This window comes from Schistocerca serialis, chromosome 5 (assembly GCF_023864345.2).
Source record: "Schistocerca serialis cubense isolate TAMUIC-IGC-003099 chromosome 5, iqSchSeri2.2, whole genome shotgun sequence".
NCBI lineage: Eukaryota > Metazoa > Arthropoda > Insecta > Orthoptera > Acrididae > Schistocerca > Schistocerca serialis.
Genome location: NC_064642.1, coordinates 507,061,142 through 507,205,320, shown reverse-complemented (window position 1 = coordinate 507,205,320; position 144,179 = coordinate 507,061,142). Strand labels below are relative to the sequence as shown.

General features: G+C 42.6%; 1 protein-coding gene across 1 annotated transcript; it reads left to right on the top strand.

Annotated features, from left to right (window-relative positions):
* The first annotated feature begins 43,239 nt into the window (after positions 1–43,239).
* Positions 43,240–140,202, top strand: LOC126481348 (GTP cyclohydrolase 1). Its single transcript, XM_050105043.1, has 6 exons — positions 43,240–43,446; positions 79,815–80,024; positions 125,629–125,794; positions 125,901–125,932; positions 137,022–137,106; positions 138,218–140,202. Exons 1-6 carry the CDS (start codon positions 43,242–43,244, stop codon positions 138,345–138,347), a joined length of 828 nt encoding a protein of 275 aa, XP_049961000.1. The 5' UTR covers positions 43,240–43,241; the 3' UTR covers positions 138,348–140,202.
* Positions 140,203–144,179: the final 3,977 nt, after the last annotated feature.

Here is a 144,179-nt window from a genome sequence, read left to right as displayed (position 1 = left end):
GGATAAGGTCTCTGTTATAGATTCAGTTGCGTATCATCTATTCATTAGCTAAACAAACTGTTCAAAGTGCGACTAACTAGCATCAACTCAAAGCTGTCGCTTTGGGACGAACTCACTGAGCGGACCTGGACTGTGATGTGCTGGCGGTTCGTAACCCGAACTGTTATAAAACTACAGACTGGAGGATCTAAGACGGCAGTGAAGTCCCGTCGGCAGTTTCCTAGAGATAATGAAGCGCACCTTGTAGTGAGACAGCGGAATCTCCCGGAATGGCCTCTCTAACCGCCGGCCGGGTGTCTGGGGCTCCACGGTTGACCGTTACCCAGAACAGAAGAGAGCGGTCGGCGGAGGCGGCGAGGAAGAGATGGGAGCAGGGAGCCGGGAACCGGCAGTTCCCGGAAACTGTCGCCTGCGTCTGCGGCGGCGCCGGCTTTCCCCCCCACAGCGCGCGTCACGGGCTGCCGATGACCGCTCCTCCCAGCCTGCCCAGACCTGACCACGGCACACAAGAGGAAGCGGGGAAACGACTGCCAGAGGGCCGCACTTCCTGCTGGACTTTACCAACAAATAATTTTCCACAGCTCTTGCCTCAGACCTCTCTGCACCACAGGCCACTTTCATCAGTAGCTCCCCATGGCTAGACATTTTTCACGAGGAAATCTGAACAGTTAGTGGTTTAGCTGTCTACCTCTACAGGCCTCGTAGAATTTCCCACTTTTTATGTTTTTGCCAAAACTCATTCCATCTATTTTCAATATTAGCTTTAGAGGCTTCTAAGAAATATTTTGCGCACTGTAAAAGTCCTCGAATCACTTTAACAAATTTCTCACTGTTAATTACAGTACTGTAAGCAATGTTGTTTTTCTTGTCATTGCAAGACTGGTTTAATGCAGCTCTCCACTAGATTCAATCCAGTTAGATTCAGTAGCGCCTCAGTTATTTCATATACTTACACAATCTTCAATATCCATCTGTAGCATCAGATTTCAGACTGTTATTCCCTTCTTGTCTATCAACCACCTAAAAGACTGAACTAGACAAATACCTTTAGAAAGACTAAAACTTAAAATACTGTTCGTTTTTCTCACAAATGCCTTCTGTGTTACATCCAGCCAACATTTTCTATCAGGTATTTTGCGGTTCGTCGACTTTCTCTCATATCCTAATCTGCACCAGCATCACTTGATTCCATTACACTACATCCTATTAGCCTTGTTTCACTTTCGTAGCTTCTCCTAACAAATTTTCAAGGCACTGTCCCTGCCGTTCAACTTCACTTCAAAGTCCTTTACCGTCTGACAAAATTCCAGTATTAGCAAACCACAAAGTTTATATTTCTTCCTCATTAATTTTAATTCCCTTTCGAAAAACCTATTTGTTTATCCACTGACTGGTCAGTATACAGACTCAGCCACATAGGTTAGACTACAACCCTGTCCTACTCGTTTCTCAAGTCTTCGACAAGTGCAACTGCAATCTTTCTGTACGGTTTCTTAATCTTCCGCTCCCTGCCTTTTACCCCTATCACTTTGAAAATTTGAAAGTGTAGTTCAGTTAACACGAATTTCTCTACATTTACAGATGCTGTAAATGCAGTTTAGTCTTTCTTCACCAATCCTCTGAGATAGTCAGTATTGCATTTCCTACTCCTTTAGTTCTCCGGATAGTAGAGATCGATCTCTATCAATTTTTCCTTTAGTCACTAAATAGACCGCGTCAGTATTTTGCAAGCATGACTTATTAAACTGATAGATCAGCAGTATTCATACCTCTCAGCATCTACTTTCTTTGAAATTGCTACATTCTTCTTGAACTATGAGCGTGTTTCCTCTAATGTATCTTGCACACCTGCTGAAAAAGTTCTGTCATAGCTTGCTTTCCCAAGGATCTCAATCCTGAAGGAATGTCGTTTACTCCAGGGGCCACCTTCCACCTTAGGTCTCCCATCGCCATGTGGAATCCTTCTCGCAGTATCTTCTTTTATCTCTCAGCAATTATGTCCTCGTCCTTTTCCTTTTGTATAATATTGCCCAAAAGTTTACCTTACACAGCCCTTCCATATTTTTTCATATTTTTTCATATTTTAGCTTTCCCTTCATTTAGTACTGTCTCACCAACTGAACTCTTGATAGTCATATAGCTTCTTTTTTTCCGAATGTTTAATTTTTCTGTAAACATCATCTTGCTTTCCTTTACTGATGTGTGGTGCTACGCTCTTGTATTTGCGCTCTTAGACCTGACAAGACATTTCACACTTTGTCACTAATTTTTACACAATTTTCTATGGCCTACTTCATTTACTGCTTTCTTTTCCACGTCTTGTCGGATGTGGGAAACCGCTTAATAACCATATTCAGGCTGGCCGCCATACCGGCCCCGTCGTTAATCGCCCGGAGTCGGCAAGACTCCCCGAACCCCAGAAGCGGCGTGGCGACCTCCTGGTTAGTCCAGAATGGACTGTTTTATCGCCGGATGATTTTTACCCAAGATGCTGTCATAATTAATCTATACAGTGGTGATGCATGGCCTCGTGACAAATAACGGCTACGTTCTCCCCTTGCTTTCAGCCTTTCTGAATATTTGCCCAGCAGGGCCCTCTTGGCTAATTTTACAAGGCTAGTTCAGTCAATCGTCCAGACTGATGCTCCCGCAACTACTGAAAAGGCTGCGCCCTTCTCGGGGAATGACAGTCTGACCTCTCAATACGTACCACTCTATTGTAGTTGCATCTGCGGTACGGCTATCAGCATCGTTGAGGCATGCAAGCCACCTCATTTGGGCAAGCTCTATGGATCGTGAAGAGGAGAGAGGGGAGGAGAGACTGGATGTTCACCGGGTGTTTTCACTATTGTTGCAATTTGCTGTCTACGGAACACGTCTTTTATGCATTCAATACAACAAAGACCAGGGTTCTGTCGTCTGATCGCGTTCTCGTTGTCAGTTCACACAGCGTTTAGGAGACAAATATGATTATTTTTAAAAGTTTGATGTATCCATGTTTCCCAGAAACATGTTTTTTTATAAATTCAAGCGTTTTTTTCTTGTTGCAGTATGTTTACGTTCCACAAATATTACACTGCAGTAGAAAAAGATGTTTAAATATGCAATAGGAGTGTTCTGAACAGTTTCAATTAGGAATATTGTCACTTTCCTACAATATGCTAGAAAATCTCACGTACCTTAAACCTACATTGTTGCATTTGTTTTTTGTCAAATTCTCAGTCTAAAATTCTGGCTTCATGCCAGAAGAGCACGTATCTCATGTTCTATCTTTTTTCACACTCCATCTCACGAGGCAATGAATGGCAATTCGAAGCTAGATTACGACCGTTAAGTGCTAAAAATTTTTTGCTATCCAGTAAGATATTCAGTGTTTAGTTTCATTTAATCCCTACGACGTCCATTTTCTATTTGCACTCACCTGGAAAATATAAGAAAAACATTTTGTTGCATTGCACCAATCAACGAATGATTTGCCATTTTCGACATAACAGAAATTTCCTATTGAAGGATCTTCCTTTACTACGCCCTACTTTGCAGTGAAATCCTTATTTAACATCTTGTACTGGGTTTCACTGTTCGTCATATTCTGTAATTCATCCAAATGTGGGAAGGTTGCTCGAATAATTTTTAAAGAATATGTTTATTGGGTATCGCTAGTGTGAGATTCCGTCTACAACTGTAATATTGCTTTTAATTTTCTTGTTCACAAGAACGCCTAGATAAGAGTTTCATCGCTTTTTAGTTCTCATTAGATTCCTCATTTCAAATCTATTTAAGTACTATATTTCTCATGTCGTTTTTTATAATCTGCATAGTTTTTATGCCGGTCTTAAAAAACTAGTCGTAAATCTTAAAAGAAATTGACTGATACGAGGAGCCTGAGAAGACATCACTGCTTTGTATTGTGAATGTCGTCTATTAAATTTCTTCCTCGGTGGCATCATTAATATATGCTTTAAAAGCTAATAATAATAAACACCATTGTCTGTCACCAAATTTGATCAGTTTTGTTTGAACATTTTCTATATTTCTGGCTGCTGAAAGTGTTAATGCTTCTTTCATATCATGAACTTACTTGATTCGTACGTACTCTTTCTCGATCACAATTAAACCTGAAAAAAATTTACCTTAGAATGCACGGAACATGATCATTGCGCTATGCAATTCATAGTTTCGTTTTGATGCAGCTCACTTTCTCTCTCTCTATCGCTGTGTGATGTAACATTCTTTCGCGATTCTATAGTGCTTCCATTTCCTTTTATCACACGCGCGCTTCAGTTCTTGACCACATTTACTCATTGCCTGTCCCATGTAGACACATTGTGAACTTTTACGTAAGCAACGGATAAGTTGTCTGCTGTGCTTGCTTCAAGGACGTGCCGGTAGTGCTCGTAACGAATCAAGAACAGCCAGTCTCTCAGATCAGCGGCGAACGTGACTCAGCTGCTGCGAGCCGCCTACGCCGCTGCTCGTCCAGACGGTTGTCCTCTTGCTTTCATCTAGCGAAATTCAATAGACCGCACTCTGCTTTGGAGAGAGCGAGCTTAAAAGGGTCTAAAATTCTATCCACAATCAGCGCGCAAATCGTAAGAGATGTTTAAAAGAACCTACACCTTGTTTCCGGACACTATCTTCCTCATTATGACAGATATATTGGGGTAGAGTTTCCCTGTCGTCGAAACTAAAAGTACGCGCTAATTGCAGCTGCTAGTTCATATGGTTGCCGGTAGAGAGCAGCTTGACAGCTTGTTCGATCGTTCACGTATTACCCTACGGCCGTCCAGTGCTGATGACGGGAACACCAGCGTTCAGCATTATCTGTTTCAACAAGTGGATTTAAATTACAACGGTGCGGTAAGTTTCTAGTTCCTACAGCTCCAAGCATTAGACAGCGGCACCATCAATTAACAGACGTCCAATGAGAAATACACAGGTTGTCCTCGTTTGCTCGTTATGAGCGTAGAGCACATTCGACAGTTTTGCACGCCAGGCACACAGTGGGCTTAGGGTGCAAGCAAAGTCAGTCATTCCTCATGTATCTGGCGCGTTCTGCGGCGTCGTTTGAGTTTCAAACAATATAGGATTGTTGACAAAGGCCCTTCATGATAAACAGCGTGTAAAGTTTTGTGAATTCACTCTCGGCGTGGAGAGGTGCAAGATGTTAATTTTTTTTTAACGTTTAGTGTTCAGTGATGAGGCTATGTTTCATTGAACTGGAAAGGTGAACCGCCACAACCTGTGGATATGAGGAGCACCGCAGCCACAATACATTTGTTGAGCACGCCAGATACTATCCACAGCCACATGTTTTGTGCGTTTCCCAAGAAAAAAATTTCGTTTGTTTTCTGCAGAAAAACAATTACAGGCATCAATGGGATATGTTGGGCTGTCATTTTCCACAATACTGAGAAAATGGTGAAATTTTCAGTTTTAAAGAAGACGAAGCACATGTATGTCTGAGCATTTTGGAGTTTCCAGTGATAGATCGGCCAAAACGGCCTTGCATCAAAGGACGTGTGTTGATGCCACACTTTTTTCGTGACGGCGGTGGTTTTTAAAAGGCTCTGTCCACATCTCTTTCCGTCCATCAGCTTTGCGGAAACTGCGACGCCGCATAGGAGAAGCAGATACTATAAGGTAACTTTCTAGCGTGTATATTACCTTGGTGCATAAGTCGGTAGCGTTCTTGTTTTACACATTATTCCCATTGCCCTGGGTTTATTTATAGATTTTCGTTTTTATTTGCAATTCACTGTTATTTTTCATACTGTCATCTGGAGATTGTCAGTGAAGCTGCGGACATTGGAAAACGGGGTGCCAAGTGAAGTCGGAACGTTTCCGGCAGATTATTCTGTACTGGACAGAGCACGGCAAGGAAAAGGTTTTCTCGTTTTGAGAAGAATCGTTTTAATATTATTGAACTGTGATGATTTAATCGCGCGACATTTGTATGCAATGGGGAAGGTTAAAATTCGTGTGTATGGGTACCGCACGCTCTAAGCCAAAATAAAAAGAATCGCAAGTGGCCACAAGTGCATCTGTGCTTGTTCAACTGGCTCGTGAACGTCATTGACCGTTCCTATCCTTTATCGTTACTGGTGACGAGAAGTGATGTCTTTCTACCAATTTAAGTAAAATAAAGGAATAATTTAGTCCAAGCAAAGCAGCAACTCACCGTACAAGACCTGCGCGCATCTAAGAACGATAACGTCTGCGTCTGATGGAATAGCGACTGTGTGATGTATTACGAATTGCTTCCCCGTGGTGTAACCATAACTGATAACACCTGTTAACAACTGAGACATGTTGCAGACGCAGTCGGCGAACGACGACCAGCAAGACTGCGAACGATGCTACTCCACGATAACGGCCGCCCACATTCTGCTAGAGTGACAGAAAACGCTACACATAAGTTGGATTGGGAAGTCATTCCGCACCCACTTTATTCACCTGTAATTGTGCCCTCAGATTTTCACCATTTCCGTTCTCTATTGAACAGCCTTAAAGGTACATGCTTTCCGAATGAAAATGAACTCCGAATAAGTTCTTCGCCTCAACGTGATTTCTACACTCACGCAAAGTTACCCCAGCGTTGCAGACTTGTGAATTGTGAATATATTATGACTACAGCCTCTGTTATGTATATTGTTGCGTTTACTGAACTTAAGGGAAAAACTCTACAAACTTCTGCACCAACCAAAACACCTTCACGCGAATTTCGCGCACAAGCAGTGTTTTTTTTCATGAAATGTAGTTATTATCGCATACAAATGGAATATAATTTAAAAGTACTCGTTGAAATAGGTTTCATTTCGTGTCTCATGCCACAAACGAGGGAGGTAGTGAGAGAGCCGAACTGGGACACACAGTAGTATTGCCATAATGTTAAGATGGACGATTACAGACACATCTGAAAGTGGGAAAACTTACCCAGTATCAGAATTTTTAATGAGTGGCGTAGATGTAACGACAGAAATAATTACTCCTTGATAAGTGGATGTATTACTTTCTTATTCTCAAGAATGAGCTCGTTTTCTTGGCTGGAGAAACGAAATGTTCTGTCCTGTGAGGCTGACAACAAAAATGATTGTTGTAAAGTTTGAAGAAAGAAAGAGCGTTAAACTTAAAAGGGATTGTAAAAAACAAATGCACGCTAATTAACTATAATGATAAAATAGAATGCAAGTAAACTTTAATTTAATCATATTGCAGATGTGATTCTTCAGTTTCTCCCGGCATATTTGTTGCTCGAACAGTCCAAGGGTATACTGCCGGTTCATAGTGTCCAACAGGCACAATCTTTCGGCATCGAACAATGAACTTTGTTTCACCTACACGTGCTATACGCGACCAGATAACTTCACTGTCATACTTAACTTCGACCTCAAAAGAGACAATATTTTTGTCAACTGCAATGTACACTCCTCATCCTATGGCCTCTAATCTGTCTTTCCGATACACGTTCCACGACTTCCTAAATATCTGAGCTTCTCGCTTCGGGTTTCAGCCATTTCTCTGTCCCAAGAACAATTTCAGCGCGAGGACCTTCCTGGAGGGCAGTAAATTCGGAAGCTTCATTACGAATACTTGGTTTACTGATAAAACTTTGACAGTCGAATTGTCATTACTTTGAAAGACGTCTGACTTAACCTGCTGCGTATCGGTTGATGAGTGTTCATCAGAGCATCTAAAACTACTGTCTCGCCTAGAAACACTCATATGTCCTCAACAAGTACTGTTATCTGAGTAGCTGCTTCCTTTGTGTAGTGCACATCTGACCTATCGCGGGGAGTCCTACAAATCCGTAAACGATAACGCAGGTCTAGAAATCTGCAGCCAAGACTCACAATGGACGAAACATTTGGTTGAGACCCTCCACTCTTCTCCAAACCAAAGGACCCGTATCAATTCTGGGAACGATGCTGGAAATTGCGAACTCCCGCCTGTACTGACTGAGGAGCGCATCAGAACCCATGCGACAGGCGTCGTTGGTGCGGATGGGAGCCACAACATGCAGGCGACTGCACCCTGCCCGCTTGATAGCCAAAGGCAAGGCCGCCTCCATATCTCGGATCAGAATCCCCAGCAGACGTACGGAGTACACATCGGCTTTCTTTCCAACCCTGAACGCTCTCTACCTAGTAGGCTCCATAACGCGCCTAACATTGGAGCTCCCGATAACTAGAACCCCCCCCCTCCTTCCTCCCCCCCCCCCTCCCCCAACGTTCCTGCTCGGACTCAGCTGAAGGAGCGGCCACCTGTCCACTTGGAGGGTGAATGGGAGAGACCAGACGGTCAGTCTCCGAATTCGCCATTAGCCTCGAGCGATGGGAACGCGTTACCACACGCCACTCATCCTGCTGTGAAGGCGGATCCAACGCCCGTGGGCAAAAAGCGACACCTGAGGCGACTCAAGCGGCGCGCCAGATTCTCCGCCACCACTACACCCGAAACAGTAGCCTGAACGTGATTGATGTAGCCAATGGCGCATTCAGCTGCTCGCAAGCTGCGGCCAACTCCTACTGCGCCCGCACCCAGCATTCACACATCCTAACGATCCTATAAGACTGACTAAAGAAGTAAACTATAAAAGCAGACAGAATCCTAGATGTGCAACTCGCTACCCTCCTGATGCACGAATGGACGCCGATGCCTTAATAAGCTATGGAGCTGGCTGTCCAATGACCAATTACTGCGCTACAGACCGAATGAACTTATTTACAAAAACGTCTTAAACAGAAAAACACTCACGAAATTTATTAAATGTACAACGATGAAAACAAACATTTAACTTATCGCTCTGTAGATGTATATCAGCCGAAAGCTGATTACGCGTGAAGTGCAACGACTTTTTTTCAAACAAATGAAAGTATGTATTTATCTGCAACCTACGAATTGTAGTTTACCACACTACAAAGCCGCCATTGCAACTGTGAAAACGAAATACCATATACCCATCGAAATTAGTCTTCACTTCCTCTAATATTACGTTAAACCAACAAACCCTCTTTATTTATTAGATCTACAGCTTTGCTTCCGTCGTTTTGCAATAGACAGTGGTAACGGCAAGTGGGGTTCGGGTGGTTGACCATAGGTGTAATAAAATAAGCTTAGGCATCTGTAAACATAATGCCATAAAAATATTAGTCGATTTCTGATTTCATCATAAGGTTATTCTCGATTAACTACGTCAACTTACGTACCTAATCCTCGCCATTTGCGGGAAGTTTTAATTTTCTGCTTTAACACGAAGAAATCTGCGGTTGTGGCTCTTAAAATGCTGGGTAAGACCAATGGTGAGGGAACTATTAGTGGAAGGACGTGCACAGAAGGTTTTCAACGCGTTAAGAACGGTGATTTTGATGTCTAAGACCGGCATGGTGGGGGAAGACAGAACGTTTTCGTAGCTACTGAAACAGACGAGGATAGTCACAGGACATCATTATCGAAAGAAATTGATGCGTTCGATCCCAGCACTGAAACACAAACGGCCACAATACAGCGATAGACACGTGAAGGTAATTTTGCAGCAGGTCAGTGCTCGACCCCATGTCGCAAAACCCGTCAAAATATACATGTAAACGTTGAAATGATAAGTCCTATCCCTCCCGCCATATTCTCCATACGTTGAGATATCTACGCTGACCAGCACTTCCGTTCATATGAACAAGTGGCAAAATTGAATCGATTCATGAATCCCCACAAAAGACGCCCAGTTCTTCCGCCACGGGATTCGTATGCCATCAGAAAGATGGGAGAATGTAGTGGCCAGCGATTGTCACTACTACGAATTGTAATTTTTTGTAAGTTTTTCACAATAAAGCCTCGAACTTCGAGAAAAAATGGCGGAAGCAAAGTTGTAAATCTAGTACTTCAGATACAGATCTTGGCTCAGTATCCTGGAGATCGAATGTAAATACACAGCACTCAAAGTACTTCCCGTTCTGTTCGTAATTGGCAGGGTAGAATGACTCAGTACTGATCGTACTCCGTCGCTAGCGATGTTTCTAAACTCCTCTTTTAAAAGGGTTTTTAGAATTCGTGTAGGGTTTAGCGATATTAAATTCTTTTCATGAAGTGCCTTGCATGTAGAAGAGTAACAGAAATGCAGCAGAATAGAAACTGGTTAAATAAACCAGTGTGCAGTGGTTTTCTCCTCCTTTGCACAGAGTTATTTCCCATATTAGCCCAATTCAAACTGATCATACTTTCTTCTTTGGAAATTCAGTATAGAATTTAGATTTTTTGCAAATAATCTTCCATAAACAAGCTACTGCAAAATATAAGATGCAAATAGTTGACATACGCTTGTTTTCTTCCATCAGTTGGGTGGGGAACACAAGCCAAGCTGCCCAAAACAAGGGGAGGCGGGGATTGTTCTGGCTATAAAGTCTTTTATATAATTCAGAGAGAAAATTTGGATTTCTAACAAAGGATGCAGACACGTACTTTGGTAAAAATTGGAGTATACTACTTTTTCATAGTTGTTACTAAAGTATTGGCCCTCTCATCAGTCTGCTCTTCTAATGGCGTTTGCTGTGTCTCAGCTGAAACATTTTAATTAAATGTTAATTTTTATAGGTTATAGCCACGATATTTATACAGTTATTCAAAAGAAAGCTGACGTTACGAAAAAGATCTTATTTAAGTCTTCCGTTCTTGCTCGGTAAAATTACATAGTTCTAAATGAAAAGCACACAGAGGTGAAATTAAATTTATAGAGAAATGTTATAACGTTGTTCAACTTGCAGGTTTTTGTGTTAGATTTATAAAGTTCTACCAAGAAGCGGAAGAACCAGTTGACATGATAAAATGTTCCACCAACGCACTATTGTCAGTCTTACCGAACCAAAACGCAATATTGTGAAACTTCCACTTTCCGTGATTTTCATTTGTAAATGTTTCCTCGTCATAGAAGGAATAAATTGAGGACGGAAATGTCTCATTTCATCATCTCAGTATGCCAGTCGCTTCACTCTAGATCCCGCATGTCATCTGTGTTAATTGCCACTGTTACCTCGAATCTGGCTTTGAGCGTACATATGTTGTTACCATGCCAATGAAGCGTTTCCTCACTGACAGGTAAACGAAAAGGAAATAATGCGTTTTACATCACATATATGACCCCTTTGCGAAGTTGGCTGCTAAATGCCCATTACTTTGCTTCTAAGGCTTTGCGCCATTTCCGACCTGCACGGTAACACGTAAGGTCGTTAGCTCAGTAGCTTCGAAACTGTGACCTACCTTAGACTTGACTAGTTTCTAGCTTTTTGAAAATTGAAGTGTTTATTGAAGTCGTTCAGTGACATTGTTTTTTCTGTTAAAGTGGATTTGCAGCTGTACCACGTACATCCTGACACTTAAATCTATACTCGACGTTAACAAATTTCTCTTCTTCAGAAACGCTTTTCTTGCCATTGCCAGTCTACATTTTCTATCTTCTCTATTTCGACTATCATCAGTTATTTTGCTCCCCAAATAGCAAAACTCCTTTACTACTTTGTGTCTCATTTCCCAATCAAATTCCCTATATAAATTATATATAGGGAATATTCCCTATATATAGGGAATATTTATATATATTTATACAATATAATATATATTCCCTAAATATTCCCTATATAAATTCCTTCAGCATCACCCAACTTAATTCGACTACATTCCATTATCCTCGTTTTGCTTTTGTTGATAATCTTACATCCTCCTTTCAAGACACTGTCCATTCCGTTCAACTGCTCTTCCAAGTCCTTTGCTGTCTGACAGAATTATAATGTCATCGGCGAACCTCAAAGTTTTTATTTCTTCTCCATGGATTTTAATACCTACTCCGAATTTTTCTTTTGTTTCCTTTACTGCTTGCTCAATATACAGATTGAATAACATCGGGGAGAGGCTACAACCATGTCTTACTTACTTCCCAACCACTGCTTCCCTTTCATGTCCCTCAACTCTTATAACTGCCATCTGGTTTCTGTACAAATTGTAAATAGCCTTTCGCTCCCTGTATTTTACCCCTACCACCTTCAGAATTTCAGAATTTTGACAGCTATATTCTATAAAAATATTGTCCTGAAAGGCAGCTTAATATTGCCACTTGGTTGCACGGATGTTATCAACTCATTTAGTATCCCAAACCGGTAGGAACTTTGAATTCTGGTATACGTCTATAATGTTACTCAGATTCATTGTTTAGATGCGGTAAGAGCTCATAATACAGATATTTAGAGCAAGAGTTTTCCAGAAACCCTGCCTCTGAGTCTAACTCCTTCATTACAGCTACAAATATACTGCGATTCTTGCCGTACCACTTCTCAGGCTCGGCTTCAGTGTTAGTCTAATGCGCTTCTAGTGTGAATTCAAACCTTCTTGAGTAAAATATCTTCCGAAAAGAGGTAAGATCATATAACAGCAGTAAAGAGCAAATTTTTTTCCAATGAATTTTCGGTACACATACTTCAGTTACCATATCTTAACTGAGTTGGTCCATCTGAGGCTGTGTAAGCAACTTGGACCTAATCCATTTTTATGTCGCATCAAGTTCCCTTTTTTCTTCATGCATTTTATTTCGAGAACTGTAGCGTGAACTGCTAGCAGTCTGTTTTTTCATGATCGTCAAAACCACGTTTCTACCTCCGTGCCATAAAACAGAAAAATCTACTTCTGTTAGATGAAAAAGTACTCCTCATTCACGATTCACTGGCGAAAGTTGCTCATTTTACCCAATAATTTACCGATTGTGTTAATACAATGATTTAATATCAAATATTGAATTATTGTCATTGTGTAACTTTAAGCTACAAAATACAGTTTTTGTTTTTGCCAAAATCTAACTTTAACTTTTCAGTGCCTCCTTATGGTAATGACGTAGGATCCACTTACGCTCCATTCGCAGCATGTATAAATTGTAAATACTGTAGTTTTAGGCCTGTTAATTCCTGTGGTACTAATATTTAAGCAACTGTCGCAAAAGTGAATACGCATATAGATTTCATATCAATAAACTGTTTATACGAATGGATAGTTTCGCGGTAGTATGTACTGATAAAATTCTCTCGAGCTCGTGCACTTTAAACTACTTGATGCTGCTTAAAGCTCGCGAGAATTTTATCAATAAACTGTATTTCATAAATTGAGACGGAAATAGACTTAATAAATACACGTAACAACATTCAGCAATAAAAATGTGTCCTAAGGGTCTGAGAGCAGGGGAGAAGAGATGAGAGAGGCACATAATGTCTCCCACATGCTAGTGTCCTATTCCACCAGATGGATGCGACCATCACAGTGCAATGAAGACCTGACCGTATTACCCCATGCGCGTTAACTATTAAATTTATATAAAAACTGTAGTTTGTTACTAATAAATTTCAGGAGTACCAATAGTGTAACGAAAAAATTACTAAGACATTTCGTAGTCTCTGATCTCAGTACCAACAAATTAATTTTTCCAACTTTTATTTTCATAGCGTCTAGTGTTAAGGACCACATTGAGAATAGCTGCATTAATAGTGTCCATAAAGAACAACACTTCAGTTAGTAACGAAGCACTGATTTTAATTACAGGTTTTAAATAACTCTAAAGTATCTTAATATTAAGTGAAAATACGGGAACACAAGAATACGTGGACATTGGCGTAATTATTCATGGACGGTTGTTAGCATTTGCGCCGTTCTAGGATTGCAAATTTCATCACGACTGGTGTCCATATCAGGAGAAAAGCGAGCGGGGATTCCCATGCTCGTCATTTCTCTGAATCTGCACTTCTATGTTCAGCATGTTCGCCATTGACCATAGGGAAGGATGTAGCTCTCAGTGACTTAATGACTAATCTCGCTTTCCGCCTTACGTTATGTAAGACCTATTATTATATAGGAAAAGCTTTTTCTCGAAATACTGTCCATATCTGCGAACTCGAATTTTGTCGTTAAGTGCAAAAGACGTAACGCTTATAGTGAATTTGTGGCATCTTACGAAAACTGCGATCACCATGCCCAGACCGCACTTCCTTTCGTCAATCCCAACGAGTGAAAAGTCAGAATAATTTGACATGAAAATTTTTTAATTATCCCTTATATTGTGCATGATTAAGTACAGAACCACTCATTGTGTATTGGTAAGGGTCTAACAAACCGTCGTCGACGCTAATCAAAAGCCACGTGCAGTAATACACATGTCTCTGACAGTCATACTTCCGTGATTGCTGCACGCCCGTCACGCGATACAGCTTCAAATTAAGACTTGTCAATATTTGCTGACAGATCCTACTTACATGCGCCTGTTGGCCCAATTTATATGTAGATTGCTCTGAATAATTCTTCGGCGAATGTCTGCAATAACTACTGGTGTGCGAACTGAGACTTCTTTGTCTTACATTTTGCACAGATCCATAGGCGCGCCAATTTTATACCGACTCTTATTGTTCTCTTTGCTGGTAGTCATCTGTCCGGATACGTGACCCTGAAAAATTCACTAGTTTCCTTGATGTTTCCACATAAGATTCCACAATTTCAATTGTTTCTTCTATCGAAATTGTCATTTTGCAGACCGCAAAGAGAAACGTCTAACTTCACTGTTGAAATAAACTGGAATTCTGACAGTGCTAACAATCGATAATTGCTTAAAACTGTTCATTATAGTTGTTCACTCTTTTTCAGAAGCCTAAATTTTGCATGCATTCAAAGGGAAGGCGGGCTACTCTTAACTGCGGCACCTTGTACGTCTGGGCCTCAACGCCTTTCTGGTACTCTTACATCTGCGAAACTTAGATAGCAAAGAAACCCCTTCATGCTAGTCCTGACAACTGTGCCCTGCGAGTGCCGTGTTGAACTATTTGTATTTTGTGTTTCAAATGCGTAAATAATGAGCTAGACCAACATTTCCTTCCTAGGCTGTAGCTACAAGTTAAGAAAACAGCGATAGACTATCCCATGTACTTACCCACGGGACGCTGCTATGGGGTGGGTGCGGATTATATCAGATTCTGACTACCGTCACCCACATGTCTGCTACAGTACACAACCACGTTTCTTTATGGTCATTTATTCGTTAATATGATGCAAATATTAACGGGGTATTTTCATTGTGTGTTAATTATTCCAGTCATGTGAATTCACAGAAAACGAGTTACAGCGCGACATCGTGTGTCACCAAACACTCCGTGATGGAAAAACTCTGTGTTTCGCATGGTGTAACTACCCTTATAACGGTTGTATACAAAGAAATTTTTGATACAGTTCGTGCTCAACTCACAGAATATGAAAGACAATGCTGCTTCTTGCACTAAGATTTAGCAACAAGCCACACGTGTAAGGTAACCCCGATGTTTTCACTACGGAACGAACTGTCAGCAAACATTTATGGCCACCACGTTCGCCGGTTCTAACATGTGATTTTTTTCGCTGTGATGGCACTTGAAGAGCAAGATCTATGAAACAAATTCACACACAATACAGGAACTGAAAGACATCAGCCGTGGAGTTGCCGCCATCAATGCCGAACTTTACGCTGAGTAAGTCTGAATATGCTTAGACATGCACAGCTGTGTATTGAGGTAACATGAGGGGTCACTTTAAACATCTTCTACAAATGGATTTTTCACTCTATTTTTCCTTGTAAATAAACGGCAAGTCAATTTCAGCTCTTAGTGTATGTAATTTCACTGGATTTTCTTTACACTGCGCTACACTGTATAACAATGTAAACTTTTGATTTGGAAAGTTCACATCACATGTAAATTAAAAAAAAAAAAATTAGAGTAATTCGAAAGATAAACGGGAATGTCTGTAATAACAGCAATCGCTTCTGTGTTTCTACCCTGATTTCGAAAGCAGGAAACGTTAAATTGCCCACAATAGATGTTTCTTCAAATATCTCACTAGTGTACTGTACATCTACCGTGGCTTATAAATGGCTTGTTTCGTTTACCACTAAAACTTATTCCACGATATGACTATTACTAAAGATAAAGAGCAGCCTGAAGAACACGACACACATACCATGGTGTTTAATCTAGACCGTATTTGGTAGGAGTGGATTGAATTCCCCCTCGTAGTATCGAAACAGTCCTGTATTCCCACAAGTCACCGTACTGAGCGGATAATAGTCTTCTTTCCCATGCGAGCAACTACTTCATTTCCAGTGACCTCAAAGTCGAAGGGACGTTAAGCTCCCGAGGATAAAACCGACATTAATCAGCAACAGATATTCACACACAAATCAGCTATTACGATCAGGTATGTTAATTTATATTTTTGTCGCAATGTTCTCCTATCTGCAACATATTACGAAACCTGAAGGCTAAAGACTGCGTAACAGTTGACCTCGCACCTTCGCTACTCCTCTCCCCAGCTGAGTTAGATAACGTTAGGGATTCTGCCCTATGATGCTTTCTACCGGTATTTAGGAGCAATGTAAATGTCCTGGTACAGGAAACGACAGATTCTCACATTAATCATGCAGGGACAACTCATCGTCCTAAAATTTCACAGCCCTCTCTAAATTTCTCTCTAACATGTTGAAAGGACAATCATTTCGGTCACAATCGTTTCTTCTCATCCCAGCTCCACTTAAGAGAAGGCATTGTGCAAGGTAATTGTCGGCCTTTTTCATCTCATGTTAGTTTAGCTTACCTTCGACGGTTCTCTCCTAACTTCAGACCGGAGATTGGAATAAAATACTGTATAAGAATACCAAAGTCAGTCTTTGGTTATTACAGAGTAGGTAATACTACGATGTGAAGGGTCTTAGTGTGTGCCATTTGAGGGTTTCAGCATTTTTGCAACAATCCATGGAGGCAAAGCAACCTGTAGACATCCGGCTGCTCTTCTTAGGTCTTACGCAGCCTCCCCAATTGATAGTCATAAATACAGATTCCGCACACCAAAATATTCATCCAGAACAAGCCGCGCTGATGGATAGGAAATCTTTAGACTAACCAGTTCATCACAATCGTGCTAGTGAATAAACACAGGTCATTTCGTTTGTCATGAATTACACAATACGAACGTTTTGCTTTCCGCTTCACATCCCACGCATTATGTACTAGTGACTTTTGCCAAACGTCTGCTTCCAGTTGTTAAACAATAGCGGTTAAATACACTAGCTTTTTATCACAACTCTATTCTTCTAGAGCTAGTACTCAGCTGTTCCATTTTTAGTTTGTAGTGCTGCATAATCTTGCTGCTGCTGATGAGTTTCCATAAATATCACTTTCTCCGATACTACCTTCATCCCTTAAAGCATTAAAGTAAAACACAAACTGTACAATTAAGATTTGCTACAGTTGGCTCTGTTAACATCGTAGACGACATTCCGTATACAATAACTTCCTGTTTTCTTCCTTTCATGAAGATCCGCCGTTCATATGGTTACAAATTCCATCTTATGTACCGATGTCGGCGTGAATATGAATGTGAGGCCATTAGGAGCCAACAAAAACGAAATCCATTCCAGGTTCATGGCACAGGATAATACGTGAGCAAGCATGAATTACGTTTCCCATAGTGCATATTTTGAAATGCATTACTGTTACATGAAATGTAGTTTCCATTGTAGATTACCTCTAGCTGAAAACATGTTCTTACGATTGGAACTGATTGCCTTAAATTGCTGCAGACAAGTATCTCCAAGGGAACGGTTGTGCAACAGTGAAAAAGAATGCCCTAATTCTATCTCAGATTTAGTGTAGAAGAAAGAGGTTGCGTAGACCTGCGTAACCTTCTAGATTACGTGACTCCAGTTGTTTTTGAACAGTAGTAGCAATAACGTCTACGTGTATCACTTACTTCTCTACTGGAACGGGAAGTTGATCGGTGTAACATGCTAGGTACAATAAGCTGCAAACGGACTGTCAAAGGTTGTTGCCGGTGGTGTGTGACTAGTGAGAAGTGCGAAAGTGGGTAAACAGGAGAAGGCGGTTTCAGTGTTTTACGAGCCGGTCGCCGGCGACTGTCGGTGTCGTTACGTAAACGGCAGTCGCACCAGGGTCCCACCGCTCCGACCTCCTAGTTCTTGACGGTTCACTTCTCTCACGGCTGCCGTGCCAGTCTGTCGCAGCACAGACCGTAGTCTTCGCAAACCTGACTGCTAGCACCAGCTCCGAGGATTATTGGATGTTGTTTTAACACCATACAGACCTGTCTTCCCCTCCAAATCACTACGGAAGTCCCGTGCCGTGGGTAGGCTGTCTTGCGTTTGAATTGGAGCCGTCCACAGGAAGCATGGTCTGCTGATGAATAGCGTCGCAGTGTGCTCAATGATGAGGGTGTTCTGCAGTACCCCACAAGTCCATATTTGACGAGTATGGCGGAGACTTAGGGACGGGTCCTACTCTTCCAATGTTTTGGAGACACAGTAGTGTTACTAATGGCATCGTAGTTCAGGGAGCCATCGGGTTTGACTTGGTTTTGGCCGGTAGCGACTGAGGAACTCTGACTGCAGAACGGTATATCACGGTCAGGATCCTTCCTTATGTTGCCTCATGCAACAGAATCATGGCGCCATTTTTCAACAGGGCAATGCTCGTCCACATGGGGAAATACGGAAGCGTCCGATCCCACCCGTCTGCTTTGACCCATGACGTCACAAATATGGCGGAAACAAAAACAAACACACACTTTCCACAAGAAGCCTAATGACACTAACGGGACAAGCGCGGGAAATGGGGTGTTTTGGGTGGGGGGCAAACTAAATATAAACAAATTTAGACGCCTTGCGTACCTACAACGTGTAAGTGAAGACAGCCATGCATGAATACCGACCCACCTCCCCAGGGGTCGTAACCCCTGCAACCCATAGAAGATAAAGATGCTTCAGTAGCTGATTAGCGTTTTTTGTCTTTTAAAAAAAAATCTCACGGGATAGAACGAACAGATCAGAAAAGTAAATAAAATAAGATAAAACGGAACTGGAGACAGCCACACTCAAACCAAACTCCGCGCCGTCATGACGTCACACACAACACCCTTACGTCACGGGTCAAAGCCGACGCGTTGGATCGGACGCTTCTGTCGACCCCACATGGGGCACGTCCCTAGGAACCGTCTGTGTAATCTTGTTGTTTTCCGGTGGCCAGTTATATTCCCAGATCTGTCTCAAATTGAACGTGTGCAGCATTAGTCCAGATTTCGACTCAGTGCCAGCGTCCTTCATATCAGAGACTAGTTAAAATAGTTATGGGTCAGATTGGCTCAAGAGTGAAAATGTTTTTGACAACCTTTCCGATCGAATTAGTGCATGTATCTAGGCCAAATCATACTGCTACGTGAGCTCATATTACCAGGTTCTTTGTAACTTTGACTCACTCTATAATCTCAGAAATAATATCGCATACTCTCTCAACCCATGAAGTTCAGAAGTTGTTTCCTCCTCCTCCTCCTCCTCCTCCTCCTCCTCCTCCTCCTCTGGGTTCTCTGCTTTTTGTCAGGCAGTGCAGTTATGTGAAGGATCACTTATGTGGAGGAAGAGAGTGTGAGGGTGTACCGAGTTGCTGAATATGGAGTGAAAGGTAAATGCTGAAATCCTACTGGTGGGACATAGCTCAGTAGTAGAATCAAAGGTGGCTACCAAGCTTAACTTCCCTATACACTGTCACTCTGTGGGAAATTGAATAAAGATCTGTAATTAATTTCAGGATTTTGCACCAACGCCTGGTGACAAGTAACTTAATATTACGTTCCTTATTCATGCAGAAACAGTTTGGCGGCCAGAATGAACCCCACCGCCAGGAATCGGGCGGGCTACCTTAGCATGTTTTAGGGACATAATCGACGGAGAGCCTACATCTGAGTGTTCTGTCATGACCGATCTTGTGGATAGAACACTTTTCCTCAATATACCAGTAATCGAGGGTCTGTTCCCGTTGTCAGAATTTTTCATATAACAACCGCCTTACGAACGAGATCATAAACGGGATGTTAATGACATTCTAGAATTTCTAATTTATGTACTTAAATTTCTTTGGTGGCTATCATCATTTGGTAAACTGCAACTTCAGAATAGGTTTGACGCTGCACCAAACCCAGGTTTTCCTTTAATCTGATTATGCTAGAGTGTTATATGCGATTAACATTGAATAAAACAAACGAGAGAACTGAATAGGTTGGAATAGGTTGTTGCTGAAAGAATAGGCTAGCTAGACGGGGGGGGGGGGGGTGTCGGCGGGAGAGGGGGGGAGAGAGAGAGAGAGAGAGAGAGAGAGAGAGAGAGAGAGAGAGAGAGAGAGAGAGAGAGAGAGAGATAAAAGGTCATAATTTTTTTTTCTGCAGCATACATTAAGTTAAATCTATCGCAGCTTTCCAGATGTATCCTGTGTATCCTGCTTAGTTTCGAATAGAAAAATGCATTTAGACTGTCTAAAGTAAATTAAGCTTCCCTGTAAACATAGGAATTCCTGTGAAATCTGCTCCGGTGTTGACAGCAGCAGTAAAATAAATTTTACGATTTCTTACCAGTATTATGGATGGTGATACCTGCTTCCCCTTAACATTAGATTCAAAAGCCAACTACAGAGGCCTAACAGATTCCCTGATACCTGCATTGCATCGATTCTGAAACTCGAAGGAAGATCGCTACTGGATTTATTTGTGCTCATCAATCATGAAATTTGAACAGCACGGCAGGCTGTTTCGGGTTAAATCATAATCTCTCTATAATTCAAATATTCCTTCGCTTTCCCGTGTTATAAAACTGCTTAAAACATGAACGATTATAGTTTTTGAAACATTGTTTCGGATAAGGCGAAAGTGGCTTTTCAACGCAACAGTGATAAAGTGGTAGGAAGGACTGATTTTGATTGCTGTTATAAATGGAGTTTCATACCTGGTAAAGATTAGTAATAGTGAAATTATTGTGGTGTTCTAGAAAACAAAGTTAGATTGCAATACCTATTGTCCAAAATCTCTGCAACCAATAAGTTAGTAAACTGGGGTTCTTCGGGGATCGGTTCTGATTGCAGCCATCTTCGTCTGCGCAGTCAGTGGTACCGTGACTGCAGTGGCACACAGTCATCGTCGGTGAGCTTGGATGACCTTCGACTGCTATACATGTCGACGCCATTGGACACAGCAGAGTGCCAACTTTAGGGAGTCCATAAAGAAAATAACTTGGTCCTGAATCATGCATGTGTTTTCTAACACGAAAAACCACGTGAAGCACCTTCGTCGACGAACTATTGTCTACACCTAGATTTTATCTCAGTAACTTTCAAAGTTTCAGACCTTTTATTTGATAGTACGTTGATATTTGGACTTCATGGAAGCCAGCTCAAAGCAAATTTCACGCTCTGATTTCTCAGCAGCACCACCTGGTGGCACACTGTCCAATTCTTCTGCTTTTTAAAAAATAAAACTTTGAATTTTTACCCCTACTGGATGAGTTGCCTAGATGTTTGCAGCACCGAAAGTAGATCGTGACCACCACAGTGGTGTGCAGTTGGCAACTGGAGCCTTACGTACCATGACCGTAAATGGTTTCTTGGTGGAAGCTGCTAACCCACCACTGGTGGTCAATCACCAGAGCTCCTGGTCAACCATGAGGTCACAATCTGTCAAGTACCTATCCATCAGTGTTGCTAGACTCTGTTCCACAACCAGCTATTCAGACTGTGTAACTAAAATGGGTAGACCAGGTGGGATACAACTGCTCTAGGCAAGGACCTCCAACTTACCTCTTATCGGTGTACTTAGTTCCCTCTCTGCATTCCCTGTCGTGTGTACCCTGTTCTGCGATTCGGATAGATACCTTTTGTGATCCTAAGAAAAATGCTGAACCCATCTTTCTCAGACGCGTGTTTCGTTCAGTTCTGTAACTACCTAGCTGACATGCATCTACAAAGATGTATCGAAAGCAAACGTCGGAGTTGAATATGCTTTTGCGTATACAAGAGGTACGAGAAGTATTCTGCATAACGTGTGTACGAAGCATAGTTGGTCGCCATATCACGGGCTGTGCAATGCATTAAAGTTCTCGTAATTAGGACTTCGCCGTTTGCAGTGGCTCCATGAGCTGCTCACAAGGCATATCTTAGTGGTGTCCCCAGAAACTTGCAGATCACTTAAATGAAAGACTTATTAGGTGACCTGCGCCGTTCCAGAATCCATGCAACATTCATCTGAACACTGAGCCACGTAGGTGTACCGGAAAATGAACTCGCTGACCAATTAGCTAAAGCAACTACAGGTTACGTAAATGAAAAGAAGCGAAGGTATTACAGAGCCAGCACTCCACTTTCTCTAACGTCATCAATAGACGCCGAGCTGCGTCGCAATCATTTAACGCGTCGCCAACAGTGGTGATAGAGGTGGTTCACATATTTTACTGCTTTTAGAAGTGCGATTAAAAGCCCGTCTGGCCACCCAGATTATGGTTATGTTCATAAATAACTTCAGGCGATTCATAGCATGATCTCCTTTCTGAACGTTGTTCAGCCGTTTCGTATTTTGACATTGACGACTACTGAGGCGATTTTTCCCTTATAGGAGTATGTAGTCAATATAATTAACCCTATTACTCCATTAGACATAACTACTTTTCTATTTAGGCAATGACTTGAGCTTGCAATGTTCTGTCGATCAGGAACTTCATCTCCCTCCTCCCTTACACTTAAAACGCCTTTTTCTACCATTAGAGTACGTACCAGCTACCCTCTGGCAAAGCTTCGACTCTCTAAAATACACTAATGAACACTACACGATATTCTCTCGCACTAACATAGACCAGTAGACTGTCATTTCGTAGATCATGTACTGATTCACTTCGTCCGTCGGCGACAGATATTAGTCAACCGATTCCTTATAAAATGTGGTCACTCAGTACTTGAGAACTTCTTAACGGTATGAAGAATAAGATTCTGATGGAAGAGGATGGAATAAAATGTTCTCAGAACATATGTAACTGATCGGAATCGACTCCACCTGCAATTCAAAGTGCTTTCAAACATATTGGTTTGAACTGGTTTAATTGAAGTTAATGTTCATCGGTGAAATGAACCACCGATTAACGCTTTTAAGATTTGTTCATTGTGAACCATTTAGTCTTTTATTCAGTACATGCCTCACAGTCTAGCAACTCAGAGATCATTTCCCGAAGAGAAATGAACGCCACGTGTGTTCCAGCGTGACACAAGAGACGCGTGAGTTCTGTGGGCCTAGGTAACCGCTGTGGCGATAACAGGCGGACGGCTGCCTCCGAGGAAGCAGCTCTGCCGTTTGCTTCCGGCTACGCATTGCTTGGGATTTGCCTTATCAGAAGAATACCGCGCTGAGGCAGGTCGGTGGTGGGTGACGCGCGGCTGTTGGCGGCGGCGGAACCAACACTCGGCGCGTGTCTGTGGTTCGTCAGCTTCCGCAGTAGACCGGAACCTCGCGACTGCTGCTCTCCCTTTCGCCACGAGCGTAGTCTTTCTACTTCAGGACTCTCACTCTGGTCTTGAAGGCAGATTTCCTTAGATCTGCGGCGCTATTTCTCCCCTAGGAGGTCTTAGGAATTACTTCCTTGTGTCTTGCAACCAATGTGTACGGCACCATCCTCAGAAGCAGAGGTTGCTGACCCATGCCAATTAGTCAGTTCTATTTTCTTGTGTTTGGCCATCTAGGGAGTGTCCAGTAGTGTCCAGTTCGTGATGAAAACTCTGTGCCTCTACGTCCAGCGTTGAAAACCCAACCGCCTCGCTGTGGCTCGTAGACAGACATGGCACACTGTTGACAGTGGCTTAACGCTTTGACTGAACTAATGATCAGAATTTGACCATCAAATATCTCCCCTCGATATTACACGGCAAAAAAACGATATTTTCTGACATGGTTATACACTCTGACAAAATATTGACGACGCCCTGTCTAGTCAGACTGACTATGAATCGCTCTGTTATGGTATTCCAGATAGCTTCTTTCGGCCATTTGAGACTGGATGTATATCGGTGTTGGCCGGGCACGAAGAGCTTCATCATCGGCGAAATCTCAGAATTGATTGTGATACCACCATTGGTGGGATGGAAGTAATGCCTTGTCAAAGATCATAAAATAGTTTCAAAAAACTAATAGAAACAAGACCGATTTATGTTACAGCTTGGACACACAAGTGTAGAAAATGTGCCCTTTCTGTACTAGTGAAAACAAAAATTTTGGTGCGGAAATTACTGACAGGGCTGTATTTTGTCATTACAGCAAAACAAAAAATCCAAAAATGTTTAGTTCTTACTGACGCTAGGAAAACTATTAACACTCCTACGCTAATAACGAAATATAACGGGTTTCTGTATTGGTCTGAAATGGCTGGCCACGATGTTAAATGTTCAGTGAGTGATGGTTCATGTGAATGAGTAGGTCTCCGTTGAAGGGGTCACCACTTTGCGAAGCTGTCGCCCTGAATCTCCCTTGAAACATGTATTCGAATATTGTCTGCACGAATACAACTGCAGGGATTCGTTAAAGGAAGCTTGAAAGTGCCCTCGCGAGTGGCCACTGTAGCCTGTTTGCATATGACGAGGAGAACGCGGCAAGAGCCATGCCCCGGTTCCCTGGAAACTTCGCTCAGTGGAAGAGGAGCCAGAATTTGTTAACAGATGTTTCGGCTTAAACCACCGTCAGTTTGACACACTTTAGACACCTTTTGGGCGCGATTATCTCAGTCGAAACTGTCGGATAGGAGCTAGCTCCGCGGCTTCACGTTTTGCGTCCCGTGTTCGAAACCCGATTGTTTTTATTTTTCATTTATCTACCCAAGTCCGTAGGTTATTACGCGAAAGTTAATTATAAGGTTAAGGGAAATAACAGCGTTACACTAATTGCACAGCTACGTCTAGATTGTTTCATACACTTGTCCTGTATGATAGCCGCGCGGGATTAGCCGAGCGGTCTCTGCGCTGCAGTCAGGGACTGTGCGGCTGGTCCCGGCGGAGGTTCGAGTCCTCCCTCGGGCATGGGGGTGTGTGTTTGTCCTTAGGATAATTTAGGTTAAGTAGTGTGTAAGCTTAGGGACTGATGACCTTAGCAGTTAAGCCCCATAAGATTTCACACGAATTTGTCCTGTATGATATTTTCATGGGTTACAATCTTTCCAGATTCTCATGTTCTTAAAGCAGTTTCTTATATTAATTGCTATGTTCTATTATGTTCATTCTTCAGGAAGATTTGAATTCCCTTGGATGATGCCAATCGTAGAAACATTGAAGACACTTTCCGAACACCACGAGTATCGTGACAAGGTAGGTATGCAACAGCGTCATTTCTTCATACGGATCTCACTCGGGAAAGAGAGGGCATCAACACTGCTGAAGATGCCATGCGTTGGCGATAATTTCGCGGGAAAACACGCATAACGGATCACTTTTCCGAGAACTGATGCTTGCATTGGTTCGTGAATCAAGATGCACCACAGGGGTTACACCGAAAACAATTCTAAATAATCTTATGTATTGTTTTTTTTTTAGTCTTACAGGAGACATACAATTAGAAGCATAAGGACAACGTTATTTATGTCTACAGTGGAAAAAAATTGCTGTAGTAATCTTCTACACACATGGCTAGATTAACGGAAAACAAAAATGAAAGGAACAATCGGGTTTCGAACACGGGACACGAAAGTTTGAAGCCCCAATGCTAACCATCGTCGCCGATTCGGTTGAAATACTTCTTCGTTAAAAGGCACATACAGTACCCTTAAAACTGTGTCTTTTTCCGAAACGGTCGAGTATCTATGTATAAACACTCACGTGTTCGCTTGTTTTGACCCCTCTTCTCCCGAGCGAAATTTTTGGGAAATCAGGTTATAGCAATGGCCGTGTTATGCTCCTGAGAGGGGCCGAGCTTGTCCGGAGCCCAGTGCGACTCGTTCAGGCGTTACTCTGATTCTAGAAATTGATCTCGATGTCCAGCGTCCCACGCGTATTCGACAGAGTTGGATCGGCATGCAGCAAAGAGAACTTGCTATGTGATAACAGTTCTGTCTCCTCCAAGAAGAAGAAAAACAAAAGCAGCAGATTAAACTTGGTTATTGTTTTAGCTCTTATCTACATACCCACCCTTCAATTCAACACATTTTCCCCAACGATGGAACACCTGACTCAGACATTCGAGGTAAGTGACTGCATTTTGGTTGTTCACTAATGGTTCAACTTCGAAAATTCTCTCTTCACCATTCTCGAAATGAATACCTGACTGTAGAGAAAGAAGTCACTGTTCCATGTTGGAGAATGCGAGGGCAAAGCGAAATTTGATAGGAAGAAGCAGCTATTGTGTGCAGAAAGAGCTGGGACGTTGTCGTGGAGCAAACCCGAACCTCTGGGGCAGCTTTCTGCTCTGCGACGTTTTGTGTTGACAGTGTCACACCATCGCTTCAGGAAATTTCGGTAATACGCTTTTGTGATAGTTTTCCCCTTATGAGCACTGTGTTAGCTTATCATGCCAGGCCTAGAGAACAGTTCTGAACTCGTCCGATAATGATAGTCGTTGCCTTTCTCTGCAGTGACGAGCGTTTCCACTGTTCGCTTTGCTCCTTTGTCTTGGAATCACAGTGAGACATTCGGCTACAGTCCACGCTGATTAAGCTCCTAAGAAGTCGTCTGGATTGGTTAAAATGGATGCATCAGTTCCGTTGCTTCCTCTGTAGGCGTTCTGAATGGGTGCGAAACAATGTACAGCGACCTTTCTCGTATTCATAATGTCCTGCAAGGTGTTGAAAATTGATACCTAATAGATTTTCACGTTTTTCGTAACCGCCTCCATTCTGATACGCTGGTCTTAGAGAACCAGGACCTCAACTTCTTGAGATTCCGCGGTCCTTCACACTTTCCACCATCTCTGAGTGGATTGCTGCTGCGTTGTTCACCTTCAGATGCCCCCCCTGCGGGTTCGGGGGTTAGAATAGGCCCGCGGTATTTCTGCCTGTCGTAAGAGGCAACTAAAAGGAGTCCATCCCCCTCAAGGGGGTAGTTAGCGCCTGCGTCCGGAGACGGACGGTTCCACGACCTATAATTGTGGTCTTTTTGGTTTTTCACTTCTCGTTTCTTCCTTCCTTTGGTTGGGTCCTTTGTTCTTCTCCATCTCACTGTCTTCCTTGCTCTTATCCTTGCCTTCTTCTTCTCCTTGCCTTCTTCTCCTTGCCTTCTTCTCCTTGCCTTCTTCTCCTTGCCTTCTTCTCCTTGCCTTCTTCTCCTTGCCTTCTTCTCCTCCTTGCCTTCTTCTCCTCCTTGCCTTCTTCTCCTCCTTGCCTTCTTCTTCTCCTTGCCTTCTTCTTCTCCTTGCCTTCTTCTTCTCCTTGCCTTCTTCTTCTCCTTGCCTTCTTCTTCTCCTTGCCTTCTTCTTCTCCTTGCCTTCTTCTTCTCCTTGCCTTCTTCTTCTCCTTGCCTTCTTCTTCTCCTTGCCTTCTTCTTCTTCTCCTTGCCTTCTTCTTCTTCTCCTTGCCTTCTTCTTCTTCTCCTTGCCTTCTTCTTCTTCTCCTTGCCTTCTTCTTCTTCTCCTTGCCTTCTTCTTCTTCTCCTTGCCTTCTTCTTCTTCTCCTTGCCTTCTTCTTCTTCTTCTCCTTGCCTTCTTCTTCTTCTTCTCCTTGCCTTCTTCTTCTTCTTCTCCTTGCCTTCTTCTTCTTCTTCTCCTTGCCTTCTTCTTCTTCTTCTCCTTGCCTTCTTCTTCTTCTTCTCCTTGCCTTCTTCTTCTTCTTCTCCTTGCCTTCTTCTTCTCCTCCTTGCCTTCTTCTTCTCCTCCTTGCCTTCTTCTTCTCCTCCTTGCCTTCTTCTTCTCCTCCTTGCCTTCTTCTTCTCCTCCTTGCCTTCTTCTCCTCCTCCTTGCCTTCTTCTCCTCCTCCTTGCCTTCTTCTCCTCCTCCTCCTTGCCTTCTTCTTCTCCTCCTCCTCCTTGCCTTCTTCTTCTCCTCCTCCTCCTTGCCTTCTTCTTCTCCTCCTCCTCCTTGCCTTCTTCTTCTCCTCCTCCTCCTTGCCTTCTTCTTCTCCTCCTCCTCCTTGCCTTCTTCTTCTCCTCCTCCTCCTTGCCTTCTTCTTCTCCTCCTCCTCCTTGCCTTCTTCTTCTCCTCCTCCTCCTTGCCTTCTTCTTCTCCTCCTCCTCCTTGCCTTCTTCTTCTCCTCCTCCTCCTCCTTGCCTTCTTCTTCTCCTCCTCCTCCTCCTTGCCTTCTTCTTCTCCTCCTCCTCCTCCTTGCCTTCTTCTTCTCCTCCTCCTCCTCCTTGCCTTCTTCTTCTCCTCCTCCTCCTCCTTGCCTTCTTCTTCTCCTCCTCCTCCTCCTTGCCTTCTTCTTCTCCTCCTCCTCCTCCTTGCCTTCTTCTTCTCCTCCTCCTCCTCCTTGCCTTCTTCTTCTCCTCCTCCTCCTCCTTGCCTTCTTCTTCTCCTCCTCCTCCTCCTTGCCTTCTTCTTCTCCTCCTCCTCCTCCTTGCCTTCTTCTTCTCCTCCTCCTCCTCCTTGCCTTCTTCTTCTCCTCCTCCTCCTCCTTGCCTTCTTCTTCTCCTCCTCCTCCTCCTTGCCTTCTTCTTCTCCTCCTCCTCCTCCTTGCCTTCTTCTTCTCCTCCTCCTCCTCCTTGCCTTCTTCTTCTCCTCCTCCTCCTCCTTGCCTTCTTCTTCTCCTCCTCCTCCTCCTTGCCTTCTTCTTCTCCTCCTCCTCCTCCTCCTTGCCTTCTTCTTCTCCTCCTCCTCCTCCTCCTTGCCTTCTTCTTCTCCTCCTCCTCCTCCTCCTTGCCTTCTTCTTCTCCTCCTCCTCCTCCTTGCCTTCTTCTTCTCCTCCTCCTCCTCCTTGCCTTCTTCTTCTCCTCCTCCTCCTCCTTGCCTTCTTCTTCTCCTCCTCCTCCTCCTTGCCTTCTTCTTCTCCTCCTCCTCCTCCTTGCCTTCTTCTTCTCCTCCTCCTCCTCCTCCTTGCCTTCTTCTTCTCCTCCTCCTCCTCCTCCTTGCCTTCTTCTTCTCCTCCTCCTCCTCCTCCTTGCCTTCTTCTTCTCCTCCTCCTCCTCCTTGCCTTCTTCTTCTTCTCCTCCTCCTCCTTGCCTTCTCTGGTCTCCGCCTCGGCGTTTGAGACAGTCTGTCCTTTCTCTCTTCCTTTTCCTCTTCTTCCTTCCTCCCTGTGCATGCCTGAAGGCCGACCCACACGTTCGCACGCGTAGCCGGTGACGGGGTAACGCGTAATTCCCCGCCCTGGGTAGACAAGTAAGGCACGCATGTACCCCCTGGTAAAGGCCAGGCCCAGGGAGGGGTGATTGCCTGAGCTGATACCTTCTGACCATGCCGATTGGTCCCTCCGTCTGTTTCTCGGGAGGTGTGACCTGAGGTGTAAACATTCACCTAAGGCGGGGGTGCCCTCTGAGAGGGTCCCCACAAGGAAGGAGCGCGCCATCGGAGACGCTGGCAATCATGGGGGATTCCTTCGCAATGGATTCTACTCCATCTCTTTCGACTTCGACTCAAAAACGGAAACGTGACCAGCCAACAGTGACAAAAGTACTACCGCCTGCCCCACAGTTCCTCAGTTCCTCGTAGTTTCTCGATCTGAGGACGGCAAGGATTTTTCCTCTGTCAACCCTTTCGTTATCCAGAAGGGCGTAGATCCCATAGCCGGATCTGTCAAGTCGTGTACCAGGTTGCGTAATGGTACCTTGTTACTAGAAACTGAGAGCACCTTTCAGGCACAAAAACTGCTTCGGGCCACACTCCTGTACACGTTCCCCGTCCGGGTGGAGGCTCACCGCACTTTGAATTCGTCTCGTGGTGTGGTATATACTAGATCACTCGACGGATTGACTGACGTGGAGATTCAGTCTTTCCTCGCTGAGCAGGGCGTGACGGCTGTCCATAGGGTCATGAAAAAGGTCAACAATGACCTTGTACCGACCCAGACACTTTTCTTGACCTTTGATAGTGTTCAGCTGCCGTCGCGTATCAAAGCGGGCTACGAGGTTATTTCTGTTCGCCCCTATGTCCCGACACCTACGCGCTGCTACCAGTGTCAGCGTTTTAATCACACTCGCCAGTCTTGTTCCAATGCGGCTAAATGTGTCACTTGTGACAGGGATGCCCATGAGGGTGACTGTCCACCTCCGTCTCCGCGTTGTGTGAACTGTCAGGGTGACCATGCAGCGTCCTCCCGCGACTGTCCCATCTATAAGGAAGAACGCTGTATCCAAGAAATTCGGGTCAAAGAGAAAGTGTCCACCTCGGCTGTTCGCAAGCTATTTGCTAGTAGGAAGCCTACGCTGCTCCCAGCAGGTAAATACAGTACTGTCCTCGCCTTTCCTCGGACTACCAGGGAGGTGGCAACCCAGACATGCGATCTGACCTTCAGCACCACGGTCGTCAGTTCGGCCAGTGCTAAGATCGCGCAGTCGACGTCTCCTCTTCCTCCAATCACCCCGCAGACACAAGCCCCTTCATCAGCTTCTGCTAAGACGAAGACCCAGAAGTCAGATGCACGGGCCTTCAAGAAGGAACCGTCGCGTGCAGACTTCCTACGTACCTCGACCTCTCAGCCATCGACCAGTACTTTCACCAAACGACCTTCCAAGAAGGCTCATAGGAAGCACAGTTCTCCTTCTCCGCCATGTCGCATTTCTTCTCCTGCGCCACCCAGCGGTTGCCGCCCCAGGCCGTCATCCGTTTCGCCTGGCCGCACCGCTGGTAGCCGAACATCTGGCCGTTCACCAGCGGAGGAAGCTCCCCCTCCTGGCCATCTTACCAAGATGGCCGATGAACCTATAGAACCAATGGACGATGACTGTCTGCCTACTGATAGCGGCGGCAGTGCTCGCTCGAAGCCAGGTCCTCAGCGGCCTTCGAGGTGACCCCTTCTTTCATCTTCCTTTTCTTCTTACGATGGCACTTATTCACTGGAATATTCGCAGCATTTGCTCCAACCGAGAGGACTTGAAGTTGCTGCTCCGCTTGCACCGTCCGCTCGTCGTAGCCCTCCAGGAAACGAAGCTACGCCCATGCGATCAAATTGCCTTGGCACACTACACCTCTGTGCGTTTTGACATACCCCCTGTGGTAGGTATTCCGGCTCATGGAGGGGTTATGTTGCTGGTCTGGGATGATATTTACTACGATCCCATCACATTGCACACCGTCCTGCAGGCAGTTGCCATCCGAATTACTCTCCCCACTTTTACATTTTCCATTTGTACCGTTTACACTCCATCGTCGTCTGCCGTTACCAGGGCAGACATGATGCAAATTATTGCTCAGCTACCTGCACCATTTTTCTTAACTGGAGACTTCAATGCCCACCATCCCCTTTGGGGCTCTCCAGCATCCTGCCCGAGGGGCTCCCTGTTAGCAGACCTCTTCAACCAGCTCAATATTGTCTGCCTCAATACTGGCGTCCCTACTTTTCTTTCGGACACATCTCACACCTATTCCCATTTAGACCTCTCTAAATGTACTACCCAACTTTCACGCCGGTTTGAGTGGTATGCACTTTGATACATATTCGAGCGACCACTTCTCGTGTGTTATCCATCTCCTGCAGCATACCCCCTCTCCGTGCTCATCTAGTTGGAACATGTCCAAAGCAGACAGGGGGCTCTTCTCTTCCAGGGCGACCTTTCAGGATCAAATCTTCAAGCTGCGATCGTCAGGTCGCACACCTCACGGAAGTCATTCTCACTGCTGCTGAGTATTCCATCCCTCACCCTACTTCTTCTCTACGTCGCGTACCGGTCCCCTGGTGGACCGCAGCACGTAGAGACGCTTTACGTGCTCGTCGACGTGCTTTACGCACCTTTAAACGCCACCCTACAGTGGCGAATTGTATCAATTATAAACGATTACGTGCACAGTGTCGTCGTATTATTAAAGAAAGCAAGAAAGCCAGCTGGGCTGCTTTCACAAGCACCTTCAACAGTTTTACTCCCTCTTCTGTTGTCTGGGGTAGCCTGCGCCGGCTATCTGGCACTAAGGTCCACTCACCAGTTTCTGGCTTGCGGGTCGCGAATGACGATCTTGTGGCCCCTGAGGATGTCTCCAATACCTTCGGCCGCTTTTTCACAGAGGTTTCGAGCTCCGCTCATTACCACCCTGCCTTCCTCCCCCGAAAACAGGCAGAGGAGGCTAGGCCACCTAACTTCTGCTCCTCGAATCGTGAAAGTTATAATGCCCCATTCACCATGCGGGAACTCGACAACGCACTTGCCCGGTCACGGTCCTCCGCTCCAGGGCCTGATTCTATTCATATTCAGATGCTGAAGAACCTTTCTCCTGCGGGTAAAGGTTTCCTTCTACGTACTTACTATCGCATCTGGATTGAGGGACATGTTCCCGCATGCTGGCGCGAGTCTATTGTTGTCCCGATTCCTAAGCCGGGGAAGGACAAGCACTTGCCTTCCAGTTATCGACCCATCTCGCTTACCAGCTGTCTCTGTAAAGTGATGGAGCGAATGGTTCACTCTCGTTTGGTTTGGCTGCTCGAGTCTCGACGCCTACTTACCAATGTACAATGTGGATTTCGTAGGCGCCGCTCTGCTGTTGACCATCTGGTTACCTTGTCGACCTTCATTATGAATAACTTCTTGCGGAAGCGCCCGACCGCGGCGTTCTTTGATTTGGAGAAGGCTTACGACACCTGTTGGAGGGCGGGCATTCTCCGCACCATGCATACATGGGGCCTTCGCGGTCGCCTCCCTCTTTTTATTCGTTCCTTTTTAATGGATCGACAGTTCAGGGTACGTGTGGGTTCTGTCCTGTGAGACACCTTTCGCCAGGAGAATGGGGTGCCGCAGGGCTCAGTTTTGAACGTCGCTCTCTTCGCCATAGCGATCAATCCAATAATGGATTGCCTCCCAGCTGATGTATCAGGCTCCCTTTTCGTGGACAATTTTACCATCTATTGCAGCGCGCAGCGTACATGTTTCCTGGAGCGCTGTCTTCAGCGTTCTCTTGACCGTCTTTACTCCTGGAGTGTCGCCAATGGCTTCCGTTTTTCTGCCGAGAAGACGGTCTGTATTAACTTCTGGCGCTACAAAGAGTTTCTCCCACCGTCCTTACTACTCGGTCCCGTTGCTCTCCCATTCGTGGAGACAACAAAATTTTTAGGTCTTACATTTGATAGGAAACTTAGCTGGTCTCCACATGTCATATTTGGCTGCCCGTTGTACCCGTTCTCTAAATGTCCTCCGTGTTCTCAGTCGTATGTCGTGGGGAGCGGATCGAACTGTCCTACTTCGTCTATATCGGTCGATCGTCCGCTCCAAGCTGGATTATGGGAGCTTCGTATACTCCTCTGCACGGCCATCCATCTTACGCCGCCTCAACTCCATACAACATCGGGGTTTACGTCTTGCGATCGGAGCGTTTTATACTAGTCCCGTAGAGAGTCTTCATGCTGACGCTGGTGAATTGCCACTCACCTACCGGCGCGATATACTGCTTTGTCGGTATGCCTGTCGGCTACTGTCAATGCCCGACTACCCGTCTTATCATTCCTTTTTTGACGACTCTCTCGACCGTCAATACGGGTTGTATGTCTCTGCCCTGCTACCCCCTGGAGTTCGCTTTCGTCGCCTCCTTCAACACCTTAATTTTTCACTCCCTGCAACCTTTAGAGTGGGCGAGAGCCACACGCCACCTTGGCTCCAGGCTCAGGTTCGCGTTCACCTTGACCTCAGCTCGCTCCCAAAGGAGGTTACCCCCGGTTCGGTCTACCACTCCCGTTTTGTCGAACTTCGTTCGAAGTTCATTAATATGACCTTCATTTATACAGATGGCTCTAAGACCAATGACGGGGTCGGGTGTTCTTTTATTGTCGGGGCACAAAGTTTCAAATACCGTCTCCATGGCCATTGTTCGGTCTTCACAGCTGAGCTCTTTGCCCTCTACCAGGCCGTTCTTTACATCTGCCGCCACCGACATTCTGCTTATGTCATCTGCTCCGATTCCCTGAGCGCCATCCAGAGCCTCGGTGATCCGTATCCGGTTCACCCTTTCGTGCACCGGATCCAACGCTCTCTTCAGCAGCTGGTGGACGTCGGTTCTCCAGTTAGCTTTATGTGGGTTCCTGGCCATGTCTGTATCCCTGGGAACGAAGCTGCAGATGCCGCGGCCAAGGCTGCGGTCCTCCAGCCTCGGACAGCTTCTTGTTGTGTCCCTTCGTCAGATTGTAGCAGGGTCATTTGTCAGCGCATTTTATCGCTGTGGCATGCCGATTGGGCTGCACTTACGGACAACAAGCTTCGGGCCTTGAAACCTCTTCCCGCGGCTTGGACGTCCTCCTCCCGCCCTTCTCGGCGGGAGGAGGTCGTTTTGGCCCGGTTACGAATTGGACACTGCCGGTTCAGCCATCGCCATCTGCTGACGGCTGCGCCGGCGCCGTTCTGCCCATGTGGGCAATTGCTGACGGTCCGCCACATTTTAACGTCCTGTCCGGATTTTAACACACTGCGTCTTGATCTTTGCCTGCCAGGTAGTCTAGATGCCATTTTAGCGGATGACCCCTGAGCAGCTGCTCGCGTTCTTCGTTTTATCAACTTGACCAACCTCTCTAAGGACATTTGATTATGCTGTTTTTTTAATCCTATGCCTGTTAGTCTGTCTTTTATCGTGTTTTCCCTTTTAGTTGCTGTTTTAAACTTGAGCCTCGCGGTACATTCCTAACGTAGTCTGGGCGCTAATGACCATTGAAGTTGTGCGCCCTAAAACCACAAAAAAAACCTTCAGATGCAAGAAACGAATTACTGAAAGATCTCCAACTTTACTTATGGGCTGCGATATTTTGTTTCCCCTAGCAGCTCGCTACGATACTGTGACACGGGGACTTCAGTGTGTTTGAGGACTGTAGACGTCTACCTGCAAAAGAACAGAAATTAATAAGGTAGTTTTACATTTTCGGGGCGATGATTAAAACGTCAGGATCATCATTCGTATTAGTTGCAGTTCTGTCGACTGTTGTAGCGCGTGTTGCCTTTAAACTCAGCGTTAAGGGCGTGTATTGCGAGGTTTAATCTGGACGCAGTTCAGAAGCAGCCAGAAAGCAGTGTCTCAACTCACTCTCAGCATGCCATCTGAAACTTCACAGGTCGTAATCTTCAGGCGAATAGGGTGACTGTCACCCCACTCTTGACGCTGACGTCAGATTTTTACTACCAGGTTTACGACTCACGTCTTACACGTAAGAGTGAACTGTACTGCCGTTCACCCAGCTGAGTTATAATGACAGTTCCACAAAACATTCATACATATTATGAAGTGTCGGACCACATACACATCAGTTTAGTGTGAAAATTATGCGGATACTAGTAATTGTCTTTGGAGATGCATCATCATACTAACATGCTTGGAATATTTGGTAGGCCCTGCTTGAAACCCACAAAATGTAAGTTGCTTCTCATACTTTAAATGCATTTGGCAGTTTCCTTTCAATGTTAGGGTTTGTCAAGGTGAAGATCATTCGAGCACTGTGAAGAAAGCTATTAACGTGCACATGAAGTATTGGCTCATATATTCTATGGAGTTTTCGAGATGTGATATTCTATTAAGAGTATAAAGAAATTAGATGTCACCACACTGAGGGGGCTACATAAGGGAAACGAAATTAGGCAATATTACAGAAAAGGAAGAAATAGCTGAACGTGGGAAGACAAGTAACACCGCAAGAACAATGAGAGAGCACTGAGACGCAAGTGTACACTAGGCCCGTGGAATATACGGTATTCCCACAGAATTGATATCCTTGGGAGAACCAAGCATGACAATTGTTCCACCTTGTGTGCAAGATGAAATAGTCAAAATATCATCAGATTTCAGGAGTGTGTAGACATTACTACTTTCTGGCTGTTGGAAGATAATCGAATGATACAAGAAATGGCGTGGTATTCATTGGATTGTCTGCTCCTGATTCCTATTAGCTGGAACATACCTCATTTGCTAATGCGCTGTATTTCGACCGTGATGGCACCGGACTCAACATTTTGTAGCAGGGATTTCATATAGCTAAGTTGAACCTTATATGAGGCAACGGGATGCTACAGACAAGGAGTCACACAGATCTGGTAAAAACGCGAATATATTGTTCCATAAACATTTACACCACGCATAGAATTAACACAAACCTGGTGCAGGAAACGTTTTGCTACAAATCAAGGCAAATTGCTGGAAATAGGATTATTGGCAAGAGGGAAATAATTCCTCTAGGTCCATTGAGTGCAAAAGGAGAGTTACGGTGGAGATAATAGCCAAGATATTTACGTTCAGTGGAGTCCACAGAGGACGGCACAAGCTTATTTATCTCGGAAACATGGAAAGCTCAATCACGCTTAACGATCGAGATGGTAGAGGAAACATCACTAAGGAATCACGACAGGAAATGTGAATCATATTACTGTTTAGTGTCACAACTAACGTGAGCTGCACGGTTCATGGTGACTGCCAAGTACCGGAAGCTTGTACTAAACATCGAAAATGGCGGCAGCCCTGCGCTATCCGTGCGCTATTTGTGATCACTTAGTGCTCAGTCTAAGACCTGCGACCGGCTGGGCTGGTTATCGCGTCTCCCGTCACTTTTGTTAACTCGGACGCCGAACCACAGTACACTTCCACCAGTAGAAGAAAGACCCCGTAGCCATCCTAACTTGGCTGGCAGTGAAAATTTTTTGCACTTAGTGAAACCAGGCCACATAGTTCAGAGGCTGAGGGCACTGGAGTGGCGGCAGTTCAAAGGACCTTGGACAATTCGGCCCGCGAGCCATTTGTAGAAATTCTCAATCTTGCCAATTATCTGCAGTAATTAAATCGAGGTCCGGAGGTTCTGAGAGTTTAATGTTCTATGTCGGACACTCTTCACTGCGCACCTCCTCAAACACCTTCCTCATGTCTTATCGTTTTGAATGTGATTTCATGAAGTATTCCTTAATATTTCAATAAAAATAAATGGATTTAAATCAACAGATCCCGAAAGTCTTTCTTAGCTTTGTATGAAGGCTAAATCGGAGTTTCCAGGTATGTACATCGTGCATCATACATCTTTTACAGGACAGGTAGAGGGATACTTCCTAATCTAGTTTACAAAAAGGTCGTTTAATGCTGACGTCCTGTGATGTTTCTACGGTGGAAACAGAGTAGCTGAAAAAATCTGCGGTCTGCTCTTGCAGTTGAATGTTGCGACTTGCAGGTCTTCTCCCGCTTTAGCAAACTTGGCAACGGCGATGACATTCTTCATCCACATCAGAATCCTCACTTTCTTTCCAGCTCCATATTCTCAATCCTTCTGTTGTAAACATATTCCTTTCGCAATCTGCGTTGCACAGTGACTGATCTGTTCTCAATAGGTCGGTAGTCCGGAGCATTAATTTTCTTACCTGATGAGCTTCTCAGTGTAACGTTTAATATTGCGAATGGTGGTCCCCCTTTTTGGGTTTCTCTGCGAATCCTGTTTGTTCAGTTACCACACATGTTACTCAACAATATTTTTGATAATCTCGGGATTCGTTCTCTCAAATGCTTTTATTACGAGAATCAAACAACGCTTATTCCTTTTCGTCCATTGCAACGATCAGAGCAATGACGTATATCTGCTCTTTAAACTGCAGCAAAAGCTCGCTCAGGTACAATATGGAAATGATTTGCAAATTCTCTAGACGTGCAGCATTAAAGTTAATAGTTTGCTTCTGGAGTACCACCGAGTTGTATCCCATTTTATGCACAATATTGTGCTTGAAGATAATTTTTCCACAGTGATCTATAGTCCTCTGCTGGACGTACGAAAGGGAGTGAGGTGAGGGCTATAATTGACATCTTTACTTTTGAGTGATAGCCTTCTTCAAATCGAATTACGAGCGTGCCTTGCTCATTGAGTTAATGCTTTCCTCTATAAGCAGAGCATCTAGTCGATCGACTGTGTTCGTATGCACAGATATTGCCCACGGAATGAAAAATGTGTATATCTTTGATTTCTACTATCAGCACTTAAGAACTATAATAAAACCAAAGACTCCTGTAAAAAGAAATACTTCATTTTACATTTAATATGCAATCTCACCTGAAGATACAACTACCATAACATTATTCTATCGCCACAAACAAGTAGCGGCTGCTGCTGAAAAATCACTCCTAGACATTAGTAGGTATCGCTTACAGCTAACTAGCACCAGACACCAAAGAAATCCTCCAAAAATTTATCATTTGATATGCTTTAGAATATATAGGATACACAGAACTACAAAATACTCACTTGCAACTGTTGCAGATACTGGAGCATTATCTAACGTTGCTGGAGTGCTAGAGGTTTCTCTCAAAGAATTAGCACGTAGTTAGAAATAATTAAGCGTTTGAAAAAGGCTCTCCTTCCTCACACACTGTCTTACCAGTGAATAGATATTCAGTCTCCCTAAGACTCTGAAGGAAATTAGAAAACGTATCACATTGCCGGCTAATATAGGGTGGCTCAGGAAAAGAATTAAGATTGATGAAAGCAGAAAAGTGGCAGTGAAGGGTAACTGGAATTAATAAAGAATAGATGAGTGTAAAAATTTCGAAAGTGGATAAAACAAAGTAGGAAATAAAATCACACAAACCGTACAAAAGCTAAAAAGTTAGGTGAAGGAAATGGCACAACAAATTCAAATCTGAAACATGTTGACGCACATGCGTGTCAGTTGGCGCTCACCTGTTACCTATTGAAGCGCCAAAGAAACTAGTATAGGCATCCATATTCAAACACAGATACGCAAACGGGCAGAATATGGCGCCGTGGTCGGCAAAGTCTATATAAGGCAAAATTCGTGTGGCGCAGTTCTTAGATCGATTACTATTATAATGGCAGGTTATCAAGGTTTAAATGAACTTGAACGTGGTGTTATAGTCGGCGCACGAGTGATGACACAGAATGTACCGTGAATATCAGGAATCCGGTAAAACATCAAATCTGATATCACTGCGGCCGGAAAAAGATACTGCAAGAAAGGGGGCAAACGTTGACTGAAGAGAATCGTTCAACGTGACGGAAATGCAATCCTTCCGTAAATTGCTGCAGATTTCAAAGCAGGGCCATCAACATACCAGCGTGCGAACCATTTAACGAGACATCGTCGATACGCGCTTTGAGTCGAAGAACCACTCATGTACCCTTGATGAAGGCATGACACAAAGCTTCTGGCCTCGCATGGGCCCGTCAACACCAACCTTGGACTGTTGATGACTGGAAACATATTGCCTGGCCGGATGAGCTTCGTTTCAAATCGTATGGAGTGGATGGAAGTGTACGGGTATGAAGACATAATCACGAATCCATGGACCCTGCATGTCAATAGGGGGCTGTTAAGATAGTGGAATTTTAATAGTGTGGGGCGTGTGCAGCTGGAGGGATACGGGACCCCTGATACGTTTAGATACAACTCTGACAAGTGACACATACGTGAGCATCCCGTCTGATCACCAGCGTCCATTTATGCCCATTGTGCATTCCGACGGACTCGGGCAATTCCAGCAGGAAAATGCGACATCCCACACGTCCATAATTACTACAGAGTGACTCCAGGAAAACTCTTCAGAGTTTAAACACTTCCGCTGGCCACCAAACGCCCAGAAAATGAAAACTGAGCGTATCTGGGATACCTTGCAACGTCCTGTTCAGTAGAGATCTCCACCCCGTCGTACTCGCATGGACTGACAGCCCTAGAGGACTCATGGTGACACTTCCCTCCAGCTCTACTTCAGACATTAGTAGAGTCCATCCCACGTCGTGTTGCGGCACTTCTGCGTCCTTGCGGGCGCCCTATTCGATGTTATGCAGGTGTAAAAGTTTCTTTTATTCTATAACGCAGCGCATAAAAACGGGATTCTTCCGGGCCTCATATCGGGTTCTATTGTTGACAGTGTTTTGGATGGCTCTTGCGCTAAGGACCATTTGTGTATCCAACAGAAGGATCGTCTTAGTCACTATCTTACATTACAATGTCGAAATATTGTTACGCACTCCGTCATGCTTAGCCAAATGGTGCAAATGTGTTGTTTTCGTATTAGACGTGGTCTACAGTGGGCGTTAAGGGTCTTGTGGAGGCACATTTTAGTTAATGGGTCAAAAAACTTTACTTCCATTTCTTAGTAACAAACCTAGCCACGGAATAAAAGCCCGCTATGCACAGTAAATAGCGCAATATCGAACAACCTTTGAAAATTTTCTCGATACTTTATCTGTTTCAGAAATAGGTTCAAAGTTACCCTACTTGCACATGTACAACACTCAAAATCCGGTGTGAGGCGGAAACATAGTTCATAAAGTGATATAGCACAGAGAAATATGCTGAAAAGCGTCTCCGTTAAGTGTTCTGGGAACGCCAAGTCATAGTAATGAAGCACATACAAACTATCTGTGCAGATAAAATCCAGTCTGAGATGGAAAATTAGTTTTACTTCATTTAAATTTCACATAAGTAATCCATCAAAATTTTACTGACTCATAAAGTTGTTGTTACATGAGTAACGTGTCCTGTTGCAGCAGAGAAAAGGGATACGACAGAAAATCCCATCGGAGGATAGAAAAGGCGATTATACTGAGTGAAAAGTGAGGTAGCAGTTCTCATTCTACCGTCAACACATGTAAAAAAAAATTGCTGCATCATGCTAAGTGACTCAGGAAGTTCTATACAGAAAATTAACTCTGTTCTCCATGAGCTTATTCCGTAGCGCATAAAATTGTCTCAAACTATTTGCTTAAAAGCATGTTTGGGATGATGGAGGCTATTGTATCCACAGTTCTTCCCATGAGATAGGAAAGATCACGTGCAAGCAAGGCATACAAACGTCTTTCACATAATCATACATGAAGATATTAAAAGGGGGTTACGTCCTGAGATTGCGGTGGCACTTAGTTGGTCCATCGTGGCCTCCCCATCGCTGTGAAAACTTTCGATGCAGGAAGTCATGAACCTGCAAATATCAGTGCAGTGGTGCAGCATCTTGCTGGAAGATCACATGTGGCTGCAGGTGAATATGATGGACAGCAAAGTGCTCAAGAATGTCTAGATAAATGGTTCATCTGTTTGTTCGATGAATAAAAATGGTCAAACTATGCTGTCTTTCAGTAGCGCGCACCACATATTTCGTTTCACTGTCTGCCATAGTACCGAAAACTGCGTTTTTTTTTGTTTTTTTTTTTTTTTGTTTTTTTTTTTTTTGCGAACTCCATATATGAATGTTGTGCCAATTAACCTTCCGACGTGTGTGGAAGATTACTTCGTCAGCGACTACATTTTCTAGATAGTTGAGGTTTTGCCTGATACAGTCCAACATTTGAGTAGCAAATTCGTGGCGACGCTGCAAGTCGTTCAGATTCAATCCTTTCACAATTTGAACTACGTAAGAGTGCAAGCGAAGTCGTTCAGTAGCACCCCGTGAACTGTTGAGCGACGAATATTTAGCTCTCGTGACGATCTACGAAATGACTTTGACAGGCTTTTTTGGAAGGTCTGATTCCCTCTACCATTTCATCAGAAGTGAGCTCTGTGCCAGAACCTGTCTGTCCCCACCGGGCAGCGACTTCTCGTATCAAGCATTAATCTCCTCCAGGCTGTCCAATACATCCGTCGCCATCAGCGGATACAGTATGTTATCTGCTCAGATTCGCTCAGCTCTCTCCTCAGTCTCCAAGCTCTTTACCCTGTCCACCCTCTGGTCCACCGGATTCAGGACTGCCTCCACTTGCTCCACTTGGGAGGCGTCTCTGTGGCGTTCCTCTGGATCCCAGGACATGTTGGCATCTGTGGAAATGAGGCGGCCGATATAGCGGCCAAGGCTGCAGTCTCTCTTCTTCAGCCTGCTCTTCGCACGATTCCCTTCGCCGATCTACGGAGTGTTTTATGTTGTCGTGTTGCTCTTCTATGGCACGCACACTGGTCGGCACTTCCCAATAATAAATTGCGGGACGTTAAAGCTCTTCCCTGCGCTTGGACCTCTTCCTCTCGAACTCGTCGTAGGGAGGAGGTAATTTTAACTAAACTCCGGATAGGGCACTCTTTTTTAGCCATCGACATCTTTTAAGTGGTGCTCCTCCGCCACTCTGTCCCCACTGCTCTCAACTGTGGACGGTAAGACACCTTTTAATTGAGTGCCCCTATTTTGCTCCGTTACGCGCCCGTCTACAGCTGTCGCCTGATATATCTTCCATTTTAGCAGATGACCCGCGCTCAGCCGGTCGCGTTCTCGAGTTTATTAGTGCCAGTGAGATGGCCGTCAGTCATTTGAAGCTCTTTTTGGGGACAAACAGCCCCCCTTCCATAGTGGTTTTTTAAGCATTCCTCCTGTTTTTAGTTTCCGCACTTTTGAGTTTCGCTCCCATTGCTGCTGGTTTCCAGTTTCGTTTTTTTACCTTTTCCTAAGTCATAGACCGGGCTCTAATGACCGTAGCAGTTTTGCGCCCTAAAACCACAACACAAAAAAATGCATCAATCGTCTTAAGGTCTGGTAGCTCCCTTTGAAGTTCCTGCCGGAAATTTCTTTTGGATAGAAGTGATTTATTTCGTTCCTGGATACCGCAACAGCTCTGGAAGTGGTGATTTCTGGTAATTATTTCGCACCTTCAACAGAACAAACCATTTAGAAGAGAAACCACACAGAAATGACGCCTCAAATGGCAAGTATGTCTCAGTTATTTTAAATTACATTTGAAAATCGGGGAGGTTTCATGTCTCATGTCTCAAGTTCTCACTCTGTTCGTGGAGCATAAGGTTTTGAAATTTCATCGGTAAACAATTCTGTGGGACATAACGTCTCTTGTAGCTTCTGATATTGCACGCTTTTGAGCATCTCCGTTGTTCCAGCGCCGAATATATATATCTCTCTCTATATCTCTCTCTATATCTCTCTCTATATCTCTCTCTCTATCTCTTTCTATCTCTCGCTACTTCATAATGGTCCCGAGACTGATGAACAATACCCAAGGGCCAGTCGAGCAAGCATTTTGTAAGGATATTGGAGTTATACTGCGTGGCACTTTATTGGAGAGTCAATCCGCGTTACGGAAGTGACAAATCTCGGCACGTGCTGTAGGTAAAGTACCGCGCCGCGTCCACCGTAGGACGGAAAGGAGGAGTCGCTAACCCGCGATGGTGCACTCGTTACCCACAGCGGACAGTGCTCTGGGGAGATCGGAATCTGAGGTGCGCGGTGCTCACCTGCACCTGCGATGAATGGCGTGGCCCGCCATTGGGCCGGCGCGGAGCGGCGCGGCGCGGGCGGCACGTATCGATTGCGTCAGCTGCGACGTCACTGGCAGGCTTTATAAGCGCGCCGCCGCGGACGCGGCGAGCCCAGTGTATGACCGGCTAGCAGACACAATGGCGAGCACGGCAGCAGCCCCGGCAGTGGACGCGCAGGCGATGAACGGCGCCGCGACGCCGGCGGAGGCGTCCGCCGTGGCCGGCAAGCGCGGCGCGCCGCCGCCCCACCTGCGCTCCGTGTCCTGGTCGGAGCCCGGCGAGGGCGACGACGACCTCGAGGTGCCGGGCACCCCGCGCACGCCGCGCACCTCCACCACGCCAGGTACCGTCCGTGCACCAGCAGCCGCTGCACAGTGGAATGTGTGCTTTGCAATTCACCGATTCGAATACGTATCTTTGTCTCCAATTAGAGGTGCTCCACTATCTCAGTCTGCAGAGTATGTCTCGGGGCTAGATGTGGCTGTGATTTTCACTCAGTGCGCCAGGCTTTCTGGGTATCGGACAATAGGATGGAGCAGGAGGGGAGGAGGGATAAAGAATCACAGTCGTGTTTTCTGTTTGCAACATTGTTTTGTATTGTTAGACGCTTTAGTCTAATAGCATCTCTCGAAAAAATGTGGTTCCCAAACTTCCCTCATATTGAATCGAACAGATCACAAACGAGTGGATTTCTTAATTACGGTGTTTAAAGTGCCTCACGGAACCTTAAAACTGTGCTGCTCCGTTTACAGTTGCTGCTCAGTATTTTTATTGTATCATTTTTCTCTGACTGGATGTTTATCCAAGGTGACAAAGATATTCACAGCGTACTAAACGCAAATTGTATCTTGCAGTTCCTCGGATTCCTCTTCCACAGAAAATACGGCTCGGTAGATAACACGATGGAAACAGCTTGTCTTTTTCACTTAAGCGAAATACTAATTCTACGGAATTAGTAATTTAGAAATCGAAAACAGAGGTCTCCATCTGAAATTATTCTACACTGTAAAACAGTGAATTTCGAAATTGCAACAGAGAATGAAAAGCTCATTGTCCTGGCCACATTCTATTTTCTACGTAACTAGGTGTTGCAGAATAACTAAATTTTTCCTAAGAGTTTTTTTAAAAGATGAATGTCTCTTGGAGCTCTACAGCTCAAGTATGTGTTGAGATTTTGAGGTCTAACACTACTTAAGGCAGCTCTGCACTCTACTGTTGACGGGTGTTCAGAATACTTCGTAAACAGACGAGTGAAGATTCCCCTCCTCTATATAGCCATGCTACTACAAATTAACAAAACTTTGTCCCAAACTACCATAATACAGAATTAATCGCGCTGAAAACTCTTAATGGATAACTTGTACTGCGAAATTTAAAATACGTAGGTAGACGGTAGAGAATAAAACCTGTGACACTTAACTATTTTCTTCTGCTCTTTGCAAATTTATTTCTTAGCTGGAAAAATTAGTGTCCATAAGACTTGTCATGGCAACCTGTTGAAGGCTTGTTGCATAACCCAAGTGTCGCTCTTGGCAACCTACCCAGAAAGCAGAAGTTTCGTTTAATCTATTATCTGACAGTTTTCATCAGCCGTAAAAGCTAGAACTGATATTTCGAAACTAAGTTTCGGTTTTTTCTCCACGTCATTCATCGTCTTCGAAGCTGTCAGTCTTTCTGCGACCTGACGGTAATTTTATATTAGTAATGTAAAAGTACCGTAATGTGGAGTAAAAATCTTCTGGGTACATCGTGTCTCGTTGCAAAATGCACCAGAGTTACAGAAATGATAGGGTGACATGCTTACAAAGCCGGTTCCAAAACGGGTAACTGATTTACACTTGCCTTCTGCTTTGGCAAACAACTAAAATTTCGAAGATATGAAACATGTTATACTTAGAAGTAACATCTAAAGGAAAATCAAAACTTCATTCTCCGTTGTATGGGTTTGTCCACCATACGAATCATTAGAGAAGACACAAGCGAAGACTCACGACGACGTAAACCTCGTACAGATGCTGGAAATCGCGCTGTTAGGCTCTGCCGCGTACTTGGAGTGTCAGCTTACTGACCCTGAGGGCGTTGGCCCGTTGCGTCGCGTGAAGATGCTTCCGAGGTTTAATATCCAGACATGACAACGTCTGGTTTAGCTGGGTGCGTATTGTGTTTCCTCGTCCGTTAATAAATAATTCCGACGCTCAGAGCGTCGAGAAAGTTGTGAAATGTCTGAACGACCTGTAATTACAGTATACAAACATTAAACGGGTAGTTTTAGATTTTACTAAAAATGTAAGAATGGTTGGCACATTGATGCGAGTAGCTCACAAGTCTTACCCGGGACAGACTTACCGAAAGAGGTAGATGGGCGATTAAGACATCGGATTCGTATTCGGTAGATACGGAGTTATTACCGATACGAACACACATTTCAGGTTCGCTAATTCACTGCTGGAGAATCTTGGGCTGGTTCTTACACTGTCATGTCATTGTCTCCACCTTTATCGAGCATAACTAGTGCTCCATCTCTAATGACCTGTCGTAGAGGTGGTGTTTGTTTTCTATGTTTTTATCACAGCTGTTCCTGTAGTAAATCTCTGGAGATGCAAATGATTATAATGACCTAACCTTCGTATAAATACCAGATTTCCTTGTTAATTATTATACATACATCAAAAAAAACTTTTCCATCACCTCGGTTCCGAGAGTTCAGGAACCTGTACAGAAAATTGGAATATAGATCAACATAACATCATTTCCGCCCTTTTTATTGTTCATGAAAACCACACATTGCATGTTGTATCACCATACAGCGAGACCTTAAGTGGTGGTGGTCCAGATTGCTGTAAACACCGGTACCTCTAATATCCAGTAGCACGTCCTCTTGCATTGATACGTGCCTGTATTCGTATACTGTATACTAGCCACAAGTTCATCAAGGCAATATTGGTCCAGATTGTCCCACTCATCAATAGCGATTCGGCGTAGATCCCTCAGAGGTTGGTGGGTCATGTCGTCCACAAACAGCCCTTTTCAATATATCACAGGTATGTTCGATAGGGTTCATATCTGGAGAACATGCTGGCTACTCTAGTCGAGCGATGTCGTTATCCTGAAGGAAGTCATTCATAAGATGTGCACGATGGCGGGGCGCGAAATGTCCGAGAAGACAAATGCTCCGCCAATATGCTGCCGATATGGTTGCACTATCGGTCGGAGGATGGTATTCACGTATCGTACAGCCGGTACGGCGCCTTCGATGAACGTCAACGGCGTACGTCGGCCCCACATAATTCCACCCCAAACCAGTAGGGAACCTCCACCTTGCTGCACTCGCTGGACACTGTCTAAGGCGTTCAGCCTCACCGGGTTGCCTCCAAACACGTCTCCGATGATTGGTTGGTTGAACGCATGTGCGACACTCATCGGTGAAGAGAACGTGATGCCAGTCCTAAGCGGTCCATTCGGCATGTTGTTGGGCGCGTCTCTAGCGCGCTGCAGGGTGTCGTGGTTTCAAAAATGGACCTCGCCATGGACGTCGGAAGTGAAGTTGCGCATCATGCAGCCTATTGCACACAGTTTGCGTCGTAACACGACGTTCTGTGGCTGCCCGAAAAGCATTATTCAACAAAGTGGCGTTGCTGTCAGGTTTCCTCCGAGCCATAATCCGTAGGTGATGATCATCTACTGTATTAGTAGCCCTTGGGTGGCCTGAGCGAGTAATGTCATCGACAGTTCCTGTCTCTCTGTATCTTCTGCATGTCCGAACAACATCGCTTTGATTCGTTCAGAGACGCCTGGACACTTCCCTTGTTGAGAGTGCTTCCTTGCACAAACTAACAATGCGGACGCGATCGAACAGCGTTATTGACCGTCTAGGCATGGTTGAGCCACAGACAACACGAGCCGTGTACCTCCTTCCTTGTGGAATGACTGGAACTGATCGGCTGTCGGACCCCCCTCTAATAGGCGCTGCTCATGCATTGTTGTTTACATCTTTGGGCGGGTTTAGTGACATCTCTGTACAGTCAAAGGGACTGTCAAAAATGGTTCAAATGGCTCTGAGCACTATGGGACTTAACATCTGTAGTCATCAGTCACCTAGAACTTAGAACCACTTAAACCTAACTAACCTAAGGACATCACACACATCCATGCCAGAGGCAGGATTCGAACCTGCGACCGTAGCAGTCGCGCGGCTCCGGACTGAGCGCCTAGAACCGCGAGACCACCGCGGCCGGCAAAGGGGACTGTCAGTAATACAATATCCAGAGTGAACGTCTACCTTCAGTAGTTCTGGGAACGGGGGTGATGCAAAACTTTTTTGATGTGTGTATCATTTGAATGCGGAGAGACGGTCAGAAACAGCAGTTAAGAATGTCAGCTTGCGCTGTTCTGTTAGTGTTTAATTTCCGTTATTCGAAACGATCATTGTACTGCTGACACAAATAGGTAAATTAGAGATAGAAACCGGTATGCCTAGTGGTTTACATAAACGAATTAAAGTACGATGTTGTAATGCCTGTGTTCTGATTACGATGCAAAGTTCCTTTGCACATGCATGCACACATGTCCAAAGGAACTTTACATCGTAATCAGAATCTGCAATATCGTATTTATCTGCCGATACCGGGAAAACGACTTTAAAGTAAAACGTCTGACCTGCACGGAAATAAACATACTGGGTTAAGAGTATAGGTCGTAGACGGATGATTGACGTCATGGAAGTTTGGGTCTGGCCGTGAGTCGTGCACGGATAACCAAATGGTAAGGCGATAGCTCGCTACAATAAGGATATCCGCGTTCGTGTCCCGGCCCAGCATAAATTTTCATTGTCATTCCATTCTACTGCTGGTGGTGCTTATTCGCTATTTCGAATACAATGAATGAACTAAAATTTAAATAGATGTTTGTAGTTTGAGTATTGCTTCATAGCACAAATGATTACTGCATTAAAACTACGCCTCAATTTACTTGCCGGTCCCTATGTATGAGGAGTCCTACTGTCCTAAATGCAGACGAATTTTACCGAAAAGTTTTCATTATGTAGCGGGTGTTCTCTACTTGACAGGTTGAGTGCAAATTATGCATTCAATTTGTGGAGGGCTCAAGAGCAACGAGTGAGGTTGATATTTCGAGCTTTTGATCTTTCGATGTAAGGAAGTGCTAAGTAGATTTTGCTACCACCAGACTCCAGTACCTGAATCCAGCGAGTTGATTTCAGTATGGTGTCGCCACTGCCAAAGCAATAACCGGAATCACCCAATAATTTAACTCCACGGTAAGCATTATATGCTGGCTTCTGCTTGTAGCTCTCAAGATCAAAGGACCGCACGGCTGTTACGTGTGCTGTCATATCATCGGAAAATGAGATTTGCAGATACGAAAAATTTGCTACATTTGCATGTTCGACTAATACCCGGTCCCCTAATGACTATTGCTTTCCCTCGAAACTAAACGACGCCTTTCTGTTGTGCGCCCTGCCGAACAAGCATTCGTTACTACTTGCAGTACAACTTATTTGATCTGATAAGGTAACAGGATGTGCACTAGGAACGCTACCTATCTCCTAAGCTTATGAAAGATTAATGTAAATGCTTTCAACTACATGTTTACTCGGCAGTTGACTACAACCTGTGTGACACAGTATACTTCTTTCCTGTGCATGATATTGACCCTATATTTCTAGACTCCAGCAAAGTTTGTGACTGCAGTTGGTACCCATTCGAGATTCCCGCCAGTCTGTTATCAGTATGGGGTGTAAAACAGGACATTTTGTACCTACTTCGTGATGTACCATGGGAGACATAACGGTAATTAACTAGTGCATAATCTGTAAATGATTTTCATTTTAGTAAAATGTTCCCCTTAGTGTTAGAGGGTTAAGATTAAATTCCACTACTTAGCATCAGAACGCAATAAGAATAACGCATGTATCTGAGATGTTACTGGTGACACTCACAGCAGCTGTAAAGATAATTTTAAAAGAAATTTATTTTGATTCTTGTCTAGAAACAGTTTTATTTTAGAGACGTAAGAGTTTTTTAACGTAATTTTCTGTGGCATATAGTTAGTAAAATGTTTCTCATTTTCATTCTCTGTACTTGTGTATGTTGGAGGGTCCATTAATTCACCCAAATATGGATACCACGAACTCAGTATTCCATTACAATTTTAGATAGTTCAAGCGATATTCGTTCCGTAGAAATTTGCGTTATCCACAGCTGAATGTGTGCAAATATTGCGTTACGTAACCGCGCACTTCGTTCTTGCATGAAAACCTTTCGCATGAGCGTGATAAAGATGAAATAGTACTTTCAACATATAGTATCGTGATAAGTCATTCTCATCGGTAGTCTCGAAACGTCTTAAAATGTGGCATTGGAAGTTGCTCTAGGGTATTTCGGCGTTTTACGTCCAATAAACTAATCATGTTGCATTAAAAGTGAAGTAGTGCGTGTGCAGGCTTAGAGGGACAAAAAAGGTACAGTGCATGCACTACCTTTAGCACCTATATCGGCTCGTAGATAAAATGCAACAACCCAAAGCGTAGGCGGACCTCTAAAAGTCCTGCGAAAATGAGATTACGCTTTGTGACTGCGGCGCTATTTATCATCCTCTATCTAGTGTAAAGAGGGAAGGAGCAGCTTTTAGTCCTTCCAACGGAATTCGCGTGATACGAACGTGGCACTATGAAGCGGAGAAAATGATTGTAGAGATCATCGAAAAAAGAATCTGCGCGCACTATATTAGAACAAAATGTGCCAAGCACCTAAAACGATCGAAAATACTGCATACAGAATATCTGAAACTGTACGCGTGAATCGAAATAAAATCGGCAATGTAGCACATCGCACGACAATAGTTCCGTGGTTCTTACGTATATTTGAGAGAATGACGATGCTTACAGTGCTGCGCTTCCGCACGAGGCACAGATAAGGTGTTGGCACACGATAGACGGTAGAGCCGTTAAGTTGGACTAGCGGGCAGCATACTGTCCAGTAGCTTCAGCGGAATAAACCTGCGCCAGACGCGAGGGCCCTTCCGCCACGGACGCAAAGCTCTGCCCAAATGACCGACCTTGGCTGGCCGACCAGTTGCTCCAGAGCGCTTATGCAACTCTCTCCCTCGTCTTCAGCCTCAGCCGTTACAAACTTCATCGTACAGCACAGACTACGGAAGTTCAATTATTTCTATATCAAGTTTGATTTCTGCCGAGAACTCTGTATTACAGAGACTAGACTATGGTCCATACTTCACAAGCAGGAATAAAGTACAACAGGAAAACTAATTATCCTCTAGCAAAAATAATATCCATAATGGATGCATATACTCGTATTTTGCTTCATGGACTCATATTACTAACTCCTCCTTGGAGATTTTACTTTTATCACGGAAGGGCGTCCGCAGCTAGTGGTGTAGCGGCTAGCGTTGCCTTAGATTCCCGGCCGGGTTGGGGATTTTCCGTGCCCAGGTACTGGGTGTTTGTGTTGTCCTCATCATTTTATCATTCGTGATCGGATTATCTAAACATTGGCCTGTGTAAAAATTGGACCTTTTCACGGGCGCTGATGACCGCGCAGTTGAGCGTCCCACAAAACAATCATCGCGAAAGGACAGGTTTTAAAATCTTGTCAATGTCAAGACTTGAAGCCTTAATCCTTCTTTTATATGCTTTCCCAAGTTACAGGTGGTGCCCTACATCTTGTAATTATTCGAAGATCACCATTATTACCGCCAAGAGCAGATGATAAAATTTCTGTATTTAATAACCACTTCAGGTCCACAGCCCACCATCAAGTGCATAAGTTTTATGCAGCTGATACTCATCTCTAGACCGGAACTGGATGTTGCTGAAATTTTATCAGCATCTCTTGGCGGTAATAATGACGTTCTTTCCCCCATTTTTCTTTCATTTAAGCGCTAAAATTACGCCCTGTGTGGTCCATGGAATCAATTGGAAAACTTCTTCGTTCAGTGAAACAGATACGGGGGATGAAGAGGAGGAGGCTATTTTCTGGGGGGAGGGGAAGGGGGATGAGGCAGGTAGAGAAGACGAGATAATACCTCCTGATACGAAGTCCTCTAAAAGGCGGAGCCAACGCGGTATATAAGCAGGTTCATACTTCAACACAGCTTGCACACATCTTGGTCCGAGAAAATTTTAGAACGGCCGGAATGGTGGACTCATATGTACATTACTGGACATTAAAATTGCTACATCAAGAAGAAATGCAGATGATAAACGGGTATTCATTGGACATATACTAGAACTGATATGTGATTACATTTTCACGCAATTTGGGTGCATAGATCCTGAGAAATCAGTACCCAGAACAACCACCTCTGGCCGTAATAACGGCCTTCATACGCGTAGGCAATGAGTCAGAGCTTCGATGGCGTGTACAGGTACAGTTGCCCATGCAGCTTCAACACGATACCACAGTTCATCAAGAGTAGTGACTGGCGTATTGTGACGAGCCAGTTGCTCGGCCACCATTGACCAGACGTTTTAAATTGGTGAGAGATCTGGAGAATGTGCTGGCCAGGGCAGTAGTCGAACATTTTCTGTATCCAGAAAGGCCCGTACAGGACCTGCAACATGCGGTCGTGCATTATCCTGCTGAAATGTAGGGTATTGCAGGGATCGAATGATGGGTAGAGCCACGGGTCGTAACGCATCTGAAATGTAAAGTCCACTGTTCAAAGTGCCGTCGATGCGAACAAGAGGTGACCGAGACGTGTAACCAGTGGCACCCAATACCATCACGCCGGGTGATTCGCCAGTATGGCGATGACGAATACACGCTTCCAATGTGAGTTCACCGCGATGTCGCCAAACACAGATGCGACCAAAATGGTTCAAATGGCTCTGAGCACTATGGGACTCAACTGCTGAGGTCATTAGTCCCCTAGAACTTAGAACTAGTTAAACCTAACTAACCTAAGGACATCACAAACAGCCATGCCCGAGGCAGGATTCGAACCTGCGACCGTAGCGGTCTTGCGGTTCCAGACTGCAGCGCCTTTAACCGCACGGCCACTTCGGCCGGCACAGATGCGACCATCATGATAGTGTAAACAGAACCTGGATTCATCCGAAAAAATGACGTTTCGCCATTCGTGCACCCAGGTTCGTCATTGAGTACACCATCGCAGGCGCTCCTGTCTGTGATGCTGCGTCAAGGGTAACCGCAGCCATGGTCTCAGAGCTGATAGTCCATGCTGCTGCAAACATCGTCGAACTCTTCGTGCAGATGGTTGTTGTTTTTGCAAACGTCCCCATCTGTTGACTCAGGGATCGAGACCTGGCAGCACGATCCGTTACAGCCATGCGGATAAGATGCCTGTCATCTCGACTGCTAGTGATACGAGGCTGTTAGGATCCAGCACGGCGTTCCGTATTAGCTTCCTGAACCCACCAATTCCATATTCTACAAACAGTCATTGGATCTCGACCAACGCGAGCAGTAATGTCGCGATACGATAAATCGCAATCGCGACAGGCTACAATCCGACCTTTACCAAAGTCGGAAACGTGGTGGTACGCATTTCTCCTCCTCATACGAGGCATCACAATGTTTCACCAGGCAACGCCGGTCAACTGCTGTTTGTGTATGAGAAATCGGTTGGAAACTTTCCTCATGTCAGCACGTTGTAGGTGTCGCCACCGGTACCAACCTTGTGTGAATGCTTCGAAAAGCTAATCATCTGCATATCACAGCATCTTCTTCCTGTCTGTTAAATTTCGCGTCTGTAGCACGTTATCTTCGTGGTGTAGCAATTTTAATGGCCAGTAGTGTATAAGTATTCATCTCCGTAATTTAGGACATTCAGCTAAAGAAGCAAACTCAATAGATGTACATTATAATAATAGTTCAATTTCAGATCACACATTCATCTGAGCGGTATCATGGTATTTTCGCAAACACTAGCCGCTTTGTTGTGGTCCCCGTAATGACCACCTGTTAACAAGTGCCAATGAAGGTAAGATGTACTTCCAGTTACTTAGTTGTACGCCGTGCGGCCTTGAAGGACCTGTCTGGATACACAGCGCCGCCGGCACGTTGACGTGCATAGGCAATGTGGGCGTGCAGCGCCGCAACTCTGTGTGTCCGGGGAGTCCCGCTGCCATAACAGTGGATAGGGATGTGCATATGGAAATGTATCGATAATTGTTTGAATAATTGGAAGAACTGATTGGAAAATATTTGAGAAAATTGTGAAGGTAATTTATGAATCTATGCACAATCTTCGGTGAACTTTAACTGGTACCAATATCAACAGACCTTGAATATCACTACATTCGTGCTCAGGAAACATAATTTCTATTAGCCATCTCAATGGTTCTTCAAACCAATCGCGAACAATTGTGACCCAGTGACATGGCTCATTGTCATCAGTAATTGAAGTCCATGAATGGTTTAAGATGGTCTCCAAGCAACCAATATCATCATTTCTAGTCAGTGATCGGTTGAGATGGACAAGACCCAGTCAATTCTGTGTAAACTCAGCCCACACCATTACGGATCCGCCATTAGCTTACACAGTGACAACTTCGATTCATGGCTTAGTGGGGTCCGAGCAACACTCGCTCTACCATCAGCTCTTACTTACTAAATCGGGGCTTACCTCACCACACCACGCCTTTCCAGTCGTGTAGGGCCCAACCGATATTGTCACGAGCCCATGATGGGCGCTGCAGGCGATGTCGTGCTGTTGGCAGTGGTACTGTCGTCGGTAGTCTGCTGGTTGGTTGGTTGAGTAGGGGGAGGGGACCAAACAGCGAGGTTATCGGTCCCACTGGATTAGGGAACGGTGAGGAAGGAAGTCGCCCGTACTCTCTCAAATCAACAACCCCGGCATTTGTCGGAAGTGATTTAGGGAACTCACTGAAAACATAAATCAGGATGGCTGGACGCGGGTTTGAACAGTCGTCCTCCAGAATGCGAGTCCAGTGTGCTAACAACTGCGTCACCTCGCTCGGTAGTCTGCTGCCATAGTCAATTAATACCAGACTTCGCCGCACGGATACGTCTGTCGTACGTCCCCCATTGATTTCTACAGTTATTTTCGCAGTGATGCTTACCTGTTAGCACTGACAACTCTTGGCAAACGACGCTGCTCTCGGCCACTGCGTTGAGAGGTGAGAGGTAATCCCTGAAATTTACTAGTCTCGCACACTCTTGACCGTATATCAGATTATTGAATTCAGTACAGATTTCTGGAACGGAAAGTCCTATGCTTCTAGCTCAAACTATCATTCCGCGTTCAGTCTGTTAATCCCCGTTGTGCGGTCATGACGTCAAAAAACTTTCCACATGAATCATAATTAAACATGACGGCTGCCCTTGCACCACCATCTGCCTTGGTGCATGGTGCTAACCCAATACTTTCTTCAGCTCAGTGTAAAGCGGCCCAGCTTGTTCCCAGGATAAGAATACGTCCGGAATTCACTGTGTAAGGAATCAAGACTCCCCGTAGGAGCAAACGGCACAATTGATTCATAGTCTTTAGAGATGTGACTCCTCTTCAAGCAGTTTCGGTATAAGTAGTATGCACTGCGGCTTAACACTGATGTTAGCTGCATGTAGTCGCCGACGGACAGTTCAATTTGTTGGAAGTATATGGTTGTAACGCTGCTGCGAGCCGTTCTGGCACCTGGTTTTATACCCGCCTCTTACGTCTTATTTAGTGGCAAAAATGCTAGAGTTGAAAGCTGTAATTTGACCGATATTTTATGGTTTTTGTTGGCATTTCTGGTAAACTGAAGACTATCCTCGTCTGGAGGTAATAGTTGGCGGGTGCAAGGCTCAGTCTTCCTCTGTGCAGCAGTTGTCAAACTTCCTACCTAATTAAGAGCTCTGAACGCGGAGAAAGACACACATGAATCATACTATAGGCTATGGCTAGCTATTCTCCTCAATATTGTTTCTCCGGGACTAAATAGCTCATTAGGCAAGAAAATTACCGCCGAAAGAGAAGGGTTCTGTTTGGCACTCTAATAATTGAGGAAAAGTCACTTTAAACCATACAGAACACCTGACCGGTCAGTAATAATCAGAATTTTCTGTTGTCTGTATAACCTACTCTCTAATACACGCAAAAAATGCGTTCTTGTGGCAGGCTACAGAAATAGCTAAGATAAACGAAAATAGTAAGTTAAAAAATCAAATTTTACTAGCATCTTCTCGTCAAAACACAGCTGATAAACTCTGTAGGCTATACTGGCTAGCAGTCTTGACAGTTCAGATTTTTTCGTCAGTGCACTGCTATTAGTTTTTTCAACATATACTGCTTTAAATGCAGGTCTGTCATCCGACCTGGTCTGAAAATCTGAGTAATAGATTGATAAGGAAGCAATTGGTATTATTATCGACTGTATCACTGTTCACGGTTCTAAAAATTAGATAGCCACGTTTCACCGTTCTGTTTCTCCCTGTTCAGTTCAAGACGAAATCTCTCTGTAGCTTAGTTTTTGACTGTTGCTTCTAGAAACGCAGTAGGCGCTACGCCTATGGTACCACCCAGATAAATACTCAAGGATCGGAAGATGGTTGCACTATTATTCAGACGTATGTCCATTACCGTAATCTGTTTCTTAGCTCACTCCCTTAAAGTAACGATTTTGAATACTACGTATGTTCATACGTCCTCCCTAAAATACTCTGACCAGAATGTATGAAAGGTTTAAGGTGGTGGTGGTGGTGGTGGTTCGTCGTCGTCGTCGTCGTCGTCGTCGTCGTCGTCGTCGTCGTCGTCGTCGTCTTCTTCTTCTTCTTCTTCTTCAGTCCAGAGACTGGTTTGGTGCAGCTCTCCATGCTACTCTATCCTGTGCAACCCTCTTCATCACAGAGTAACTAGTAAAACCTGCATACCCTGTAAGATTTTTAAGCTCTGCACTTCCGTCCAGTACTATATTGATGATCCCTTGATGCCTCAGATTATGTTGTACCAACCGACTCCTTCTACTAGTCAGGTAGTGCCACAAATTCCTCCTCTCCCCTGTTTCATTCAGTACGACCTCATTATTTTATGGTTTTTGTTGGCATTTCTGGTAAACTGAAGACTGTCCTCGTCTGGAGGTAATAGTTGGCGGGTGCAAGGCTCAGTCATCTATTATTAAACATCGTTCTGTAGCACCACATTTCAGAAGCTTCTATTCTCTTGTCTAAACTATTTATCATCCATATTTCACTTCCATACATGGCTACACTCAATACAAATACTTTCACAGAATCCAAACTGATATTTACTGAGGTCGTCAGGTGTTGTCATATTCTTCACGCAATATCATATCTCTCATTTCATCTTCACATACGTCCTATGCAATTTTCATAATATTGCCCTCAAGTAGGTCTGTCTTGTATAGACCCGACTTTTTGCTTTCCCTTCTTTGCCTAGGACTAGATTTCCATCTGAGCTCTTGATTTTCACACAGGTGGTTCTCTTTCCTCCGATGATCTCTTTAATTTTCCTGCAAGTGGCATCTGTCTTACACCTAGTGATATGTTTCTACGTCCTTAAATTTGTCCTCTTGCCGTCCTGCTTAACCATTTTGCTCTTCCTATCGATCTCATTCTTTATACGTTTGTATTATCTTTCTTCTGGTTCATTTACTGCTTTTCATTAATTGAATTCATTATCTGTTGTGTTACCCAATGATTTGTGCTAGCCCTCGTCTTTTTACGCATTTGATCCTCTGCTGCCTTCACTATTTGATCTCTCAAATGTACCCAGTCTTCTACTGCATTCCTTTCCCCTATATCTGTCAATCGTCCCATAATGGTACCTATTAAACTCTGCACAACCTCCGGTTATTTCAGTTTATCCAGGTCCCATCTGCTCAAATTTCTACATTCTTGCAGTTTCTTCAGTTTTAATCTACAGGTCTACAGTTATAATCTACAGTTGCGGGCAGCGTCCACATCTGCCCCTAGACATTTCTTACAGTTTAAAACCTGGTTCCGAAATAAGGCTTAACATTATATAATCAGAAAACTCTGGGTGTTTCCAGGTCTCTTCCAAGTATACAGCCTTCTTTCATGATTCTTTAAGTGTTAGCTTTGATTAAATTATGCTCCGTGCAAAATTCTACCAGGTGGCTTAGTTTTTTCCCCCAGTCCATATTCACCTATTTTTCCTTCTCTTCCTACTACAGAATTCCGGTGCCGCATGCCTATTAAATTTTAGTCTCCCTTAATTTCTTTTATCCCACCATATCTTTCCGCAGCCTCTCCATCTGCGGAGCTAGTTGGCATATATACTTCTACTACTGTGGTGAGTGTGGGTTTCGTTTCTATCTTGGCTACATTGTTCATAGTAACTTATCTGCGTTCCTATTTTTATTCATTATTAAACCCACTCCTGCGTTGCCCCTGTTTTATTTTGTATTTATAACCCTGTATTCACATGACCAGAAGTATTGTTCCTTCTGCCACCGAACTTCACTAATTTCCACTGTATCTAACTTTAACCTATCTATTTCCCTTGTTAAATTTTCTAACCCACCTCCCAGATTAAGGCGTCTGATATTCCACTCTCCGATCTGTAGAATGTCATTTTTATTACTCCTGAGTAGTCCCCGCCTGGAGAGCGGAATGGGCGACTATTTTACCTCTGGAATACTTTACCCTAGAAGAAGCCATCATTTAACCATACAGTAGGGCTGCAAGCCCTCGGAAAAAATTACGGCTGTAGTTTCCCCCCCTGCTTTCTGTCGTTCCCAGTACCAGCACAAAGTCCAATTCGGTTGATATTACAAGGCCAGATCAATATCCAGACTATTGCCTATGCAACTTAAGGAATCGCCCGTTTGTCCTGCCTCTCAACACAAACCCCTCCGTTGTGGTTGCGCCTACGTTACGGCTATCTGTATCGCTGTGGCACGCGAGCCTCCCACCAACGACAAGGTCCATGGTTCATGAGGAGTAGGTATGAAAGCAGTGAGGTGTAAAACTATAAATCGACTGACTGCGCGCGTAGTACAGGCTGGTACAGCACGTTGCCCCCTTCTGGAAGAGCTGCCGGTAATGACAGAAATGCGTACGCGCACTTGCTCCCCTGATTGATTTTCCTCTTTCCCAAACTTCGAAATTTCTGTTAATGTGATACGTTGTTTGCATCGTAGCAGTCGTAACCTGCTTCACATTTTATCCCCGCCATTAGGTTATGGATATCACACGAGGCAAGCGTTATGTGTTTCGAGTAGCGGATCATCCAAAAGGACCTGATGCACCAAATAAGAAAAGCGTCCGACAGACACGAGGTGTACAGCGCACGCAATATGTCTTCCACAGAAATGTTTTGTAGTCAACGGAATTTTTGAAATACCTGAACTGAAATTGAGATTTCAGCCCTTACAAGTTTCCCTCCTTCGCAACGTACACCTTACAAAGAATATCTATTACTAAAACCCTTGATTCTACCTTCCACGAATAACAACTTTCCAGTAACTGTAAGAGAAGACCGAAAGTTTTGCTTCATATCTTATTGGTAAATAGTTTTGCGTGCTTATACAGCAAAATTTTAGTGTGTACTCAGAAGTATTTCAAAATTTGCCCTTTCTATTACTTGGTAGAAGAGCTCTAACTAGTAACAGTGACAAGTGCGACTGTTGTAAATAAAACAGCACATTGTGAAACTATCAGCATCTTGGACTCAATCTTGGATAGACATTGGCAACGCAGCGCGGAAGTGCTTTTCAGTCCGGTTTGCCTTCAGGGAAGGAAGATAATACATAAATTCTCATAGATGTATAGGTCATAAGAGGAGGAGAAACATCTTACGTGGTCAGAACTTGGGTTATTTCATGACATTGAGATGGAAAGAAAATCCAGCATGTTAAGTTTACGTAATCTTAGCATTGAAATAGTGCTCACTTTGGCAGACATGACAGGTGTTTATAGTACATCGTTATCATTTCCTGTGTAATTCTCCCATAGTGCCACGCTGCCAACGGTGATACTGCATGTCTGAGGTAGCCACCTGGAACGGAAAACTAATATTTGGTCTGGAATTCTTCCTCTTACAGGTGCTTCCTGGAACCCAAAGAAAAATTAGCTGGTTAATGTGGGATCAACACCTGTTACAGCTGTTGGATGGATATACAGCTGCTGAATTCAGAAATAAGGAGCAGATAAAGTGGAACAATTATTTTCGTTTACTCAAATGTAAAGTTGCTTGGCGCTTATATCCTCGAGGGTTTATAATGCGGAACACAATCGTATCCCAATATTAGAAAAGATGCCAATAAGAAACTATTTTATAGTCACTAAGATTAGTGGACATTGGGAACCAGAATATTTAATACAACGCACAATATATTGGAGCAAAATAGAAATATTGTCACTGTGACGACACTATGACGTTGGGATATAATCTGCAGAAACATGACTATTTGTTTTTCTGTTGTCTAAATGTTGCGTTTGTTTCAGCACTAATTCACTTACCTGAATGATTGCATTTCTCGAGCGGCTGTCAGATTCCACATTGTATTAGCCCTACAACCTTTCTAAATAAAAATTACTTACGAAAAGTCCTCTTTGTAAAAAAGGTTGTCTGCATATGGCTTGATTTTTTTTTTTGAAAGGTATTACCGCACTTGACATCAACGGATAAAACTTTCGTAAAAACACATGCTTATGTTATTGAAATTATTATTCTGTGCTCGAAGACAGTTGAAGCTCCAGGACTTACAAAAATGAGTTTGCGAATCAAAATATTGGTTTGTGGGTTTACAGCGCGACGACACACTTTTTGTGTCCTCATGTGCTTAACCACGCGTTTACGTTGAATGTGTAAGGTACATTTTTACTAAAAAAATAATTAATAATTACTGTAAAATTTACAACGTAGTACGCATTCTTTTTCTCGTCCCTTTTTTATGATGCGGTCATTACTTTTAGCACGTTTCTAATGCTGTCAGTATATTTGGCATATTTTGTGCTTTCCAGTGTTCATTTTCAAATACATGGTAATCACATGTTTCTACTCCATGATTTGATATATTTTCCGGTATGTGAAAGCACCCAGCATGCAGGATTATTCTTTGTCCTCAGGTACCTTAGTCATTTGTATCAATTAAGCTGTACCTACATTTGCAGGGCGTGTCGTGTCGGTCACTGCCAATTTCTGGTGGAGGTAGATTAAAGTATAGGGCGGCCCAAAATACTTTTAATGTGTTTGTCTACTGTTGTTTAATCTCATGCCGCAATTCTCCCTTTGATACTGTTACATTGTAGCTCTGAAAATTTTATAGCTCGCTCACTGATGCCTCAATTCAAATTTCAAAATGTTAGCGCAAACATTTGAACAGCAGTACTGTGAACCCCCAAGCTCAAGCCGCTGCTCCACTTCGAGAAAGTGTCCCTGTTCGGTGAACAATGAGTTCACAATGCATTATTGTGCCCCTTTTTATTGAGGGACGTGTCATAGAAAGCAAACAGAAGTCTTGAAACACACATTCGTACCGGCTGGACGACGGCACGGAATACTCTGAGACTACTGGTTCATGCAGGATGAAGCACGTCCACACTGTAATACAGGCGTATTTTATTTTCTCGAGGCGACATTCAGACACAGGATCTTTGTGCTGGACACCTTAGCATTTATTGGACATGGTGTAGAATGGCGCCCTTACTGCCACAATCTCAACCCTTTCGAATGTTGCTTACTGGGTTATCTAAAGGACAGTCTCTTAAAAGATGTCTGCAATACTTTTGAAACTTCGTACTACTTATTCCAGTAAGATTCATACAGCTAAAAATGTTTTTCAGCAAGTCATCAGTTACGGCTCTACACACTCAATGCTGCGGAAGAAAACAACTCTGAATACATTCCTCATTAAGTTTCAGGTTGTCTGCTATGGCAGAAATATGGTAACAAGAGTATATCACCATTTATCATGTCCTATTTTGCACCAGCACTTTCCAGTAATGAGGTGGCCGTAAACGCTTCATGACGCCATCGTGGAGGCAGTGCTACTGGCAAATAATACTAGATCCGTTTGGATGAAGAGCCAAAGCAGTGCTTGAACGAGTGAGACCTCTCCTAATAACCGTCTAACTGCAGATCGGTTGCCTTAAACGATAGCGCTCCCTCATTATCGACCCAAAAAATCTAAACGCCTATGTAGATGGTAAAGGTTTATATCCATATTGCTCCAAAAGAACTCGCTCCCGTTATCGCATACTTACAACATAGCTACTGAAACACGCGTAGAACTGTGTTCTTAGAAAATTGTCCGAAACGTTGGCAAATTAAATCTGTAACTTTGATGTTTGATCTTTGGGTTTTGCAGACAACTTATCTATGACAACACAGATCACTTTTGAGCCTTAGTGCAACTTATTCGAATAGTGGTAAGAGGATGTCCAAGGAAGTCAAAGGTATGGCTTAAAATACCAGTCTGGTGCTCTGCATTTTAATGTTGCACGGTGTTTCGTGAAGGTGATTATTCCACTCAAGAAATTTTTCATTTTAGTTTCGAAAAACTGAGACAAGAAAAATCTTATTTACAGCCGGAGGGTCTCAAAGGTAGCAGGCGTAAACAAGTTACTGAACTACGTGTAAGGAAGTGAAATGTAGCGCTGACAAACTCGACATGGGGTCGTAAATCCAACATAGATGACTCAGTTGGTAAGAGTAGGCCTATTCACCGCAGGAGGCAAGGGTCGGAATGTTGCGTTCCAGCACAAAGCGTTAACATGTCGGGAAGTTTTACTCTGTGGCTGAGTTCGCTGTAGCGAGTTTCATCGTGTGTGTGTGTGTGTGTGTGTGTGTGTGTGTGTGTGTGTGTGTGTGTAACTGTTCTGGGACTCCGAAACTATCATATCTAACTGTATACCAAGGAATCCTATACTTAGGAGCAGATACAGTAGGAAGCAACTGGGTCATCATCAGAACGCGTGAGACTCAGAATAATGTTCAAATAAGATTTACGTACGAAGCATCACCATCAGTGTCTAAACTGATTGCTTCTCTCGATAGGATGTCATAAGAATCTCATAAAGAATTGTAATATTTGATTTGTTATGTAAGAATTCCATTCTTAAAACTCTCCATAGAGAGACAACTGAAACATCGTAGTATCAGTCAAAACGAGGAAAAAGATTTCGAAAGAAAAGATTCCCGTGACTGGAAAAAGGAAAACAGAGTAGGAAATACGCATTAGTTTCTTTCCCGAGTAAATCACATATGAAACAGTCACCAAGAAACAAATTTTCAGTAAGTGTCTTTTTAAGCTAAAATCTATTAGAGCGTCACGGCTCGGAAGTGAAATTAACTGAAAAGAAGCATGAAATTGATAAATAAAGCAGATTGGACACATTACCAACGAAGATACATTGATATGTGTTACTATGTTTACTATGAACTCATTCTTGTTGGGTTTTGGACATTTTAGTGTTGGATATCTCTGGTACAAGAGGCTATATGTTGTGAGGAAATCGATGGAAAGACAAATCGTAAAGACATCAAGATAGCAGCGCAGATCGATGATGGAGATACTGGAAATGTAAGGAATTCGTGCGAACAAGTATACACACTCTCAATACTTACTCTTTCGTAGTTTCTAAGACCAACTGCCAATATATGGCTTAGTGCTTAAGCTGATTTTTCCCTTTTTTCATATTTACTTAGGTTGTCGATCAGTCACTAGGCCTCGATTGCCTTTTCGCTATGGTAATGAATAATCTTTGAACTCTGAGAAGGTTGGAGCAGCAGGTGCCCCAGGAGCGCATCTTGCACGCTGAAGGGCGGCGAACCGCACAGATAGCGGCCGGTGTCCGGACACGGCGAAGATGGAGGCGACGGCATCTTTAATTCAGCAGCCATTGTTTTTCAAACGGCCCGTCCTCCCCCGCAGCTCCGTCACTGGTTTAATGGCGGAGGGCCGCGCCGAAGTGGCTGCGTCGCTCCCGCGAGGAATTTAAATAAGCAGCACTCGCACCCGGCCACTTAGCGAATTATTCACTGACGTTCTGCCGCACTGCTTTAGAAAATAAAATGTGGCGTATCACATGACTTCATCGAAGAACATGGAAAGCTAGCTCGGATTGGACAGAAATGGGGGTAGTAATTTGACGCGAACGTGTTGTGGGAACCATCTTGGCGTAATTTCGGGTCACTGCGGGGAACGTGATACAGGGTACAGGGGCAAAGCTTTCGCTACGGTATTGCCACAGTGTGTTCTCGGTGAACTTCGTGCGTTAATTCTGTATAAAATTCTGAACTCTAATATTCACCACTACCTCGGTCAGTAAAGCAATTGTCAGATGTGATATCTCTTACGTAAATTACATTGGCACCAGCGATTATGCAGTATGTCGTCCGCTACGTTGTCATTTTAATCACGGGTGTAACAATGAATATAATTCCACCCTCTTACTTTCGTGACCCGCGTTCACATACTGCTGAGTGCGTAGCCCTATCTCCACTAAAGTTGTTGACACTTTGTAACTATGGTGGTCTGTTTAGTTCCTGTGCTATGACCCATGTATGCCTAAGCAAGATCTTGTGTGTGTTACCAATGCTGTGTTCGGAATCTGCGGAAATTTATTTTTTTTACTTGATGCGTCGTTGATTTCGGTATAGGGTGTAGACAGTTAGACTGCCTCAAGTAGCTTACACGACATTCAGAGTATTATGATACCTGGGGCCCTGAAGCCATATTGCCCTTCTAAGGGCCGCAGTATTCCTTGGATGACAAATTTTCATTCCCTGCTTTTTTTGAGGTTCAAGCAAAGTTAATCTAGGATCCACAGAACGAAACACAGTGGGCTGTTTGTTGATTGGCCTGATGGGCTTCTGCGTTTTGCAGAGATCCTTATCTAATATTCCCCTTCGCGTTCCTACTTCGCATAAACATAGTTCAGACGTTCATTCCATTTCTATGTGTAAGACTATCATCCTACATCTAGACTCTGCAAAACACGATAGTAAATGGCAGAATGTCTTTGTGTATGCTACCACATGTTAGCGTTTGTTCAGTTCTGTCTACTTACTTAGAGCGGAGAAAGAATGAATGCTTAAATTCCTCCGTTCACGCCGTAATTAATTGATATCCTTCCATAGATTTTCACGACGTTCTTCGGTATACCATTTCTACCAGGGCGCTGATGACCTGGCTGTTTAGCGCCCTCAGCCATAAATCATCACCGCAACTGCCCCTTGTTGAACTTAGTCCCACCTGTGTACGTCTCCGTTCTTTAACAAGGTCGGTAAGTTGGTGATACCCCTATCCTCGATTTGGCAAACAAAGTAATAAGTAGCATAAGCAAATCTTCGATGTCATGCCTTTTTGCTTTTTGTAGGATGAGATAATATACAGTATCGTTTATACAGTAGCGTCTGCAGAAAGAAGATATGGTCTCAAAGCTATTTTTCTGTTCCCCAATTTTACTATACTGGTATCTCTGCAGACTAAATTGTCTGGTATTATGTTAAGTTCGTCATATCTTGTTCGTATATTGCATGAAACCTTGAAATTCTGTTCGTGTCACCTTGTGCTCTCAAGATAAATTTGATTTATCGTATTTTTTTCAGGTTTTCGTCAGAGTAGTTAATAGAATGACCCTCCTTGAATACTCGAAGGCACATCATAAATCAGTCGCGTCTAGAAGCCCTGAGAAATCATATTTCCAAGTTGCTTGCGAGCCTAAAAAGCGTTAAAGCTGTTTGCCCGCACTTACATAATCAGTCGTAAACTTTCGTGATTTCAATACACTTCCTACGTACGTGCTGACGAACATCTGCCTATGTAGCCGAATATCGTCACACACACCAAAACGATGGCGTGTTTTGATGGTATCTGTTCAGAACATGTTGGTATGAGAAACTATCACGACACATTTAAATTCAAAATTTCTGAGCAGGGTGTTTTGTTATTGAAGACAGTAAATAAAGAAGTGATTAGGTAGGATACACAAAGTCTATAGAATCGAAGATTGTATTTTCTAACATTGATTCAGTTAGCGCACTGGACAATGCCAGTGGAAACCACAATACTCGAGCATTACGCTTCCTGCTACAAAAAAATGTCCCGGAACCACATGAAAAGTCTAGATTTATGGATGCTTGAGTCGTAGTTCTACATGAACATTTTGTATTACGCAGCGTAATGTATAGACCTTCATAAATTCGTACTGTACGAAGCTGGAACTCAAAACTATGTAGACTTAGGTGAGCACAGTCTGCTGAGAGTATGTATGAAACGCAGCAGGAGTGGGCCCGTCCTGCGGCCACCATAGGCAGATAAGGCGACCCTGAACCCCGCGAGCAGCTGACGTCTGTTCCGACCCCGGCGGTCGCGCCGCTGCCGCTCACTGTGCAACTTCACTGCACGGTGTCTCCGGAACAAGGGAGATTAGCTGGAGCCTTCATACCCCAAGTGCAATACGATAATCTCTGTAACGGAAACGTAGTCGTGATTATCTTCAATGTTTTCCTATTTGTCGCCTGTTGACGAAAAAGGAGAAAGAAAATGTTTCAAAGATCTGCACACAAGTGTAGTGTCATGTGCAGATTAATATTAAATCCACAGAAGGCGCAGAAACGAGTTAGTCTTTCGATTTAGTGACCGAGCGTGGTGACGCAGTGGGAAGACTCTGGGCTCTCATTCGGAAGAGTAGGTAAAGGGATAGTCGTGATCCACTGAAACATGTCGACACTGTACAGTGTACATTTTAACACTTGCCGCACGTGCTATACTAGCAGCTTTCGTACAATGCGCCTGCATTGAGATACTTTCGAAGATGACAAAATACGCTCTGAAATCAATGTGTTATTCAGAGGCTGCCGCGAGGTTTGAAGTAAGTGCAGGACTAGATTCATGTAGCCTTCACAAACAGGGGAAGAGAGAGAGCCCTTGGATCAGAGTTATACCGAGGGCTCGATTTTTTTCCATACCTTTGTCGAATTTCCATGAAATTATTGAAGCCAACATGCAGTCAGAACCACTACACCCAAGATGTTTCGACACAGACGGTAGCAGGCGCATTGTACGAAAGCTGCTAGTATAGCACGTGCGGCAATTGTTAAAATGTACACTGTACAGTGTCGACATGTTTCAGTGGATCACGAGTATCCCTTTACCTACGGAGATTGCATACATCACTCTTTCGGCACTTTTCTGTTCGCTTCGGATAAATGCGACAGTTCTGCGTAACACGAATGAAATACACCGTCAGGACAGCAAAGAATATACCTTAAGGTAGTTTTTTGCCTCTGAAATATTAATCTTCTAGCGCTTATCTTACCTTAGTTGTAAACCACTGTGGAGGTCAGAAAAAATCTCGCTCTTGTAGTCAAAGTGTAAGTAATACAACAAAATGTACACTTTATACAGATGGCGCTTAAATTTATGATCAGTTGCGGCACAAGATGAAGAGAGCAGCTCAGTAATATGAATACTCTGCAGAAGAATGTGATAGTTAACACTGCTTGACGGCCAGGAAAATATCAAATCTGAAAAGTATCGGAAATGACTTACCTGGTTTTACATATTAATTTGCGAAGCCTTATTTGACACTCATTTCTGGACAATGTTCAAACGAATGGGATATCGCAACCCACTGGAAACGGGATAGGGGCGAAAGTAATGTCCACAATCGGCAAATAAAATACATCCTCACTTCGCCGGCTCCTAAACACGACGTGACACGGTCCGGGTGAATGAGACGCTGCTTAGAGTGGAGAGGGGCATTTACAGCAGCACACGCTCAGTGGGCGCGAGCAATAAACGGCGGATCCCAGCTGCAACCTCGGCCCCATACCTGCCGCCGGTCGATAGCAATCCCGTCGGCTCCTCGCTCCAATCCCTGCGCCGCTTCCGCACGTCGCTCCTGTCACAACCTCAGCTTCTCTTCCTCGAATACGAAGCCACGTCGAAGCTATGTGCCCTGTGACCCGGTAAGGAAACAGAAGAAACCAGTGTAGATTTCTGGCATTGGCTTTATAAATACCAAATAATCCGTTGGAAAAAGTACTGTTTACTAGTGTGTGTGTGTGTGTGTGTGTGTGTGTGTGTGTGTGTGTGTGTGTGTGTGTGTGTGTGTGTGTCCTGTTCGAAAGGAAATTATGCCTGCTCCAGTCACAAAGACAGCCAAACGTGAAATTACGGTAAGGGTTTAACAAAAGCTTACCTCGACATTGTGGACTATAATTATCACTAAAAGTACTCGTCTTCCTGTGCCAAATTATGCAAAAGAGACGATTGTCTGGAAATTAATCTAGAATTTATCGACTATGAAAAAGCATTTAACCGCAACCACAGGAAAAAGCTGTGGTCAGTAATCTAGGAAAGTGATACACTGCACTTCCATCGGGTGCATTGAGAAACAATGTTTATATAAACACCAAAAAAAAAGAACAGATACTGGCAAAGACAGCGTAAATGAAGTAGGAAGTAATAAAAGATCACCAACGATGTTAACATCTACATCGACGATCTGCCGGGGAATGGATGAAACGCACATACCTGAGCCTTTAAGACTGAAGACAAATTTCTAAATACGATGCCTTTTACCAACGACCAGGTAAGAATACAAGACAACGAAGGCAAATTTCAAATAGTGATACGTAGATTAAACAATACAAGCCTAAATTTTAAATTGAAGATATCGAAAACTAAAAAGGGTCTTTCCGGAAAGTACCCCCATAAGAACCAAGACATCAGTAATACAATAATGGGACAGGTGTCTCACTTCCAGTATCTATGATGTAAAAACTTTTGGAGAAGGAGGGGGATGGGGAGGAGGAGGAGGAAATTAATACTTAACAACATATGTGGCACGGTAAGAACGAGAATAGAAACAGAAAAGAAATTTATATAAATCGTTCTACTATCCACAGCAGCAGAAAGTTGGATCTTAAGATGAAAAAACCTAAAAAAACTTGAAAAGTCAAAACTGAAGTTTCTGCACAAAAGTTAAAATAAGAAATAAGGATGGGACTAAAAAGTAATTCAGCGAAATTAGGATTGGAAAGAGCACGTATTGTGTGTTTACTCCGAGAATCCCTGGACAAGCGATGGAATGCAATCGTGGTGGTGGTGGTGGTGGTGGTGGTGGTGGTGGTGGTGTGCTAAGTTCTTTCCCATGTAACTTACATTTTACAGTAAATAAAACCATGTCATTCAGGATAGCACCTGACCATAGGGAAAAGGTTACAAGAAATCAGTTTTTTCTTTAAGTGGCATCCCGAAATTGCTTAACTCTCAAATACAAACGTAGGCAGAATTGTTCCGTGTGGAGCTGCCTTTGCTCTTCCTGGGCGAGAACGGCGTTTATCTTGACCGCACCATCTGTCTTGCCCTGGATGTAAGAGACCATTTCATAGACAGGCAGACATACTATCACAGGACTCTGGACCGCATGTGATACGACACGGCCCACAAATGAGATTGGCCGGAGCCAGAGACAGCAGTATCTCATCGTAGGGTCAATGTCTGTCAGATTTCGTTATTCATAGATAGTTACATTCTATGTTCAACGAATTTGTCTATTGGAACGTTGATCTTTTCCTGTTCTGTCGTCTTTAGCTTAAAGTAAATGTGTACTTCCGATGCAGAGCGTTATTTCGTGGACCCAAGTTCACTATACGTTCATAAATTTCTTCAGAACAGTTGTTTTACTAGGCAGACAGCAGTGCCGCGACTAATGGGTGTAAGGAGATAGCCAGCCCAGTTGGTAAGACAGGAGTTTGTATCCCCGTCTGCTGTTCAGATCTATATTTGCCGTGGTGTTTTTGAAATGCTCAAGGCAAATGAGTCCTTCCAAATGGACCCAGTCGTTTCCCTACACTTAATCATTCTGAGCTTGTGCTCCGTCTTTAATCAACTCGTCGTCGGCGGACGTTGAACCCCCAGCCTTCTTTCCCACAAGGAAAGCTACATTCGGGCTGTACTATGTATATAATCCCCGCCCCAGTGTGGTCAGTTTGCCTAATACTGTATTGGAAATAAAAATTATTTTTGGGTCTTTTGCGGTTAGTATAGAAATAGGAGAAGCAGATGGAAAATACCTCTTACATGGAAAGTCTTCGGCATCTCGTCTAGAAATTAAAGGTCCTGCTCCGAATGTCTACGAGCAGCTAAGTAGTTTTGAACCACCTAGATAATCTAGTATCTGCGTATCTTGTCTGTGGAAGTTTGGGAGTAGATAGCACACTTAGCACCATTCGTATCCTGTGGGATATCTCCTCAAATAAAACGTATGCAACGTGGACAATGTTTCACACAAATTGCCAAAATTGTTTTTAGTTTGTCTCATAGCTAATAAATGCCTTTGAAAAATTATGTGGACCACATGTAAGTGATGCTAGCGAGTGTGGGAGCTTAATTTCCAGTTTAAAAGTACTTAGGGACCATTTGGTTTTGCAGTGGAGTCACTCGTGGGGCTTGCACTTTCTTCTCGACATTAACAGATGCTCTCACGGAAAACAATTAGATCTGTCCTACAGGAAAAAACAGCAGCTAAAATTCATAAATTTTTAAGTAACTAAATGCAGCTGAAACACAGAGCTGGAAGAATGTTACACACTTCGTCAGCCTAAAAGTACAGTAGAGTATGAATTTACAAAAATAAGAAATGCGAATCAAAACGTTGGGGGCACTTAATAGGAAACCTGATGCAATACGAGGGGATATCCTTCCCCAGCGCCAGTACTGAACGTGCTGCTCCGACGTCTATTTCTTTTCTGGTACTTTCAAGATTATCTGACTCGATAAAATTTCAGGTGCAAAGACTGTGCCAGACATAAAATTATGTAGCATTTAACTAAGGACACCTCTGCAAGGGTAGAGATGAATGCACTTTAAATAATCAAATATGACAAAAGTTACCAACGCACATTAAGTTTTAATTTATTTTTCCGGCTATTAAGTAACTCTGCTATAAATAATACTAAATTCAGAATGAGCACGGCTGCAGTCTTTCCCTACACATTAGTCTATCGTGAGCAGAAGAAATTTTTAAAGTTGTGCTTGCCTGAAATTGTCAAGAGTCGTAAATAAGTGTAATCGATTTACTTACGAGAAAATATCTGCATACTATCTTTCGTGGAGATTCAAAGGCTCATATGGTTAAGCATACTAATAAGTTCTAGAACAAGTTTTAAGTTCATTGATGTAAGCTCCAAATACGAGCACCCAGTATCTAGATGGAAAGTGAAAGTGTCAGACATCGTATGATCTATATCATCAACCGTCAATTGCTCGAATGTTAGAGTATCGTAAATCTCCATTGAATTCTGTTAGCGTTACAGCAACTGCTAAAAAGTGAGACATTTACGGTTAATAGGGAATAATATTTGATGTCAATGGCTGCCAGGTAATAGCCAACATAACTGAAATTATTAACTTCAGCGCAATTACTGTCAGATGATACGAGACAGTTAAGAGAGAAGTTGATTGAAATAGGGCCTGGGGGTGGTAGTGCGACTAAATGCCGTTCATGGCTGAGGCAAACTCGGCAATCGGTATGTGTGGCTGTGGGTATGAGGGGGAAGCGGGGCCGCCGCGCCGTGTCGATAATCGATTGTGACAGCCGAGACGGCGCGCCTCCAGAGGATGGGACAAGAGTAATCGCGGGAAGGGGGAGGGGGTGGCGTTTGTGGCGCAGATGCGCTGCTCCATGTTTTGCCGCGCCTTGCTCGTGCTCGGCATTGACGCTGCCAATTGACCCCGGCCACGGCTGCACGTCAAGACCTGTTGCGTGGCGCAGGCACGAGGGAACCACGTGTACTGCGCTACACCAGCTTTGTTTAGTCACATACTTTGAAACACGCTTGCCGCTCTGATACAGATGCAACCGCAGATGGATATTCAGCTTTGCAATAAGGTGGATCGTGCGCATGTTAATATAACAGTTTTTCAATAAATTACGTATTTTCATAACTACCTACTCTAATTTTTCTTTATCCTGCAAACCCCTTGCTGCCAGAGATGTAAAGCAAAATACTGGATTCAGGTGCCTCACTTGCTCAGCTACATCCGAGAAGAAAGTTTGCCTCATGCATTTCTCCAGCTCTTACAAGCAGAACAAAATAGATCATTTAACTGCAGTTCTAAAATTCTTACGCATGTACTATACATTCAGAAATACACAGGAAACAAAAATCGCAACGCTAAGGAGTTGTGCGATAAAAACAAAAGTTGGTAGGAGTATTTCTAGATCCAAATGCTATCTATGAAGATTTATCATCAGTTTCATAAGAATGATACTAGCAGTGCAAATAAGATTTGCTTTAAATACACGCTGTATCGGTGAGCGTTAGCTAGCTTCGAGATTGGCCATGGTGAGTCGACGTTAGTCAAAATTGCTTTTAAGGTGACAAAGAGGCCACTATCAGCACTTCGCTGATTTTGGACGAGGTCGTGTAATATGGCTACGAGAAGCTGTATGTTCCTTCTGCGATATTTCAGAGAGACCTGACAGGACTGTAGCCACTGTACATGGCAGGTGTCAGCCGTCGTCGTGACGATGTTACGGTCGCGTGAAGACCGGGCTCGGGATGGCCACGTGGCAATACAGGGAGGGAAGACCATCGTGTTCGGCGTATGTCTCTGGCGCATCGTACAGCATCTGCAGGAGCAGTTTGACCAGGAGAGTGCGCAACAGTGACTCAACGAACTGTTACAAATCGCTTACTTCAAGGACAGTTCTGAGCCAGACGCTCCGTACCGTGCATTCCACAGACGCCAAACCACCACCATCTGAGACTTCGGTAGCGTCAAACGAGAGCTGGTTGGAGGACAGGGTGCAGCTATCTTGCGTTTCCTGATTAAAGCTGGTTCTGCCTCGAGGCCAATGATGGGTGAGTGTTGGTTAGGATGAGGCCAGTTTGAGGACCTGGAAACGACCTGTCTGTATGCTTGACTCACTGGACCTATACCTGGAGTTAGGTCTGGAGCGCTATTTAGTATCACGGCAGGAGCATTCCCGCGGTTATTCCACGCACGCTGACAGCAAATTTGCACGTCAGTCCGATGATTCGAACTGTTTTCCTCCCGTTCATGAACATGGTTCCAGGGGTTTTTTCAAACAGAATAACGCTCGCCCACACACCACTGTTGTAAACCTACATACTCTGCAGTATCTCGACATGTTGCCTCGGCCCGCTAGATCACCAGATCTGTCTTCACTCGAGCACATACTTATCATCGGACAACTCCAGCGTCATCCACAAGCAGCAGTAATCGTCCCTGTGTTGACCGAGCAAGTGAATGATAATCTATCCCACAAGCTGACATGCGGTACCTGTACGAAGCATGTACGTTTGCATGTTTGCATTCAACATTCTCGCTGTTACACTAGTTCTTAATGCATCAGCATTTCACATTTGCTATGGCTTATTTCACGATTACATCAACCTGTGATCTTGCAGTATTAATCACTTAACTATGTTATTTAGACAAACGTATTACCAAAATTTCATTGCTCTATTTTTTAATATTACGATTCTTTTTCTCTCGGTGTATTTACAAAATAAACATGAAAGACAAGCACAGTGTAGATCACCATTCTGTGCCACTGTTAATACCTGGTCATCTTCCTACGAACAAATAAAAATGTTACCCTATAGCTGGAGAAATAGTTGAACAAAACCATGTTGGACTTAATTTTCTAATTACTGCTTCAAACGTTTCTACAATCGGCGCAAAGCTTTTTGTGCTTTATTTGGGCCGAATATTGAACTAATTTTCCTTTGGCATCTTCTTCAGTTAATTTTCTGGAAATGGTTTTCTACTGCCGGCTCTGAGTATCTTGGCACCATAGGCGAGGAATCTACCTTTGTCGGCCTCACTAAAGAATGATAATCTGATTATTGCTTCCTATAGTTTGTAGCCGCAAACAGAATTTCATACTATATGTTGCGCGTTCCTTATTTCGTCTTTGTTTTCAAATCTTGATAACCAACAAAATATTTATTATGCCATTGTATGTAATTCTTTGATAGTAGCGGACATATTTTCACTCTGTAAGATAGTTTTGTTGGCATCCAATTTCTGCATTTTGTTAAAGTGCCGCAATATCCGTAGGTAAGAGATGTAGGTAAGTTTGTCACCTAGGAAAAATATACATACATTCTAGGTTCTAATGTCTACAGCATGAAGAGGTAAAATTGCTTCTATTCAAAGAGGAACTACGCTGTGCGTAAACAATACTCTCTCTTTCTCTTACAACGAATATGTCCAAACACTTCCAGTGCATTATTTACGTATATGCACTTACATACGCTTAGAAGAAACAAAAGCTAACTGCATTTACCTTGTTACCTTTGCCTCACGTGTAATATTTGATTAAAGTTTTTGCAATGTTGTGAAGGTACCTGTGAAAGCTTATGAAAACACTGTAATCTTCTCTGTATCATTTGGAATAGTCTAACAAATGGTCTTCCTGTGTTTGTGGTTTAATAAGTTCCAGTTTAAGTACTCCACACTATTAATAAAAATCTTACTCGGTCATACTGATGTTTCTGTAAAACTGCTATCCCAGTACCGTTTTCGTCTCTTTATCATTGCTGACATCCTGAGGACACTGCTTACTCATTGCGTTATTTAAATTGCTGTTCATCGATTCAGTACAATGATTTTTCGTGTACTATGCTTGTTCTGAAATTATCGCAGCGTTTACACTGCCAGTTTCAAAAGAGACGGGTGTCAAGCTACATTAACAAATCTTTCAGTTGTAAATGACGTTTACTCGTCAGCTTTTATCAGGCGCTGAATGCAATTGACACACACCGGACTTTCGGCTATAAGAATGTAGTTCTGTTTTCTTCACATGTGTGAGACAGCGGACACGTAACTCAGCCGGAATGCTTCCTGTAGCTGCTGAGTGTACGGCTGTGTGTCTGTGTGTCTGTGCGCCCGCGTGCCTGATTGGTCAGACGGATCGGGCTCTCTTCACAACATAGGGAGACTCGCGTCTCGCGTTAATGACATCACGTCTATCACGGAATGCTGCTCCAATGGCCCTGTCGTCAAAAGGCCATTCAGTGTTCCTACACGCTTAGGCAGTGTAGGAGCAGCTACCAAAGATGATCACCGTTTCGAAGCCGTGTAGGGGCTACACATAGCGACGAATACGAACATCTGCATTTATTCACTGATATTCACACGTAACTGTCAGAATAATTGTTACGGGGTTGTCAACAAAACTGCGGAGCACAGCAAAGGTTCATTGAAATAGAAGGAAACGCTCATGTGGAACTTTCACCGCTTTGGAACCGATGCAGTATTTACCGCAAATAATTAAGTCCCAGTAAAATTTCTTCTCGGTGCTTAGGTATTACGCGAATTTAAGCCAAAATTTAAATAATTTGACACTGGTAGGTATAAAACAAAAGTTGAGCCACACGTTAATGTTGCCTCGAGGCATCGTCGCACCCTAAATAGCAGCATCTGTCGCTTCTGAAGAGTAGAATACTTTGTTTCATCAGTTGAAGTGGTCAGCCAGAACCGCAAAATTCATTCGCCTGAAACATCGATAGCACTTCTAGAGAAAACAAAGAACGACTGATTGTACTGTTCACAAACAGCAAAAGCAGTCTGCAAGAATTCCTGTCTCGTTACTGTCGCAAAACAGAAAAGTCATGACGCGTTCAACTTCCACCTCCAAGGGACGGCTTGTTTCCTGGAAGTAGGACTTGCATTGTTTCAGACGTTTATCCGGTGCGTCACTGAAGAACTGAGACATCTACCGTAATTAAGTCTTTAATGAAACTTTACACCAACGGTTATGACTACAAAGTATCTAAAATTCACTTTCTTGACTAACTGCTTCTCAGACTAGATTCCTTTTTTTTTTTATACATATTAAGATACTCCCCCCATGAACCATGGACCTTGCCGTTGGTGGGGAGGCTTGCGTGCCTCAGCGATACAGATAGCCGTACCGTAGGTGCAACCACAACGGAGGGGTATCTGTTGAGAGGCCAGACAAACGTGTGGTTCCTGAAGAGGGGCAGCAGCCTTTTCAGTAGTTGCAAGGGCAACAGTCTGGATGATTGACTGATCTGGCCTTGTAACAATAACCAAAACGGCCTTGCTGTGCTGGTACTGCGAACGGCTGAAAGCAAGGGGAAACTACAGCCGTAATTTTTCCCGAGGGCATGCAGCTTTACTGTATGATTACATGATGATGGCGTCCTCTTGGGTAAAATATTCCGGAGGTAAAATAGTCCCCCATTCGGATCTCCGGGCGGGGACTACTCAAGAGGATGTCGTTATCAGGAGAAAGAAAACTGGCGTTCTACGGATCGGAGCGTGGAATGTCAGATCCCTTAATCGGGCAGGTAGGTTAGAAAATTTAAAAAGGGAAATGGATAGGTTGAAGTTAGATATAGTGGGAATTAGTGAAGTTCGGTGGCAGGAGGAACAAGACTTCTGGTCAGGTGACTACAGGGTTATAAACACAATATCAAATAGGGGTAATGCAGGAGTAGGTTTAATAATGAATAGGAAAATAGGAATGCGGGTAAGCTACTACAAACAGCATAGTGAACGCATTATTGTGGCCAAGATAGATACGAAGCCCACGCCTACTACAGTAGTACAAGTTTATATGCCAACTAGCTCTGCAGATGACGAAGAAATTGAAGAAATGTATGATGAAATAAAATAAATTATTCAGATTGTGAAGGGAGACGAAAATTTAATAGTCATGGGTGACTGGAATTCGAGTGTAGGAAATGGGAGAGAAGGAAACATAGTAGGTGAATATGGATTGGGGGACAGAAATGAAAGAGGAAGCCGCCTGGTCGAATTTTGCACAGAGCACAACATAATCATAACTAACACTTGGTTTAAGAATCATGAAAGAAGGTTGTATACATGGAAGAATCCTGGAGATACTAAAAGGTATCAGATAGATTATATAATGGTAAGACAGAGATTTAGGAACCAGGTTTTAAATTGTAAGACATTTCCAGGGGCAGATGTGGACTCTGACCACAATCTATTGGTTATGACCTGTAGATTGAAACTGAAGAAACTGCAAAAAGGTGGGAATTTAAGGAGATGGGACCTGGATAAACTAAAAGAACCAGAGGTTGTACAGAGATTCAGGGAGAGCATAAGGGAGCAATTGACAGGAATGGGGGAAATAAATACAGTAGAAGAAGACTGGGTAGCTTTGAGGGATGAAGTAGTGAAGGCAGCAGAGGATCAAGTAGGTAAAAAGACGAGGGCTAGTAGAAATCCTTGGGTAACAGAAGAAATATTGAATTTACTTGATGAAAGGAGAAAATATAAAAATGCAGTAAGTGAAACAGGCAAAAAGGAATACAAATGTCTCAAAAATGAGATCGACAGGACGTGCAAAATGGCTAAGCAGGGATGGCTAGAGGACAAATGTAAGGATGTAGAGGCCTATCTCACTAGGGGTAAGATAGATACCGCCTATAGGAAAATTAGAGAGACCTTTGGAGATAAGAGAACGACTTGTATGAATATCAAGAGCTCAGATGGAAACCCAGTTCTAAGCAAAAGAAGGGAAAGCAGAAAGGTGGAAGGAGTATATAGAGGGTCTATACAAGGGCGATGTACTTGAGGACAATATTATGGAAATGGAAGAGGATGTAGATGAAGATGAAATGGGAGATATGATACTGCGTGAAGAGTTTGACAGAGCACTGAAAGACCTGAGTCGAAACAAGGCCCCCGGAGTAGACAATATTCCGTTGGAACTACTGACGGCCGTGGGAGAGCCAGTCCTGACAAAACTCTATCATCTGGTGAGCAAGATGTATGAAACAGGCGAAATACCCTCAGACTTCAAGAAGAATATAATAATTCCAATCCCAAAGAAAGCAGGTGTTGACAGATGGGAAAATTATCGAACTATCAGCTTAATAAGTCACAGCTGCAAAATACTAACACGAATTCTTTACAGACGAATGGAAAAACTAGTAGAAGCCAACCTCGGGGAAGATCAGTTTGGATTCCGTAGAAACACTGGAACACGTGAGGCAATACTGACCCTACGACTTATCTTAGAAGAAAGATTAAGGAAAGGCAAACCTACGTTTCTAGCATTTGTAGACTTAGAGAAAGCTTTTGACAACGTTAACTGGAATACTCTTTCAAATTCTAAAGGTGGCAGGGGTAAAATACAGGGAGCGAAAGGCTATTTACAATTTGTACAGAAACCAGATGGCAGTTATAAGAGTCGAGGGACATGAAAGGGAAACAGTGGTTGGGAAGGGAGTAAGACAGGGTTGTAGCCTCTCCCCGATGTTGTTCAATCTGTATATTGAGCAAGCAGTAAAGGAAACAAAAGAAAAATTCGGAGTAGGTATTAAAATTCATAGAGAAGAAATAAAAACTTTGAGGTTCGCCGATGACATTGTAATTCTGTCAGAGACAGCAAAGGACTTGGAAGAGCAGTTGAATGGAATGGACAGTGTCTTGAAAGGAGGATATAAGATGAACATCAACAAAAGCAAAACAAGGATAATGGAATGTAGTCTAATTAAGTCGGGTGATGCTGAGGGAATTAGATTAGGAAATGAGGCACTTAAAGTAGTAAAGGAGTTTTGCTATTTGGGGAGCAAAATAACTGATGATGGTCGAAGTAGAGAGGATATAAAATGTAGGCTGGCAATGGCAAGGAAAGCGTTTCTGAAGAACAGAAATTTAACATCCAGTATTGATTTAAGTGTCAGGAAGTCATTTCTGAAAGTATACGTATGGAGTGTAGCCATGTATGGAAGTGAAACATAGACGATAAATAGTTTGGACAAGAAGAGAATAGAAGCTTTCGAAATGTGGTGCTACAGAAGAATGCTGAAGATTAGATGGGTAGATCACGTAACTAATGAGGAAGTATTGAATAGGATTGGGGAGAAGAGAAGTTTGTGGCACAACTTGACCAGAAGAAGGGATCGGTTGGTAGGACATGTTCTGAGGCATCAAGGGATCACCAATTTAGTATTGGAGGGCAGCGTGGAGGGTAAAAATCGTAGAGGGAGACCAAGAGATGAATACACTAAGCAGATTCAGAAGGATGTAGGTTGCAGTAGGTACTGGGAGATGAAAAAGCTTGCACAGGATAGAGTAGCATGGAGAGCTGCATCAAACCAGTCTCAGGACTGAAGACAACAACAACAACAACAATTAAGATACTTCCGGTACAAAAAAAATTCGCATGTTGTCGCCATCCATTACAAAAATATTGAATACCTAATCACTGTAGTACACAGATCTGGCAAGCCCAAGAAATGGTGCAATGGTTAAGACACTGAATTAAATTATTTGCTTTGCAGGAATTCGCAACGCGCACTCCGAATAGAAATCTATTTTTAGTTTTCATTTTAGGCAAATGAAGAGATGCTTTCTTAAATGGGTGCGTGCCGCTTCCAGCCCATTCTTCTACAACCGAGCTAATAAGTTTCCTGTGTCATACGCCAAAGAGACGTTAAATGAATACCCTACTTGCTTCTTTTCTGTTGGCAGTTATGTCAGTTAGATTCGTAGAACTGAGTAACAAAATGGTCTAATTCAACGAACCACTTAAATGCCTCTAACGACTAGTAACGTGAAATAAATTCCACACAGCATAAACATGTTCTCCAGCATTTTCGACGTTTCCTCGACGTTTCTTGGTTTGGACCCATACAGTTGTAACATGTATTCATACATAGGCTCTAATCAAATTGAATTATTACAGTATAAATAGAACGTTCTGTAGTATGACACTGACAGTGAGAGATCTGTCAAAAAAGAAACTAGGCTATCATGGCGAGGTTTCGTCATGTTCGGCGTTAAGTGAAACAGATAAGACCTTTTAACCCAGAATAAGCGTATGTTCTGAATATCAGCAGCTGATGGCATCTGGTTCGTAAACTACTTTCGCTAGTTATCCCTACCTTCGTTTTCCTTTCTCTCCTATCTTCTTCCTCTGTAATCTCTCAGTAATTCCATTAGTCTTCTTCCAAGGCCTGGCGTCCCTCTTTAATTTACTTCATCTGCATCTACATACAGTACATACTCCGCAAGTTACTGTACGATGCGTAGTAGTAGTAGTAGTAGTAGTAGTAGTAGTAGTAGTAGTAGTACTAATTTCCTTTGCTGTTCCACTCACAGCAAATAGGACAAGGGAGAGACGACTGGCTATATGCCTCCATATGAGTGTTAATTATTCAAATCGTATCTTTGTGATCCTTAAGCGAAATACATGGTGGTGGCAGTAGAATCGTTCCGCAGTCAGCTTCAAATCCCTGTTCCCCAAATTTTGTTGATGGTGTTCCTCTGAAAGTTCGTCGCCTTCGTTCCAAGGATTCTCATTTTACTTCCAGAAGCATCTCCGTTACACGTGCATTTTATTCAAACCTACAACAACAAATCTAGCAGTCCAGTAAAGTGTTCAGCAGGAAGTACCTTTTCATGATGCTGAATCTAGCTAATTTTCTTCAGAATTCCTCTTGAGATATGCTGTAGAATTTACTTTTCCATTTTCCCCTATGACCACAGGTCAATATATTTATAACGTACTTGAAAGGATCAAAATTTGAATAGATGTAGCATTTTACGAGTGTTTACGACGGTAACACTAATTTCTTTGGTGCTAAGAGTGCGTTTTGCATCGAGTGGACCAGTCAGTCATAATTACCATTTTTTTAATATTTCAAGACCATGTTTTCAATTCGTTGGTGAACGTCTTATTGTTTGCCACGAAGCACTGCACGAGCTACATAAATGTGTTGGCCCGACAGGTCACGAGCACTGCACATTCCACCACGACCTGGAGCTGGACCACCGGCCGCCGACGCGCGAGGCGCTGCTGCCCGAGATGACGCGGGCCTACCGCTTGCTGCTGTCGTCCCTGGGCGAGAACCCGGACCGCCAGGGCCTGCTCAAGACGCCCGAGCGCGCCGCCAAGGCCATGCTCTTCTTCACTAAGGGCTACGACCAGTCGCTGGAAGGTACCGCCCCCTTCCGCTTTTACTCATTGTCACACTACATGTTCTAGCAGGTACTCTAAGAGGTCTGGCTACAGTTAAACTGGAGGAGCAACAGTTTCCATTATGACAGTGCTGTGCGTAACGTGCACGCAGATTCTGCCCTGTGAAATCTAACAAGGGGACACTCCATACTGTAAATCACGGATTTTGATGCGCTTCAAATATGTTGTAGAGGCACTTACCCTGAGTACCAGGCCTTGCAGCTTAAATCGGATCCACATTCACGCATTTGAGTATCTGCCAAGTTTCGCTGCCATACGATAACGACCATCCAGACGGGCCTTGGGTTTTGAGAAAATTGATTTTGAATTTCCTTGCGCGCCTTCTATACCCGTAACATTACATGCAACCCGAGCTAGTCAGCGTAGCGCAGTGGTTAAGATGCACGGCTACCGCGCTGGAGGTACCGTGTTCGAATCCTGCTCCCATGTGTTTTTTTATATATGCAAGGCCGTCAGGAAATTTTGATCCTAACGTTCAAAAACGAGTAGACGAATTAACTGGGAAATACAGAAATGTAGTCGTGTCCTGCACGAAATGAGGGAAGTTCACGAAATTGGTGTACGAAGAATTTTAGCGTTCCGTAATTCTTCCGCACGTGGGTCAGAAATTTTTTTTGTAAATTATCGATTCGTGGGGAGGGCAAACTGATTAAACTTTATACGATATTCAGTGATGAAAGGAAGGCGCACACCTGCACCCTAAAAGTGGTCCCACCAAAGTGCACTCTTTATTGCCAGCCCTCCGATGTTTGTTTTTACCGACAGGTGAAAATTTTCACGAAAATTGTTCAGAATGGTCCCGACTTGATGGAAGACAATAGGGAGATCGCTTCTAGGGAAGATTAGATAAAATTACATTCACTAATCCTGCATCAATTCAGGGCACCTAATTTTGAAAGCATGATTACATACGTATTGTTCGCATCGAAATTAGCGGTTGAAAGAGAAATCTTTCCGAATGCAAAAGAATTGTTTCCCGGTATCGCTCATGATGAAACCGTACACCTGAAAGACTGTTTCTTTCATAAAATGCGCGTGGTGCTGCGAAAATTTGTGCTTCGGTTGTTTCTATGATAAGTATCACCCACAATATTGTTCTGGGACATTAAGCAATGTGGACTATGAAAAATAAGATTTTGTAATATTGTATGACAGAAAAAATTTATTACTGAATATATCATTATAATTTCGCACATCTTACACTGTTTGTTGATATTCTTTGAAATAAAATTGAAAACTGCGGTCGATTTTGAAAAAAAAAGAAAATACACGAGCAGGATTGGAACACGGTACCTCCAGCGCGGTAGCCTTGAACCTTTACGACTGCACTACGCTGACTTCCTCCTAATTCGCCTTATGTTACAGGTATACAAAACACTCAATGAAATTAAAAATCGATTTTCTCAAAAACCTAGGCCCGTCGCTAAAATCCAGATAGTCAGATAGTCAGATACTCAGGGTAAGTGCCTCTACAGCGCATTTGAAGCGCATCAAAATCCGTGATTTACAGTATGGAGGGTCCCCTTGTAAGACAAATTGCCATACAACCAAGTGATTGTAATTACTGCTTCTACTCACGGACGCCCAGTCTGGATGGTCGTTATCGTATGGCAGCGAAACTTGGCAGATACTCAAATGCGTGAATGTGGATCCGATTTAAGCTGCAAAAATATGAGTTCCAGTTTTGGCCACCAGTTGCAAATCTGGTGCTGAGAATAACAGACGTACAGAATCCATATGTAATAGATTAGGGACAAGACGTGAGCAGAAAAGGTCAAACAAGTGAGAAAGGCATAATGTTTTTTATTATTAGCCGCTGCTTACACGATTTGTTTAGTTTGGGCACCGGAAGATCAGGTAAAGACGTGACGTATCCCTAGTAAGCGCGTTCTCTTAGATATCTTCAGAGTCAAAACAGACATGGATTCAGACAAGGTGATCTTACAGCTATGCGTTTGGGAAAACTCCGGCGATAACACGTTCGTGTATGGTTGCATTGAGCTTCAATCGGCGAGCGATATGCGGTGTTGCCCCATCTTGCATGAAAAGTGATTTCCACAAGTTTGACTAACATGCTAAAGAAGGTCGTCTAGATAACTTACAGACGTCACGGTACATCTGACAGGCCCTCTGGACCGAGTGTAAAGATGGTTGTAAATCCACACAACACACACACAAATACGGCGAGTGCAGTGGCTCTTAGTGGACAACACGCGGTTTAGCAAGACCCCTAATTCGGCAGTTACGTGTATTCACGTAACCCTGCAGTGTAAAATGTGCCTCCACTCCATAGAATATTGCCCAGCTACGTGTCATAAACGTCGATCCTTGCCAGAAACCGAAGAGCAAATTCAGAACGTTTGTTGAGGATCGTGAGCTTTCAGTTGCTGCACCGTCTGCATGTTGCACGGGTGCCAGTGTTATACAAACCGCAAAACTTTCCGTACAGTTGACGATGGTATGAATTATTGTCGTGACACTGCACGAGCACTAGCACCACACAGAGCACGTGCTGCGAGGTCAGTCGCAGAAACATCGGGACTGCACGTGTTCCTCTCCCACGTACCACACAATCATTTAACGACATCGGGCCCCTCTTCCGATCTGTCAGTCGACGATCCTCTCTGTATAGCACTGTAATCGTTGCAATTCACCTAAGTTGCACAAGCAACCATACTGTCTGTTTACGTTATGGCTTGTCAAATTACAAGGCGGGTGCAATACCGTCAACGTAAATCCCCTGATGTGCACCTAGCACCTGAAACTAGAATTTTTTTACGGCGTAAATCGGTTTCGCGTTAACGCATTACCATACCTATATGTCGATGCCATAAGACAATTACAGCCCATTGGACCTTCTTGAGTAGCGCTCTTCAATTATAAACACGCGGTACGTTCCGCGGTAAACTGTTCAGTGTTAACACCCCATCAAGTTGTGCTGTGGTGAATGCACGCCACTTAAGTCTTTGACACACTAAACAAAAACACAGTTCCATCTAAGGTTACTGGTTTGGTTTTCTTTCTCGTCAGTTACTTTATTTACTGCAGTCACAACGTCCTTAAAATATGAATTTCATCCACAATGAATTTATACTGTAATTGAGTTTTCGTTTCCAAAGTTTTGGCAGCACAGAGATATGTGATAGCTTACGACTACAGGCGGTGCCCAAGTTTCACGCGTTTATTCTGGAACCTTCTGTGTGTGCTGGAGAAATGTTTGGTTCAGACTATAGCGCAGGGCTGTGTGGTCCCATAGGTGCTTTACGACAGGTGCAGGCTATGCTGCCGCTGGGTTTCAACGTCTTTCTCACGAATAAAGCAAGGGCTCATCACAGGCACCGTCACAGTACAGTTGCTGGTCTGACACATCTGCAGTCCAAATGAAGCTTGTTAAAACATGTCAACTAGAACTGTGCCAAAATAAAACATTCAGTATTCCGGTCATGCTCCATAATGATTAAGTCTAACATTGTCACTAAAACATCCATTTGTACACAGAAAAGCCGCAGTGACCAGGTAGCGGTACACATTTCTGAAATCATACTCTTCGTTGATTGTATGTTAAGTATGTAGACGTTGGGAGGGATGTAACTTAAAGGATCTACCTGTCACCGTTTTCCATACCAGTAGATGAAAACGATCTCTCCTGCTAATCTTCTATTGCCTGGCCCATGGACACACGAGATTAACTACCTACAGCAGGGAATTATTTGGTTGAGATAAATGACTTGGTTAATAATGGAAACGGGGAGAAGACTACGGGCTAGTAACATACAGGACTGTAATTAAATTTTCATAAAAATCCTTAAATGCGAGGCAGTCTTGATACAAAGGGATTTAGCCAGACCGCAATTCTGGACTATGAGCCGCCAGCTTGCTTTAGGTCAAGCCGAAGGCACATGAAACAGATACAGAATCAAACGAGAAACAATAACTCCTCCACTCCTAGAGAAACTGATATCCAGAAAAACAGGCGAATCTTGGGAATGCGCATAATGGCAACTACCGGTAACGCACTAAAATAATCAGTCATTAAGTGAACCCAACTAAGAACTGCAACGAAATAGCGCTGAGAGCGCATCTCTCGGTAGTTTAGTAATGTCGGACGCAGCATACCAGAGTGCTTGTAGCCAACTCGATTGGAGATGGCAATGCGAACAGTTACCACAGCTTTCTGCCTAAGGGCAGCTCGTTCTTCCGGTGCCGAGGTTGGTGACCTTGTGTTGGCACCTATCCTCAGAGTGTGGGCAGGATCAGTGTTGCTACGCGCCGACGTTGCTATGTCTTGAAGCTGAAAGTAACGGCCTCGTATCTTCTGCCGATTTTCGCCATCTTGTGTATTTCCCGAATTAAATGATAGCGAATCATGGAAGTGGCTCTGCTTCACTATTCGAGGGTCCTCTACTCAGGAAAGTTATCAGTTCCACCTGGCTCGGGAAAATTGATTTTTCATTCATTAATTGATAATTTGACTTGAATGAAACTGAATCATAGGACCGTGCCAACTCGTCATTATTTAAGCAATACAAATCTGTGACTGGAAACGAGATTCTAATTTCATTCGATTCTATTTCTTTATAAGGAAACTGGACTTCAGGAGCTGCTGAGACTTCTCCACGTGCTCTAGACGCCTCCCAAAAGTCTCCCGGTTACCTTACGTTACAAAGTTGTGTAGTACCCTATCTCTATATCCAATAGTTTACCGGTGAAAGTTGTAAAGCTGTTAGGAAAACCTACACACTAACAACATTCGGGTCGAATATAGCCACAGATCACGGAGAGTAATTGACACGTGCAGAGAGCCATTTTACGTGGTAAAAATATATTGAAAGTGAACATCAAAAATTATAAACTGTGAGTAGCTGAACGACTCGAAGTGAAGGTTCGAGAGTTACTAATACACTGCCCACCTAGCAGCAGACCCGTATTGTTGTGTTCTCATCTTAAAATTGGCAAAAGCGGCACACGGTCAGATGCAATGTTTAACTTCCCTATTTTGAAAATCGATTCGAAAGAGTTAACAACGTATGTGCTTCTGTCCCTCAGCTGGTACGGATGGAGCTACTTTTAGCCACTTCCAACTTCAACTTCGCTGGGGCTGCGGAGGGATACCTAGGGAGTGACACGTATTCATCACAGCCAGGGAAAACCTTTGGAACGCGACCTACATCACAGATAAAACACCTCGGAGCTTTAGCAGTGTATGCAACGGAATGAGATGTTTCTAGCAAGTTAGTGACACGGTGTTTAGGATAACGTACTTCCCCTAAACCTACACCAGAACTGGTTTTCTTTTCTTCCTTGAATCGTGTCTTATAACAGGGCCTCTGGTGGAACAACGCTGATCTACGGGAGAGCACAGAAGATTCTGCGTACTAATGACAGTGATACTATTAGATAGAAAATCGTTATACACTAACGTAATATAATTCCTGAGCCAACCTCGTGAAGTTTCAAAAACAAAGAATTAAATGAATAATGGAAAGACAGGATGTGGTACCTCCTCTTTAATGTTAACATTAAATAAAAGGTTGAGAGAAGATTGCATTAAGACAATTTTTCGGTAGCAAAGTTAATATGTGCAAGAAACTAAGAACACGGCAAAATTGCCTCGTTTTTAATACTTGAAACAAGAATGCTTTGCGTTGCAGGTTATATATAGCCATTTGACCTCTGATTAATTCACATGTTCTGACAGTAAATATCCGTTCTCTAGAGTAATACCGGATTATTCACCTGGCCAAACAGTTTCAAACAAGTTCCATCGACACCTCGTAACTAGGTCATAAAATTTATTTCGTGAATTTTTTACGGGTAGCTTTATCAAAAATAGATCTAGAGGTCTTGGGATCTCAGCTGGCTGTCCTAGAAATAACTTATTAGTGATGGGTTAGACTTACCGGCCTAAAGTTACTTCGCTCTTCTCCATAATGGTGTCATAATGACACCAGTAATTAGCGTTCATCCAAAATGTGAAGTCAATCACAATTTGCAATCGGTGTTACCTACATATTGTAAATATCCAAGTTGGTTCATACATAGGATGTAATAAATAAAAATTCTGAGGCTCCTCGCCTATTGCGACCCTTTGGATTGACGACTCTTCCGCAATTAGCGAGCTAATTTCAGTACTTACACTGAGGTTCCGAAAGTCATGGGATAGCAATTTGCACATAAACAAATGCAAGTAGTATCGCGTACAGAAGGTATAAAACGGCTGTGCATTGGTGGAGCTGTTGTTTGTACTCGGATGAGCCACGTGGAAAGGTTTCAGACGTGCGTATAGCCGCACTATGGGGATTAACAGACTTCGAACGCGGAATGGTGGTAGGAGCTAGACGCACAGAACATTCCATTTGGGAAATCGTTACGGAATTCAATATTCAGAGATCCACAGTGTCCGAAAATGCCGAAAATACCAAATTTCAGGCATTAGTTGTCCTAAAGGACAACGCAGCGGACGACAGTCTTCACTTAACGACAGTCTTCACTTAACGACAGAGATCAGCAGCGTTTGCGTAGAGTTACCAGTGCTGACAGGCAAGAAACACCGCTTGAAATACCCGCAGAAATCAGTCTGGGGTGTGCGACGAACGTATCAGTTAGGACAGTGCGGCGCAATTTGGTGTTAATGGGCTGTGGCAGCAGACCATCGAGCGAGTGCCTTTGCTAACAGCTCGGCATCACCTGTAGCGCCTCTCATTGGCTCGTGACCGTATCTGTTTGACTCCAGACTACTGGAAAACATTAGCGTGGTCAGATAAGTCAGATTTCAGCTGGTAAGAGCTGATAGTAGCTTTAGAGTGTGAGGCAGACCCCAGGAAGCCATGGATCCAAGTTGTCAAAAACATTACCCCACAAACCGTGTCTCTAACTTGCTAGAAACATTCCGTTGCAGACATTGCCAAAGCTCCGAGATGATTTATTTGTGATGTAGGTCGCGTCCCAAATGTTTTTTTCTGGCTGTGATGTCTCACTCCCTAGGTATCCCTCCGAAACCCCAGCGAAGCTAAAGTGGGAAGTAGCTAAAAGTAGCTCCATCCGTATAAGCTTAGGGACAGAAGCACATATGTTGTTAACTCTTTCGAACCGATTTTCAAAATAGAGAAGTTAAACACTGCATCTGACCGTGAGCTGTTTTTGGCAATCTTAAGAGCAGAACACAGCAATACGAGTCTTCAGCTAGGTGGGCAGTGTAGTAGTAACTCTCAAGACTTCACTTAGAGAGTCGTTTACCTACTGACTGTTTAATTTTTGATGTTCACTTTCAACGTATTTTTACCGCGTAATATGGCTGGGCCGGAATGTTATTAGTGTCTAGGTTTTCCTAACAGCTTTACAACTTTCACCAATAAACCATTTGATATAGAGATGGGGTGCTACACAACTTTGTAACATATGGTAGCCAAGAGACTTTTCGAAGGCGTCTAGAGCACGTGGAGAAGTCTCAGCAGCTCCCTAAGTCCAGTTTCCTTATAAAGAAATAGAAGCCAATGAAAATAGAATCTCGTTTCCAGTCACGGATTTGTATTGCTTAAATAATGACGAGTTGGCACGGCCCTATGATTAGTTTCATTCAAGTCAAATTATCAATTAATACTCTATCCAGGTGGTGGTGGCTCCATAATGGTGTGGGCTGTATTTACATGGAATGGACTGGGTCCTCTAGTCCAACTGAACCGTTCACTGACTGAAAATGGTTGTTCAGCTACCTAGAGACGCGCGTCCAGCCATCCTGATTTAGGTTTTCCGTGATTTCCCTAAATCGCTTCAGGCAAATGTCGGGATGGTTCCTTTGAAAGGGCACGGCCGACTTCCTTCCCCATCCTTCCCTAATCGTATGAGATCGATAACCTCACTGTTTGGTCTCTCCCCCAAACAACCAACCTACCTAGAGACGATTTGGAGCCGTTCAAGGACTTCGTTTCCAAACGACGATAGAATTTTTATGAATGACAATGCGCCATGTCACCGGGTCACAATTGTTTGCTGTTAATAGATCTTTCTGGACAATTTGAGCGAATGATTTGGCCATCTAGGTGGCCCAACATGAATCCCATCGAACATTTATGGGACATAGTGGTCCGTTCGTGCACAAAATCCTGCACCGGCTATGTTTTTGCAATTATGGATAGCTACAGAGGCAGCATGGCTCGAATTCCTGCAGAGGACTTCGAACGACTTCTTGGGTCCTTGCCACGTAGACTTGCTGCACTAAGCATGGCAAGTGGTCAGATATGATATTGAGTGGTATCCCACGACTTTTGTCATCTTATTATACTTTACCTAGCAGCTTCCCTTTGCCTCAAGTGACAGAGGATCTTTCCACCATAAAAAGGTCCTGTGGTTCCGGGTTCGATTCGCATGGATTAGTAGGTACCAACGCTAACCACTAGATAACGGAAGTAACAGTAACTTCTCAAGACATAAAATTTTAAATAGAGCCGTGGTTTGGTTTGATTCATAACTTAGCGTCTACAGTACAGACCGACAACGGGATGAATGCCTACGAACTGTAACTAGCGCTGCGGTGGCGGACGTGCGGCGGGCAAGAGGCAGGAGACAGGCTGGAGGCTGAGAGGTGAGCGGCGAGCGGCGAGCGGCGAGGCCTTGGCGTTCCTGTGTCCGGCCGCGGACAGCCACCGAGCGGTCCCAGTCCCACCTTATCTCGCACTCGACGGCGAATCTTGGCCAAGGCGACGCTGCCGCGGTTTGCACGTCCCTGCCGACGGGCGTTTCGTAAAACAGCGGGCCGCACTTCTCATTCCACTCTCGGCTATTCAGGCTACCTTATGGGAGTTTCAGGATGCTGTTGTTTCTTACACTGATAGCTCTAAATCTGCCGATCATGTGGGGTATGCCTTCACGTCCTCTATTGGAACGGAAAATCATCTGCTGCCACCTACATGTGGGGTGTTTACTGCGGAATTGATGGCAATTTCCCAGGCCCTTACCTTTATTAAACAGTCCCAACACAACCGCGTTTTGTTATGTACGGACTCAATGAGTGGCCTTCTGGCTATTGACCGGTGTTTTTCGCGCCATCCCTTGGTCTCTACCATCCATGACCATCTCGCTGGTGTTCACCACGCTGCTTGTTCCATTGACTTCCTTTGGGTCCCTGGCCATGTGGCTATCCCGGGTAATGAGCTCGCTGATCGTTTGGCTGGGGGAGCAGTCACTTACCCCCCGTTTTCGGTAACCCCTCCTGCAGCGGATCGGTTTCACATCAAATCCCACTTCGCACAGTCATGGGCCAATTCTTAGTAGGCTACTCTCCTGTCTAATAAACTTCGTGCGATTAAGGTGACACCAGGCCCACGGCGTTCTTCCTTTCGCCTCTCCCGAAAGGACTCGACCACACTGTGTCGTCTCCGCATTGGCCATTCCAGGCTGACCCATGGTTTTCTTTTGCGTGATGAGCCACCCCCACTTTGTGGTTGTGGAGCCTTCCAGTCAGTAGCCCACATTTTGGTTGAATGCCCCCTTCTTTTGGCTCTGCGTGCTAAGTACAGACTCCCCCACACTTTACCTTTGATGTTGGCTGACGATTCCCGGATGGTCTCTCTGGTTCTCGGTTTCCTCCGGGAAAGTGGTTTTTATTCTCAGTTTTAAGGTTTTTAATCTCTCTCGGGTGTTGGGGCAGGGCGGTGAGTGTTGGTGTCTCCCACTGGAAGCCGTGTTTGGAGATTCTCGACTCACCTCCCTGACAGAGATCCTCTTTTCTTCCCCTTTTTACTCTGTTTTTACCCTTTTTTTAAGGATTGGTTAGTCTCCTTTTCCCATACGTACTTCTACATTGTAGCGGTTGCACCTTTTAAGTTGCAGGCGATCTTGCCCCTGCTGCTTCAGCATAGCGTTGGGTTCGTTCTCTTGCTGACTTCCTTCATTTGGTTTTTACCATTGACAACATGACTGCCCTTTTACGTTTTTAGCCTTTTCCCTTTTATTGTTCTGACTTTCCTGAGACGTTACACTAGCGGAATGGACCACATTTGAAACAAGGGACTTAGGACCTTGCTGTTTGGTCCCTTAAACCCCAAACAACCAACCAACCAATTTAGGCTACCCTCTAGTTTCCTCATAAAGCTCACGTGGTCCTCCTTACTTCTGAAAATCTAACCAAATACCTTAGACTGACGCTGTGAGACATTCTGAGATTTTCACACTGAATCGCTGCTTCTCTATCTTTGAGTCTACCCGAGAGGCGTGGTCCAACAATAAAGCCTCCGCCTGCCACGGCCTCGACATTCTTTTCCACTCTGAGAACTGCCTGTGGAAAAACCCTAGCTTCCCGGTGAGAATAGAATAGCGCTCCAGTTCATGTTAAGAGGTAGGAAATATTCATAGCAGCTGTCACTCCGCGTTACAAATTAGATCCGGAATGAAGTATTGTTCGGACCTAGCTACGGTCTTAACGCACTGCGAGGGGATTCCCCTTCCTCCAAAACTATCTACCTTCACGGATAAGTTTCTAAAGCCACAGTCTCCGCAGACAAACGAAAGTACGTTTACAGAGTTGAACTCACATGCTTATTCCTATAAATACGATGTATAACTGCCTGCTGAAACGTTTGTACCGTAAATTGCGTATTTTGAAGTGGAGTTTCGTTTCATTTTAACCTCTGCAGTTGTCAAAAGTTTCCCTGTTTCCCTGTTAGTCAGCAGAAAACTTCAGTAGCATGTAAGGTGGTCTCAGGGATGTCAGGTATCCAAATTTACGTAGGAATGTCCAGATAAAAAGTGAAAAGGAGAAGCACATTCCATTATGGTTCAAGGCTTACTCATGGATAAACAAAAGCAAAAATGATTATAATCGCGTAGTGTGTTTTGCGCTCGGTCATGTTTGTCTGACGAAGTTGGAATTGATCATAAAACTTTAAAAATCCTAGATTTCTATAAAAAGCTCGGCAATACTGGCAGGTGTACTGCAAGAGGTCTTATCGGGCCAAAACATGCCATATATTAGCGTATTCACAGTTGAGTAACTGTCTTGGGAGCGTGTCTGTTGCCTAAACTGGAACGTATTTCAGTTTGATCGCAGTGAGTTTGAATTGAAAGTAAGTTTGATTGCGGGTTTACTAAGAACCGTAGGGATTCGACGCACGCTCAATACTGTGTATCCATATTGCGGTGTGTTGTAGGCAAAGTGATACTTAACTTGCACTGAAAAATAAAATTTTTAAAGAAAAATGGCTCACTAATTTAGACAAGCAACGTAAGCCTGACGTTGTTTGAAAGCACTAAGTGGCTTTTAACCACGTGAACGATTGGACTCGATCCCCAATATTATCTTGGATTACTGGTTGGGAAGGTTGTTTCGTAATAAAATTGTTCTGTTGAGGCTAAATGGCACTTTCTCCATGTTACAGATGACACGTTGCTGCAGAGATCTGCACAGCATTTGAAATACTGAGTTTTTGTTTCCAATTTCCCTTAATGGAAATGAGTGTGGTTTCTGGGGCATTGCTCGCGTCTATGAACATACAAAGGCTCTAGTAACAAAATTGAAGGTAGCACTCTGCATATTACTATACAAAACTTGTAGCTATACAGATGATTTTTGATACTTTGCAGGTCTGCTCTTACGATTAGATAATTTGAAGTCGTAAAATTTCTGTTCCATCTCGAATGTCATTTCCTGCGCATCACCGAATTTAACGTTGAGGTGATGCACTCGCTATTGATACGGCGAGCTAGGTTAAAATGCAGCCCCCAAGTACTCGGTGCCTTCGCACAGCCGTGTCCGCCTGTGTGATTGAAAGTGTCGGTGTGAGCCGGCGACTGTGTGCAGTAACCGCGGCTGTTGCAGCTGGCTTGCTGCAAAGGTCGGCCCGCGGCGGCAGTAAAAGTCCCCAGGCGGGCCTTGGTGGCCGCCAGCGCATGGCGCGTAGGCAACCCGCGGAACACCACCTGCCGACTAAGGTACGCCAAGCAGCGCCAACGAATTGACTCGGACGGGCTACTGCACTGCTCGTCTCATGGTTTAGTAACTCCTAAGTCAATGTAGCAGAATACAGTACGTTTTCTTCCTATTGAAGTGGAACTGTCAGAGCCACATGTTTACCGGGGAGTTTTAATCAACCACTCAGTACCGAATAACTCCCAAATTAGCAGCATTCTGGAAATGGAGTACGCACTTCCGGAAGCGGAAACAAATACAGGGTGTAACAGAAATGTATGGCCAAACTTCCAGGAAATACCCCTTATGCACAGAGGGGTAAAACGTCTATGGACATCAGCCCAATAACGCTTTATTTTCGTTGGAGATCATTTTCTACTTCCGCTCATAACCCCCACAAGCAGAACGTACCAGTATTACATGAAACACTTTCTTATATGAAATGTTCAAAATACCATATGTTACGATTTGTTAGACTCTGTAGTAAGTTGTACTTCTTAGATTTACCGCCAGTGAATATTGTTCCAGTCGAACGAAGGTAATGTTGATATGTGACCCCCCACTGATTGTGCTATACGCGACTAACTTCAGTGCTCTAATAGCATTAATGGCGTAGCATCAACTCTGTAGTGTCTATCACGGACTTGGTTACGGCACAGTGCAGTGGAAGTGAACTCAAATGCGGAGTTGGAAGATGCCAATTTGCTGTACGGATTTTCAGGAGGGTAATGGCTATGAAGCTCAAAGTTTGTATCGGAAGAAAGATACAGAACGACATTGCCCCAACAGGAGGACTTTTGAAGCAACTGATCGTCATCTTAGGAAACACAGGACTTTTGAGCATACTACTCGTGACGGGGGCAGGGGAGGTGGGGGGAGGGGGGAGAGCTGGGGGAGGGTAGGGAGAGCAGGGCTAAAAGGATAAAGATACCCCTTGGAGGAGCAACATCTTCGAGCAGTTGACAACAGTGTCAGCGTAAGTAAGCATGTGCAAGCTTTATCAGCAACAGTCCGACGGCGATACATCAGCGCATCAGGGATTCAACACGACGGCGAGTTGATGCATGTATCTTTTTTAACTGAGGGCATTTTGCATATTTAATTTAGGAAAGTTTCTTATTGTGCTGATAGTAATTTCCCTGTTTTTCCCATGATTGTATTGAAGAGTATACGGACTGAGCTCTAACATGAAAATAAAGCGTTTCCGGAGCCATGTACATACAGCACATTGCATTCCTCTGTATGTACAAAAATGTTTGAAATGGTTATACATTTCTGTTGAAACCTGTAAGACACTGGCTACAACGCTTGAGTACAGTGTTCTGACAGATCTTTATGCTTCAAGAAATTCTTTAAAATTCATATTCATAAAGATCGACGCAGGGCGCAGAAAAACTGATGTCAGAGCAGGATATGGGATGTCGAATCGAGAAAAATCTTCAAGGAATACGCCAGAAACTCAAGATTATGGAGCTCTAGTCACAAAACGACATCCAATACGCTACGAGAGCGCGAAAGATTATCTAGTAAGCGAACGTTTTTAGTGTTTGTAGCAATGCGGTTTTCTCAGACGATTACCATAACAAAGTAATGGTATTACGGTACTTTCAGTGTAGTTGCTTTATTAGTGAAGCTCTGCCCAGTAAACATCACAAATTCGTGTTTGTCCTAATCCGCTGTGGACATGAATTTAAAGCTGCCTAGCTTCGATTAGACGTCTGAAACAAGTATCTTCACTTAGTGACTTAGCTGTTGAGCGTATAGCGCGCGCAAAATGCCGTGCCCACTAGGCGCTGTCTGTTTGGGAAGTGAGGAGAGAGCGTCAGTGGTAGGGAGGGTATCGCTCACAGTGCTGGAGGGGAAGCGCCATTCTCAACTGAAGCCGACGTCCACATTTTTTTGTAAGTGTTAAGGAAGGCGACTTGCATGGTGACCATTCAGAAATATGTTGTTACCTCTGCTTTCGTTAGTACCTAAAAAGAATTCCGCTGAAAATGAGATTTATTTTTGCCTGGCTTGTTAACCATTTGTAACTTCCAGAGAAACGTCATGAGTGGCGAATTTTGATTAAACCTACACATTTCTCTGGTTGCCATGTCAAAATTTCTTTTGTCAAAACACGAAAGAGTTGACACTGCCACACCTAACTAACATGTTGTGCAGATACAACTGAGATAGAATTCTAAAACAGTGTTTAATCACGTTTATTAACTGAGGAACTGAGGAAAAGTAGTCAGTAGCTTATGAAAAAGCGCATCCTCGGTACAAAAAACTCATTCATATATGTTGTTTCAGACCCAATAGCATTTTTCGTTTCACCAGCTATCGATGATCCTTAAAAGCTACATTCTTTCACCGAAAAAGTCTACAGTTATTGGACTAACACGGTAGATAATGTTCTACATATTAACGATATGTTAAAATACTCTCCTCTTTGCGTGCTATCATTTGCTAAAATCTCATTTCGATATGTGAAACCCTTTATTAAATATAATCTTGTGGATATTTACCGCTGGCTTTATCGCTGGCGGGGCGCGATCGCAAATTAGTGTTCATCAGATCAACTTTCTCGGGACTGGTGACAGATACCTCTACTCAAGTCTAAAAAAAAAGAAAAAAGTAAATTTCATACGCAACAAAATATTATGCAATACGCACCAAACGCAAAAGCATAGCGACCTCTATTTTTTTTACCGAACACTTTCTCTAAAATCGTTTGAGAAAAATTGCAAGGTGCGCGCCTCGTTTCTGACATCGCTGACCGGCCGAAAGGTGGAAGACACTTATCGGCCTCCCCTTTCGAACAAACGAATGAACTTGCCCAGCGCTTTGGACGAAAACTGGTCGCTGTATATCTGTCACCGTATCCTGCGCCAGCTATAACAGGTAATGCGTGGGACAAGTTTAAATCAACGCACTTCATCACTGGCTGTCGTTTTATACCCGTAGCTCCACAACGTTGCTTTTCCAGTCCATGGTTAATTGGAATATTTTGCGTGCTTCGGCAACCCTTACCCTGCTCTGATCTTATTACCAGCTTGTTTTCCGCTACACTCCATAAAAGACATAAAATAACTTCGCAGCTGTTCATGGATGGAATAGTTACGTACAGGGACATCACGTCATTAGAAAATTTGTACGAAATGTAAAACACGAAAATCAATGTTTGATGCAAGTACTGGTACCTGGCCTCTCGACATCATCTAACTTAAGGAGAGTAAATATGAAGTACTCATAAAATTTGACACCATGGTTGGCAGTCCGTCACTGTAACTTGGCACAATCGTCACGTACGCAGGATTAACTGTCTGATATGATGTAAGATGAACTGACCACGTAAATCTCACTGATGCAGATAAGACAGTGAGCTTCGTCTATGAACGTAATAAAAATTGAATTCAGCCGTGGAACAGATGGATTTCAAGGCTCCCGCCTGGTCAAATCACCAATATGAAGGGCATATTAAAGAAAAAAGTGGAGTTCAAATAGAAGCTGCGCGAATCTTCGCTGTTTTGCTTAGTCTGCGGCACTGTTGCTTCTCGGAGAACTACGGCTTCTCATGTTCCAACAAGATGCAAAAAGACACAATTTTTTCTTCCAGTGATAGCGCTAAAATTGACGTTTGGATCAAGAGAGACGACATAGATAAGACGATAGATTCACATTTGAGGTGACCAGAATTCGATTCCCCGTTCAGACATTCATAATTTTCCCGTAGTTTTCTTGAATCGCTTCTCGCACAAGACGTGGTGGTTCTCCTTAAAAGTACGTAGTCGATTTAATTCGTCACCATTGCCGTAATGGAACTAGAGACATGTCTCTAAAGAGATCTTCGTCGAAGGAATGTAAAAGCCTAATCTTTCTTCCTTAGAAATTGGGTCTTAGGCAAATTGGAAGAGACTAATCGCCTTCCTATGCTCCGTCCGGAAATGACATTTGTCAGAAATTGAATTTAGTACATTATGTATGCTGAAATACACACCACTGGACTTCCGAATAAAGGGTAATATGAAATTCGGGGTAAATGGCAGCAACAAGCTTGAAGGAACAGCAGCAACGAGGATGAAAATGGGAACCGCTCCCTCTACGACGGTATTAAAGCAAATATTATTAGATTTTCTGTGTTGTTGCGTATTCAAAGGCGAGCTGCATCTGGCTGGGTGCTTCAGTTTACTCTCACTGGTACGGATGACGCAGTGATTTCAATATTAGGCTTGTATTTTCTAAAAGCAAAGCTTAAATTTACTTGCAGCTATTAAGATTCTTGAAACGTTCTGGCGGATTAAAACTTGCCCGCGAAAGGCAAAGGTCCCGAGTTCGAGTCGCAGTCCGGCACACACTTTTGATCTGCCAGGAAGCTTCATATCAGCGCTAACTCCGCTGTAGAGTGAAAATTTCATTCTGAGTTCAGATTGTTTTCCGTAAAGAAAATACCACTTCAGGTGAATAGAAATTTTTTAAATAAAACAGCACATTTCCTCTCCTGTCCGCGTCTCGTGAACGAGTGTCTAGTTTCTAACCATCTAGATGATCGCGGAGTCACATTCTTCAATCCTTTTCTACGCCATCAATGTTGGTACCTGCTTCACCGCTTCCATCTTTCAGTATGGTGCTTCTGGGTAGATCGTAGGTCTTGGCACAGTTACAAAACCTCACTCTACCAGAAGTGCGTCACCCAGTGGATACCTCCAGGAAGTGTGATTACGCCTTTAGCCCAGGACTCTTACATCTAATTTCTTACCCCTCAACGTCGTAGTACCGTTGTATGCAGGAAGAAGCATAGTGTTAAAGTATGAAGAGTCCGTACCCCTTGTCTCACTAACGAACGGCGAATTACTCCTATCCACTAGCACAGCGTGAGATGTCTCGAATGATTTATCAAATATGATAGTAAAAATTCCTTAAAACAGCTCTAGCTTAAAAGTGTAAACAAGCTACTCCATATTTACCCCGTATAGGTTCTAGACAGGACTCGTACCAATCGTATTTAACCGCTAGATTATGCATACATTGTTTTGAACTTATTCAGACTTCAACGTAGGTAAGATCTGAAGCCTAAACAATGGTTTTACTGTTGAATATCAGAGCACCGTTATCAATACTGTCACCTGCTTCCAGGTTACTTTTTTTGTAAGAAAGTACTAGCGCAAGGAATTAATAGCAATGCTGTCACAAGGTAACGATGAACTCTGAAAGTGAAGTTGCTTTTCCGTACCTAAAAGTTCTGTAATCTTTGTTTGCCTCAGTTATCCTGTAGCAACATGTTAACACGTATTTTTGTGTGTGGACGACATAGGAGTGAATAGACGTAGCGAGCCAGCTCTGATGTTTGTTCTGTACGGGGATATGGTAGCTGTAACAATGAAGAACAATATCTAGACAAATTTTTCGTTCTACAGAGAAGTGTGCGCTGATACGAAACTTCTTCATGAAGTACTGGCGGAATTAAAGCTGTGACGACGGATCTTGAGCCGTGCTTGGGTAGTGCACTTACGCGTGAAAAGTGTAGGTAGCAGGTTCGAGTCCCGGTTAGGCACACAATTTTGTCAGGATATTTCGAGTAACAAGATGATTTCAAATGACGTCGACAGCGAAAAATGAGGCGAACAGAAAGACTGCCGACGTGTTCTCAAGAAAAAAGAGCCTGATAGCCTTCTAAATTTCAAATGACCAGTCGCTGCCCTTGAAATGCGTCTGTTTTCCCCGTAGCTTATCCTTTATTAAATATGGCCTGTCTTCCAATGTGGGCGGCACTGTAGTTTGTCATTATAATTGGTCATTATAAGAAGGCACGTTAAAACTTCAGTTGCAGTCGTTAATTTTAAAGCATGTTTATTAAGTACAGCAATCCTTCTTTTCAGAAACTTGGATTAAAAATGATATAAACAGCGCTTTATCTACTAAAGCCAACGTCAAGGACGACGTAAGGAACAGTGCTGTGAATGGTAAATGTTCACAATTAGTTATGATGCCTATTAATGTTTAAACATTCTTTCCAGGAAAAATTGTTAATCAGCTAAAGGCTACGTACTGTAGAGGACGGTACTTCAGCGTACCTACCAAAGCCGAGTCGACAGAATGAGCTGCATCTATGCTCACACAATACTCTGTTCCATAGGCGTCAGTCGGATTACAGTGTGTGTCTTCTGGTATTCCCGCTGCAATAAATACATCTCGCGATCTAAAAATTGCAATCGCGAAGGTTATACACAACAAACATGAAACTGACACGGAGTGTACTACATGCTTGGATATGAAAAAGGATCAGCACTTCTGCACAACTGAACAAATGAGTGACACAATCGACATTCTGTATATAAGGAAAGATTCCTCAGCGAAATGACTATTGTTTCTTGGTAAGGAGGTCGCGTTACGCTTCGTGTAAGGAGAAACTTCTACCAGCATGTGTCTGAATCGGACAGCGGAATGACAGAGGCCTCTCAAGACAGCTGTTCGTAGTTCCGCGGTATTGCAGCTGTATGGGATATCAGACTGTCATGCGAATATGGAATCTTTGTGTCGAGAGGGCCACACTCAACGACATGCAGTTTATTAATGGCCTCCACACGACTAGTGCGCGACAGCACATACATGGTTCGCTCTGCAGCATATGGTCGTACAGGCACTGCACGCACCATGAGTCAGGAAATCGGCGTATTCCCCGTTAGACAAGCGTCTACACGGACAGTGCTAAGATTTCCGGAACACCGTTTATATATAAATCATTACAATGGTCGTACCAGTGTGTGATGGTTTCGAGGAGAACGAGTGTTGTCAGTTTGCAGTCGTCTTTGTCATATGGTTCCAGCAACTGATATGATGGTCTGCCGTGCCACATTAGCTGTGGACAAAAACATGGGAACACCAAAAACCCAACACATCATGCCTACTAGCATGTAGGAAAATGATTGACATTCAAAACAGCTTCAAGTCGTCTCGAAGGATGAATAACAGGACCCGTAAGATTTCCAAAGGAATCTTGTACCGCCGTTCCTGCAAAATAGTGGCGATTTCAGGTAACAATGATGGTGGCGGATAGCTATCGCTCACCCCTCTCTCCAAGGTAGGCCACAAAGGCTCAATAGTATTGACATCTGGTGACTGGTAGCCAGGAGAGATGACACTACGTTCTTGTGTTCACAAAACCAACTCTGAATTATACGAACTGTATGAACAGGGGCTGTGTTGTTTTCGAACACAGCATCACCACTGGGACACAAACATTGTACCGTGGGATGTAGCTCCAGAGGTAATGTTCACATAACCTTTGGCAGTAAAGCGACCTTGAAGAGTAACCATGGGGTTCATGGAATACATTAACTCGAGCAGAAGATGAAAACAAAGTGAAACAACAATCGTCTGACCAAATGACATTGTGCCATTGCCCCCATAGAACATATTCTATGGCTTCAGCACCACGTTTCCTGGTTAAGACATTTGCATCACTGATTAGTCGCTTTGGAATTCCATCTCGCCCTGCAGTTCACTGCTTATGGAGCTCCCTTCGAGTTTAGGTGCTGATAGGTTACGCGAGTGCTTCATTCAGTTCTACAATGACTTTTGTTGCTGTCGTTCGCCTAATTTTCATCTTAGTCCTCTTCAATGACAGTCTGTCATGTTCATTCAACACAAGCTTCCTTCTACATTGTGACTTGGCGGATGATCATTTTTAGTTCTCCCTATTTGCGGTATAAATCTTCCATGCGGTCTCTCTTGAAAAACTAAACACTTCGGCTACCTTGGCTGCGGGAGCACCCACCGTAAGAGTACGAATCTGAACAGTAGGTGTGCCCTACCTTCCATGTATGTGTGAAGTCTTTCAACAAGATAACGCAAGACCGAATGGTGACTGTGCTGCCGTGGCTACCTCCATCCGATGATTGTCTACTGTTACCATACACGCACGCTTTCCTAACATCTTTTCCATTGAGAAAATCCTGAGCTGCCGAGCGACTTCGTCACAATTTGCCAGTCACTGAATCTGATCGACTATGGAATCGTTGAAGAAACATCGAATTACCTATCCGTATGTCATCAAAGTTCCGTTTGACTTTGTCCACCTGGGTTGGAAAAACTTATGCACGCTGCAGCATACCAAATCACCTACAAATTGAACTACGAATTGTTACTGTTCTCCATACGAACGAAACGTAAAATTTCGTTATTTGTTATTGTTCCTTCTGTTGCAAAAGTAATGACCAGCCTAGTACTTCGGTTGCCTATTATCCCTCTAGAACGGTTTGGTAAGTGTGCGTATTTTATGTCAAGAACATTCTGCCATAGCAACATTGGCGTCATTTGGTGCTGATTTTTTTTTTTTTCCATATTCACACAGCCCCACCAATTACGTAATGTCATGTTGCTAAACTACAGTGAGTAGCTATTGGTTGTACATTAGTCGTAGTTACCTTGTTGAACATTCGACAGAAGCATGCACTGTCCACACTGGCACTAATGAGATCGTGCCGGGCGTCAGTGACCTATATCTGCTGTTAACAGCCGCTCTGGACATATCATAACACAAAAATTGGAGAAATCCCCCCCCCCCCCCAAACATGGTGAACTGATACGAAAGAAGGCGAAATGGAGTCTCTTAGTTCCATTAACAATAAGTATATTCCAGGGGAAAACTTATGGAACCTACTGGCCATTAGCAGTCCGGAGTAGTTGTTTCCTCTCTGAACTACGCCACTGCCTTTGTTCATCGAGAAAATAGATTATGCTACACAGTACCATAATTCGCGAACAGCAGTCTGTGTTTAGAAAGTCCATTAGGTAAATCCTCTTAATATGTGGGTTGACACACACTGTGCTCAATGTCTACTACTAGAAACGCGAATGCTTTACATATTTTGGAAACATAAATTTAAGTCTCTTAAAAACAGTTCAGTGAAATATGATGGCCACTTTCATTTAGCTTTCTATATCTTTTGTCACTTTCAAAGACTACCCAGAGCAGCTCAGGATTGATTCCTTTTCCGTCTAAAACTACTGCTCCATTTTCCTCCACTGAAAAGTACTGTCTGAAGTCCCGTATACTGAACAAAATCCTCAGTTACTAGTGAATCGGCGCAAGAACAAGTTGCTTTGCATCTGCTGTCACCACGTACATACCATTCGATAAAGAGTATTATCTGAATTTTTTAATTATTTATCCCCAATTCATTTAGTTCTCGTTTCACTGGACATACTTAAATTCTCATTGATACACTGTTAGTACTGTCGATGTTTTCTTCTCATTTCGTGATACTTCGCAGTCGATGAATCATTTTCTTTAGTCGTTCTGAGGCACTCTTCCTTATTGACCAACTCGGATACCCACTTTCCTTATATGTCCATCATACCTAAATAAGATGATTTTACGGAAATAGCAATTTGAAATCTTCACACTATGAGTCCACTGAACGGCATGCGCTCTTTTTCTTTCCTTTTTTTTTATTTGCGACACTGAATTCCATTTATGTATGTCCTCTGAAGCACTACGGAAAACGGAGTAATCATTGCACTTCTTAATGTGACAACGTATAAATCTCGTGAACGACAGTGACTACAGATAAGGGTTTCTTAGGGCTGATTTACGCGAATTTTTATAATTGTTGACTCGTACCCACCCACCTGCCTGCTATGACATTGACGGAACCTGTACGAGGAAAAGTGAACTGCGGAAGAACTGGTTCCCCAGCTGATGGCTTGGCGACGAGCTTTCCTCTCTCTCCTATTGGTAGCGCAGGCAGAGCCTCTCGGTTACTAAGTCAGACTTTCCCTGTAGTCGCGACCATTCCACGCTGCCACGAGTAACGAGCATCCTGATAAATTATGAAACAATGTAACAACCTGAGTGACACACACACACACACACACACACACACACACACACACACACACACACACACACAGAGAGAGAGAGAGAGAGAGAGAGAGAGAGAGAGAGAGAGTCAGTCATTAAGGTATTTCCTCTGTAGTAAGTACGTACTCGTGCTGCTGCTATACAGGCTTTTTTGATACAGTCGCTTCAGTTTCCCATGTAATTACGAAGCATGTTACTTTTGGTTAGGTAAAATAAATTACATAGCACTAGAGAGCTTTGACTGTGAAACCTAATTAATACAGAGAACCGTTTACCCCGTTGACCCCAAGTAGCTATCTATGCACGCAAAACGTCTGTCCTGACAATGCCATCATAATTCTGTGCAGGTAGACTTAGCCTCTGACTGACAAGGCAGAATGAAAGAACTTCCTCGCTCAAGGCGCTTCTGTTCGGCTTTGATCTCCTCTCTTTGCTCCTGACGCTACTAGAAGATTCTTTCGGACAGAGGATTCTACTAACCAGTAAATAATCGAAAATTGAGTCAAGAGAAATATACCATACTTCAGCAGAAAGGTCAACATCTCTCTCTCTCTCTCTCTCTCTCTCTCTCTCTCTCTCTCTCTCTCTCTCTCTCTCTCTCCCCTCCCCCTCCCTCCCCCTCCCCCTCCCTCTCCCTCTCCCTCTCTCCCTCTCCTTCTCCCCTCCCTCCCGATCTCTCCAACGCACGCACGAAACTAGTGGAACGAAATGCAGCTCGCATTCGCGATATTAGCAAAAGCCGTCTCTGCACGAGGTTCCGCTCTCTTCATAATGTATACTTGACGCCGAGTACACATTAACAGAAATGAGTTAATAATCAGACAAAGCGCGCTAATTAAAGCGCTTGGGTCTATGCCGAACCAAGTCTTAATAAAACGTCACTCAGTTTCGAAATATTAGCAGATACCATGGAGATTCTCGTTAAGCAAAAAGATCACACGATTTTTCCAGTCAAGACGATACAAAGAAACTGGTTTCACATTCAAAGCAAGATGGATCAATCAGAGATGTCAACATAACCGTCGCAAGTATGTGATAACGAAAGCGGACAGTATCTTCAGTTGTTTGTCTGTAGCATATAACGGTCTTCAGTCTAGCGAAACATACAGAGGGACAGGGCTGGCTAAATAATTTATTTCCAACGTATTCATTCACATCTTACTGTCTTAGTCAACGCAGTTTAGTTCCAATGCATTGCAAATGAGCAGTTGGCTATGAATTGTCAGGTAGAAATATTGCAGTTTCTAAAAACAACCCATTAAATTTTGTTAGAAGACGAAAAGTCTTAGCAACATTGTTAGTTTAAGAAAACGGGCTTGCTGTGTATCAGGGCTTAACAGCTCGTTGATTTTGAGCTTGAGCACTCGCACTTGATCACGCTCATAACCGCGAGCAAGCAGTAGCGGCGTGGCTGGTAGTCAGGGAAACGAGCTCACACCACCTGGAGAAGGGAAATCATGAAATAGGGGAGGTTTATTTTTGACAGCAGTGCCATCTAATAAGCAATGACAAATCGGCACTGTGTGACATTGTCTCCGCGCTTCAATCCGAAGTGCGATAACTCTTACCGTTTAACACAAAAAATATACGTTCAGGAACTTCAATTTACAAAGGCACCACATCTGTTACCGCGTCAAAGAAAACGGATACGGAAAATGTGAAGGACCTGAACTTCCAGGGAGATTTCAAAGCGTAGAAGGAATTTCTCTGAAGATGGAGTGAAAATAGTGTGCCGTTTGAGTGAGCTACAAATTGCACCACTTTTACCAAAGTTCTTGCTCTCTTTAACGGATGGTGATTTAATAAAACAATAATTGGTTGTTTCAACTGAACATTTATGTCTACTTCAGGGAGAAGAATTTGCGTTGTGGTCTTACCAAGTGTGACGATCATACATCCTACACAGATTATTGCAGACGACTTTGACACAGCTTGCAAATCCTTGTAAAGAGTTTGTTGCATATTGTTTAGCGCTTTATGAAAGTGTAAAGTTCGCAGCTACTAAGCTGGATTCGAAGTTATTAGCAGCGTTGAAGCAAATGTAGGAAATATAGGTTTGTATTGGACTTCAATAGTTTTCGTCGATATACGGAGCGCCAGTCATGTTCGGAAAAAAATTAAAATTCGTAGCGCAGCTGAATTGGGAAAGTGAAAAAGCTTCCTGTACTCATTTCGCGCTGATCTGCAGCGCGAGAGGGAATATAGACATTCTATATTTCCCCATTCATTTCCCTTGAGGATCGATTTCCTCGTTCACACGCGGTTTTCCATGCTGTTACCCGTGACGATGGAGGGGGTACTGTACTCGTTGTTCATAGGCCTGCGCACATCATCTGCTCGTGGAGCACTTAGGCTGTGAAGCCTTGCTCTGCATTAACCTGCGTTTCAACTGCACTATCCTGTTGTGTATTAATCGCTTCTTTCGGCTGTCATTCGTCTAATAAGGAAGAACTATAAGAAATTGAGTACGAAGGAACAATTTAAACCGTACACTTTGGTCTAGCAAACTTAACAGAAGGTAAATAATTTCTAAATTATAAATATTATAAAGTAGAAATGGAGTACAGGCACCTAAGTGAGATATATATGGAAATAAATCATGGAAAGATTAAGAGGGCAGAAGTTTAAATACCTGGGGAATGGATCCAGCCAGCGTGTTGGATAAGGAGGCAAACAAAGGAAGAGCCAGAAAACTAGACCTGACCTGCAAGATAACAAAAAGTACAATAAACGGACCTTATCCTACAAGGCCAAAATCAGGCACTATAAACCGGTAGTATAACCTGAAGAATTGTACGTTTCTGTCTCTTAAATTAAAAAAGGGAGCATCATGAACTCGAAAGGCAGATTCTGGAGAAAATACATGGACCACAGAAGATTGCTGATGGGGTTTGGAAGATGAGAGAGAACGATGAAATTTAAAAGTACAATGAAAAGACCACGGGCAAAATGAGGAAGCGGAGGTTGAAGTCCTACTGACACCTATTAAGGATGGATTAATGCGGACTGACCAAAAATATCTTGAACTACACCTCGGGGTGAAACGCCATCTCTAAATGAGTAGATGAGGTGAAGTGGGATGCAGCGGAAGTTGGAATTACGTCACAGATGGTCCACAATAGAAGAGAGTACAGAAGCAGAGTTAACAGTATGAAATAATTTAAAGAGAAACCACCAAACAGAAGACCCAAACGGATCATTATCTAAGAGGAGAGAAAAGAGCGAAAGAATGAAGAGATGGGAAAGAAAGCCAAGAAGAATAAAGTTTTTGCAGTCCATAGTTGACCAAATTTAGAAATTGAAAAGAAACTAAGAGTCACTCTTATGGGAAAGAAGCTTTGCCTAACGCTACTGTTTCGTCATTATCCATTTCGAGGCCTCCGGCATCATCGTCACATGTGCCTTTTCTATATAAATGACGTGTGATAGGACCGTGTCGATGTAGACGGTCGCACGAAAGCGTGCTCTGTCAAAGCAGGGGCCTCTAGCGTCACTACCATCAAATTGCTGGAAATGGTTCCCCTGCTGGCATCTCAGCCGTCTCGCCACCGCCCTGATTCTTGCTGACAGCTCACGCAATCGATAGCGCCAGCTGGAAATTTGTTGCCATGGCTACCTTCTGCAACAGGTTGGTCGGGTCTGAGTGAGGGAACTGAGCGACGCCCGCCGGCGACTCTCGATGCTGCCTTCACGTGGGCGGGGTGTGCGCTGCTGCGGCAGTTTCCCCTCTAGTGGGAAAACATTCATCCACATTATGTAACTGTAACGGCTGTTCCGTGCAATAAGGTCTGCGTGCAGTCTCCGTCGCCTAGTTAGAGTCGTTCGCCGACTAGCCCATTCTACGATACTAGTCTGTAGCATTACTACAGTTTCGATTAAAATTTCCAGTCAATGCTTATGACGTCGTTCATTGCCCCCATTTCATGGTCATATCCAGACTGTACACAGTCAATAAACTTAGGTCTTATATCATTGGAGTCCATTAAAAGCAGTACTAAATACAAGTAAATTATTGCAGTAACTAATTATTACAGAATTTAAAATGCACAAACATTTTAAGACAATTTGAAAAGTTTTTGTGCAACTTCATGTTATTTTTTAACGCAGATTGTTCTAAAACACTAGTTAAGCAGCTTCGTGTAATCAGCTGCGTACAGGTGTGGGCCTCTTCTTCAGACCAGGAGAGATTTACTTTGTGACTTCCGTAGAAAAGAACGGATTTGCTTCTACAGATGTAGAACAAGAGTGCGCGCTCTAAACAGACTTCCAAAAGACTGATATGCATCTCTGATCTTCAAAGCTACAACAAACAATTTTTGAAATTCTGAAAAACCTGCGATAGGGAATGATTGTCAAGAGTACAATGCTACAAAAGTACCTAAATTCGTTCATTCCGTAATCTTTTGTGACAAAAGTTGAGGCTAACGTCACGTAACATCAAAACTAGCACTCTTCTCAGTGTATATTGAGGTTTTTCAATTAGAAACATTGCGTTAAAAAAGTACTTAAACGTTTACCCACAGTGACAGTAGCAAGCTGTTGCAAATAAAACATTTTTGATTTTGACTGTGGTTTCCATTTCGCGACCGATCGGACATTGCTTTCCGAATAGCCCTCGTACCTTCATTCGCGTGGAAGATATTTCTTCGAAATCAGATTGTTTTGAAATACCCCTTACACTGGCTTATTTTACAAAAATCCACAAATTTGATTCAGGGAATCGTAAAGTCTTGACCGGCCGGGGTGGCCGAGCGGTTCTAGGCGCTACAGTCTGGAACCGCGCGACAGCTACGGTCGCAGGTTCGAATCCTGCCTCGCGCATGGATGTGTGTGAGTCCTTAGGTTAGTTAGGTTTAAGTAGTTCTAAGTTCCAGGTGACTGCTGACCGTAGAAGTTAAGTCCCATAGTGCTCAGACCCATTTTTGGATCGTAAAGTGAACATATTGTGATGGATGACTGCAGCACCGAAGGAGTACGAAGTATTTCTTCGGTCTGATGTTTACGTCGGATGGATTCGTCCTTCGTATTATCTCCTCAGACATTACCTCTCTAAAGCTGTCTTCGTGTCTTGCCAAATGAAGGCGTTTCCTTCCTTTCCTAAAGACCTGCTATTTCCACGCGTTGCTACAGCGACGCTGCATAGGAAGAAAATTGTGGGATGTACTATTTGAAAGACTGTTGAAGAGAATCTAAGTTAAGACTCTACCAAATGAACGAGTCCCATTTTGAGAGTGTGGTACTTGGGGCTGTGAGTGCAGACGAGAGTAGGTACTCAGTGTGAGGACAAGCGGGCCCTCTTTGTGGCTCGGAGCGGACTCCCGGCTGTCAGGCGGAGCTGCCAGATCGATGGTGGACCCTTTTGGGGGGGCGGGGGGAAAGAGGAAGGACGGTAAGGCCCTCGCCACAGACTTCGGAGCGACTCTTAACAAAATTGCCGCCTCTCGGAGAGGTCCAGGCCGGCTAATGGTGGAGTAATTTCCCGCGCCACCTCGCAACCTGCTGCTGTCGCACAAAAGCTGGCAGCAGCTAGCGCCGGGCGTTAACTGTGTGAAGTCGGCCTGAGCTACGCCTCGCTTCGTACTGGCGGCAGCCGCCTGTTTAAATCTGGGGGCAGACCCGTCTGATTTCAGGCACAGTTGCGTTGTAGACTGGTTTCCTACGTTGCAAAAATAAAGGGACTGAAAAGTCACGTCATAAGGTGTGCGGCAGAGCACACGAAAATTCTCAAATTCCTATTCCGTTCGCCGATGGTGTAAGATGAAGCACAAGGATTTCTGTTTAATAACATCTCAGAAAGTTGAGTTCCTACATTATCTAATCAAAGGTATCAGGATGTCTATTAGTGGACACTAATATTGGGTGTGTCCATCCTTCGCCTTTGACGGGCTGAACTCTGCTAGAGATACTTTAAACGAGGTGTCTTAATCTCTATAGTGGAATGACAGTCCGTTCTTCCTGAAGAGCCGAAACCAGGAAAACTCGTTACTTTCGGCACTGGGGTCTGAAGAGTAGTCGACGTTCTAACTTATCCTACAGGTGTTCCATTGGGTTCAGTTGGGGACTCTTGACAGGCCATTCCGTTTCAGGTATGTTGCCATCCACCTTCCACTGCCTCACAGATGACACTTAAGACTGGACGCATTGGTATACTGACACAATCAGTCGTCTCGTAACTGTTCCTCTATTGTACGCAGTACACAAAGTTATAAAATGTGTTCATACAGTTCCGCATTTAGCGTTTTCTGAAGTGCGATAACGGGAGCACACACTAGTCACAAGAATCACACCCAGACATCACCGCCAACTTCTCTCTGCTTCACTCTTGGTACTACACGTGATGGCAGGTAACGATTTCTAGGCATTCACCGGACGCACTCTTCCATCGCATTGCCATAGGGTATAGTGTGACTCATCACTCCAAATCACTGTTACTCACTGTCCAGTGATGTAGCTGCTGACACCACTTCAAGCGTCACGTAGCATTAACTACAGAGATGGGTGGCTTATGAGATAATGCTCGACCATTGGACCCCCTCCCTTCTCATTGTGCTAACTGGACAGCTCGTAGCACTTTATAACTCACGAGTAATTGCTGCTGCTGAGTTCATGAGATTTTTACAACTCTCTACAATGTCACTGTCCCTGTTCTCAATTCATGAGGTCTTTTTACTCTTGGTTTAGCTGTGGATATTTCTTCTCGTTTCCACGTCTGTCGCATCGCCAACAGTTGACTAGGACAGCTTTAAGAGGGTTGAAATATCACTGATAGACTCGTTACTCAGGTGACATCCAATGACTAGGCCACGTTCGAAGTCCACGGACCCTGCTGATGGACCCATTCTGCTGTTATTACTTCTTTACTGAGAACACATGGTTCGCAGTCTCTCTTTATACTGGCGGATCCATCTCTCGTGACGTCTAGTGATATATTCCACATTACATGGGGATGTCGGGATACTTATGATGAGATAGTGCGTGATCATTAAGCTAGGTGTATGTATAGTATTTCTTTGTCTGTCTTTTACCGTGATGTCGAGCGCCCCCCTCAACCCAACTTATCACTGTTCTTTTACCTTTACCTTAACCTTCCTCTCCTCTCCTTTCTCGATTCCATTGTCAGCGACCCACTGGATCAGTAGTTCGTGACTTTTTCGAAGCTCAAATAGGGTTTCTTAGTTCACAAGAAATATTTTATACTAAAACAGTGTGTGACTTAACAAAGCGAACAGTAGACACGGCCACTGCTATAGCTAAACGTTGGTCACGTGCCTAGATACAACCACACCCCAGTTCAATGTAGTGCTCTCCAGTGTCTCGCAGTCCAACCACGGGAAATTCCATTATGGGCAACTCCGACGGATTGTTGTTAAGGTCTTTCAAATTTATTGGCGATGAGGAGAGGGGGGGGGGGGGGGGAGGGGGGAGGAGAGAGACGTGACACTGTCTACGGAAAATGTGGTGAAAGACAGATCGCGTGGGCAGATTACGACAGGAGTGACAGGATGCTGAACAGTGGGTGGTCACGTGCCTAGATACAACCACACCCCAGTTCAATGTAGTGCTCTCCAGTGTCTCGCAGTCCAACCACGGGAAATTCCATTATGGGCAACTCCGACGGATTGTTGTTAAGGTCTTTCAAATTTATTGGCGATGAGGAGAGGGGGGGGGGGGGGGGGAGGGGGGAGGAGAGAGACGTGACACTGTCTACGGAAAATGTGGTGAAAGACAGATCGCGTGGGCAGATTACGACAGGAGTGACAGGATGCTGAACAGTGGGGGTTAAAGTATCTGGCCCAACGTAGGCGGTGCGACCTCGTCGCATGTTGATCTGGGGAGATCTTGCCCAGTCCCACTCACCTGCTGACTGATTACTGCTTTGACCTTCTTTTATCATTGTTAGTCCAACTAACATCTATTACGTTTTTAGCTTGCCAGTTTTATCCATCTCCTAGCTATAGGATCTTCTTTATTCTATCATCTTCGCCCTCAATCTGGTCTGTGGGTTGGGGGGGATGGGGGAGGGGTTTTTGGATGCGGGTGTTGTTTCTCTCGCAAAAAATAAGCCTTAGGAGAAACCCCTCGTTCCCCCCCTCCCCCCTTCCCCCTCACCGGTCTGATCTGACCTACGTATTGGCCCGATCCATTTTCTTTCACTTCCCATTAAATTACTTCTGAGCTTTGAGCTTTGGCATCAGTATTGTCTTCATTGCCTCGATTTTGCTACTTGTACATAATTTCAGAATTAGATCAAATTTCTGGCTGAAGTCAATACTCTAAATGAAATCTTTAAAATGAAGACTTTGTTTTAAAAGTAAACAGTTGGCTTGTAGATATTTGAGTGACAGGTCATAAAAATAAAATATAAAGGAGTGGACAGTAGATAAGGTATAGAGGGTAAATGACACTGCCTAGTTGTCACATTGTCCGTTAAAGCTAGTCTATTGGCTCTTCTTAATTCAAAACTGAGGCACGGGTTTTCAAATACTGGGATTTGTAAAGGAAGAAATTTCCTGGTTGAAATTTGTCGAAACCAGTGCAGTGTTCAGATACGAGAGAATGTAGTCATGTAGATGTAAACAAACAACTCCAGTTATCAGAAAGAAAATCTTTGGTTCATCTTGATCTGCGAAAGCTACTTAAAGCAACGAGAACTGCCGGGATAACGGCATCCAGTCTAGAAATTTTCTCGAATTAAGTAAGTAAAGCCATACGATTAAAACAATGTAACTATAAGACCTTATTTACAGTAGTTGGGATGAAGGTACAGATATGAGTATAAACAAATTATTTGTTGGCATATGATACAAAACTTAATCCAGCATACTTCAGAATACTCATTTCTCCTTATTGGGGCGTTATTTGCAATGGCACATTATAGCTTCCGCATAGAATAAAAGCTCAATTGCTACGAATCTTATGATAAAAATTACATTTCCTAAAGCGTATTAATGATGAGAATTGTGTGTATACAAAAATAGTGCATCTGCCAGACATAAAGCCCTCTGACATTGAACTTCCAACGAATTCCTCCATTTTGCTGTGCTCAAGAGGTGACCATGACATCTAATTAATAAACTTACGTTCCCGAGAAAATGTTTTATCTTGAAGGTGATTTCCAGTTTTCTATCCAGATTTATGGGACTGGTTTAAAAAATATTAAATGACGTCGGCCTTTGACGCGTTTCATCATTACTACTGACTGTCACGTATGGTTACTTTGCTTCAGATACGCCGCTACTGTAGTGGAAAAACTATACGTTGCTTTTTTTTTTTTCGCAGCACCGGGCCAGGTGGCAAGGGATTGAGACTGACTTGTATTACCCAAACGGAGACTTGAAATTTCCATCTGATTTTCCCAGTTTTTTTCTAAATTATTTTGTAACGTAAGATACCGGCTGCACCTGCATGCACGTCCTGTTCAGCAGGGCCAGTTGATACTCTTCCACAATGGTCTTCCTCACCTCTCGAGCCATGCAAAGCGGAAGAATTAGTTCGAACTTCGTTGTCAGGAAGCTTGATGTCTGGCAGATGCGATGTAATATACACGTATACACACACTGCTCTTCATTCATAGGCTTTAGTAAATGTAACTTCTACCTTAAGAATCGTAGCCTGTCTTTTCTGCAGTAGTTATAACTTGCCATGACAAAATGACACCCCAAGAATATCTCATGAGCATCCTCGCTACCTTTAGCTAGATTTTTATATCATATACCAACATATAATGAGATGAAGCAGCATTTCGACGTGACATGGACTCCAGTCGTTGGAAGTCGGCTGCAGAAATATTGAGCCATGCTACCACCACAGCCGTCTGTAAACGCGAGTGTTGCTGGTGCAGAATTTTGAGCACGAGCTGACCACTCGATTATGTCCCATAAATGTTCGATGGATTCACGTCGGGCGACCTTGGTGGCCAAATCATTCGCTCAAATTGTCCATAATGATTTTCAGTTACTCGAGAACAACAGTGGCCCGGTGATATGGCACGTGGCCATCTATAAAAATTCCGTTGTTATCTGGGAACATGAGCCCATGAATAGCTCCAAATGGTTTCAAAGTATCCGAAAATAGCAGTTTCCAATCAATGATAGTTTCTTTTGGACCAGAGGAAATAATCCATTCCATGCAAACACAGCCCACAGTATTATGGAGCCACGACCTACTCGCACAGTGCTTTGTTGACAACTTGAGTCCATGGTGTCGTGGAGTCTATACCACACTGGAGCCTTACAGGCAGCTTTCGCCAACTAAAACCGGACTCATCAGGCCACGGTTTCCTGGTCGTCTAGGGTCCAACCGATATGGTCAACGAACCAGGGGATGTGCTGCAGGCGATGTCGTGCTATTACCAAAGGCAGTCTCGTCGATCGTCTGCTGCCAGAACCCATTAACGCCAAATTTCGAGGCACTGTCCTGACTGATACGTTCGTCGTATGTCCCACATCGATTTTTGTGGTTATATCTTGCAGTGTTGCTTCTCTAGTAGCACTGACAAATACGCAAACGCCGCTGCTGTCGCTCATTAAGTGAAAGCCGTCGGCCACTGCGTTGTCCATGGTGCGAAGTAATGCCTGAAATCTGGTATTCTCGACACACACTTGTCACAGTGGATCTCGAACTATAGAATTGCTTAACAGTTTCCGAAGGGAAATGCTCATGCGTCTAGTGCCAAATACCATTCCGTGTTCGAAGTCTGTTAATTTCCGTCGTGCGGCCATACGTCGGAAACCTCTTCACATGAATCACCTGAGTACAAATGATAGCTCCGCCAATGCAATGCCCTTTTGTACCTTGTGTACTAGATGCTACCGCCTCTGTACATGTGCATGTCACGATCTCATATTTTTTGTCTCCTCACTATATAATCTGCTTATACTGACTATATCTGTACCTTCATTCCACATTATGGGTAGGTATTCTGGTAATCTATTCTAATGGCTAGAGGTGAGGGCTTAAGATGTTGACCCAGGGCGAGTGATTTTCTCGGGGTCTTCCAGCATCTTTTGCAAATAACATTCTGAAAGTCTAGACAATAAGCAGCCGTTTGCTGAAGTGTGCGATTAGTGGGAGCAGGAAATGGAAAAAGAAAATGCCTGCAATTTGTTTCTGAAACAGATTCTTTGAAACGTCTAAACAACGAAAATAGTTCGTGGAACTGCGTACAGGCGGCGAAACTGAAAGGAGTCGATCGACAGCTCTTGAGGTGCGCGCAGACACTGTTTCGAAGTGTACGCTAGATTCTGTAGTCAGTGATACTTAGTGACAAACCAAATTAGTTTTGAAATACGAGAAGTTTAAAAGAATTGATAAGTAAGTTTTCTGTGTGAAATTCTGGAGAAGAGTTGTTAGATTTAGTGAGCGTGGACGTAAGCATTGGTCTTATCAGATCGCGAAACTTGGAGGTGGTGGTCAGTGAACGAAGAGGAGTTGACGAGGTGTAATTGAAGTCAAATTATATTTGTTCCCGAGAACAATTGAAACATAAGGTTTGTGCCTTCTTGTGCTTATTGGCAGAATTTGGTGGAAGTTAGCTGGAGGCGGTGCATAAATTGTTCGCAGTTTACATTTTTTCAGTCCCTCGAATCTCGGAGTTTTTCTGAAAGTGGGGCTTCGATTTGGGGTGTAGGGTAAAGATCGGGAATAAGATTTTCATACTCCCTCTGCCCTCTCCACCGGGTCCTGTGACGTCATCTCCGGACTCGCCGTCTGTGTGCTCTAACAGATTCGCCAGTCTGCGCCGCTGGCATTTAACTGAAAGCTCGTCACTGGAGTCTTGTGTGGTACAAGTGGACTGAACGAGCGTAGAAAAGATAATGTGCACGAGATCGTAAGTACCGGGTGCTTATAATTAGAATGCAGCTACGCACGGAGGCCCAGTGTGTGTGCTGTAATTATCGTACGGCACAGACACTCTAGATATTCTAATGCGTTGTGAAACCGATGTAAACTGGAAAAACAATTGTTCCAATTTTGGCCACCACGTGCAAATCTAGAGTGGCGGAGAATCTCGTCGACGTCTCCAGTGCTCACATAAACTGTGTAAACGGACGTTAAGGATAACATTACACCTCTCTCAAACCGTCGCAGCGCCATCGTCCTGACACAGTAAACTAGTGGAACTGCAGCGGAGCAGGAAGCAAGCCTGTACAACACTGACGTAACAGCTTCCCCTTGGTTTCTAACGCGTACGACACTCAAAATCGGACTCGTAGTAGCTCCATTTCTGATCTCTAGCGTAAGTGTGTTAATATTGTCTCTCGGTTCAAAGGAAGGCTGGATAACTTCATTCACACTGACGTAATAGCGTAACAGTGCAGAAGATCAATCGGGATTTATCATTAAACGTATCAGAGTAGATCTGTTGAGCCCAGCCTCGAGAAATAAGTATCGTCTGCCGCACATCGATAAGACTGCATCGATTACCGACACGGCCGCGTATGCGTCTCGCACGATGGGACGGAATATTAATGATGGATGAAGTTCGCTTGAGTATGGTAATCGATTTAGTGTGTTTCGATTCAGTTCCACTAATTATTTATTCAAACCACGATCGGTTTCGAGATTTTAAAATCCCATCTTTAGGTGTATGAAACTGTAACATACATATCTGTAATAACCAGAAGAGCAGACTTCAGACACAAGGCGGCTCCTTACTGTATCTGGTGACACATTACATGCGGTCAGGCCAATCAGTGCAAGCGTTCCAAATCACTACATCTTGGTGGAACTGTAAAAAGGAGAGGGCCTAATAAACTGACCTAAAAATGTAGTCTGGGCAGGTGGTAGAAAGGAAACAAACAGAGCAAACAGTATACTCACACTGTCAGCTACCGGGCAGCTGCAGAGTATGAACACCAGTCACCGCTGGGTGGAGCGCAACGCGGGAGGTCTGGAGTTGTGGTGCTGCGCGTGCGGTATATAAGCAACTACACCGACGTCATCAGCGAAGATATCGAAAATATGGACTGAATAATACTTCATTTAAAAACACAATAGAGTAAAAACATGCTGTGGTATGCAATTAGGCTAAATAACTCTAAAACATGTAATAATATGCGATCTTTTTAGTCAACAAGACAATGGTACATAGGCAAAATGAATGAACAAGGAATAAAAGTAATGACAAAAATTCACGATAACATACACCACTAAGTCGTCACATGCAGGATACATTATGGGCTAGAGTGACATAAAATAAAATATAGAAAAATTACCAAAAATGCAAGATGTGAGTAGTAGCATGTGCAGCGAAATAAGAAACGAAAATGGTTAGACTGAGCGATCTACATTATAAAAAGCGATAGTAATATGGGAAGATGGCTAAGAGGCAAACGACTGAACGAATGTGAGAAAAATAAACCTGAACCTCGAAGCTGTAAAAATATGTGCCGTAATAGGCAACAAGGCAAAATGAGTGAACAGATTAGACAGTAAAAGCCTTGATAAAATGTAATTGTAAGATGTAATTATGAGCTCAAGTGATCTAAATTGAAGTATACAAAAATATGTAAATAGACAAACCACCATAAAATTTAAGATGTTAGTATGGCGATGCTGGAAGCGACATGGCAATGGCATGATCGAGCGCTTAGGCCTGAACCTGTGACACATGAAGAAACTTTTAGTTACTTAATAGAAGCGTAAGTTTCAACGTTGTTTGCAATTTGATACCACGAGTAGGATATTTCCGTAAGCGCGGGCGCAGCCTGTTTCCTTCTGCATCCTTGACCGACCGAATGTCTGGCGAGCTAGCCGTCGCCGGGGTGTTAAACTTAAGCGCGACCTACTGTGCGGCAGATGACGTATGGAGCGCGCGTGCCCTCCGCCGGCCGGGGCGGCTCTGCCGGCCATCGCTCAGCTGAGTGGCGGCGCGTGTCGCCCCGATGGCTCTTCCCACTCCCCCGTCCACAACAGCCGCCCATTTCTCCTCAGGCTCACGTCAAGGAATGGGGTCAAAGAACTCTGCCGCTAGATGAATGTTCTCGCGCTTCTTACTCAAGAGGAGAGTTTGTGACATGGGAATCACCGATTCTGATAAAAGTTTCGCAAGGACATTCTATAGACACGTGTTTCGATTTTTTGCTACACACTCCCAGGGTTTTGAGAAAATAGACGTCAAATCTGATGCCGGAAAATGTTTTCAGTGCTGTACATCGAAAGATAGTCTAAAAACAAATGTTTTGTTATACAATATGGGGTCCAAAGGTAATATTGTTGGTTATTAACGTATCAGTTTTCAAGCGGGAGCTTGGGTAAATGTCATTTTAAGCGTGTAGCAGAAAAAGGCTGGCTATTGAGTGATAAAGGCTGTACACTGAGGAGACAAGCCATGGAATAGCGATATGCACATATACAGATGGCGGTAGTGTCGTGTATAAAAGGGTGGGGAATCGCCGAAGCTGTCATTTGTATTCAGGTGATTCATATGTAAAGGCTTTCGACATGGTTATGGTCGCACGATGGAAATTGACAGACTTTGAACATGGAATGGTAGTTGGAGCTAGACGGAAGGGACATTACATCTCTGAATCTGTTAAGGAATTCAGAGATCCGCAGTGTCAATAGTGGACAGAGAATACCAAATTCCCTCTCACCGTAAGTAACTCAGTAATCGACGACCGTCACTTAACGACCGAGAGCAGTGGCGTTTGCATAGTGTTGTCAGTGCTAACAGACAAGCAGCACTGCTTGAAAAACCACTAAAATCCATGTGGGATGTACTGCCAACGTATCCGTTAGTACAATGCGGCGAAATTTGTCGGTAATAGGCTATGGCAACAGACAACAGATGAGTGCCTTTGCTAACAGCGCGAGATCCCTGCAGCGCCTCTCCCTGGCTCGTAACCATATCCGGCGGACTCGAGGCGACTGTAAAACCGTGGCGTGGTCCCGATTTCAGTTGGTAAGAGCTGATGGTAATTTTAGTGTGTTGCAGACCCCACGAAGCCGTGGACTCCAGTTGACAACAAAGCACTGTGTGAGCAAGTGGTGGCTCAATAATGATGTGAGCCGTGTTTAAATAGAATGGGCTAGGTCCACTGGTCCAACCGAACCGATCATTGATTGGAAATGGCCCCAAGTTGCCAAAAAGGCACGCTTCCATCTTTCGGTGGCTCCATAACGGTGTGGGCGCTCTACATAAAATGGACTGGGTCATTGGTTATGTTCAGCTACCTTGAGATGATTTGCAACCTTTCGTGGACTTTACATTCCCAAATGATGGAAATTTTTAGGCTGGCCATGCACCATTCACCATGCCAAAATTGTTAGTGACTGGTTTGAAGAACATTCTGGACAATTAGATCGAATGGTTTGGTTACCTAGATCGCCCGACATAAATTCCATTGAAAATTAATCGGACATAATCGAGAGGTCATTTCGTGCACAAAATTCTGCACTAGTAACACACACTTAGCAGTTATGAAGGGCTGTAAAGCCAGCAGAGCTAAATATTTCCACAAGGGACTTCCAACGACTGGAGTCCATGCCACATCGAGTAGCTGCACTGCGCCGGCAAAAGGAGCTCCGACACGATATTGGGATGTATTCCACGACTTCTTCACTTCATTGAAGATGACTAAACTGATGGTTCGTGTTCGAGTCTTGTTCATGCCTTTTTTCATTCGATAGTTCTTCGGTGTATTTGATTACATTCTGCAATGGGAATACATTTCTTTGCCTTTTTTGAAGAAACATTGGGAGGAGAGATTATTAATCAAAAGAGTATATATAATTTCTGATAGCCATTTTCATGGCGATAATGATTCTCAATCGACCTGTATCGCCAAATAGATACCACTGAAATGTACCTCTCTTTGTCAGCCGTGTGACATTTGCTTTTTCCTCAAGGTAAAGAATTTCGTCGCACGGCTTCAAAGTCATGCGATCCCACAGCAGAGCACAGAATTAAACGATGGGCGAATGCTTTCAAAATTCGTGTATTGATCCATAACCAGTTGTCCACGCCTGTCTTTAAAGATATGCTTATATACGTTTGGTATGTATCCAAGTTGGCATCTACTAACGTGAATCAGAAGGTGCACCAGGAAACACATCAATACAACGAGACTGCGTTCGTGTATTGCGCATTGTGCGAGAAATATTTGCTTGCCCTGTTTCTACGATAATTTTCACACCACTGATGGTGAGAACGCTCGCGAATAGACGATCAGTTAAGATTATGCAGTAATATACTTCAGGTGTATTTTTGTACTATGTATCACGATGAAAATAACTGTCAAGACGTTATACATACTTCAGCCTCCCGATGTTTTACTGCAAAAAAATGCAGAGAAAAGTATTCCGGTTATCAAAATAATATCAAATACAGCGAAAAAATATGGAATGGAAAAACTCCATGATCAAGCCGGACCAGTAGTTTATCCATGCCAACCTCGCTCTTCTACACACGCAGAATAAGTTCCCAAGCTACAGCAAGAAAACACAAAAACGTTAATAACTGCAATATTATTATCGTTGGGCCATAAGTTATAAAATAAAATACTTGTTTTAGACTATCTTTTGATTTATATCATCGAAAATACGGTTTTCCGTCATTAACTTTGACCTTGATTTTTTTCAAAAACCGTGGAGTGTCTAACAAAAAGCCGAAACACGCATCTCTTTACTTTCAATATAGAACGTCCTTGCAAAACTTAATCAAAATTGGTGACCCACGTGTCAGCTTCTCCCCCCTCCCCCCTCTCCCCGACCATCCCTCCCTTATCAGAAATAGGGGGTCTACTGTAAGCGGTGCCGTTCTGACATTTCTCAAGGAGCAATACAATAACTTAATACATTAAATTTTCTGTGCTAACGTTGGAAGCACAGTCTATGAAGCGTGCAGGCGCATAGACACAGTATTAGCCATTAATAGTCCAGCATCAGGAAAGATAACCAATAACGAAATTTTCACTTCTTGTGCATACGCATTATAGTAGATACAATAGAAAATTAAATTTGTAGGTAATTTCGAGTGTAACAGGTACGAAATTCAGTACGCAGAGCTGCCAACTCTGGTAGCAACAATGTTCCTACCTCGTCTTACCTCAGAGTCGAACTGAGATTGTAATACAGAAGCGGATACGTCATTACATGCTGATTTAAATCTATGCCAGAGTTAATCAATCATAGTGGCTGCCGAGGGGCGTGACAGTCAGTCACTCAGCAACTCGTAATATGTTTTCAGTGGTCAAGGCATCCGGAAAAAGTGTGGCCAGGACAACATTATAGAACGGTAGCGAGCTAGAGCAGAATAGGCACCATGCAGTCTCGTGCTTGCTGAACGGAAACATCGTAGAGACAAAGACGATATGGCACAGCCAATGATATTCACACGTCAGAAATGTAAAGCATTTTCTCAAAGTTGATGGTTATGTAAACAGAATTAATTGGAGTAGATTACGTAATGACATCCCAGTTTACTACAAAATGTGCAGGGCTTATTTAGCTATGACGAACCAAACCTGGCAAGACTCGTTGCCCCCGGAATCTCCACAGGTAAATGCGGCCATCTGACACTCCATGTAGAGCCGCGACTCGCGCGAAACCGCTTTGTCTCGCGCTTCGCCTATGATGGACACAATCATCGTTCAACCTCATATTCCTACAAACTGTTACTGTATTTGCACGAGTCAGCTGAGTCCAACTGTGACTCATTGATATTATAGTAACGTTATATCAAATTTCCGAAGCGCAAAGTTTCACTTTCATGAACATACTAGCAACCTCATATGGCCCCTCACAGGAAGCAAGTTTCTTATATGACCAGTCGACTTTCCTGTCGTACTGGTAATACAGTTTATGGGCTACTGTGTGGAGTTAAGATTAAGAATGCAACGTTAGGTGTTTTTACTGTGTCATTTCCATATAACTTAAACAGTTAAGTAGCCCATGCCAGAAAAATTACTAGGAGGCAGGAGTGTCAGCTGTTTCATATTTAATTGGCGTCTAGAGTGACAAGTGATGGCTCCGGGGCAGTCTGCCCAAGCGCAAGAGAGTTCTGCGCGAGCTTCGGACGGCAGATTGCTGGAAGGCCGACACCAGCGCCAGTAAGACGCGAGCTACATTTTTGTGGCCTTCTCCCTAATTTCCCTTCACATCTCTTAAACATTCTGTATACCACGATATATATTCTTAACAGCTTAACATCTGATGAGTTTTGAACTGCAGGTCGTTTGAGAAGTCAGCGGTAAGTCTTGCTAGCGGTAGATCGTGCTGGCGTATCGCTGCAGTCAGGTGGTCATATGTAATTCCAAGGATTTCTGCCATTCACCACTAGATGTGAATAGCATCGTCCTCACAGTGACTGGGGACTTCAGTGACTTACAGTTCAGCCAGTTGGCGCGAAATATTTAAAAATATACACTTAATCCTTCATCACTCTATTAGTGAAAACAATATGAAAATCTCTATAGTAGTTCCTTGGATTAGTCTGAAAATACAGAGGCAAACTACAGTGGGGGAATTCGGTTTATATACTGTATGTATAGAAGATAGACAACGGATGCAGAAAATAAGCAAGTTATCAATCTAAATAGTACTTCCATACGGTATTGAGTTGAGGCATGGACCTCTGTGCCGGCGTTCTCAGGTAGTACTCCATTTTATACAGCTGCATTGTCTGCAAAAATCTGAGAAGTTTGAAGTGGTGCCATAATTTAACTGGCGCAGAACTCACGGACCTGCCTTTGCAAAGCAGCATTTCGAAACTGAATTAAAGATTTCTGCTTTTTCTTGATTAGCTTTAATTTCGGTTCTCTGTTATCCATGACTGTTTAAATACTTTTTTCTACAAACAGCCTTTACATGTAACCAGTTTTTCTGTCAAACATATTACTATAATATTTTGCTACTGTAGTCGTTGAAGACTTTACATAGTTTCCTCTTGGCAGCCAGATGCTTTCTGTCATATCTCCATAGTCGTATTTGATTTCCACATATTGTTTCCTTTGGAAATTTCTTTGGAGACCACATATGACGGAACATCACTATGAACTATTCTGCTAGGCATATATCTACCCAGTGCTGGATAAACTATTGTTCTAAGTTCGAGTCACAGTTCATCTACATATTCCTGCTCAGAGATAAATATTTATAGTGCCTTGCTGAAACATGATACTACTACCTCTTCATGTAGTTTTCCAAATATGTACCGAGATCTCCATTTGTTCCCTTGACCTTCTGGTAATAAATGTTGGTACTGCCCCCTAAAAGGTCACTGATTCAGTATCAGGTTGAAGATGGACATCGAACAGGTCTATTTGCTGCCATTAGATCTAAAATATATCCGTCATGACTTGGTTTTTGAATTATCTGTTCTAAATAGTTGTCAGTGAAAGCTTTTAGTATTTGGCAGTATGTCTTTCCATACCCACCATTTATATAACAGTTCTACTACAAATAACTTACGGGTTTGCTGCCACCGCGGTGGTCAACGTCGTCACCCGGCAGCAAACCCGTAAGTTATTTGAACATTCAGTTCGCCGGGAAAAGTTAAGGTCTCACATTGTTCTACTACATTTTAGTTTCCTGTCGCTGCAAATTAAAAAGTTTCAGTATTTTCGCTATATTTAAAATATTTCTCAGCATTTTATGGGTATCTTTCAAACATTCACTACGAGTAATGTCGGCCTTAAAAAAATTAGTATTTTTACTTACTATACTGTGGGTTTTTGGTGTACACTAGAGCTCCTGTGTTGTAAGTATACTACAAATGACAAGTGTAGGAATAAAATTCAGACACGAAGCTCCTCACAACACAGCACCGAAATGGGCACTACATATAGTGAGAAATGTTACATTAAACCTATAATTATACTGTATTTCAGCAACGTGTTACTTGGTGTATTAGTGAGAACATATATTGTACACTAGTGTTTTTTCTTTTTTAATTCACTATTTAATTTCTTCGATGGACACACAACTTTTATTTCAGTGTGCTAACACCAGAATGCGTGAAGTGCATCTCTGCAACAGGAACTCTGGCAAATAGCTAGCCCGAAATTAGGTCATCCAAAATGTATTTTTTTTAACAGCAGCATGAAAGTGTTTTTCGTGTGATATTTGAAACCTCTCAAGTTCATCTATGTGTGTGTTTTTTCAGAGTAATTATCGTGTACTCTTTGCGAAATAGAAATTAGGGCTTACAATACTACTTTCATAGGCGCGGTCCAGAGCGGCTTTCACTATGATGATGATGTAAGCTTTGCAGCTTACCGCGTAGCAAGATCGGGAGGGATAACATTTCCCGCTACTGTAGTCGTACCGGCCGCGGCTAATGCAATCTCTAAAAGAAACTTGCAAGGATCCGGTTACAGTAACCCCGATGATGATGACGCACTTAAATGGTGCTCGTTCCGCGCATAGTGCGGACGTCGATATTCCTACAATGCACCTGTGAGAAACTATCTACAGCTCTATTTGTATTCCACAAACCACTGTAAGGAGTAAGATATGAAGGTATTACCTACCTGTACATGCGTTGTGCGCGTGAGGGGAAAATGCCTACACATTTCGGCATGTTACCGAAATTAAATTTACTGTGGGAACTTAATACCAACCGCTTTGGTAGGTAGGCCTACTCGTAAGTCTTTGACCATGGTGACTAGGAATTTGAAATACAGTGATCAAAAATTTAATTTTTCTCTTCTCCCTTGTTATGACATTAGATACAAATATACAGTGTTTCTCGTATACTGGGGATTTTTTCTAATGCTTCCCAGCCGTTTCATGCTACGCCAGATATACTTACGCAAATATATGTGTATAGCTTGGGAGCTAACAATGTTATTTTCAATGCAGTCCAATTAATTTTGTCTGGTTTAAGTATAATAATTTCGAAAATTTTCACCAGAGTTTCGAAGAATAAAGTAGCATGCAACTGAAGGTTCTCGGAAATGTAGCGAAGTCTAGTTAGGGTCAGCCGCTTGCCAGATTTGGCTCTCATTCGGACCGGCAGCATAAAAAATTCCGACCGGGCAATGGTATCTTTCCCAGGCTGTGACCATACGGGTTGCCAACAACAAATTTGAGAGGTCTGATGAAAACCATGCTGTCTTTCCTGAATTTAGGGTGGAAACGACTTTAAGAAAATGCGTTGCCGTAGTTTATATACCCGTGTTCGATCTCGGTGAAATACAAGTAATAGCGAGTACATACTCCAATTTATATCGTGTAATTTCTGAAGGTGTTAGGAGATGAGTGTTTGTTGGTCCTATCAGTTTGATAGCCCATGCACTTTCCAAATTTTCGGACGAATTCCTTTAAAACGTTTTTTCTCTGCACTTTACTTACTTTGAAGTTAGCCTACAGTGATGTAAAATTGTTACCAGTACTCATACGTATACCATTACAGAAAATTGCAAGTTTTAAGTTACTATAACTAAAATCCTAGGCGTGTGTAACCATTCAAAGTAAGAGTGAAGGAAAGGTTTTTGAAGTGGAAGGGAGGGGGGGGGGGGGGGGGGGGGGAGGAGGAGGAGGAGGACAGGCAGTAACAGTGACTTCCTCTCCGACAATGGAAGAGCACCTGATTCAGGGTCGCGCTTCCTGTAATTTAAGTATGTTGCGATCATGAATAATTATATGCAGAATATTTGCAAGTGAACCATTTGAACCGAATGGTGATGCATAATTAATATAAAATACATTGCAAAAAAAGAATACCGGTACTTGACATTCTTGGTGTTTCTTCCCATTCTGTTTGCTCCAGAAGAAAAACTGCATGTGTGTGTCTGTGCGTACACTTAGGAGTCTAATTTTTTTCTCTGCAGTCGGTATGGATGCGGTATGACGAAAAACCTCTTACACATACATTTTGCCCTAGTATCTGATTCGTGGGGCAGTAGGTTTTTGGGACATACCGTACTGTACATTCTTTGAAGTTTTGCTGTTAATTTTCCATACAGCTAGCTACCATGTGCCTGATCATTGCACTCTCTCTCTGTACACTGAGTGTCTTCAGTTTTACCAGATTGGATTTTATGCAGTTGTGCAGTGTTCAGTCTCTCTCATAAACTGTATTACGCAGAATCCTTAGAAAACTTAGTGCCACCTTCTCAGTTTTCTGCACCACTTTCATAAGCAAGTCGACCTTCACTCATGGCCATCTGTAAAAAGAATTATTCTTGTGAAATGAAAAAATGTAAAACATTGCTGCCATAGTGTCTTGGGAGACATTCATTATTAAGCGGTGATGCAGTTCATCAGAATTTGACACAACTATAACATCGAATGTGCCACCTTTTCCCAGCAGACCCACATGAATATCTTTGGCAGCATAGTACTGTCATTTCATTACTGCCTCGATGTAATATGTGTGATTTACCTGAAGGCAACTCTTTTCCACTTCCATGCCATTTATTGCACATAACCACAAACTCGTAAGTGATAAAACCAATGAATCAACAACAGCACACACACCAGTCCTTTATTTTATAGAGTACAGTTAACAATGACAGTGTTCTGAAGAACACTCCATGCTTCGTTATTCCCCACAATAAGATGTACCACAGTATGTCATCTGTTTCAGTTTGCAGTGTTAACCACCGTGCAACTTCTGTATTCTCTGAATGGTCATAGACATTCAGCACCATCTCATCTGACACTGATATCAATTACCCAACCGTTTTCAATAGATGACTACAGCACTGCCTAGACATCAAGTATCACTGTTTTAATGATAGTTTTTCGCAGTGCTTACAATATGCCCTTTGTCAAAACCACTTAAATTATCAACTTTCTCCATCTCTGCACTTGGAACAGAAAAAGTTTGTTCCTTTTATTCCACAGCATCGGATAGTTTTTTTTAGGACGACTGTCCTTGCCATGTGCTTCAGCTTTCATCAGTTCCACAATAGGTATATGATCATAAAGTTAACTAAAAACTGTCTGATTTCTTGCTCCTTAAAACATCTGAAATCAAACCCTAGGTAGGATGTGACAGTGCTGCTCTAAATCCTGCCATGAGCTTGAAATGACGCTACCTCAAATCAATTAGCATGATAATATACATTACTGCTGACATATGCATGTGCACACAAAGGAATGTCTCAGCATGGGCTATTTATTTATTATTTTTTATTCCTTAGGACCAAAGTGAGGAGCACAATTCCAAGATTGTGGAACATGTCAATACATGAAATTACAACATATAAGTAATAACACAGAAAAATAAAATGTTCACTAACTTGAAACGTGTCTATCTAAAAGTTTAAGCAAACACAATCAACAATACAACAAGGATCAGCTTAATTTTTCAAGGAAGTCCTCAACAGAATAGGAGTGAGCCACTAAGAAACTATTCAGTTTAGATTTGAAAACGCATGGATTACTGCTAAGATGTTTGAATTCGAGTGATAGCTTTTTGAAAATGGCTGCAGCAGTATACTGCACACCTTTCCGCAAATACATTCAAAACTCTAGCAAAAGAACCATTTATTGATTAATTCTTCTGTCACTACAAATGTCGAGATCTAGTTTCATAAACTACTTAACATACCAATAACCTCAAAGTAAAAGGCAAAGGGAACTGAACACAGCAAACAATGTTGACATGAAGCACAACCAGCTCTAACTGATTAATATTGTTTGATCATTTACTCATCTAAAAGTTCCACTAATCTTCTTAAGACTTGAGACACAATTCTCAGATCTACTGATATTTGACACATTACTTTCATTACATAGGTAGCATAGAACAATGGTAACAAATTCTGATGTTATTTTGCTATATTTATCAAACTCATGAACTGAGCTTTATTTACTGCAGTCAAAAACCCTCTCCAATACTAGTACTTTTTTGTTCCACAGAGGTCCTAAATAATGCAGTGTTTGATGAAGATCATGATGAAATGGTTGTAGTGAAGGATATAGAGATGTTCTCAATGTGTGAACATCATTTGGTGCCATTCTATGGCAAAGTGTCCATTGGTTATCTTCCCACAAAGAAAATTCTTGGACTTAGCAAACTTGCTAGGTAAGTACAGATAATATATTATTGAACAAAAGCTTGAGTTACAAGAAACATCACAGGAATATTCAGAGTGATGGACTGTTCACTATTATTATTTTTTTTGTTTCAGAATAGTAGAGATCTTCAGCCGTAGACTACAAGGTAAGCTTAATTTCTCATGTGAAATAAGTTAATGTAAATCACACCTATACAGTACAACAGTATTTCACTTGTATCAAAAGTAATTGGGGATCTTTGCCATGAAAGTTGAGGAAGGAAGACAGTCTATTAAAATGCTATTATTTTGTCTGCAACATGTCACTGTAATTTCAGGAGTTAATTCAAAATTACCTTTAATGTAAGGGATCTTTGCCAATGGGAATTCTCTTTTTATTTGAATCTAGAAAGTAACCTACAGGTACTAAAAGAACAAGCAGTGCACTTCACTGAACTTCAGCACTATCCTAAAAATATTATCTTATCCGAATAACCTTGCAATGAGTGTTAGAATTGTAGACATAATTTAATGCCTGTAATTTATGAAGGTATGCTGGATAAAGTGTCATTTTCACCTCTAGTTTTTTCAGAAACCATTTGAGTAAAGGCTGTGTATTATGTAACATTGAAAATCATATCATCCAACATCTTAGACTTCACCTTCTACTATTTCCTTCTGAATTGTACAAATTATCCCTGTTCAAATAGTCACCAGATTGTGCCTGCATTACAGTTGGCCTTCAGAGGGTAGTGGTACATTTTTAAATTGTAGTTCCAATCATCACATAGCCTCTTTAATTGAAAAGTCTGATATGACATGTGTAATAGTTAATGCCATGCAAAGGCTTTGTTTTCTAGCATTAAGAAAGAATTACTTCTCATGATGGCATCCTGTACTGGAGAAAAATTCTCAAAAACAGAGCAGTACAGTATCACTTGCAGCACTAAGAATTCAGTAACTTCACATTATAAATTCATTATATTTAAGCTATAGCTTTGCTAAGAATAAATTTCATCACACATAATTAAGTAGCATAGTCAATATGATGTACACAGAAAATAGATGTAAATACCATTGAAGGATTAGACCTTAGGCATCTTCTGACAGTATGAAGGCTGATTACAAGGAAATATGAGGTCCAATTTAGGAGTGCGGGATTTGTGATCAGCATGTTGCGAGTCCCTCTCACCATTGTTATCAGTAGGTGTGGTGGTCTGGTCAAATGTGGTCTGTCATTGTTGTAGTCTTCAGTCCAGAGGTTGGTGTGATGCAGCTCTCCATGCGACTCTATCCTGTGCAAGCTTCATCATCTCCCAGTACCTACTGCAACCTACATCCTTCTGAATCAGCTTAATGTACTCATCTCTTGGTCTCCCTCTGATTTTTACCCTCCACACTCCCCTCCAATACAAAGTTGGTGATCCCTTGATGCCACAGAACAAGTCCAACCAACCGATCCTTTCTTCTAGTCAGGTTGTGCCACAAATTTCTCTTCTCATTTGGGTTCAATACCTCCTCATTAGTTATGTGATCTACCCATCTAGTCTTCAGCAGTCTTCTGTAGCATCATGTCTTCTCTTGTCTAAACTATTTATCATCCATGTTTCACTTCCATACATGGCTAAACTCCATACAAATACTTTCAGAAATGATGTCCTCACACTTAAATTTATACTTGATAACAAATTTCTCTTCTTCAGAAACGCTTTCCTTGCCATTGCCAGTCTACATTTTATATCCTCTCTACTTTGACCACCATCAGTTATTTTGCTTCCCAAATAACAGAACTCATCTATTACTTAAAGTGTCTCATTTCCTAATCTAATTCCCTCAGCATCACCAGGTTTAATTTGATTACATTCCATTATCCTCATTTTGCTTGTGTTGATGTTCATTTTATATCCTCCTTTCAAGACACTGTCCATTCTGTTAAACTGCTCTTCCAGGTCCTTTGCTGTCTCTGTCACAATTACAATGTCCTCAGCAAACCTCAAAGTTTTTATTTCTTCTCCATGGGTTTTAATTCCTACTCCAAATTTTTCTTTTGTTTCCTTCACTGCTTGCTCAATATACAGATTGAATAACATTGTGGATAGGCTACAGCCCTGCCTCACTCCATTCCCAACCACTGCTTCCCTTTCATGCCCATCAACTCTTATAACTGTCATCTGCTTTCTGTACAAATTGTAAATAGCCTTGCACTCCCTGTATTTGACCCCTGCCTCCTTCAGAATTTGAAAGAGAGTATTTCAGTCAACATTGCAATAAGTTTTCTCTAAGTCTACAAATGCTAGGAATGTAGGTTGGCATTTCCTTGATCTATCTTCTAAGATAAGTTGTATTGCCTCACATGTTCCAACATTTCTACAGAGTCCAAACTGATCTTCCCTGAGGTTGGCTTCTACCAGCTTTTCCATTCATCTGTAAAGAACTCAGGTTTGTATTTTGCAGCTGTAACATGTGGTCTGTCATAACTGTTAAACAGCTCGCCTCTCTGTTCCAACAGCGGAACACTTAATATAGCCATCCACCATGCAATAAAATTGACAACAATGAAGTAATGGATTATACTACATTAGCAGCCTATTGAATACTTTCCCATAAGGCATAACTTTCCTTTTTTATTTTGCCAATACTCAAAATTACGCAATCTGTGGAAATTATTTTTGAGTCTTTACTTGAAGTCTTCTATCCCATTGTTCTTTCTTTTGTAAAATAAAATTTGTTAGTAGTGGAAAATATCACTGAGCCAATAGATATACTGGCTAATAAATCTGATAATGCTAAGAAACTTTAAGACATCTGCATCAGTTAATATTGTGAAATATACACACTATTTATTATAGTTCATTTGTTTTTAAAGGTATAGTTTCTTGAAATGTACTAAAGAAATTATGGCAAAAATTCACTGTGCTCTGAGTGATTTGTAATGTAATATTTTACTATAGACAGGGTCACTGCACCTATTACAGGAGTTGGTATCTATTGTGCCTCCAACTCACTTGATTTGTCTAGTATAAATATATAGTTCTGTATTCACATGTGCTGAGAAAGAACGTTGCATGTCCATTTATGCACAAGCAGAAGGTAAATGGAGGTAAAACTTCTTTGTTGACGAGTTTAATTCATTGGTAAGGATGCTTTGGGCTACGCACCACTCCTCCAGGGTGATATGTAACACCACATTGTTTAATATCATTTATGTAACTCGCAGTTCCTGATATTGATTGGGAATCTATATACCAGAAAAGATACTGCACTAGCAACCCAGGAAAGTTGAGTAATCATCCTACTGCTTCATAATCATGGTCCCTCAGCCAGTAATTGCTGGGTACAGACCAGTTGATGTTGTGGTTCCCAATGTGTGGGCTGTACAGCACAGCTGGTCCTCTGTTAGTATAAACTCTGGGTGTCTACTATACATTCATACTCTACAAACCACTGTGAAGGGCATGGCAGAAGGTACTTCTCATGGTACTAGTTAACACGGCTTCTTCCTGTTATATTTACATATGGATCGCAGGAAGAATCACAGGTTAAATGTGTTTGTGTGGGCTGTGATTAAACTAAACTTGGCTTCCTGATCTCCACAGGAGCATAATGTGTAGGTATACATAGGTATGGATTCATCACTTAAAGTTGGCTTTGAAATTTTGTAATTGGGCTTTCATGGGATAGTTTGTGTCTATGTTAGTGTCTGCCAGTTCAGTATTTTCAGAATCTGTGACACTTTCTCATTCATCAAACAAACCTGTGACCATACATGCTGCTATTATTCATGTATTTTGAATATTCACAATCAGTCCTATCTGGACTGTGCCCTAAACACTTTGGCAAAATTCTAGGATGAATAACACAAGCATTTCAACAGCAATCTTTGTAGATTGATTTGCATTTTCCCCTAATATATGACCAGTGAATCTAAGTCTGCCACCTGCTTCACCTATGACTCAGCCCATGTTATTGTCTAATATCATATCCCTACTTTGTTATACTCAGGTGTTCATATGAGTTACTTGATTCCAAGTGGGGCTCCTTGGTATTTTAATTGCAGGGTACTATGTTTTTTGTGTTGTGAAGTGCAGAATTTTACGTTGATGAACATCTGAAGGAAATTGTCTGTATTTGCATCATTTTGAACTTTGATAAAGATCCAGCTGAAAATTTCTGCAGATTTTTTCAGACAGTACTTTATTGTAGATAACTATATCATCTGCAAAATATTTATTAATATTGTCTGTAATTTATTTAAGAGCCAAGAACAGCAAGATTTTACACTTTGCTGGGGCTCATCCTAAGTTACCTCTACACGTGTTGATGACTTTACATCAAGGATAACATGCTGTATCCTCCCTACCAAGATACTTTCTATCCTGTTACAAATACAATATTTTCGATGCTAAGGATAGGTGTGATACTGGGTCAAATGTTTCTCAGAAAGCAAGAAATGCTCATTTACCTGACTGTCTTAATCAGTGACTTTCTGGACATCATGTGAGAAATGTGCGATTTGGTTTCACATATCTTTCTGAAATCCATAATGGTTGCCTTGTAGAATATCATTATCAGTGACACCTCATCACATTTTAAATCAGAATGTGCTCCAAGATTATATAACAAACGAATGTCTAGGATGCTGGACAATAGTTTTGTGGAGCACTTCCGCTCCCATTCTTGTAGATGGATGTGATCTGTGCTTTCTTCCATCTACTGGGCATGATTCTATAGGGAGATCCATGGTAGATTAGGGTTAAGAGAAGTTAACTTCACTGCAAATTCAGTACAGACTCTGGTAAGATTCAAACAGCCCCTGGAACTTTATTCAATTTTAGCAGTTTCTAATGTCCTCAACACTACTGACACTGATAGTTGTCACCTTTGCAGTAGCGCAAGAATGAAACTGGGATGACACCCTTGAATTTTTGTTCGTAACGAAGAATTTCAAAGTATTTTGTCAGTCCTGATGCTGCTTTGCTACCCTCAATTTTGACTTCTGCCTCATCCACAAGTGTCTGGACACTAACTTTGGTGCCAATAACAGCCTTTACCTATAAACAGAATTTCTTTGAATTTTGAGACATCTTTTGATAATACTCAGATGCAGCAGTTAACTGCTATCTTTACAGTCACATGCAACTTGGCCTCTCCCTGTATACAGGGTGATCCAGGAGCAATGTCCTATAACTTGAGATGCTTCTGCATGTGGAAATAAACTGAAAAAGTTCTATGAACATATGTTCAGTTTGTGATATTGATGGAACTGGAGTGGGTTGAAGGCTACACACCCATGAATGAATATTACTTACTGAAATGCTTTGTAGGCACTGTGGTGGACAGAATAAGGGTGGAATGGACTGATCCATCCTACAAGAAGTGCAAGGGTTCTCCAAAAGATGGCAGCACTGTGATCAGAGGTAACAGCTGCAAGCAAATCCAGGGGGACAACTGTAGATTGGATCAGTCACCAGTTGTGAGGCTGTGTGCACGTCATGCTTGAATGATGTTTAATTAAGCAAGGCCATTGTGTCCACAAATACAGATATTCTGCTTATGTTCACCCAAGCAGAATATGCAGACATGTTCGTGCACATGTGCTATAGTGGCAGTGCCCATGCAGCTTAGACAGAATGACATATTAATCAACCCTCTGTGCTAGGATATTTCCCAGGGTTTTAAACATTATGTGAATCTGGATCACTGTCCAATATACACGTAACATCAGAACATGAGGCTGTTCAGTCAACTGAGGAAAGGGAAGATGACATTGCAGTGCATGGTGCATTAGCTGTCAGCTCAAGATTCCACAAATAAAAGTGTGGTATACATAACATTCTGAGGGCTTGTGCTAATTCCATGTGCAGCCCAGGCAACATCTGCAACCAGGTGATTCAGTAAGTGGACAACAATTTTGTGAGTGGTTGGCTGTACAGAGATGTCGTACAATATGCTCTGTTTATGGATGAGGCATTTACATAAAATGGTATCATGAACACTTGCAATTATCATACATAGGTGATGGAGAGCCCACATGACACTAGAGAAACAAGATTACAAATTCTGAATGAACATCTTGTGTGGTATGGTGGATGATGTAGTGATAGGGCCTGTGTTCCTGTCAAATTGCCTGAAAACTGCAGCATATGCACATATCCTCATAGAACACCTACCTGCACTTTTAGACACAACATTAGAGCAACAACAGCAAATGTACCTGCAACATGATGGATTACCAATTTGCTTTACCAGACAAGCATCCCAGTATCTGAATAACACTTTTCCTCAATGGATTGGCAGGGTTGGACCCATTAATTGTCCTGCCAGATCACTGAACCAAACCCCATTAGACTTCTGTTTATGGGGCTGGTTAAAGGGAGATGTGTGTGCTACAAAGGTGGATTTATATTATGAAATTGCCCCTCGCATCACTGACACTGTTGTCAACATTAAAACCCACCAAGATGATGGCCGATGTGACCCAAAATGTACACCCTCAAACACGTTGATGAATGGACTGAGAAGTGTGGGGGAATTTTTGACCATATCTTTTAGTATCGACCAGTTATCTTTCCTGTCATTATTCTGTTTACCATAGTGACTACACAGCATTTCTGTAAGTAATATTCACTCCTGTCTTCACATGGTTCATGGATGTGTGTGGTCACCAACGTGCTCCAGTACTGTAACGATCGAAAATCGGAAACTGGTTCACAGAACTTTTTCATTTATTTTCACATTTAGAATCGGCTCAAAAACTGACATTCCTCATGAGTCACCCTGTATATCCATATGTTTTGTTTATATCTATTAAATAATAATTTGTTTCTTTAGAAGCTTTTTTATTGTGGACAATAGAGGGTCCCTCCCATTGTGAACTTTTCTTCTAGGTATGTATCTCACGTGTATCGTCTCTAAACCTGAGCCGCAGTTCTTGTACATGCTCCCATAGATATGAATGTTTCGGTTCTTTATTGAGATATGACACTACTGCCTCTTTATCTAGTTTGCTGAATGTGTAAAACCTTGTTTTTGTCTTAGTTGCACATTGTCTTTTGGTAATCACTGTGATTATGCTGTCGCATAGTCACTGATAGTTTATAAGCGGATATCCTCAAATAGTTCAAGTCTACTTGTTGCTATTAGGTCCAATATATGCAACATGAGAGGAATAACAAACGATCTGTTCTAGGTAGTTTTCTGCAGTAAGTAATTCTTGTCATGACCATCATTTACAAAACTGTAATTATCTCATTTAGCTGTTAGATGATTGAAGTCTCCTTCGATGATGACTGTATGATTGGAGAACTTGTGTACTGGTGATCTTAGGTTTCCTCTAAAGTTTTTGTTTACATCTGGATGTGAGTTTGATGATAGATAGCATCTGTTACAGATTTTTCAGTAAGGAAGAGTCTTGATCAAATAATTTTGCTTAAAATTTAAATTCCTACTTCAGTGAATTTGAGTTTTTTGCATATAGTGACAAATCACCTTCACTTGCTATTAACCTATTTTCCCACAAAAATATCACTGCTGTTAATTTTGGGTTTTAGCTAGTATTACGTGAACTCCACTGCTGTTTAGAAATGCTTCAAACCTGACATTTCTATTTTAAATGCTCCAGTGCAGTTAATCATTAAGATTTTAATACTCTTGCCCTATAAGGGATCTTCTTTGGATCTTACACTGACACTTGCTAATGCCTTTTCAGTTATGGTTATCTGGATTGGATGGAGAGTTGCCTAGTCCAAAAAAAATCCTTTTGTGAATCTCTCACACAATCGACTACCTAAATAGCATCCTATGATGTATAATGCACAACTGAAATGTTCATGGGAACTGCACAGTTCCCAACCATGTGGTACAAATCTAGAAAATCAGACCCTAGCTTATCACAAAATTTTCAAAGCCATTGATTAAACCCTTCCACTTTCCTCAGAACCAGAGGGCAACAATCAGTTCTGGGAATAATGATGCAAATTTTGAGCTTTGTTGAAATTTGGTGAGTAATGCTGCCTTCCTCTACCTTCTTTGCCAGGCAAGGGGATAGTTTAAGTATGAGCTCAGAGGAGAAATGACAGGCATCTGGCTCAACTGTTTGGATTGTGAGTATGGGAAAACATTTATATAAATCCCTAAATCTCAATTAATGTCATTGGGATGGATGGTGGTTGAGGTAAACCAGTAACAAGTGGGCAACCTCTGGGGTACCTGCCATAGTGCAGTTGGCGGATGACTTCTGAGACAAGCAGATTTTGGCCTATGTGGTTGTTAATTACTCAAGCTCCCATTGGTAACAAAATGATTCTTACTGTCCATACCCACTCCTGATGGGAAAGGTCATCCATAAGGAAATGCTGACACCTAATCATCAAAGAACAACAATGTTCAGTCCTCTTGAGGAAACAAATTGAAATAATTGCTGTAAAGACAGTGACAAGGTAGATATTCACGAAAATCATTTACAATTTTTTTTAATTTTTGCTTATTTGTCCATCCTGAAGGATTGTACATTCTAATGTTGACATAACTTGAACAAAGGAAGAGATACCATCATCATAATATATACATAAGTGTATAAAGTATATCTGAAGAATATGCTATCTCTGTTAACACTATAATATAAATGAACTATATGCAACCTATGTAATATCTATGAAATACGAATGGATGGCATAGTACAAACCAGAAAGTCAACACGTGTGTGTGTGTGTGTGTGTGTGTGTGTGTGTGTGTGTGTGTGTGTGTGTGTGTGTGTGTGTGTGTGTGTGTGTGTGTGTGATGCACTCAAGAGTACACGAGTGGGCCTTCAGCTCCGAAAGCCCATATCGAAGATGTTTCATTGAATGGTTTGGGCGTTGACACTTGTTGATAGTCCAATCTGTTGCAATTTGCAGAAGGTTTGCACTTCAATCATGTTGAATGATCCTCTTCAGTTGTCATTGGTCCTATTCTTGCGAGATCTTTTTCTGGCCACAGTGATGTCAGAGATTTGATGTTTTACCGGATTACTGATATTCACAGTAGGCTGGTAAAATGGTTGTGCGGGAAAATCCCCACTTCATCCCTATCTTGGAGATGCTGTCCCATCACTCATATGCTGACTATAACATCTCATTCAAACTCACGTAAATCTTGATAACCTGCCATTGTAGCAGCAATAACCAATCTAACAACTGCGCCAGACACTTGTCTTATGTAGGTGTTGTTGCCCGCAGTGCCATATTCTGCCTCTGTTGCAAAGGCGGTGGCATCACCTTTAATGCTTTCATAGCCTCAGCGTATGAGATTGTTCCCCATCCCCTTTACTTCCTCAAGTTTTCTTTCTTAGGCATAAACCTGGCTGTCCTTCTTCCACACAGGATGGCCACTAGACCAGTTTAGTCATTTTGGTGGCTGCATGCATGAATCATTTAATTCATGTGTATCTGTTCCACATTTAATACATGTTACCTCACCAATAAAACCAAGGATTTTATGTCCTAACAGTTGGAATTTAGAACATCTTGGAGGATTTCGGTATGCAGTGTAACTTTGTAGCAGGTAAAACCAACTGCTCTATATTTTTGTTGTATGGGGGGCTTTAAATTTTTTTTTTCTAGGTACTTGTTCACTTCGTAATTTTTTTTTTTTCTCTGACAACCTCATTTGCTCATAAGTCGTGTAAGTCATAGGGGTCAGTCTGCACCAGCATCACTACCAGTTGCCTACCCATATTGCTAAATTGAGGGTGGTACACATTTAAATTACTATAGGGTAACCCATTTTTTTGGGCCCTTACAGCTCATAAATGTGCTGTGATGTAGCTGTCTGTCATTGGAGTACCATTTCAGACATACTTGTTTTCTGTCAAAAAAACTAGCAAGTGACTCTAAAACTTTGTGAATAAAGAAAGTGATTTTTGAACAGATTCCTCATCTTTCTTAATTATTAATTAAAATAACCATTATAATAAAATTCTGTGGGAGCAAAAGAAAAAAAGGATTTTTATTTTCCAGAGGACTCAGATGCTGAAGAACTAACAAGTCTTAAATAAAATAATATTGTATGTCAAGAAGCTAAAATGTCAACATCCCCTCTCTTAAGAACATGACCACTCTCAAAGTAATCTATAAATAATGTGTGTTTTGTGTGTAAAGAAAATTGCTGTAGTAGCTGATGATTAACAAACCAGATAACATATCATGCAGTCCAAAATTAAAACAAAAAATGTCTAGTTCCTGGCTTGGATTAAAGTATTCTTACAACACTGTATCCATCACATTAACTGTGCAATACAACTACATGGTACTGAATATAGATATTTGTCTCACATGTGATGATGGTGTTGCCAAACTACAATTGTTTGACATCAGTTTTCTACTGAAGACATGCATGGGACAAACTTTTGATGGAAATTTTTATCTTATTAGAATGGAAGGATTTGCTCTGGTGTAAGTGTGCAAATTTTTGTCCACTCTGTATACGAATCACTGAAAATCACCATACGTACACAACACTTCCCAATGAAATGAAATGAAATGAAATGAAATGAAATGAAATGTCGTGTGACAAGGGCCTCCCGTCGGGTAGACCGCTCGCCTGGTGCAAGTCTTTAGATTTGAGGCCACTTCGGCGACTTGTGCATCAATGGGGATGAGATGATCATCATTAGGACAACACAACACCCAGTCCCTGAGCAGAGAAAATCTCCGACCCAGCCGTGAATCGAACCCTGGCCTTGAGGATTGACAGTCTGTCGCGCTGACCACTCAGCTACCGGGGACGGACACTTCCCACTTTGTGCCCCACTTGATAAAGAGGCTCTCACAGACCTAATTAAGCAACACCTTCAACCATCATTTTTGTGTGTTTTAGGCTCTTTTTTTCATTTTCTTTGTAACCTGACACAAAACTGTTGGGCAGTGTTCTCATTCAGAGGGGCTGTGCATTTTCCCTTCAGACCTGTGTATGAGAAATGGCTCTTCACACTCTCCCAGACATTGATACTATAACACTGTCAAAAAAGTATTGTTTTAGTTCCTTTTCCAACCTCCACAGTAATATTTCTATAGGAAGACTTCATTGCTTAATTCACAAACTTTGTGCACTCATATTCACAAAGACCACTAATAATCTTCCCTTGAGTGCCCTAAAACCACCATCATGATGTCACTGTAGAAAGTTAAACACAAAATATAAAATTTTAAAATTTAAACATTGTGCTTTCTAACTTTGATACATATAAAAGAAGAAATCACACTAGAATTTATGTTGCAGTTCAGGAGAGACTGACCAAACAGATTGCTGTTGCTGTGACAAAGGCTGTGCAGCCTGCAGGTGTGGCAGTAGTTGTTGAAGGAGTGTAAGTAAACTAATTCCTGATTTACAGCTTTCATTGCTAAAACTACTGTTATTACCTTGATTTTGAAGAGTTTGTACTAATATGGCAACTTTACAAAAAATATTGTGAAAAAGTATAATGAAAAGTGTGTGTGTGTGTGTGTGTGTGTGTGTGTGTGTGTGTGTGTGTGTGTGTGTGTGTGTGTGTGTTATTTCTTGGGCTAAGTTCATGATACACCAGTTTGTGTGTTCAGTGTGACTTGGTTATTATTTTATTATTATTATTATTATTATTATTTGTTTGTATTGGTCACCTCAATTATGTCAGGTGCACTTTCTCCTTGTGCTTGGCCCTAAACTTCATTTGCTGTTACTTCCTTCGGTCCACATTTTGCCAGGTTTTAGTTTTAGCACTTCTCAAAAACAGTTACTCTTAGAGTTAATTCTTGAGTGGAAAGTGTTTGTGGCTACCTGAAGTCATACCTATTGGAAGTATTTTTCTGCCCCAGTGAATCGTACTGTCTTGTTCTTTCTTGTTGAGAAATATGTAAAAGATAAGTTTGAGTAAACTTGTAGGGCTCATAAAGCCAATGTGGCCATAGAAAAACAACATTCCTTGTGTGAATTATTGGAATCTTTACTACATGTGTATAGTGTTTGAGATTTTCTCATTTCCTGAATTGTCTTTGATTATGCCTAATATTTTGCTCAAGATGTGCTATTCTGTTACTTCTAACTGCCTGGTCAGATCTTTTCACTTAATAGCAAAACATTCTTTCTGTATCAGTCCACAAAAACATATTACTGTGAAGTAATGTAGCTTTATATTAACTGATATAGATTGCCTCTTGCAAACACACACTTCAGGTTAGTTGATATGCTGTCTCCATTTTTCTGATCTGTGATGTAAAGGCTTCTTTCCAGAGGTGACCAGCTCTATTCATTCTGAAAGATTTTTTTAACATGTTTATTTTGATTTCCCTTGCTTCTACCTGTAGTAATCTGGTGGTTGCTTTGTCTGTAACCAATTCAGTTTTCTCAAAGGAAATCTGGAATCCTGCCATTGCTGCGGCTGCTTATATTTATGTGTACAGTTATTACATGACTCATATATTTATTTTCTTTTCTTCTAGACACATGTGCATGGTGATGAGAGGGGTGCAAAAGATTAACAGTAAGACAGTTACTTCAACAATGCTTGGAGTCTTCAGAGATGATCCAAAAACCAGGGAAGAATTTCTCAACTTGGTGCATTCGAAGTAAAAAGAGACATCATGCCATTACAATGGTGAAAGATGACTGTCACAATGAATAAATGAGTTGGTTAAGTGATCAAACACAGCAGAACAAAAATTAAAGTATTTATTGCTTGAAATAGGAAAAATTCGCTATTTACCTGCAGAAACCGCAAAACTTCTATAATTTGTCCAAGGAAGATTGTTTCAAAGATTAGTACACACACTTTTGTGATAGTCACCTATTAAGCATTGTTCCTGTAAATGTTGATACTGTGTTTGTCCCATTGTTACAGTGTTCATAGAATATCAGTATTTTTAGTATGAAACTTGATAAATTGTTGTGTGCATTGTTTGAAAGTAAATAGTTCTCGTGTGGTTTTTAAAGGCTTCTTAGCCTATCAGAAGTATTAGCATGATGAAAGTATGAGAGGACCAATGGAACTACCTGGAAATGTACATGAACGTGGAGTATATTTTAAGAGACTTTGTTAAATGAAAAATTATTTAAGACAATCCCAAGATTGTTTCATAATTTTTAAGAATCTTGCCAGGTATTTTAGTTAGTACATCATGTTTTGTGCTTCATAGAAGGTAGCATGGGAAGGCTATGTGGTACTTGTGGAACCTTAATGTTTCTTAAAAATATTAATTTCACTAAGCAAAAACATCATATGAAACAGTTAAAAAAATTAAGTGATTAGGCATTGTACTTTGGTATCTACAGTTGCTTGTAATTGTCACAAAAGAGCAAAGAATTCACAAAAAATGAGTACTTAATTTCTTTTATTGTGAGCAATCTCGTGCAGCTTTTAAGAATGAAACTACGTAAAATTGCATGTGCTCTGAGGCAAGTGACTGACAAAATACAACAGTTCAAACAGTACACATCATAAAATGTACAAAGTGTTATCAGGAACTTGAAGTCTGTTTTCTCCTCGCTACACAGTGGAGGACTCAAACCTAATCTAATAGTACAAACAAAATAATCCTTTCTATGTTTTTTTCATGAGAATTTCATTTATATGTAACCATGACCCATATCTATTACATGATTCAGAACAAATAGGTTTTAAATGCATAGAACGAGCTCCAAGAAACATGGGGAAATACCAAAACTCTCAAGTATTGGTGGTGGAATATGTTTTTTTGTAGTCTGGTTCTTCTCAGACATCTGAAACACAGGATTCATGCTGGATTGTGAGAAAGTTTTTAGAAATTACAGAAACTTAAACAACATTTGGAATTTGTAGTGTTTGAATGTTTCATAAAAAAGGTTGCAGTCCAAATAGGAAGTCAAAATGACGATTTTGGCTTAAACCACAGTATCCAGACTTATAATGGATACTGATCACAGATGCCTACCTCCTAAAAAGTCTTGATTTCTATACAAAGTTAGTGATAAATTGTCTTTCCATGACATGTAAGTTTTTGCCTCAAATATATTTTACAATAAAATTTGAATTCTCATTGTATTTTACTCATATGGTGAGAGGATGATTCAGAGTATTGTTACACTCCATCAAATTTCATACCCTTTCTGTAAATATTTGAGAGTAAAATAAAAATGTATTTAATTTGTTTTACGTATGGTACCACAAGTGTTGAGATTACATAAGTGGCATTATTTAGAATAATTGCAGTACAGTTATTGAGATATCTAAAGTTTTTGTGACTAATGTTACAGAAATGAGGCAGTTGGCCTAAGTTAATTGTTTTTACTTCTATTTTTGTATTTGAATTCCTTATTTTTATGATGATTAGAATAAATAACAAATGTATTTTAGTAATTTTTATTTGTATTTTGCCATACATTTGCAAGAGTTACACTGCAAACGCCAATGAACTGGACCAATATTGTCTTTAGACTTTTGTATTAATATTTATTGTCAAATAAAATTTTACAAATTTTCATTTAAAAAAAAATAACAGTTTGGTGTTCTCTCTCTCTCTCTCTCTCTCTCTCTCTCTCTCTCTCTCTCTCTCTCTCTCTCTCTCTGTGTGTGTGTGTGTGTGTGTGTGTGTGTGTGTGTGTGTGTGTGTGTGTGTGTGTGTGTGTGTGTGTGTGTCTCTTTTTGTGTGTGTGTGTGTGTCTCTTTTTGTGTGTGTGTGTGTGTCTCTTTTTGTGTGTGTGTGTGTGTGTGTGTGTGTGTGTGTGTGTGTGTGTGTGTGTGTGTCTCTTTTTGTGTGTGTGTGTGTGTGTGTGTGTGTGTGTGTGTGTGTGTGTGTGTGTGTGTGTGTGTGTGTGTCTCTTTTTGTGTGTGTGTGTGTGTGTGTGTGTGTCTCTTTTTGTGTGTGTGTGTGTGTGTGTGTCTCTTTTTGTGTGTGTGTGTGTGTGTGTGTGTGTGTGTGTGTGTGTGTGTGTGTGTGTCTCTCTCTCTTTGTGTGTGTGTGTGTGTGTGTGTGCGTGCGTGCGTGCGTGCGTGCGCTATTGTAGTTGAGAACCAGAAAAAGAGTAGTTTAAGATGCTCACTTAAATCACATTACTGTTAGATGTTACATGGTGCTCATATTACATTACATTAGTCATATTCTGTGGATCCCAAGGAGACTGGTCAAAGGTGTACATTTAATTTAAATTCAGTACAATACAACTAAGTTACTGTACATTAAGGTAATCATTTTGCATTACAGAGGTAATTAAAACTGTAAAACCACCTCAAAAAATTTAAGGTTAAGCATTTATGTGAAGACTCCCATCAGAGGAATATGAGAACCAGCCTAAAAGAAAATTCTTTAAATCTGCCTTAAACTCTGCGATCATCCCACAGAAACGTTTTAAATGTGAAAGCATGAAATAGAATGTGGTATACGATACATACATACATACATACAATTTTTTTTCTGTTCTCTAAGAAATCTTGAAAATTTAATTCACTTTTTCAGCGAACATTTCACACACCTTCTCCATAATATTGAATTTTGACAATTTTCACTCTGGTCTTTAGATTACTAGCTCAGTCCTTACAACTTTCTTCCACTGCACATTGATTATTTTCCATTACTCAGAACACTTTTCCAGCCTTTCCTCAAGAGTCCATTCCTTAGCTTCACCCCTAGCATCTAATAGGCTTGGAAAGCCCCTTTCAATCTCTCTTTTTTTTTGGGCACTCCCATCACAACTGTGTATTTTAAATGACGTGAAAATAAATAAACAAACAAGTCTTATGTTAGCAGTCAATTACCATAAATAAATTTACAAAAATGTATGGGAGTTATATACTTATGACAGATAAAAAAAATATCTACTACATTATTCACAAAGCAACTATGAAGCAGAATGGAGCTTGTAGTGTTCCTTTTCATTATCCTCAAAGTTCAGATTTGTCTTGAGTAGTGCCTGCTAAAAGGTATTATTGTGATACTTGCGTATTGGCTGGTAGAGCGGTCTTAGTTTTTGCTGTAGAACACTGACATTTGATCCCAAGTCAGTCAAATAATGTTGTGCAATATAGTCTTTGATAATTGTGTTAAAAGCTGCTGTCCAGCTGCTCCAACCATGGTGACTGAGGATTGTCTTGAAAGAGGCACAAAAAAGTAGTTCACAGCAGGCATTAAGCTCAGCTGTAGGTTATGTTATGAAAATATTGTGGGCATACGAAGAAGTGCTATACTTAATGACAACTGAAACAATTACTTGTGTATGGTTATACAAAAATTAGCAACAGAGATGGGAAAGGAAAGCAAGAATGCAAGTACTACATTTTAAAAGGAAAATATTAACTTTCTAAGGTGGCAGTAAACAGATTTTTTTTTATAACATTGACTGCAATTGATGATGCCACTTCTTTTTGCATAAGTTAATACATGACTGAAGTTATAGTATAGTAACTGAATTTGTCACAAGATTATTCTTCGAAGTGACCAAATAAGTGGAATTACATATCACTCTAAAAGAGTGACGTGTGACTGTGTTTATCTTTTCAATAAATGGTACTTGCAGACAATAAAATGATATAAATTATTACACAGGAGAGTGTAACTATTCTGTGAATTCACCATATACTTTAATTTCTTGAGCCACCTCTAGGCATGATGTGTCTCAAAGGGTGGGGAGGGGTGGAGAGGAGAGGAGGGGGGGGGGGGGGGGGTGAGAGAAGACACTGTTTGTGGTAACTTTGCAACATGAAGTATTTGCATGGGCACAATAGTGATGCCCCCCGTATTGTCGGTCTACATTGGAGAAGCAGGTAAACCTATAAACTGTCAAAGTATACTTAAAACCTTGCAATAGGGGTGAGAGGTGCAATCAGGTCGATGTGAATATGAGCAAAGTGTGGTGTAGGGCTCTTGGTTTGTAGACATAGCGAACTACTGTAGCAGACTGGCGAACCAAAGAAGCCTTTGGTCACAATCTGCAGTCACACCTCACACACAGGCATGTAAATCTGTTAATCTGTGTAAAGCTATTGGCTTTAGGATGAGTGAGTCTGTGAATGACACTAAAGACTAGTTTCCTGAAACATGAGAGGATGAAACTGTATGGACAGCTCTGAAAAAATAACGTACCTTACAAAGAAATGGGCCATTCAAAGGCAATTTCAAATAAAAGGTTGGTTTTTTAATAAATACCTGCAACTCTGCATCTGTGTCTTGTCCTGTAGCCAACTGCTTGAAGTTAATCCACACAGAAACCACTTTTATTCTGGTGATGTAATCAGTGACATCATCAGCTACACCTCAGAAGTAACTAATATGAGTATTAACTGGCTGGTAAATTCCAGATGGTGGAATTGTCTTGGTGAGTACAAGTCAGAGAGGTGTTGAAAGCCAGTGAAATTGGTTTGTAATTGGTGTAAACTGTGAAGTAGCAGGCTTCTATGTTCAGTCAAAAATGCTTAATGGCTTTATAGACCACAAAGTGTTCTGTCATAGGCAGTCCCATTTTGTTTGTGACTGACAACTCTCTGGAAATGCTATTTGCTCTTCAGAATGCAGCTCAAATGTGGAAGCATTTCATCAACAAACTGCTCATGGTCCAATCTCCTGTTTTATGTAGTTGGCCAATACATTGGTTTTTTCAAATTCTGCCATGGAACATGATAAACACCTACAGATCATTTTTGATAGACATTCACATTGTGGGTTCCAAATCAAGCAAGACCAATACATCTAGGCAGAAAGAGGTGAAATTTTTGGGATATTGGGTTACTTCCTCTGGCATTCAGACTTAATAAAATAAAGTTGGCTTTGTTCAGCCTGTGACTATACCAGATAAATTCCAATAGTTATGCCTTATCTGCATAAGGTGAAGTTCTACAGGCATCATTTCTCACTTACCATGACTGTACAAGCCCCTTGTCACTGCTGCATTGTCAAGCCCAGCTTCAAGAGGACAACACATCATCAATTTGACCCCAAGAGATGCTATCAGCATTTGTCAAGGTCAAGTACAGCTTAAGGCACACAGTTGTTCTAGCATATCCTACTCCATTCATTTCTATAGCTATTCTAGTTGATGCTAGCCAGACAGCAATAGGAGTAGCCCTACAACAGCAAGTACATGATACGTGGCAGCCAATTGGCTTCATTTCCAGAAAGTTGTCAGTCACAAACAAAATGGAACTGCCTATGACAGAACATTTCGTGGTCTGTAAAGCCATTAAGCATTGTTGACTGAACTTAGAAGCATGACACTTCAGTTTTCACCAATTACAAATCAAACTCACTGGCTTTCAACACCCCTCATGACTCTTACTCATCGTGACAATTCCACCGTCTGGAATTTATCAGCCAGTTAGTACTCATATTTGTCATTTCTGAGATGTAGATGATGATGTTGCTGATTATTTCTCTAGAATAAAAGTGGTTTCTGTGTGGCTTAACTTCAAGCAATTGGCATTGGCATTGGCATCGGCAT

Excerpts from the sequence above, each read along its gene's own strand:
- LOC126481348 (XM_050105043.1), top strand. The coding sequence starts at position 43,242 with ATGGCGAGCACGGCAGCAGCCCCGGCAGTGGACGCGCAGGCGATGAAC. Across the intron at positions 80,025-125,628 it reads CTACGACCAGTCGCTGGAAG|AGGTCCTAAATAATGCAGTG; the intron begins GTACCGCCCCCT and ends TTTGTTCCACAG. Across the intron at positions 125,933-137,021 it reads CTTCAGCCGTAGACTACAAG|TTCAGGAGAGACTGACCAAA; the intron begins GTAAGCTTAATT and ends TTTATGTTGCAG.